Source organism: Tinamus guttatus, unplaced genomic scaffold, assembly GCF_059628265.1.
Source record: "Tinamus guttatus ecotype Peru unplaced genomic scaffold, ASM5962826v1 Tinamus_guttatus_pri_ptg000115l, whole genome shotgun sequence".
Lineage (NCBI taxonomy): Eukaryota > Metazoa > Chordata > Aves > Tinamiformes > Tinamidae > Tinamus > Tinamus guttatus.
In genome coordinates this window covers 1,947,511-2,069,406 of record NW_028288649.1, presented here as the reverse complement: position 1 = coordinate 2,069,406, position 121,896 = coordinate 1,947,511, and the positions used below count along the sequence as shown (strand labels likewise).

Here is a 121,896-nt window from a genome sequence, read left to right as displayed (position 1 = left end):
GCTTTGCTCACTGCGGGGTGGCCAGGCAGAATCCTGGTGGATGCTGTACAAGGAACAGGGCTCTTCTACTGGGCACAGCTGTGCAAGGCACAGAGATTGGCTGCTGCTCTGTGCAGTATGTTCATTTTCTGGTATTTGCTGAATTTGTCCTGGTAAATTAATGTTCGGGGCGGGGGGGGGAGTTAATTTCTTTTAATTTATGCCGTTTGAAGTGGCTTTAATTAAACACTTGCTGCTTTTGTGTTTTGCAGACTTCTCCCAGCCAACTCCAACCAAGAGAAAGAAATCTGTTTCTGCCAGCCTGCCCCAGTCTCCAGTGCTGGTCCCCCTGATGGCAGTTTGTACAACCCTCTGAAACCTGCCAAGCTGGACGCCACAGCTTTGCACGACTGCACTTTGGCCACCACCGTGCCTCCCTCGGAGCTGTCCCACCATGCAGTCCTAGCCTGTGACACAGGCATTCATGAAGAGCACTATGTGAGTGAAGCGGTGGAAGACGATGTGCGAGACTGCAGAGAGTACAGAGATGCCTGCACCATTACTGGTAAGCCTTGTAGAAGCCTTGTATGTAGGGAAGGAAATGGAGCTGTGTAGTTACAAGCCTTGGTCTCAGCTGGCTCACGGTGCTGCTGCTGCTGCTGTTCTGCATGTTCTGTCTTGTTAGACCAACTGAGAGCCAGCAACAAGGGCTAGAAAATACTGCAGCTTAAACTGATAGAATGGTGGTTCTAGTGTTCACTGTAATTGGGATCTTTCTTTTGATTACATGAATGGCTTTGCATGAGGAGGGGGTGGGAGGAACCAATGGGGGGTGATAGCATCCAATGTTTTGGCTAGAACACCTGCTTTTCAAAACTGTTCTGATTTTACTACATTAATTCTGGAACTGTAATAGTTAGTGCATAAGAAACAGCTCCTTCTGCATGCTTGTAAGAAAGACTAAATGTCTTTATCACAGTGTTCATTCGAATAAATGGAATATGTGTTTAAACATGGTATTTAAATAGAATTCCGTTCTTAATGATGTGGTCAGTTGACCCAGTTTTCCTGAGTTTGAATAATCACTGTAACTCAATTTAACCACTGATATGGTCGTCAAATGACAGACAGTTTCCATTCCAAATGTGAGGTCTGGCTGAGCTCTGAGGCTTCTTCTAGCTTGGAACTGTGACCTTGTCAGGCCCAAGGTCTTAGGGGAGCGTTTGGGGATTTGGCTGAATTTTCAGCAGGGCAAAATGAGAAGACTGGAGAAAACACATCAAGGCTCTTCTAACTGTGCTAGATGGCAATTTTGGAATCATCTATGGGTCAGAGAAAGTTGATGTTCATGTATGACCATCAATAAGTACTTTTGTAGCATGTTTTACCTTATCTGTGACCAGCTGCTGTGTAGCTGTTAAAGGTTGATGCTCTGAAAAAGGAGAGAAATGCCCTTATTCCCTGCATTATGCCTTGTTCCCTACATATCCCCTTATTCCCTACATCCTGGTACTAGAAGAAATAAGAGCATATATATATGTATATGTACACACACACATATATAGGCCCTACTGAGGAACAGGGTGGGAATGTAGCAATTATTGCTTGAGGGATGGGTCTAAGATTAAAAATGGATCAGTACAGGGAACACTGTTGTGAATACAGAAGGAGGCTTACAGTGCCTACTCAGGTGTTGCAATGGAAACTAATTACAGAATTACTCAAAACTGCAGATGACAAAGTAAGATTTTGACTAAAATTTGGCTTTATTCCTTGTGAAGTTTGTTTTTTGCCATTAATTCACCCTCTGAAATTTTGTACTCCTGTCTTTACAACCTTCTCTATTTTCATTCTTTTTAAAACACAATTGAATAATTATTGTTTTAAATACAAAAACAAACAAACAAACAAAGGCAAGCCCATGCCTGAGGAGTCAGCAGCTGCTTGCCAAGCATGACTGCTTCAGTACACAACTGAAGACCAGGTGGGACAAGGAGGGTGAGTTTTCAGCGATTGGGAAAGCTCAGTGTTTTTTTGCCTTGAAGCAATGGGAATGAAGCTACTTGCAGTCAAGTACATTTCTACATCAAATAAATGTCCTACTAACAGAAACTAACTCCTCCCCTCTCCTCCCCTGCATAACACTCAGATCTCTTGGGTGGTCAGTTTATAGTCTGGACACTCTATTGACTGCCCTCAACTGGGGCACTGCTAGGTAAGGAGACTGGAACTCCAGACATTGCACAGTTGTATTCCTGGTAGCTTAGCTTGATTTTTCCAAGTCCTTTGCGGAAGGGCCATTCCTGCTACTTGTGCTATTGATAGCGTCTCGTCTTCTCACTCCTCCTCTGCAAGCAGGAAGATGTAGTCAGAAACAGAAAAAAAAATATTAATGTGTCTGAACAACTTGCTTCTTCCATGAATCCGTACCTTCTTGATTGCCCTTCCATAAAAGGTGAGGTAAACTCTGTCTCCCTTTCTTCTTGTTTTTCCAAGTATATTTTCATGTTGAAGTCAATGCATATTTTCCAACCTCACACTTTTTCAGTCAGGATGTACTTTCTGATTTTTTTCTCCGCTTTGGTTGTCAGACCAATGTGGTCTGATCCTGTAACATTGTTTTCAGTGATCAGCTCTTTTGCAGCATGTTGATACTGTATGTGGCCTAGAGACAAGGGGCAAGGCTTGCAGTAGAAATAGCTTTCTGTTTTGAAAATGGATTATTCTGAGTTGCAGCTCCTTGCCGTGCTTTTTAGACCTCAGAGTATTGACCGAGGACTTGGGGTTGTGCTCATGTTTGTACTGCAACATTTGTTATGTTGTCAGATGGAAAAATGGAGCGTATTTGCTATACAAATGCTCACTCAAACAGGAGAAAGAGGGATACCTGTAGGGGAAAGGAAGATGCACGCTTTGATGTGTAGGCCTGACTGACAGGTCAGCAGCTCTTGCACTTTGAACTGTTCAAAGAGAGACAAACTGCTCATATGCTGTAATTTTTCTTCTGATGCCAAGACTGGACTAATCCTAAAGCAGGGTCATTAGAATGCAGCAATCAGGGTAATCTCTTTGCTTTTAGTCCAAGATGCAGATGTTGCTGTAAAAATAGTCTTCAAAACTTGTTGTACCGAACGCCTGAACCCTGCCGAACAACCGGAGGAGGAAGAGGAGTCGCGGTGCTGTCGGGTATCGGCCGCCCTTGTGGGAGAGCGGAGATGGGGGAGCTGGATCCCACCTCGCCGTGTTCCTCTCCAGGAGGGTGTAAGCCCGCTTGGCAGAGCGGGGCCAGGGGTGCCGGGATGAGGAAGAGGAGTGAGGTGGAAGGAGAGGCTTCCTTAAGCCACGGGAACTGCTGAGGAGGAGGCAGCACCCTTAAAGACTCCTCCTTTCTTTCCCACCAAGCTGGATGGATGCAAAGCAGCCCCAAAGCTGCCCAGGGATGCAGGTCTCGGCTGCCGCTTGGGGAGCTCCTAGGGGCTCCCAAACAGGGTGGCAGCTCCGAGGCCGGTGGGCGGCAGGGCCAGCCCTGCCTGGCATGGACGGGGCTGCTGCCATGGGTGCCGGGCACGCGCTTCGTGCCGGTAACTTCATCCCTCGAGCTTTTCTTTTTCTTGTCACCTACTCACCCATGTGAGGACGTAAAGATAGAAACATGAATGCAGCACCATCTAGTGCAGCTTCATTAGAAAGGGAATCAGAGTCTCTGGAGATTTCTGTGCCTGCACTGGAATTTCAGGGTGTTCTGGGGTGCGTTTAGTCAGGTATTGATGGAAGAAACAGCAGCTGGAGGGGAGAACTTCCTCCTCTCTCTGACCTTTTTTGTTTATGTTTGCTTTTCTTTTTTCCTTTCTTTTTTTTTTGTAAAGGAAGATAAAGTGGAGTATCATTGCTAAATGTTCCAGTTTTGAGTTACAAAATCCTTTTAGGCTGGTTGCCTTTTCCTTGTCCGTCAGCTGCAGTCAGACAAATGCTGTCCTGCTGAGGTGGACTGTGCGGTAGGGATAACACTCAAACACCTACCACGATACATTTTGTGCTTTTTTGAGTTCTTCCTTTTTTTTTTTTTTTTTTTCCCTTCTTTTCTCTCTCTTAAAATGTTCCCAACACTGTAACATTACACATCTTCAGTCTTCAGACTGCTTTTGCATGTCTGAAGACCGTTTGCAATGGCTTTGGCAGGGTATGCATGGTAGCTCAAGAGCTAGCTTTTTAATATGCCATGCAGGTTTCCTTCATCCTTCCCTGAAAAAGGACAGAATGAATGGGCTGTGATTTAAGTTGTCTGGTTCCCTCATTAGTTTCCATGATTTATTCATTCGTTAGACTAATTATGCTTTCTGAATGCATGTCAGGCATGTGCTTTCTGGCTGTCACTTATTGTGGGCAATTCCCTGAGGATTTTTGGAAGCTTTTTGTGACGATAACCTGTTCTCTGGGATGGTGGTGGTGTATTTTTTTGTTTTCTTTTGTTTTTAAACCTTACTGTACTTAAGGTGTTGCATTGACCAATAATTATAGCATCTGTAGAGACCAGCTTTCTCTTGCTGTCAATCATAACAGCATTTTTTTTTTCCCCCCTCTGGATTTTCCCTGTGCCCTCCTCATCCTGACCCCCATCATTCAGGCTTTTAATTTTCTTCAGAATTCTCGTATGAAATGGAGCTTCTGTTCTCTTCCATCAAAGGTACCATTCCCTATGGCAACTTCAACTAGTTATGATCACCGGTTCTAAAGGCAGCTGGCACAACTGACCCGTTTTCTGCAGCCACCTAATTTTGAAGAATATCCTCAAAACCTGCAGGATTTGTGTCTGTTCCTCTTTCAAACTCTCTTCACCCCCGAGTGCCATCCAAGGTGTGTGCTTTTGCTCGGTTGTCCCAGTTTCTTCTCACATTTGTGAATCTGAGAGAAGAGTTGCAAGATCATTTCTTGATAGAGGTGTTCTGTTTGAACTAAGAATATAAGAAATGCCCTTGCGGGTCAGACCGTGACCCGTCTGGGACACTGGCAGGGCAATAGTAGATATAAGGTTAGGGGAAGGCATGAGTCCAACCACTTTTGGTAATCTATTCCCAGTATATGTATCCCCATCATCTAGAACTGTTGTACTGGGAGTATAGAGGATATGTCCCTACCTGCTACTTTTAGTGTCCATTTTTTGTCCAACAGATGTTGGAACACTGTTGTCCATGACTGTCTAATCCCTTTTGAACCTGCTCATTCTCTCTGTCTGCGCAGGCACCATTGAGCACTGATTTCTTGCTGGTTATGTAAGCGTTTATTAGCTTTAACTCTGCAAGATTTGGTCAATTTTCAGTTTTTTATTCACCTTATCTACCACCTTCATGCTTTTGAGAAACCTCTCCTGTATTCACAGCCAAGCTTTCTGCACTCCCACATTATTTAGTCTTCCCCTGAAATGAAGTTTGAAAGCTGAGGTTCTTAGCTCATTTAGTGACTTTGCTGTTGCTGTTACCAGCTTCATCCCATAAACTTAATTTTGGTCTTTCTTCTTCTATGAACAGCTATTGCTGTTTTCTAGAAACAGCTCTTGCTAAATTCCGAGTGTTCTTTCTATAAAGCTTCCCAGATAACCCTATTAGCACTAAAAAGAGAGAGCTCTCTGAGCATGACTACAGCTACTTTCTGAGTCTGGCTTTAATTCTCTCTTGTGTGCTGTAACAGAATGATCTGTTCTCTATGCCTGCCCCAGCATTACCTCTGCTTACGTTCTCTGAGTGGCTTTTGCTGGGTTCTCCATGAACTTCATGCAGCTTCTCTCACTCATTTTCATTCTGTCTCCGCAGCCATTTTTCCAGCTCTCACTTTTTTACCAGTAACTTGCTGTGTTTTTCCTGATTCCACTCCTGTGAGAGGTTGTTATCCTACATCTAAACCTGTATCCCAAGAATACTCTTCCTTTTTTTCTCCTTTAAAAGGGTTCATTTTTTAATCCCAAAGCTGCATTATACTACTGCTATACTACTTGTCTGCTTGTCCCAACCTCTTGCAGACTCCCCTTGCTAGAGTGATATATTATGATTTTTAGTGTAAGCTATCAATTCTTGAGATGTCATGAAATCTACTGCAGATATTACTAAAGTGCAGTGTGACTTCTTTACTCCATTTCTAGATTTACCTTCTTTTAGGAGGTAAACTTGTTATTCTTAAATGTGTAGCTTACCTGGAGTGTGGGAGAATCGGAGTTACACATATTTATCAGTGTTTTGGATTTGTGCTTTGGAGAATAAACGTGCAAGTCCAAGTGCCTGTGAAGTGGCATTGGAAGATTAATGAACAATTTGGTTATTGGCGATTTTAGATACGTGAAAATAATTGCATTGCATTAATTTTTCCCCATGACCTGCAATCTGAGAGTAACTTTTATCCTTTTTCCCCTCCATATACATGTATGTGCACATCATAAAACAGAAATATCTTCCATTAAAGTCAGTAGCTGTAAAGAACAAGACGCATTAGCAAAACCTGAGCATAGATTGTGGCAATACTCAACGTTTCATTGACAGGCAGCTTCCAGGGGCTGCTGCTCGCATTTCGTAGCTGGGCTGAACAGTGAGCAACAACAGGGTAATTGTTTTTCAGGGTTTTACATACTCTGACTTATCAATTTGCCTTTGTCCTTTGCCTTTTTGAGACTCATTTTCAGTCTGTCTTTGCTGCTGAGGTCTGGAAGATGCTGATGGTTAATGAATGTGTTTTGTTCTTGCCCCTGCTAAACAGTGCATGGCCAGCGTGTATTTGATGTATGAATAGCTTTTGTTCTTGCTCCAAAACAATGGCCTTTGGTGGTGCCGTTTCCTTTTATTTTCTGTCTAATGTAAAAAGATATGCATCAAAATGGCTGCATTTGTCTACAGGGAAAACATTTTCATACTAAAGTGAAATTCACTTAAAATGTTGGCATAATGTGCTGGTAGGGATGTACTGATTTAATGGCTTCTCATCCCCAGGATTTGCCTCTGCGTTTTAATACCCAACAGGAATATGTGTGTGGGATAAAATCAAAGTAGGGAAATTTTTAACCTAACAATGAACATAGCATTAAAAGGATGTTCCTTACAGCAAAGATGCAGTTTTCAGAATTCATATTACTATGTTAGCCTTGGCCTCTGCCCTCTTTATTCTGTCTTTGTCTTCATCTGGAGTGTTCCCAGCTAACCCATATTTTTTCCCCAACTTGCCTCTTTGAAATGCTTTCAAGTGCTGAATTTAAGTAGAATTCCAATTGCAGAATTGGAGTTCCCTCCCAGAAAAGCTAACATGTTGCAAATACAAGTGCTTTATGCACTCAAAAATGCCAATGCAGGCTGAGCCCTGGGGCCTGTATGAGTTCCATGGTCTGTCCACCCCACAGGTAGGCTTGGTTGGTGTTTGCTGTGGTAGAACTGCAGCAACAGCGTTATCTTTCTTTCATTTCTCTTGACAGCTTAGTGTCGTGATTTATTATTATTAATATTTCCTCTTCTGGGCAGCAATATTCTTGTGTACGATGTTGAATAATCCTTTGTGCCAGTTCTCCTTTATGGTAGGAGTCTTATGGTATGTCCTGTGCTTTGCTTCTTCCCTGTCCGCTCCTACCACCTTAATTTGATGGAAGGGGAAAATTTCTTTCCCAGTGGTGAAGCAGGACTTGTTCTCCAGGGGGGAGCTACCTACTGAAGTCTTTCCCCTCTTGTTCTTATCTTGCCCTCTTTGGCTTGAATTAAAATATCCAATGTCAGATTGCTGAAGTGGCACATGACCTTACCTGGAGAATATAAAGAGAATCCTTGTTTGGGTGCTTCTTTCTTTGCCACGGGCTGGACTTCTCATCCGGCATTCCTGCTCCGTGATTCAGCGTGCCCACACGGCTGCCACAAATACTGCCTGCCTTTCCTCTGAGGCACCGCCGATATAAAGTGCGAAGTCCAGTTGGGATCTCTGCGTTACAGATAAATGGCTGCAGAGACACTTGAATTTCGGGTCAGCAGCATCATTCCTGTGGCAGCTCCCAATGGGGATACTTGAGGTTAGTGCAGGATGGTTTTGGTTTTCCCCTGGAAGGCTGAATTGCGTGCAGTGGTTTTTCTGGCATGGAGAGTACTGGATAACCAGCTTTAAAGGTGTGGCGGGACTTGCCACTTCCAAAATCCTCTGGTGCGAGGCAGGTTACAGAAGCTGCCGTGGCTGTTTGGCAAGGCCAGGCTTAGAGGTCTGAGGCACCCTTCTCACTGCGAGCTTTTCTTTCTGCACCCTGGCTCTGCACCCAGCAGGGAGAGGCTTCGGACAATTCGATGTGCTAAGGGCATCTTTCCCTCCAGGCAGGTCACTCATTTGGGAGGAAGGTAAATTTTCTTTTTATTAGGTATTATATTCTTTGTGTCGTCTCGGAAGCTAATCACAGCGTGTAGGGTAAAGTGCAGCCCAGAGGAGTAATTTAGCAGGAGTGTTAGCAGGAGTGTTTGCAAGCCCTCATTACAGTTCTCTACGTCCTGTCCCTCATGGAACTGACGTTGATGGCAGCCTGATGACTCCTGGCTTTTGCCATGTGACGTGTGTGCACAGACTAATTGTCAGCTGGACAGTGAACTTCCTACTTGAAAACATTCAATTTTTCTACTGTTTTTAAGTGGCAATGCAAGTATTACAGAAACTGTACGTGATTTTATACAGAGGCGTATGTGCTGAGCCTTGGAGTCAGAGAAAGCACACTGACTCCATTTTGGGTTTCAGTTCACATTCTGTGTATGGGCACAAATCTCAGCTGCAAAAATAGCAGTCAAAATTCTCCAGCATTTAACAACAGATAGGCCTCTGCTGATGAACTTTAATTTCTTGCCTAACATGCGACTGGACTTTAGCCTCCATGCTGCAGTTTCTGTTCGGCAGCAAAGCTTTCTCCTACCTGGTGGCAGGGAGCTAGCACTCGAACTGACCTTTCTCAGGTAGAATGTGCTCTTCTGTTTTTTAATGTGTTATTTATTGACTAACCATTTTCAGAATCTTAAGTTTCTCTGCTTAGAACTTGCTTTGGAGAGTGTCCAAGGGGAGTGGGTGGGCAGAGGAGCAGAAGCGGGGCGACTGAGTACTGGGGAGAGAAGTAGGCAGGTCTGTGAAGTGCTCTAATATGCTTCTCAAATCTTCCTGCTTTTCCAGAGATTTTTCCCTTTTTTTTTTTTTCCTCATTTGTTTTTCTTCACTGCTTTCCTCCAGCTGCTTCACACAGTTTGTGAAGCCTCCATTTCTGAGGAGTTTTCCTGTGACCCTCCTTTTTCCTTGTACGCACTGCCTTGTCCTTCCTGAGCGCAGCCTGGGATGCGGTTGGGATCATGGGGAATCTCCCTGGTGGGTTTTGCTCTGGTTACAGCTGTGGGGTTTGCTCATGGTTCCCATCCCAGTGTCAGGCAAAGAGCAATGACGTGAGAGAAGCTGAGCCCTGCGCCCTTTCCTGGAGCATTTTAAGAAGACCCAGAAGCTCAAGCCAATGAGTTCTGGAGAAAGTGAGTTTTCTGAGCCAAAGGGAGCAGATGTGAAAACACAGTAATTGGAAACCTCTCTCAGTGCAGTGTCTGACAAGGTATTTTTGTAGGAACCGGGTAATTAGGCTGCTCTTGCACCAGGTGGCAGCATCTACCGCCAGGAGGTTCCCTGGGGACCCTGCACCCCTGCACGGGAGGGGAGCCGCGGTGTGAAAACGAACAAACCAGTACAGCTGCAGGGATGCGGATGGCTTGCACCAGAACCGAGACAGTCCAAATACAAATATTTTATATTCCATACAATGACTGTAATTTCCTGCTTAACTGCCTTGTGTGTTTTTTTTTTTTTTCCCTCCTGAAAAGTCCCCAGAGACCTCAGGTTTTAAGGCACACTTAGAAATATGTGGGCTTTCCATGCTGGTTTCTTCCTTTCATTGTTTTAGGTTATTTCCTCTGGATTTATCACAATGTTTATGTGAAACTGGTACAGTATTTGAAGAGGCTCCCTGTTTGTTAGTCAAGCTAAATATTGCTCCTACAATTGGATAGCTGTCTAATTCAGTGGCTATTGGCTCCTAGCTGTCTAATGCTGCTGTGGGTTGCAGGCTGAACTAATAATGTGCTACATTCCTGAGCATATCAAGCTTTGAGGACTCCTCAGCAGCGGGTTCTGCAAGAAGCAGGTGAGAGCCACAGGCCTTGCAGGGAAAGTCGTGTGGCCCATGAGCTGTGTGGGTGGCTGTGTCACGTAGAATTGAATCCCTGTGTCTGCCTATGTGGGGTTCTGCCTTCCTTCATCACCTTTTCTCATGCATCTTGTCCACAATTACATTATAAGTATCTCTTATCTCTGCACTTATTTTTAATATTCCCCTTCTTTATTTTAATTACCAACTTCAGTTCAAGCCGAGGTTGGATTGCTTGGTCATGAGATGCCAGCAGAGTTCCTCTCATCCAAATAGCACTGACAGCTAAATATATATTGAACACTGAATGGAAAGTTATTTAACACATTGCATGGTTGAATGGATGCAGGATGAAAATGGTTCTAGGCAAAGGCACCCTCCACAGCCTCTTGTGATCTACGTGAGGTTAGGAAGAGAATAGTCTATGAGGCCTGTGCTCCTCAAGAGTGCTTTAGACTCTGTTTTCTAGTTGATAATTCCATGCTCACTTGTCAGCAGAGGACAGGCACATCCCAAAATAATCAAGAGTTTTCTGGTTCTCACATGGTTCCTCTAAAAATTATGTCCCTTCCACAAAAAAAGTAATCTGTGTTTTTTCTTCTCTGCACATCCCTGCAGACAGGGTGCTCAAACGGGCTGATGTTAAAGTCCTATTTTTTTTTAGGCCTTCTGGGCTTCTTTAAGGTGGTTTAGGTTGACCTTCCCAAACTAGAGATCATCCCATGTATTTTAAGAGACAAATTTAGTGGAGTTGCACATGTGAAACCAATTTGTGCCCTTGATTTACCCCCTTCCTTTAATCTTTTTTTAATCCCTTGCCAGTTGGCATGAGTCGCCATCCTGTCTGCCACCTGCTTTCGGTTGAATTGAGTCTGGGTGGGTTTGTTGCTTAAAAAAAAAATAATAATAATTTTGTGGACTCTTTTGGACTCCAAGCTTCTTTACTGGATCTTCCCATGACAAGGGAAAAAGCAATTTATTTCTCTCCTGGTATTGAGTTTGGCCTGTGTGCCTTTTCTGGGTCGCTGCTCTGTGGTAGAGGTCTTGCAAGGCTCTCTGAAGCCAGAACAGACCAGGAAGAAAAGAAGTGCTGTCAATACATTAGCAATAGGAACAAGGCAAGCGAGCGGATGTTCTGACCCTTAATGGTGAGGGGATCAGAAAACGGATAATACAGGAAAAACTTGAGAGAGAGAAAAAAGAGATGTTATCTCCATTTCAATCTCTACAAAGGAGGCTCATATCTTCAAAAGGGAAAGTTAGCTTACTGCCCTTACTGCAGTTTTAGATGGATAAGAGGAGTTTGTTGGAAAAACGGAGCAGATGAAGTCAAAATTATTTAGTCCAGCAAGTCTAATAAAATCCCCTCAGAAAATGTAAACAAGCAGAAACAGTCAGCACACTGTTAGTGACCCTGTTACAGCAGCTGGGTCGGAGAGGGGGGAGAGGTTTCATAAGTCCAAAGAAAGGGAATTGCCCCAGTAAAATGCCAATACGTGGAAAGGTGTGGAACAAACTAACAACCTGTTGATATTTACCCAACAGATACTGAAGTGTATCTTTTTTTCTCTTTTCTTTTTTTATCAGAACTTCTAATGACCTACACTTTAGATAGAATCAAGTTCATAGTTCCAAAGAAGGAAACATTTATCCAATTAAATTGGCTGTAATTTGCTTGTAAAAATGTTTCTACTGGCCTAGGGTGTCCAGAAAGCTGCAAGTTAAAAATTACTTAAACTACAAAAATAGTAAATCTGTAACAGAGACATCTATAAAGATGTGGCTCAATTGTATTTTACTGTATCATTTATATTAATATTTAATTAATCTGTTTGGGATTAAAGTGTTATAATTTAACTCAATATCAAATGAAGTTACCATCTGGGGTAGGAGGAAGCAGCAGCAGTTGTATGCCTGTAGGGTGAAATCTCAGAATTCAGTAAACTTATACAACATAGAAGATTCTTCAGGTGTTTGGATATTTCTGGTACTTTTGATTAAAATTGCAAAAAACAACTATCTTGAAGTATTGTTAGTATCTTCGATAAAACCTATTTGTGAGCTTTCAGGATGGGGGATGACTTTGGTCTTCGTGCCTGGACATAGTTGCAAGGTCAGCCCTTCAGAAAAGGGATGGGAGGGAAAGTGTAGGGGAAGGTTGTGTCATTATCTTATGTAGCACTGAGAATATTATCATGATTTAAATGATGTACTGATATTTAGTAACACACAAGTGCAATTACTGGGTCCTGTTTTTCTAAATAGGTGATTACGTCAGAGCCTGATCCTATTTCCTGCTGGCATACAGATTTTAAAATAACAATAGAAGTTAATGACAACAGCATCATACTAAGTTGTCTTTCCAGTTAGTCATTAGTATATATATTTTTTCCAATAGTTAGGCCTTTTGAATTGCTCAGAAGCACTCAGGTTTCATTATATGATAGAGAAGAAAAATTGTTCTGGTTGACTTGTATTCCACTATAAATTTAATCTTTCTTGTCCTTTGCATTCACATGAATTTCTCTTATGCAGTAAAATTGTATTCATTTATTTTAAGAGTGGTTGTATATATTTTGTTTTCCTCCTCCTAAAATCTTGGTAGTAATTTCTCTTGCATTTCTATTATTTACCACATTTTATGATGTGGGAAGCTAGTTTACTTTGATGCACAGAATTATGTACTTAAAACTTCCTCTTGCTATCTATATGTCAGTTTGTTTCTTTTGGCAAATTATTTAAAAGAGAGACTTTAAAGAGCTTGAATTTTTTAAGGGATTTTACTTTTCCATGTTCCTGAAATCCCCTTCTCAATTTGATTATGTTGACTCTCTATTTTTCCCTTGTGAAGAACACAACATTTTGTGTAGAAGAGAAAAAAAAAATTGTGTGCACAGTATGCAAATGCACGTCTTCAAAATTTTAGTGTCAACAGATATATTAAAACATATCTGAAGATATATTCTATAGATGTGTTAGAATATATCTGATACATATTTTAGAATATATCTTATGTTAGAAGATCCTTTAGGTTTTCATGAATTCAGATTGTTGCAGGCACTAAGGCACCGAGATGGACATAGTGAGCAATTAGAGGGGTAGCAAGGGAAGAGGAGCAGCTCCTAAGTTGCAGGTTCGTCCTCATCTTTGGGCTGGGGGGTTAAGGTCTTGCCTCTGTGCTCGTTAGCTGCCCTCTGAGGACTGCAGGCTCATCCTAGCACGATGCACGCAGCTGCCTTCTGCATTTGCCCCAAGCTCTGCCAAGACAGCGTTGCTGCAAGCGAGAGCAGCTAGTCCTGCTCCGAGCACCGTTGCAGAAGGCCGTGCGGTAGAGACCACGCGCGTGCACGGGCACCCGTGGGCATGGGCAGCAAATGGCCCAGCAGTGGGTGAAAGCAGAAGGGAGCAGGTCTCGCCAGATGACAATAAACTCCTTGGACATCCCAAGGTAGAGTCCTGTGTCCCTTTCACTCGAGAGCTTTCCCTCCGTCTACGATTTGGCAAGCTGCGTGTGGAAGAGGGAACCAAGCACGGAGCCAAGCGGCCCAGGAGCAGATCAGCAGGCAGGCACGTGTTGCTGTAGCTTGTTATTTATACAGCAGTTTCAAAATTGCATTTTTTTCATAATCAAAGAGAAAGAAAAAAATAAAGCAGTATGGTGTTTTGTGTAGTATGTGTGACTCTGACTAAGTACTAAAAGATCAAGGGAATTACTAGTGTTGGAGTTCCTACTTCTAATTTACCAGCATATGCAACACCAGCAACGTAGCTTGTAACCAGTACAGACTCTGCCCATTCACACTGGGCATTTCTTTGTGTTATGGGTGTGTTTTTTGTGTTTGTTTTGTTGTTGTTTTCTTGTTGTTTGTTTTGTTTTGTGTTTCCTGAGTAATAAGTGTTGGCTCTTGGGATGTCATATGTGTTTGAAATGAGAGGGTTAGGGAGTGTATCTAGCTACTTTTGGCTTTACCTAGTAAAAGACAGAGGCAGGAGGTTCATGGTTGGAGTGCAGCTTCCTCTCGTCTGCCCTGTGGCCTGATAGGATAGTCGTGTTCTTCCATCTTCAGTGTTGTCCCCACTTCTTAAATTTTGGGGAGCTGGATGTTCCTTTGAAGATGAGGGGTTAATATCACAATGGATCCAAAAATGGTGTCAGCTGGTGGCCTGAAAATTTTTGCAGCCAGCTTTACCATTTCATCTTTGGTGTCAAATATGACACTGTCTGCTATTTCAGTCCTGGATTTTTTTTTTTTTTGAGAAATGTCTGCCAGCAACAAAAGCAGACTGTAGTGCCACTGAAATGTGGTCAAAAGCCAAGTCAAGGACAAGCGTAAAGCACACAAACTAAAAATAATCTGCCAAGTAGCATGTCGCAAATGTAACTGCCAATATGTGCTAATCCTTTCCCTATGCTCTGGTTGCCCAGACTTAGCCCAGACTCTGTTTCTTTCTTCCCTGTATTCTTCACCTGATGTGTCCCAGCGTCCCCAAGAGCATGCCCTGGAATTCTGTGCTAGTAAGTATCCCAATTGCTGATACTTTAGGCTGGTCAAGCCTTCTAGACCAATTTGTATCCAGCTGTTCTTTACATGCAGAAAATTCTTGGTAATATCAAAGCAAACTGGCATCCTTGCAAGCTTATATGTAAAGTGCTTGATTTAAAGTAACTAACAGGCTGCCCCCTCCCTGTCTCTCCTCAGATGTGTGCAATAGTACCGATCTTCCTGAAGTTGAAATCATCAGTCTACTGGAAGAACAGCTGCCTCATTACAAGCTAAGAGCTGATACAATCTATGGTTATGACCACGACGACTGGCTTCATACGCCTCTCATTTCTCCTGATGTCAATATTGACTTAACAACTGAGCAAATAGAAGAGACCTTGAAATACTTCCGTAAGTCAGAAGTTCACAAATTGTCTTGAAAATTGAATAAAATAGAGCCATTTTTGGTACCTTCACAAGAAACATCTATGTAGTCTTTTATAACCAGGAAAAGCAAGAGAAGTATCTGCTATTTATTGCTTTCTTCGGGTCTGTGGTGGGTAGAAAACAGAGAAATATTTAGTCAAAACAGCAGTTGCATTTGTAATCTGCACATGCAACTCCATGGTCATGAAGTAAGAAGCTTGGCTATGTTTTGTTTAGTAAAAGGGAGGCTTAGGGAAAAATCAGTACCTAAATTTTAAATCCTGTATTAATTCAACTTCTAGTTGACTGGAAATTCTCTCTTATTCTTTAAATTTTGAATATTTCAGGTAATGCTTATTTGAGTATATACATGTTTATGATCACATATAGATTTTATAATAAATGTTTATAGTTGTAGCCTAAGCATGTGAAAAACATACTTCCCTGATACAGGCTTAACTTGTGAATTCTAAATGTTTTACTCATGTGGAAACTGAAGAGCTACTGCTTCCTGTATGAAAAAACAAATATATTTTAAATATTTCTCCTTAAATCAGAACTTGTATGAAAGGGAAGGCAAGACTGATAAGGAGATAATACATTATTTTAAAACTATTTTTAACTTTTATATAAATTACCATTAGTGAAACACTGCTGTTTTGTATATGACTCTTTTGGGCAAGAGACTGTAATTTCTGAAACTATAAAACGTAGAAAGTTTAGACCCATCTCTTTATATACTTGTTTTGAACGTGTCCACTAGCACATTGCCGTGTTGTCTGATGCCACTATGTGCCATCATCATTACATGAAACTAAATCATTGTCCTGCAGTTTAAGATTTTTAAGAAAGACTTGTGGAAATCTCTGTGAAGAGCCAAATCGAGCATGTAGATGTTTTTTAGATGTTTTTTTCCATTCATTCTCTTCTTATCTCCAGATGCTCTTAGGCTGACTGGCTTCATGTGTCTCTAATTTCTTCTGTTGTGAGTGCTGATTTAGCTGTGCAAGAAGCCTGCTGTGATTTGTCCTCCATTTGTTGACATATCAAGCAATTTATGCTTAAATATTTCTACCATTTTCCATGATTTCACATGAAGATGCAGTTTCACTGTGCTTCTGAATTAGTTCAATGTTAAAATAGTCTGTAGAACATCAAGCCTATAGATATGAATAAAAACTGTAGTAGACAGGGAAACAAAACTAGTAGGATTACATAGATACTAGCAGATGGATTCTTAAGGCACTCTGGATCTCAACAGGGATGAGTAATGGGACTCAGCACAAACCTTTGCACAGCTTCCTTACGTTGTGAAGCGCCCGGAGAACTCGCTTTGTAAGGAGCGAAGTCCGTAGTGGAAAGCATTAGCGGTATCTAATGCTGAATCCTGAAGTGAATGCCTCACTAAAAGAGGCATTAAATGTTCTTGTAGACAACCTAATTCTGCCTTTTTTTTTTTTCTATTCAGACATAAGTAATGGGAGATGCGGAGGCAGGGGAAAGTTAAAGCTGATCTATGGAATCGTACCTGCAGCTCCTTGTTTTATATCAGTCCACTAATGCTGTTATAATAATGGCACACGATGGCTTAAAGAAACATTTTGAAACATCATGTTCCCAAAGGCTTAGTAGCTGGGGTGATCCTGTCTCGACCAGAAGCTTGTTAATGTGGGGGGAAGAAGGAAGGCTGCTGGAAGGGAGGATGTTCTGCTAATGGGGCAGGCAAAAGTCTATATGGACACATCCCACCTCTTTAGGCCAAGCTGCTGGTGGGCATCCCACTTGCAGCTCTGCATGGCTATTGCGAACGGGTACAAAATGAAGCTACCTACAGCAGGGAATTTGGTAGCCGCCTGAAACTGCGTTTTCTCAATTTTATCTAGCAGTCTTTATTCAGCATTGTTTATCAATTTTATCTAGCTTCTAGCTCATGATCATGATGAATGCACACGTAAGAGTGGAATTCCTGACCCAACATGTTTTCTGCTTTCACTGCTTAAGGAGGAGGAACTGAGCAAGGAGAATCTCCAAAAAGAAAAGTTGATTCCTCACTGCTTCTGTACAGGCATTTGTGCCTAGATAGTATTTCAAGAAGTTACAAGAAGTGAATTTGGACTGATGGCCAGATCTGTGATAGGACCCTCGCTCAGTTACCATGATCAAGTTATATACCACATGAGAGAGTGCAAGCTCATAAAACTTGGGCATGTTTGGAAACTAATATTCGCTAATATTCGTAAATGCTGCTTTATGAAAAAATAACTGTCAAAATAATATTTTCTGAACATTGGCACAAAAGGCCTGTGAATTGTGCCTCCACCCTGATGGGGAGTGCTCTCCAGGGAGAGGTAGATGGCACTAGGAAGCATTTTGACATAGCAGTTCAGGATATGTATCATGTTCCTGCAGGGCTTCTCTTGGTTTTAAAACCCTGTGTTGGGGGTGACCAAATTCTGAAAATTGTCTATTGGAAACATTCTAGTACAAATCTACTGCTCAGTGAATAGTGGAAACTTGTATCTGTGTGATCTAAGACAGCTGCAGCTGTAGTTAAATTTGACAACTTTTTTGTTATTTATTATCTGCCAGATTCCTTTGTAAGCTAAGAAAGTATTCACCAATTGTGCTGCAGTTCAGAAGTGTTTGCTGCAAAATAAATGTTTTTATTGGAAATAAAATATCCCAACCTTACAGAATGTTGTTACACCTTCAATCTTTGAGAAACGCTCAAAGACTGGTATTAAAACTTGAGCTAATGCAGAATGTTTTAGGTGTAAAATTAAATCCTTCCTTCCTAAATTCCTTCCTTCCTAAACAGTTGTTTATGGTGTTCATTGTTACAGTATTTGTCAGCTTCCAAACCAGGAGATAGCATGAAGAGGAGTTTAAAAGGGACTTTACTTAGGAAATGTTCACAGATTGAGAAACATTGGACAGAGAGGGATGTTTGTGCATGCAATATGCATCATTAACATATGGAAATATCATGTCTTTACAAGATCTCTTGTTGCCTGCATTATAGGGATTACTGTGTTGTGTTTATCAGGGAGAGCAACATTTTGTAATGTCGTGTCTCGCCAAGCCGGTTAAGGTGCAGGTATTTAGGTTGGAAGCAATCTCTTTGGTAACAAAATGATGAGTCTTCATCATTTTGCAGTGTAACTCCCCGGTAGTGTGAACAACTGGAATTAGGAAAGAGAAACTCTTCCATCTTCTGTTGTTCATAATTACATTTTCTTCTACCACTCCTATTTTAAAAACTGCTTTTTAAAAGGCAATTGAGATGCATTTTTTGGTAATTGGAGAGTCATTTGTTTCCTTGCGTCTGCTGTAGATTTGGAATACTTTTAAAATCTCTGCTCAGTAATTCCTGATAAAGTCTTGTAAAATGCCCTGAAGTTAGTTTAAAAAAAAACAAAACCAAACACAAGAAGGAAACAACAAGTTGTCATGTTGAAAAGATGGTTTAAAAAGCTCTAACCTGCTTTGGAGTTGCTAAGCAAACTTTAACTATACTCAGAACATGTTGGTCTAATTCTCCATGGACACGCACACACATACGCGCTCTCGCTTGCTCTCCTAGATGGAATGTGTAAAGAATTGTTGGCTCTGTAAAATCTCATATGGATTTGAATTACATTACATGAGTTTTCTACTGGGCACATGCATTTGCATTCTCACATATGCTCATTATGCATTTTATAATTTGATCTTATCATCCATTTAGCATTTTCCTTTTCTATATATCAGTCTTGGTATTAGGAAACTTGTGATATCATATAGCTATCTGACTGTGATTTTTCATTTCTGATTAGTACAATTATATTTCATAAGAAATACCCTGAAGTTGTTTAGATAAATGCAGATGTCTCCGAAGACCAGTATGTGTGAAAGAATCTAAATCTCTTGTAGTGACAGTATCCGTAATTCTCTGTATGCAGGTGCTCCCAAGAGAAAATCCATGAGAAATATTAGTTGTAGTAGTAATTTATAAAATAATGGAATTGCATTGCTGTGGAAGCATTGAAATAATGGAGCTTTTCCGAAGAGTTGATAGACATTTGGAATGGTGAATTATCAAGCAGGGATGGTATACAGGTGCATTTTCATTCAGTCAGAAGGGACATTAGTAGCTAGTAATGCTCAGCCATATTTTTATTGAGATTGAAAAAATGTTGTTTTGCAAAAAAAAAAGGAAAGGATGATGGTAAAACTTCTGTGTTTCCTTTTCACCATCTGAAGCAATGGAGCAGCTGGATTTAGAAAAATATTCTCTTATGTTGAGTGAATAGACTTTTTTTGGTTTTGTTTTATTGTGTATTGTATAGTAGAATAAGTGTCAGGACTGTACTCTTAATGGGTGTCTCCATTTAGTTTTTGATTTCTGTTGATTGCTTCTTTAGGTCTCCCTTGGTTTGTATAGATTTAATAGAGCATAATGGTATAGCAGGTCCTACTGCAGAGGGTGAATGGAGTAAAATTGATCTCAAAAGCTTGGTATTTGCAGAATGCTAACTAATTTTTTTCTCTTATTTGTCCTTTTTTTTATATATATATATATATATATAAACATTAAACATGTACACAAAGGCAAGCACAGGAGTGGATGGATGAAGAGAATTTCAATGCAAAGACAGCATACAAAACCATTGTGGTGTGGGAAGGCGTTCAGTAAACTGTAAAATGAAGCAAAAACAACCTCCTCAGGATTTTTTTTTTTTTTTTGGTGCGTTAGGAGAAACTTGCATTTAATCTAGTTTGATTGCTAGTGTAGAACTCGGAACGCTTCTTCAGTAAAGATCTGTACAGTATAAGTATTTATGCTGCCTGTTTCTTGGCTGTCCGAGTGCTGCAACTTCATACAGTGTTGATCCTAGTAATGCTCTGCCATTTTCCCCAAAAATATTATACCACCTAAACTCTTTTTAATAGAGTGGATATGCAAGATATTACAACAGCAGTCAACAGTGGTAGGAATGGTGATCTTGCCTGGTGTAAATGGACTTCCTTTCTCTGTGGTGGTGGGGAAATTATATATACTAGGGTAACATTTCAAATCCTTAATCTTAAAGTCTTAAATCTCCCTCCACAACCTACATCAAATCTTCTAGGCAAAACTGTGATTGCAGTTGGCTGTTTACTTCCTACGGGATTCCTTTTATGCAACTCCCTTGCTCTGACTGAAATTCAAGCGACTGAAGAGCAAACTCTGCGTAGAACTCCTAAGATCAGGTCTTTGGCTTTTAATAGTATTCTGTTAAACAGCATTAGATTTGAACCCTGGACCTGGCCATTATCATTGTTCAGGAAGTACGTTTGAGTTCTGAAACCTGAGAAGCTAAGGAGAAAAGGGCATTTGCTTTCTAAATAGCACATCCAAAAGCTGTAAGGAGATTTTTAACATCCTGAGTCCGATGCGGGTTTATTATGTGCTGGTCAAAGTATGTTGATCCATAGGAGATAGTCAGCAACTGCCCTTAGCTGCACTGCTGTGGCTTGTTCGAGCAGACTTTTCTTGTGCACCCATCCAAACCCAGGCTCACCGTTGCAGAAGCAGATGGGAAATGGCACTCACCAGCACGGACCCAGGGCTACTTAGCTCTTTTGTTGAATTCATTTATGAAGATAGTAGCATGAAGTTTAATATTTCAGTAGCCCCGCTGCTTATTAGCAACCTTTTAAGGGATTTAAGACATATCCTGAGGTTGATAATGCAAAGAATGAGTTTTTAAAATTTAAGTGGCCTTTGGGGAATGGAGTCTCTACACTTGCATGAAAATACCTTCTGGAAGTAACTGTGTGGTGTATTAGGGCTGCAGTGGTTCTTTTACGCTCTCAAGGACAACTCTTTCACTTTGCTCATACACGCTGAGGGCTGAGCTGATCTGTACGGAATGAGCAAAATGAAGCTGATCTGGCCTGAAGCATAATCAGATAAATAAGCTGCATCCTTCCAATCTCATTAAATTCTTGAGCTACAATGTCTCTTGTGCCAGTATAAAATGTGCTGTGGGAATGTACCATACAGCAACGTGTCATTCCATCTCTAATGTCAAAAAGCAATCTAGGAAGGTAGAAATTCATCTCCTTTTTGTGCCTGCCTTATTACATTAATTATTATAAGTCATCATGGGCCTGATCTTTTAGAGGAGCAAATACAATTCCTTCAGTATAAGGCAGTTTGTGCCCCTTTCCTCCACTGCAAAGCTGCAGTTGTGACCTTCAACAGGGTTTTTTTTTCCTCCTCATTAGAAAAATAGGTTATAAGTATGTTACCATAATACTTTTTCTGTGTATCTAGTGAAGCACACTGTTAAGCTCCGTTCTCCGTTTCATTGTACAAATGTATTTGCTGTGTTTGGACAACTTTAGCCACAAAACAAACAAATGAAAGTTTCATTTTGTTATTTATAAGGAGTGACAGTTTACAAAGATTTAACTCTTCAGAATTTTCATTTTTTTTGTACCGGATAGTCGTATATATTCGGATATTAGCTCAAAATATGGCTTCTTTTAGGAATGTCTGGTTTATGCTGTAATATTGTTGTCAGTGTAGGTAGGTATGCCCCGTGGTACATTAATTAAACCGCACAACTTATTTTGCAGTTAGCTTGCTGAAGACCACGTCAATCCTGGTTTCATACACACTGAAATACAATACTTTCCAGTAATGTGGAGGAGGAAAGGAATATTCATAGGCAAGATAGTTTTTTGTCCATATGTAATTTAATCCCATCTGTTCATTTGTAGGCCCTTAAAGGGGAGCATGCGAAGTTTCTCATACTCTGTCCCATCTGTAGAAGGTAGCTGTGCCACTTTGAAGACCTGGGTAGCCCCATTTGGACCAAGGAGCATCTAAATCACTTGTTTTTCTAAATGCCAACTTGGAAACTGGCTGGTACAATGCTTTCACCAATCCGTTCCGCTCCAGGTTAAGCAAACCACAGTAACTTCTTGTTAAATGAAAGATTATATTGTCAGAGATCTTTGTCCTAAGCTGCAGGGGTTTATTCTTACCGAAGCTGCAGTCATAGACTTGCTGCTGTTCAACGTGCTTTTAGAGAGTGCAACACCAACAACTCTTCACTTCAATAAATGAGATTCCAGTTTAGAAATAATAGGATACCAGGCTGAACTTGGAAATATGTGATCTTTTATGTCTTTTTTTTTTTCTTTTAATGTTTCTTCATAACTTTCTTATAAAAAGTCTCTTTTAAAATATCATTCTTATAAAGTAACTGTTGGGACAAAACCTGACTATTAAGTGTTTCATATTGGTGGCATGTACAGCTGTTCTTCAGGTAATAGAGATTCCAGACAGTGTTAATGGAATGGGGAGACTTTATGGCAATGTCTCTGGAAATCAGTGAAGGAATATGATATTTAGTTAGCCGAGCATTTTGATGTGATGCTTTGAGCCAAGAGAAGAAATGGGACCTAAAGGTTTAGGTCCATTTATTAATGGTGTCTAATACATTGGACATATTGTTGTGGCTGCTGTGGGAATGTTAGATCTAGCTCTGCTTCTCGGTTTGGAAGAGCCCTCCCTCCCCAAACCAGGAAAGGTTCCAAGGAGATGGCCAGGAATGGCTAAGGCATGGGAAAGCATGATTCATGATGAGGTGCTATAGTGGCCTTCCTTGCACATTTTCCTTTCCAGCAGAGAGGACACTGCACCACACAGCATGGGGGTGCATGTTCTCCTGAGGGCACGTCTACAGCTTTTGGGGGACTGTGTTTATATATGGGGTAGCTGGAATTAGTGTTAGCACTTCAAAAACAAGACTGAGGTTTGCTTTTTGCTTTATGTGACCTGTTTAATTTTGATGATGTAGTTTACAGTGTTGGCCTTGTGAGCGAGGGTAGGTTTGCCTGGAGCAGCACGGATTTATTAAAGCCGAAGGAAAGACAGGGGGGAACTCGGGAACTTCTTGAGCCAGAATTTCTGCCCTCAAAAAAACCTTGCAACTGCAGACTGTGGAGCTCATCCTGTTTAGCTGGAATTCTTGATCAGTCTGTGTATTTATAGAAGCAGCACACCCAAAAAACATACCATTCTGGTAATTTTTACAGAAGTGGAATTTGATACATAGCTGTAGGAAGGAAGTTGGAGAAGTGGAAAGAGGGTCCAGCAAAAGTGCAGCTGCTTTGTGAGCTTGGCTCTCACACCTGACCTGACACTCCTTTTGCCAAATCATGGTATTATCTGCCCGTTCTCATATAACGGAAGAGCTGCTTGCATCTGGAGACCTGGATATACAGTTGTCTTACTGTCCATGGCTTCTGTCTTCAGGCAAAGATGACTGTGTCACTTAACCCTATCTTTCTGTGTCTCTGGAGATCCTCTGAAATGATTAGACCACACAAGCTATTTTCTCCGGAGAAAGGTAATGCCTTTCTGGAATAAGCCAATACATTTCCACTTAACTCTGTAGGAAAATATCAATAAAACATGTGTTTTTTTTTTTTTTAAAAAAAAAACCTAATCTTATCCTGTCTAATTGAAGTGTGTCTACATGCAAGAAAATGAGAAGAAAATTCCAGATTGTTAAAATTTCCTTCATTTAAAATCTCAGAATACAAAGGCAAGATTTCCTGTAGCAATTTAAGTTGGCAGCCAATATGCATTCTTTATATTTTAAATCCTTGTTTAAAAGTATTACCAGGGTTAAATTACCTTTTGGACAAAAATATTACAGGTGGAACTAATGGCTTATGTGCAGAGCAATTGAGTTAATGTTGCCATAGGAACTTTTATTTTTCTCTGACGATATTTTAACAGTGCAGCCTTAATTGCATTTAATAGCAGAGCAGTTGTCTCCTTGCAAATATGTTTAACTGAAATCCTGCGAGGTGAAGCTGGAGCTGGAATGCCTTGCTGCGTTTCTCTGTGTTGCAATATGGCACACACAGGGTGAGGACAGAATGATCACAGCTGGAGAAAATGCTCAGAAGCATTCAAATAAGAATTGTCAAAGATGTGTGTCTTGCTTTTCTATGTTCAAAGTCTTTTACTGGCTTCTTCTGGCTTCTAAACTGGCGGTTTAGATTCATGGCCTAACTGCTGTTTCCCGCCCTGCCCAGAAGCATCTCGGGGGTGCGAGAGGGAATTGTATTTTGCAGAGCTGCTGTAGCACTTCAGCACGCACAAATCTTCATAGCTCACAGTGGTCTGGAGCCGTGTGTCTTGTTCCTACCATCTAGGAAGTTAGACGTGTATATTTTATATAGTGGAAGAAGGTCAATGAATCTTGATCTGTGGTGATTAAACGGATAAAGTAAATGGGTGAGGGCCCTGGGCTACAAGTCTTGTGCAGATTGTCATACGAGTTAGTATATCACAGGCTAAGCACAGTAAATTTTTGCAATTGCAGAATTAAAACCATGTTCTCTTCTGGTGAAACATGGTACTTGCAGGCCCAGGTGTCTTTGAGTTCAGCCCTGGACTGGAGCTTTAGAAATACGTGAAGAACGTAACCTGTTGCCGCTGGCAGCCTGGACATCAACAGATCTGTTGAGCTGTGCTTCAGCCAGCAATATGTAAAAAGGAACGTGATAATCCTCAAACTCTGTTATTGCAATAATAAAATTACTTCTACTAGTAAAGCTGAAATTACATAATGAAGTTATGAGAGCTATGTATTTTTCTGTACAGTTTGCCTAATCCTCCTCTATTTTTAGTGCAGTGAAGCAAAGTGATGCCATTCAGGGAGTAGGATGTAGCAAAAACCTGGAAAAAATAGGAGTGAGAAGAATGATAAAATCTGCAAAATGATGCATGAACAGGAAGGAGAGAGAAGTATTAAGTATTCAGATTTCTGGAACTGAGGCATCAAATTAAGTAGGAAAGGGGAATTTCAAAAACAAAAGGTGGCGTTTTCCTGTCTCAGGGGTAGTCCACGTGTTTGAGGTATTGAAGTTCTGCATGGGATAGAGACAGCTAGAACAAGTCCTTTGAGAATTAATAGATAGAAACTGCATCTGTCTGTGAAATCTCCAAGCTGAAGGATGCTGGAGTTTAGGAAGGCAACCAAAGGAAGGATTGTGCATGGCAGTTCATGCTCATCATTTTACGGCCATTACTGGAGATGAAGCCCTAGGCTTGGGCAGACCCAGTGTAGGCCCATCCTCTATTACTGCAATATATTGCAACTTAACCCGTTCAAAAGCGTCTCCTGGTGCTCACGCAGAGGAGAGTTCCCTGAAGAAGAGCTGGATCAAGCAGAACACGTGGCAGCTCACAAAATGGAGGTCAGTGCTCCAGTAACTGCACCTGCACAGACTCAGGCATCGTTTCTGAAATGTCGTGCTTGATTACAATGATTTAATGCCATCCATCCCTCAGATCTTCTTCTCATAACTTAAACACCATTTTATGGAGTGAGGTGGAAGAAAGGTCGTTTTTGCACTAAATATTTTAGAAATGAAAAGCATTAAGCTATTCTAGGTGAAGAGTCTTGTGTTTTTTTAGAAATGTAGAATGGGGAAAGTTCTCCAAACCCCATGTTCTCTGCCATGAAGCTGAGGTGCTTGGAAAAACAGGTCAGTGGTTCATGGCGAAGGCAGATGAGCTTTATTCCAAGAGGAAATATGTGCTGTCCATTTTCTCTAGTTCTTCCATTTTATATTTGCCACTCCTGCCATAGCAGTATGCACGAAGGCTTCCCTTATGTCAGTACAGAATAATATCGCAAATGAGTAATGTAGCTTCATCTTCCATGGGGAAGGCAGGCTTTTATCCGAGCGTGTGTGGGGGGCAGCAATGCACTAGCTGGCTTTCATTATTCATGTGCTGCCGCGAGGGCACGACGCTCCCGCTCCGCAAGCGGTCCGGGAGGGAGAGCTGTGTCGTCTTCCCGTGCAAGGATTTTTCCCTCCGCCGTGGAGGGACTAGTCTGCAAAGGCAGGAACGGCAAAGCGCCTTTCCCTCATCCCTGCATCCCGTCGGAGCCAGCTCGTCCCCATGGCAACGCGCGAGCCGGGAAGATGTGGCAGCAGGCAGGGCAGGACGGAGCGCGGAGCCGCTGAGCGGTGGCGTGTGTGTCCCCGCGTCAGCGTCCCGGCCTCCTGATAGGAGGATTTGGGCAACACCCAGCCAAGGCTCCTGTGCAGAGGCTTCTTTATGAGAGCTGCCGCCAGGGCATCTGCTCCACAAGTCCTCCTTCTGCATCCCTTCCCTCTTGCACCTTTTTTTTTTTTTTCTTTGCTTGTTTTCCCCCATTCCCCTACTTCCCATCCTCTTTAGTTTAATTCCGGCTTCGTCGAAGATGTGCAGCTCCTTTCCAGCTTTCTGTGAGCTTCCTTGCAAAGCGGTATTTTGCCAAGGCGGGGAAGCATGGCTGCATTTCACTTGACCTTAGCAGCACGGTGAAATCTCATTTATATTGCTGAAGGATCCTGACTATGCAGAAATTCATTGAAGCAGATTATTATGAACTGGACTGGTATTATGAAGAATGTACGGATGGTAAATATTTTTTCTTGTACTGAATTTAGTGCTTGTAAGATAAAACTATGTTTTTTTCCTGTGCTTCTAAAAATGAAATACCTTGGAAAAGGGAGTACCCTGGTGTGGCAGAGATGCCTGCACATTTACTGCATTTCAGCATCTGCGGTGAGCATGCTACAGGAGAGGCTGCTATATGGCTCTCCCTTTTTCAGAGGGAGTGGCAGGGCAGCTTATGCCCTGTATGATTTCTCCTTGGGCAGAAGGAGAAACGCTTGAAAAACTAACTCTGTGTGTAATACTAATTGAGCTGAATTTAACTATATTTATTGTAAGATTCTGCATTACCTTACTGCTCTAAGGTAATAGGTATATATTTAGTGTGTGGTAATGGGCAGTATACATTTTCTCTCTGATTAATTTTCTGTGGAAAAACATGTAAAATCTTAACTTTTTGAACTGGGAAGGTTAACTTTTTGAACTGATTCTGGCAAGCATGATTTTCCACGCCTCTTGCGATTATTCTGCTCTTTGCATGACTGATCATTTCTTTATCAGAGCATCAGGCTTTTGATGGAGGGCATGTGAGGGAAGAGGACCCTCTGGAAGTGAGTGCAGTCTGGGGAAAGCAGTAGGTGCATCCAGATTATATTCTGGTTGAAGAGTTTGGCTTAAATAAGGCAAGTTTGAGGTCACCGTGAAGCAAAGAATGAAAAGCATTAAGGAAAGCAGGCCCAGGGATTGCACATATGTGGTACCCAAAGATAATTCATAATGTTTGGAGGATAGTATTGGAGGGGTCATGAATAGTGACATGTGTGCGAAAATTTAGGTGGCCTATTAAGGCCTTGAGTACCCTTTGAGTGTCACGTGCCTCCATTCATTTCTCTGTGCTGGGTTTCTGAACAGTAAATGTGGTTTCAGATGCCTGTAAAATTTGAACTTCTGTATGTAAATGATCATTGCTGTCCATGTGTTTCAATAAGAGAGGTGCATGTTTATTTGACATCTGACTGCTTTTAGTTGGATGAATCTATTATATAACTCTCATCCTCTAGGTTTAACCCTAGTAAATGCTGCAACATCTGATTAATCTGCATGATGTAACAGGCTGGGTTGGCCTGGTTTTGGAAGCTTAAGTAGAACAGTTCTACTGTCATTAAAAAAATGTAGCTGATTTTTTTTTTTCCCCAGATTAAATATAAAGTCTTTCTTTTATGTTTCTTTTATGTGATTCCATGATGACCACCCATTATGCAAAAATGTGGCATGTCCAAATATTGGAGCCATGAGCTCCATTGCTCATCAGTTTGCTCCTAAGTTCTGTGTCTGGGTGATATTCCTAAGGTGTGTTCAGTACTGTGGGAACCTTGGTTAGTTCCACACTAATGGAATAAGCAACAGGTATTGAGAAATATTTGAATACTTGCTGGAACCAGGAGCTCAAGTACACTGTAGAGGTTGGTCTGATCCTGGGCTTGTCAGTTTTCTTACAAGTCTTGAACCCTCACCCTCATGCTTTTTCCAGGAAAGCAAGATGCAGTTGATGCTGGCTGGCCGTTCAAAATATTTGAGGGTGATTTCTTCTCTAAAGTGAAAGAGTTTAATATTCACCAGGGAAACATTTATCCTCTGTGTAATTTAGAGTAACCTTTTGTCATGAGCAAAGGATAACGCCGTCAGCCCCGCTTCAGCAGCTCGGGTCAGTGACGAGCCTGTAAGCTTTAATGGAACTACATCGTCTTAAGCTTTGATCTGCTTCTCCTAGGTGAAAAGTGTGAGAGAGGAGAGCTTGGGAGAAGCTGTAGAAGGCATCTGCTTTGGCAGTTTGAGTTTAAAATAGCATTGAGGTTTCTTGTTGATAGAGAAAGGTATTCTGCTTGTACTCGAAGATAAAAGGCATCTTAAAAATACAGTTAAAAACACAGCTCCAAAACCTGGAGTAGGCAACATCTTATAAGAGATTCATCTTCCTTGACAAACATATGGTAGGGAATTAAACATCTATCCCCAAGTCATTTCCTGAGATTCTCCTTAAAATCAGTAGAGAGTGATAGGCAGTTGCAGCTCAGCTGACCTGTTTTAAATGTCTATTTTAAGACAAGATGAAGCGTGGTTAGAGAGCTTATTTCTCGGCTGTGCGTGGACACTCAGATGTGTGTCTGCATTCAATTGTGAATCCTGCCCTATTTCCCCCTTCTTTGGGTAAGTATAAAAAGGGAGCAGTGGGCAGTACACTGAAGCTATTAGAAAACCTCTCAAGATGGTCCTACAGAATTATTTTTTCTGGTGAAATTGTAATTTCTTTTTTTTTTCCAGAGATAAGGGCTTGGATTTTCATCCAAAAGATGTCATTTTTCTTTGCTTTACTTTCTTAATGGTTTTGCAGCTTGTCGGTCCTTGCTCTTCAAGGAAAAAAGTCTTCCAAAATTGCACCAGGATTAGATTTTAACAATATAATTTAACCAAATAGGAAATGAAGTGATACTCTATCACCTCAGATTTAACTGAAATTCCATAGGGGCTAGCACAGTAATGACATTCTTGACATGCATTTGATGGCAATAATTTTGTTTGCCATTTTGAATGCATTGCAAAAGCCAATGAACAAGTGCTCAAACTTGCACTGTACAAAGCTTTCCGGACTTTCTAGAGGTGGAATAATGAAGTAATCCCTTTATGTAAGGTCCTTTACAGAGTGTATTTTGGGTAGCAGTAGGTGGGAACATAATAGAATGTCACTTTCTCCTCTTGAATTAGGTGAATTCAAGTTCACCTAAGGAGGAATGGCGGGGGTAGGGGGGAGTTTCTAGAGAAAAATAAATAGATTCTTAGAAGGAAATGCCTTCCACAAGATGAGGAAAGAACGCACACACCAAAATATAAATTTTATAAAAGCTCCTGAACATCTCCCTTGAGCCTGTTCTTGCCCCGGTCCTTCCCTTACTCTTAAGGATCAGTCTCTTACTACAGGTTGACTATGGATCAAATTATTATTTTCTCAGTTTCTAGTGTTACTCCTTTCCCTTAAGTTGGGCAGCTCCACTTTAATGCCCTGCAATTCCAGGTGACTGCATGTGGAGCTTGTGTCTTCTACTACTTTTGTTGTTTCTGGAATTTCTTCTGGAGAAAATGTTCTCCGCCCATACCAAAATCACCCTGTGTGCTGGCCAGCACAGACCAAATCTTCCCATCTCTTCTGTTTGCTTAGGTTACATCTTCCCACCTTTTGGGTCTTTCTGGCACCTCTTATGCTGCTCATGCTGCTCTTGGCATCTAACACTTACCTGTATCTTCCTTCTCCTCATATCGCAGTGTTTAATCTTGTGGTCAGTTTGTGGTTACTGTTTGGAGCTGCTCTCTGTTCCCTTTTCCTTTCCATTGAAACTAATCTCAGCAAGTTCTGTAGCTTCCTTCTTAGCTGGAGAATAATTAACAGTGTTAATGCTTATTCTCCTTGACCTGTCAGCCTCCTTAGACGTAGCTAACTGTGCCTGTCATCTTGCTTTTATCAGTCTGCCTTTACATGTGTGACTTGGTGTCCCAGTTCTTTCCTCCATTTTGATCTCTGCTTTAAGGGAGCATTAGGAGAATGTTTCACATCCCCTGTTGTGGTTCTTTGAGAGCTCTTGAACCTCTTTACTTCCTCCTCTGTCCACCTTGTTTACAGGTAGCCTCAGAAATGCACATCACTCCTCTGATGGCGCAGTAAAGCCTGCGGGTCTGGCGCCTTCTATCTCACTGTATGTGCTTGACTCATGTGCAGACATCTCTGATGATTCATTATTCCCTTCACACATTAGCCCCTTCTGTCTCCATCCCTGTGGACAGAGTAATTCGGGTGTTACCCTGGCCATTGAACCATGTTGCCATTGAAATCTGTATGAACTTTACAGATGTGCAATCTGTAAATTGCTTTTAATGTGCAATCCCTGAAATATTCTCTGCTTTCCAGGAGTACAGCTGAAATTCTCATTTGGGCTGTCCACGTTGTGCTCTTGCATCTTTTATCTCCATTCTTGATCAATGTGGTTGTACTTTCCATTTTTGTCATGTCACTTCTCTCCTTGTTCCTCTATTGACTCTTCATTTTTCTTATCTAATTGGACCTAAGCTAATGCTACTGATTTTATATGCACCTGGTTTATTTTTCAATATATGGATATTTTCTCTTTAATCTGCTTGACCACTTTCAGTCCCTTTCTGCAAAAGTAACATGCTCGCCTTTTTTCAAAACCCTTTTGGTTGAATGACAAAAGATAATTTGAGGGACCTTTGAGAAAGTACAGAACACGTAAAACCTGAAAACCTCTGAACATTCTTTGACTGTACCTAGTAATAAAAATAAATGTTCAGTGACCAATATATTCCTCCAAAAAAGCCTAACCTTCAAACACTCATATTTCTTTAGCAAGACATTTAGAAATCCAGGTGCTGCTGTGTCAGCTGCTGTTTTTAGGACTTGCTGGCTCATGGAGAAATCTTTTTGTCCTAAATGCAGCATTGTTATTGCTAGTTAAATGTGGTGATTGTCTGAAAACCTAGATGCTTTACATTGATAACGGATGGTTATGGTGTTTTGAATACACTGGAATTTCTTGGAAGCAGTGAGTCAGGAGAGGAATATTTGTCCGCATTGTGTCCAGCCGCACCCTTCAGACCAGATCCGGGTTTGTGTCTCCTTCGCGACGGCGATGTTGGTGAAGGCAGCCGGGTGCCCAGTGCAAGCACTGGACGAGGAAAGGGCCTGCTTGGAGGTTTGATGCATTGCAACTCGCTTAGCAAGCTTGCCAGCAGCCGTAAATGTCTTTAAGCAGCTAATTCAGAGTGGAGGCAGCCTCTGTGCTAAGTGAGTTGATTAGAGTAAATACGCCAAATTTACTTAGCAGTGGCAATCCATTAAATTAATGTTTGCTTTGGTTAAGTTCTTCAAGTCCTTGATTCTGTGTACCCAGGAAATAGTAAAAATCTCATTTAAATCCTTCCCGACAACAAAACATGCCTTCGGAACCATACATCATTTAATATTTTTCTTCCATATATATAGTTGCTTATTATCTGGTATCTGTTGGAGACCTGTTTCTTTATCTCTTGGATGTAAATATTGCTATATTAATAACAGGGCGCAGTGCAAAAGACCACAGAAAATGAGTTGATGGTGTGAGGTTAGAGTACACGTGTTCCTTCTCCACCCATCACGAATTTGCATCAGTGTTTATCGCGAGCTTTAACAGTGTTATCGCTGTGGGCTACCACTTCTGAGCGTTTCTCATCCGCTGGTGATTGTTATGTAAGCATTCCTATTTGGTGTGCATGTAAACATGAAGAGTTTTAAAACTTCCATCAATTTGCTGGGATGCATGAAGCGAGGCCTCCTGCGGCACGGCCTGGGTGCTCTCGCACCAGCCCTGCCCCTCGCCTCGCAGTCCCCCCTCGCCGGCTGGGTGCAGACACAGCGCCCAGATAGCACTGATTTCTGCAGTGGGCAAAAGGGCACCCATCTGCTGTGGAAGGCAAGGGAGGCAACGTGGCAAACATTAAATATCTCTAGTTGCAAAAGGTTAAATGAGAAAGCGAACGTGCCGCACCTTGGTAGTAAAGTTCAGCAAACACAGCCCCTTGGAAACGGAGGTCTGAGCGCAAGAGGTTCTGTTTGCTGCTAGAATACGTGAGATACGTGTGTGCCCTTGGCAGTGTATTAGGGTGCTGTGTCTCGACTTAAGGTATTTCATAGCTCACAGAGCAGTAAAGTTGGCTGCAGAAAACATGCTATTTTAGAGCTGGCATGGTATGTCAGTTAAATGCTTGGTGCAAGCATAGTCCTTTTTGCGAAAGGAATAAAAAAGACCCAACCCCAGCCACCCCTTGCCCCACTGTGTGCCGTGGGTGCAGTGGTGAGACCTCGCAATGCAGTGGCTACAGCTCTCGAGGTCTCTCCCCTGAATGGCACTAGCGTGTGTTTGTGTGTGAGCGCGGTTATGAAGTCCTAAATTATTCCCTAATCCTGTGAAATCCGTAAGGTGCCGCGTTAGGCAACGTGAGGGGCGGTGAAGGTGCACACCCTCGCTCAGGTGTGACAGCCGGGACGACTTCCTTGTTGTTATGACTCTTGTGGGAAGCTACCACTGAGCCTGGGAAAGCAGGGGCTGAGGAGAGGGAAACCTGCCCCAGTGCGACACCGGGCTGGGGACTCTCAGTCCGTCTGCTCCCCATGAAATGGGCTATTAGAGCTGCTGACTGCAAGCTGCCTGTCCTCAGAGCTGCTACGAGGAGCGGTGTGAATTTTGTGGTAACGATTAGGCAGATGGTCCCTTCCTTCCTCCACCCTCGCAGTGCAAGGCAGAGCCCTTGCGCTGAGGACAAATACCGAGTCGCCCAGGAGCTCCTTAGCGGAGTATGTGAGTGAAGAAAGATGGTATCCTGCCCTGTGGAGACCCTGCTCGGCTCTCCCCGGCACCGCAGCCTCCGTGGGAATGGCTATCTACCTCCTGGGCGACTAAGGCATCACAGCGGGTCTGTCTGGAGTAGCCTCAGCAATGTCAGGAGGAGACGAAGAAAGCTTTGAATATGACTCTGCACAGGAAAGCAAGAAAGCACAGAGACGTGCTGGGGAGGAGGACCTCGACATCGTGGAAGAAGGTACTTGGCTACAAATAGCAACATGTACGTGATTTCAGTGAGTGATGTGTATGGATTTAAACCTACTGATTTTTCTGATTTTTTTTTTTTTTAATATGAGTCTAGTTCCTTTGGATGAAGTTGTAAGAAAATATAAAATTTGAATAGGATGAATCTTAGTTTATAGATTCCTTAGAGAATAAATATCAGCAAAAGTAGGTTATGGAAAAACATTTTTATAATGAAATTGGATTTGGGAGATCACTTTTCTTTAGAAATGTAGTGGGTTTGTTTATATGTACAGCTTGTATGAGAGTGTGTGAGGCACACATCCACCACAGGCTGTTTCTAAAGATGGGCAAAAGAGCAAGGCATTGATTTCATGCTTGGCAATGAGCTCGGAAGCACATGTGCAGAAACAACGCACACTTTTGGCTGTGTGCTTCAAGCATCCAAACAACCCGAAAAACTTGTTGCACTTTGTGGAAATAACAGATGTTTGCAGGACTGCAGGCCAGTTGGTGGGAACGTGAGTATGAGTGGGTTGAAAATCCAGTTGTGCACCTGCCTTCCCCGCAAAGGCTGTCACCAACCTGTCTAGCAGTTTGTCAAATGCATCAGGAGCAAAAGACAAAATGCACCACTTAAGTTATTCTGTGTGCTGTAAGCATCGCTCTACAGCGGCAGTTTTGTGAAATGAGCAAGACGATTCCTATGTTCAAAGCCTCAGAGTGAGAGGGACTTTTTTAGATATTGGTTCTCTTTGAATCCTGTTCCATAAGCAATTCAAGTCCTGTGCATTTCCTGTGAAGATTTTCCTCAAAGATCTGATGTCTTTCACATAGATTTGTCATGTTTGCCTTATAAACTCTCCATCTTCCCTGTGAAAAGCCAGGGCTTGGGGCAGGGCGGAAACTGGAACTAAATGATCCAATACTGTTCTATTTGATTGCTATTTTTGTGAGGATTAAATGGTTATTGAAAACCCTAGTGCTGTTCTTGCCAATCTCTTTGCGGAGATCTGAATCTGTTCTTGTCACATTCAAGAGAAAGAAAAACATCAAATTCCAGATGGATAAATTTAGCCCTGTGTTTCTATATCACCTTCCCCTCTGAAGCTCAGTAAGCACATGAAGTGCCTGTTAAAGACGTTTCTCTCCTCCACCTGTATGTTCAGCTCATGTTATAGTAGTGATATAAATGCACAAAAAAGGTGCCTGATATTTCTGTGTTTCTTTGTACATGGATGTGCTTATTAATGATAGTATCTGTGCTGGGCTTGAGCCAACCCATGGTGTGAGTAAAGCAGATGGAGACACCAGGATGCAGCCTTTCCATACTGAGCAGAAGCAATGTTCAGCTACACATTATCCATAATCCAGAAAGGAAGATGGGAAAAGGCCAAAAAAAAAAAAAAAAAAAAAAGGTGTTTACTCCTTATTTCTTAGCATGCTAATGAAGAACAAATGATTGAGAAAAAGATGTAGTTAAGACCCCTTGGCTGATTTGCCTGTTCCATGAGCAAAATGTGCACTTGGAGCATTTGTCTCTTGCCTTAGGGGTCATTTAGTTTTCCCTGCTTGGAGATTCCCCGTTTTATAGCCTTGTTCTGTACAGCCCCTGTCCTGGAGGTAGCGTTATGCCGGCTGCCTTTATAGAAAGCAAACTCCTGACAAGCACTGGGAACAGCTTCAAGACGTCTAGGCAGCACAGTGCTCAAGTCAGCGTGGTGCTCTGTGGTCGTGGGTCGCTTGCCCAACACAGAGTGCCTCCCCTTCAGCTGGGGAGCTGCTCTGCGAGCCAACTGCAGCGAAACTTGGTGCACACATAATTCCTGATGGCGTCTGCTCATTTATTAATGATACCTCTGCTTGGCTAGCAGGCTGCGGGGTCAGATCAGTGTGAAACTGGTGCTATGTCTTTGTTCTCTTGTTTGAAGGTGGGACAGGTAAAGCCTACTACTCATGGGGTGGCAACCTATCATTACAATTTCAATGTATTTATCAAACAGTTACATTAATAACCCTTCTCATCTGAAGTGCTTGACAAGTACAGACTGAGAATCTAGTCCAGGTTTAATAAATAAATAAATTGGGGTGGCGGGGTGAAAGAAAGCCCAGTGATCACTTTTGAAATCTGAACTTCAGGCATGGCATGGGTCTGACTTGCAGAAAATATGAAATGCTTGTTTAATTTTTCCAAAGGCATGGAGTAGAACAGATATTAAAAGGGCTTGGATCTTCAAACATTAAAGCAAAGAAAACGAAGAACAGTTTTTGAAAGTTATGGCACAGCTGATTTCTCCCCCCTACTCCAAGATTTGGCAGCAGAAGAAAAGATTTAGGAGGGGAATACAGTTGACAATGCATGGATTTTTGATACAGGCTTGTAAACCTCATCTTAGGGTTTAAAAACCGGAGGGAATCCTAAAGGATTATACTCCAGACCTTGGTTTAAGCTTTAGGCCCTCTCATTATTTGCAAGTGCTGCACTGCAGATGTTTCCTAAGAAGAAATGGATGGAGACAGGTCAAGAGGAGAATGTCAAGGCAGTAATTTGGAGAGTGGAGAATAAATAATGGAAAGTCAATTTTGTCAACAGAGCTGCTCTGAGCTATATCAGTAAATGGCGTATGCTCTGAAGATGGTGATGAACTGTGACATCCAACCACGGAGACAACAAGAAGCTGAAGCCGTTTGTACCCTCTAGGCATCTTTACTTGTCTTAGCTTTGCCTTGTGGCTGCATTTTTCAAGTTACTGTGTTTGATATGTATTTGTGCTAATAGAGCTAACAAATTTATGACACTGGTTGAAATTTCCTTGAACTTGATTCTTCATTCATCGCAAGATTTTTTTTTTTTTTTTTACAGTTCATGCCCTGTTTTTTGGGAAGTACTTTGAAATGGCTACCAACGTGAGTGTTTGTGGGCTTGAGGAAGAAATAATAGTGCAGTTGTTTCTTAAACCAGAGATTATTAATGTAGGTCTGTATGTGAAGCTTTCATATTGGAACTAAGCTGTTTTGCTTGCTGCAGTTTCTCTCATATGGTATTCAACACCCTTTAAACCCTAGTTTTAAGTGGCAAGGTTACTTTTTTTTCTGAAAAAAAAAATTCAACATCTGCACCTTTAATATTAAAAATTCATTTCAAAAATTAATTTGCAAACCGTGCCATTGAAATCACAGCAAACTAGCTTGCGACCCTATTTTTGAAAAAGGAAGGGAGAGCTATTGGGGTTACCCATTGAATTTGTGGTAGCTATTTTTCACGTTGCTCTTACGTACTTGCTGGCTGTGTGTTGCTTGCCACGTGATGTTCGTTCAGCCCGCAGTGTCTCGGGGCAGGTGGGAAGCAGCTGACGGGCTGTGGCCGATCTCCATCCCTCCGCGCAGGGTCGCGGCCACCTGCGACCTCCCCGTCTGCCTTCTGGAGGCCCCGGCTGGCTCCTGCGCCTCAGGAGAGGGAGGCGCGAGCCTGGAGCGATCGCCCCGGGTTATGTTTGAAGGTTGACTGGTAACAAGTCGTGCCCCAGAAGCCTGTTTTCCAGGCTCTGGTGATGGCAGTCTCTCAAACTTTCTGCTGATCTCAGGCGTGTGTTCTCGCAGGCCTGTCACGAATGTGCCAAGCCAAAGCAGGCCGGAAGCCTCTGCCCCAGTCTAGCCCAGGCTGCTCTCAAAAACTTAACCTCTTTCCTTAGTGGGGGAGAAAGTAGTGCATTGGCCTTAAAATACATAAAATCTTGCTAGTCTGGTTGAGAAGCAGAGCTGATGGCACGTATTAGATTTGCTTTTGTGTTTAAATGGAAGGCAAAATACATAATGTAGCAATTTCAGAAGCCCTCATGCACTTTGCTCAAGTCAGCATAATGCAGAGCAAACCTATCAGTGTCTTGAGAATGGAGGCTTTATTTTTTTTAGCAAGCGCTTTATCTTTCGGAGCACAGAAATAGCCTTTTAGAAGTGAAGCCAATTTGAGCAGAGCCTGCTGGGGTCTCTGCTTGCGAATGGACTTGCCAAGCAGTGCCCGGCAGTAACAGCGCAGCTGGTTGGCGTCACCGCGCCAGCTCTGTTGGCCTCGGTGGGTGGCCCTTGGCATGGAAAGGAGTTGCCATCCTATTTTCAGTGGTTGGAGAGAGCTCAGAGAGTCGTGGGAGCCTGGACAACATGATTTCTGGGGCATAAATGAGGGAAAAATCAACTTATCTTGACAGGCATAAAGGAGCGCAGTTGGCATTGCCGTAGTTAGAGGCTTTGGGCAGAGAATTTTCATGAAAAGCAAGTTTTACCCCTGTTGTCATCTCAGCAGTAAGTCTGAGTGTTAAAATTCTTGGAGATCTACATGGCCTTGACTGTTACTCCCTTGGCCTCATGTAACTTCTCAGCACTTTTCTGCACCAAGGGAACTGCCTGCACTGCAGCCTTGAGCGTTGGACTCTGTGACTTTTTGCTGTGTTATCTGACCTAAAAAAAGGTCAAACTTTATGCTAATGTCTGTCCCCCTGCTTCTGTTTCCCAGCAATCAGAAGGGGAGAGGAGCATAGTGGAGAGCTTAGCTTTACTCCTCAACTGCAGTTGCTCTCTCTTGCTTGCACTTGTTTGGTTTGTCCCTGACTTGACAGGTCTCAAAAAAGAGAGAGGAGGAGCGAGTCTGGCCCCTGGGGTTGGGGTTGGCCCTGGCTAGTCAGTGCAGGGAGCAGGGGCTGGGGACACCGGTGGCTCCTGGCCACGGCCATCTCTTCCCACTCCATGGCCTGCGTGAGGCTCATCTGCGTATGAAGATGGTGCTAGGTACTTCAAGGTGGAGGGCGTACTTGATTTGTGTATATTTATCTGTTTGTGTTTGGCTTTGAAACACATTTTATGGTCCCTCTGCTTCCTGCAGACAGTTTTTTTATTTATTCTTTTTTATTGCCTAACAACCCGCTCTGTAAACCAAGAGATAAAGTGTGTGTTTCATTTGGATGTTTGTTTGCCTGCATTTAGACACTGCTTTCTGTCACCCTCGAGCCAAAGAGCTGCTGGTTTGAAAGCAAGGAGAAAAGAGGTCAGTAATTTGGCACTGTTGGCTTTACATTACAAAGCAGTGTCCTTCATTTGCTCTTGTTTTATCTTTCCAATAGTGTTATCAGGCTCATGTGTTCATCGAGCAGGGTAGAAAGCCACTAAATGGGACCCATTAGAGAACTGGAGATTCCCCCTCCTCCATCTCTTCCATCCCTAACTGATCAAATCACAACATTGATTACTTGAAATAGGGGCCTTAGGGAAAATAAAATCACTGCACTAGCAACCATCCAAGGGTTTATCATGCAATTTGTTCGGGCTGGCTAACTGTGTGCCTGGGCCATGTTTTGGGTTTTTTTAAATGCTTGTGCTGAGTTGCTTTCTCTTCCCTCTCTTGCTTTTCTCTCCCATAATTTTTCTTCTTTCGCCTCCTCTCCCCCTAAGCCTTTCGATGGATGCAGAGTGACGTCTGTTTCCACTTGGCACTTGAGTGATATAAATGGATAATGGATCATTTCTCCTTTGAAACATTTTCACACTGACAGAATGGTACACAAAGACCACAGTTTTAGCCCTGATGGACAGAAGTTTGGTAGAAGCTTTGATACACAAAAAACATTGGTGATTAGCTTTCTGCTGATTTACTACTAGTAAGTCTCTGTTGTGACGGTATCTGTAGTTTGTTGGCACTTGACCTTTCAACCCACCTAAAAGGAAGATTTCATTTTATCTTCTGTTTGCTTCTGTGAAGCTATAAGATTCACTTTTTCCTTGCACCTCAAAAAGTGATGATTTTTAAAATGCATTAATGAGGCATTATGTTTACCAAGTCTGCTTTTTAATTCTGGCCTCCTGTTAAAGATTAAGTGGCAAGTTCTGAAGGGATGGCAAGCGGCCACGTGTGTCTACCTCGGTCGCTCTTTGTGCTGGTGTGTTTCTGCGCGCAGCCCAGGGCCGGCAGCGCCGCGCCGTTATCGGCTTGGCTGCTAGGAAGGTTATACATTCATTTTTCATTAGGGTGGTGTCAGGTTGCCATAGCCACAATCAGTGGTGACTGTTAGTGCTGAGGACTAAGTTAAAACGAGCTTGCTAATGATTATCTCAGCCCCTATTTTATAGCACTGGGGGAATGCAGTAACCACGGGAACTATGGAGCGCCCGCGGCTGTTGTGGAAAACACACGTTGCCGTCGGGCCTTCTGATGGACACTTTATTGGATGGCTTACGTACTTATTGTGTTTAGCATCAGCATAAAAACAAATTTCTAAATTTGTCATTGCGAGTAGCCTTTGGGAGGCTACACTGTAAATGCAAATCTCTTTATGTGAAGCTTTTATGGAAAACATATCTGAATACACAGTTTGTTTAATGCAGCTCATGTTCTTTGCAAGCTAATACAATGTTATATCCTGTGGAAACCTTATCAGTATTAACTGACCAAAAGTAGCCCTTATAGGGTGTAGTTTGCAGGTGCATTTTAGTTTTGCTTTTACAATGATACAGTTATGCACATTCTGTATTGCTGCGTAGTTTTGATCCAGCTGTTACTTGGAAGTGTAAACTTGGAGCTGTTCCTGCTTGCAGGCTTAATGCTTTGGACAAATGTAATTTTTGAATGCTTGTCAGTGTATTTTTTTGGAATACCCTGGGAGTACTGATGTCACTAAACACCTTAAATGTTTTCAAGATTTCATCCCCAGAAGTAGAATTAGAGAAATAAGAAAATAAACAAAAACAGAAGTTCCCCTTTTGCTGTAGTTTGATGTATTCATTGCACCCTTTTTCTTTTTTCTTTTCTTTTTAAAGCTAGTTAGGCACAACACACACAGTAAATGCACATTGCAGTGACATTAGCCAGTGCTTGACCCGACGCTGTGTGTAGCTGGTGTCCTGCCGGAGGTAAATCCCTGAGGAGCAGGGAAGAGCCTCACAGCTGCCCAACACTTGAAGCAATCAGCTCTGCTGACTTTGTTAACAGGGCCTTTTTTCAGAACAACAGGGTTTAAGACATAAGTGCAGATGAAAATAAAAAGAATACGTAGGGCTGGAGCGGAAGGTGCTCGCGTTTGCTCAGCTTAGTGGTGGTTCTGAGGGGAGAAGGAAGCAAAGCCTCCGTGGTGCAGACTGCTAACCAAGTCAGTGTGGCTGCTTAGAGTGAGCAGGTGAAACCTTGATGTATTTGCTTAGCCTAACACAGCTCGTCTCACCCAGCCTTATTTGAGCCTCTGTAATGAGTAACCCTTGTATAATGAGTAAAGACCTTGGTATGTTCTGAGTAACTGCAGTGTAAGAATCACTTGTTACCCTACGTGCGTTTTATATTGTCCATGATGTCTCATATAGTAGGTCCCTGTTCTTATCAATTAAAAATGAGGTAGTGCCTGTCTGTAGGGTGAGCTGTGTTCCTGACACTATTGCAGCTGCTTACTCAGAAGAATTCTACTGCACATAATATGCCAAGTGACATGATAAAATCCTAATAATATATTTAAGAGCATCTGTTTTCATGTATTGCTTGAGATATAGATATTAATATTTTAATAGATTATTCTGTCACTGACAAAACTAATACCTGCTACTGAAGAGTATTTCTTACTATTCCTCTCAGGTTAAACCTGAAGCTTTGGTATATTTTTTGTTTTCACTTGGGTTTTGATATATTTACCCGAAAGCTTAAATAGTCTTGAGATGAAACTGATGATTTTACTCTTACCTGAACTTCCTTTTAAAGGATGCTTTTTCCCTAGTTGTAATGTCAGTATGATTAATGTTTTGTCCTGTCTTCTCACAGTTCTTTGTGCTGAAAGAGTGGGCCAGATGACTAAAACATACAATGACATAGATGCTGTTACACGTCTTCTTGAAGAGGCAAGTATTACATTTTTTAGGAACCCATTCTAAGTATAAGAAACTAGTACATAAGTTATATGGTACCACTGTTGAAGAATGCTTTCAGAGGAGGAAGAGGAAGTGCTCTCAGTGTAAGTACAGATAATCTCATTGATAAAGGAAATAATCTTTCTGAGTAACTTGTTTACTGTTACATGAATTCAATCCTTGTGTATCTTTTCCACTTGAGGCCAGTTTCACTTATACGTAGTCAAATATCAGTCTTAATGAATTGGGGGAGGAAGGGAAAATCATCTGAAAATATAATATGCATTTTTACAGTAGATATAAAGTTAAAAGTATTACTATTGAGGGATTATTGTCTTTTAGAATAATAATAAAAAATGCAGTTCACAAGCAGTCTTGTCAGAATTACTATCTCAGCATCTTTTCATGAGAAATGCAGAGGCACACAAATCAAAATTTTCTCATATTCTGTCTCCCAGTTTTTTCTTTGTCTTAGTTTTTTTTTTTTTACTTTTTAATTAATCACAACTGTAATCCCTGTTACAATAGTATTAGTTCGTGGCAAAGTAGAACTTCAGCCTTCATATATTATTTATTTACTTGTGATAGCAGGGTCAAAAATGGGGTAATTGCTAACCAGGGTATGTTTGGTGATCTGTTCTTCTAATTCTGCAAGGGGATCGGCATGGGAGTGCTTGAATCCCCCATCTGCCATAGGTAAATCTGATCTGGGCACACAGTTCTGTGCTTTATGCTTGGAGCGGAACTCTTTCAGAACAACTTTCTATGAGATAGCAGTTAGAAGAGTCACTTTACCTAACAGGCCTGTTTTGGAGCAATCCATTAACTTGTAATAACCTTCTGTTACCTGTTTGTGTTCTGCTCCCTTGGTTGTCCTGTTTGGCTGAGCTTGATTTGCATTTGTTTGCCTTGCTCCTTCTAGTAATAATGAAGCATTTTGCATCTTGCCAAAACTGTTTCCTTCTTTGAGTGCACACAGTCAAATGTTATTCTCAGGGGAGCAATGCTAGAGGGATATGCAGAGCCAATATTTTAAAAATGTCTGGTGTTCTTCCCTGTCTGGGTAATACAAAATAGAAGATGGGATGCCTTTAATAAGACCAATATTTTCCAGTGATGTTTTTAGTTGTGTTTGGCTATCACTTCTGGATTAATCAGGGGAGAATAGGATAGGATTTGTTTTTTATTTTTTTGCTTTTGTATTTAACACACTAAGGAAACCTAACACACATAGCCCAAGGAGGGTATGGGCTTGAACTCTATATGTAGTGGACTTTGTTTCTGCTTATGCCTAGCATACTCTATTTTATTTGCACATGGACCAAGTGGAAAGTGAAAAATGCTATGGAATGTCTATGGGTTTTGGTATTGTGCTGTGTTTCTGAAATCCTTAAAATGTAACATGTAAAGCTCTGTGACTGCATTCTATAAATGGTATAACAAGAGGATAAAATAATTTCTCTTAGTGTTTTCTCAGAGCTGTAATAAAGCAAATGAGCTCTGGTTTCATTTCACAGAATCACAGAATGGTTGAGGTTGGAAGGGGCCTCTAGAGATCATCCAGTTCAACCCCCCTGCTCAAGCAGGGAATTTATGTCATGTTATGTTAGACCTTGAGGCTCTGCTTTCATGTGTATGCTTCAATAACTCTGTGAGTCAATTTTCCTCCTCAGTAATATGGGTAAAACATAGGCAGGAATAGAACAAGAAAATTAGGGGGGAGAAATCTACTCCACACAAAGAAAAATAATTTTTAAGCATGTGTTTTTTTTTTCTTCCCTTTCATCAGAGATTTACTCTCCCTGTCTCACCCTTCCATGAATAAAACAGTTGAAATCAGCTTTCTTTTCTTCATGTTTCACAGAAAGAACGGGACTTGGAGTTAGCTGCGCGGATTGGCCAGTCGTTGTTAAAGAAGAATAAGTCACTGACAGAAAGAAACGAGTTTCTTGAGGAGCAAGTAGAACACATCAGGGAAGAGGTAAGCTTCTATACAGAGGTGCTGTATTTCTGCAGGAGAATGTTTTCCTTCAAACTTCACCTTGTCTGTAGTTAATTCTCCTGTGCTTCCAGTCTACAGCAGGTCAATCTCAGTTGTAGCAAGTTGGTCAGCCTTTTATATAGCATGTACATTTTTAGAAATGTCACCTAGAGAGTCACTTATTGCCTCTAATGAGGAGGTAAGAAGAAAATCTCAAGCCACTGAGTTTTACTCTGCCTTGGATTTCCTATTCCCCTCCAAACAGCTGTTCTTTTGGTTTTGGATCACTTACCCACTGCAGCCCTGCAGCTTTTTTTCTTTTTCCCACCTCTCATTTCTGCATTTTATTCTGTCCTCACTTCTCTTTCTCTCCAACTGTTTTCATTTACTTTTTCCCGAATGTTTTTCTATTCATAGCTGAATTGAATCTTCTCTTGTAGAACATAGCATTTGAATACTATAGAGCTTTCCTTTGCTTCTCAAAGTGAATATAATGTAACATATACAATTAATGGAAAAAGAATAAAAAATTGGAATAATAATAATAATAATAAAAATAATAAACAAATGAAAAAGTAATTTAAAATAATATTTGCAGAGATTTTTGGTGGCACACTCAGTGAAATACGTGTGTTCTGCCATCCCTGTGCTTGGCCAGTTTCGTAGGCCACCTTACAGACTCCAGTGCTCACAGGGTTCAGAATATATTTTTGTGATTGATAATTTATATTTGACATACTCTGTAGGTTCAGACTTGTCAATGTTAGGAAGCATTTAAAGAGTTATAGTTCAGAACCTTCTGCCTTATATCTAGATCCTACAGATTCTTGTGGTTTGTTGTCTCTCTCTTTCAGGAACCTATAGTAGAACCTGTTAAAGCCTGGGCTGGTAGACTGCTGCAGCACGTGTATTTACTACTGCAGCCAGAATTTTCGGCAATGTTTAGAGCTTTTGGTGCACATGCAGGTCTTCCTAAATTGGCATGCTCAATAAATCTACCAGACAGCTTTCAATGTTGGAAGTAACACCTGATGTAATGCTGTGTGTCTTGCACATACTGTTGGACTTCTTTAAATCAAATGTTCATGCAAATAAAATGTCTTACTGAATTTCTTTGGGGAGCTGAAGGATGCTGTAAGTATCAGCAGATTATAATGGATGGATCTTGGAGAGAATTACAGCTTACTTTTGAGACCTGTTGCTTTTAAGACATTTTAACGGGTTTGCACTCTGTACGTAAAAGTGTTGCTATTTAAGCTCTACTGACTGAGCTAGAGGCAAATGGGTTTGCTGACCAAGGACAGTGACCTTGGTGGGTGAATCTCACCATGTGTAGCAAGAGGGAGAGAGATCCTACAGTTGTAGGGGATAGCAAGAGAAGAGTGAAGCACTGGATTAAAATGAACTAGAAAATGGCAGCTAACAACAGAACTTCTTAGGGGTGTCGAGTTCAATCTGAAATGGACTGGTGAAGGAAGTGTCCATGGAAGGTTCCCAGATGTTTGATAAATGGTGGTGCAACACTTATGTAGCAGTAATTTCCTTTGCGACCCACTCTTTCTGGCTTAGGAAACTGATTCTCTTCAGTGTCAGAGCAGTGCTGTTGCTTGCTCTCCATACCACATCATGTGAGAGCCTGCCTTAGCTGTGCACCGGTCAGTATGGCATTAAGCAGGCACACACGGTGACTCTGCGCAGGGCAGGGCGCTCATTCCAGGCCTGCGGAACAAGGAGTTGTTTGAGGAAGGCGTGGGACAGGAATGGGCTGTCTCTGCCAGATCTATTTTTATTCAGAAGGACCCGGGATCGAGGTTAGGGAAAGGGTCACCAGAACAAGCTTCGCACCAGGTGGCTTGATGCGTTGGGCCATATGTTCCATCAACAGCAGTTGCTGACACCGCCGCTTCAACTCCTTCAGAAAGTGATGCTTTTGAGACACAAAGATCATCAGGCTTTAAAGCCATGACACTTTCCTATGTAGAAACCATTTCTTTAGCAGGCTATAGCTCTTCCATTAAAGCTGAAATTTGGATTTTTGAACAGAATGATAATTAAGAATAACTCTCCAGGCAGGATATAAGAGGAAAGAATTGAATTGGGGCTTCTAAAATTGTGTGTGAAAACTCTCTCAGCTATGTTTTGTTGCAGGGCATGGAGAGAGGTAGGTTGATTTCTGTAATGTGTAGATCCACTCTGTATGTGTGATTAAAAGTTAAGCTTATACTGTGGTACAAATAACTTTGTTTTACAAATCTTGGCCTTGGCAAACTTTCTTGACAAACCTTTTGGGCTGTCTGATCAGGTAGCGCAAGTTTTTCGTGTGTCCTTGTAACTTACTGTGTTCCTTGGTACATATAAAAAGCAATATAGACTGAAGGCAAATGATTGGGCATGTATTTTAGATTCGTACTGGCAAGTGCTGCTTAGGTTTAGGAAGGGACTGTGAAGGGACATGTTCCCTTTAAAATCAGATGAAGCTGTTTGTGCTTCAGCCTCTTGATCTTGTTTTTATTCATTTTACCCTTCACCATTAAGTCTCAGCGCCTCCCTCACACATATCAGCTTGTTCTGGGGTGTCTGCACCCTTGTGAACTTCACTTTTCCTTAGGTCTTGGGGATAAAGCTTTTCCTTTGCCTTTCTCAACAAGTTTCTACTAATTTCTAATCTGTGCCACTAGCACTAGATGATAAAAACAGAGACCCAGTTCTCCTGTACATGCTACAGTGTGGATGGTGAGTGCTATACATCTGTCCCCAGAGTGCGGTAAATGAACTCTGTGTTCATTTTCTTGCTGCTTGGACTCAGTGCTTTAACAGATCTAATTTCCACAGAAGTAACCTTAGTAAAGGAAAAGACTTTGTTTGCTCAGAATTACGTACAGTGTGAGTGCTTTGTCGCATTGAGGCTGGCTTTTGTTTGATTGAAAATACAGCTTAAATCTATTTTACTGGCTTCAGTCCTTTGCCAAGGTAACTGGTAATATAAATATGCTAACAATACAGAAGGTGGAAGTCTGCTAAAAGGAATGTGCTTTGGAAAGGGAAAAATCAGGACCTGGTTTTGCAGTGTAAGTGGAAGAAAATGGACCTTTCTGCTCTGTTTTGTTACTTATACATATGCAATTCAGAATGAATCTCCTGCCACTGAGGACTTAAATTGCTGCTCTGAATTGGCATAAATACTAATATATAGTTTGGCCTTCAATACCTTTTCTTGGAGAGCCACAGTAAGAAATAACCAAGGTTATGTTTGTGAAGGTGACAATTATGGATTATTTCAACCCCGATTCTAATGGATTTTGTTCACTTTGGCTACATGTATATGCTAAATATGAGACTCCCACATACTTCTTTCTTTACTGGATTGGAGTTATGGAGTCATCAAAGACCTGAACTTGACTCAGAAACCAATTGCAGCTTTAACTGTTGCAGCAACCATTCTGTGAGTCTGTGTTGTTCTGCACCTGCAGATCGACTGGCAAGAAAGTCCTAAATGTTACCTTGCCTTGCATGTGTTATAGTAATGTTCTGAAAATCTTCTGAAATTGGAAAAACGTGTCTGTGCCAGGTGGTGACAATCATCACTTAAAATTTAAAATAAAATTAGATTTGGCTTAGTTATGTCATGTTACATTTTGCAGTATCACTGAAATCCATCTATTTCTGTGGATGTGAATTAAGAGGAATGCAATAGAGATTCAGGACTGCTGATCTTAGATATCTGTCTCTCTCACCTTATTTAATAGCAATGTGTATTTACGCTTTTTGCTTTAAAAAAAATAGCTATTTTAAAGTCAGCCATATCCCTGTTTCTAAGTAATAAAGGAACTAGTTCTTGTCTGCTCCAGTCTTGACATCTTGATTTAGTCTGAAGGTGATGCTTGCAGAACGACTAACGGATAGTCTGTTTATTTAAGGATGTGTCTAGAAAAGCCGGTTATAGACCTCGACGCTCTTTCTTTGCGCAGGTTTCTCAGTTGCGCCATGAGCTCTCCATGAAAGATGAGCTGCTCCAGTTTTACACCAGCGCTGCCGAGGAAAGTGAGCCGGAGTCCATCTGTTCCACACCGTAAGTTACCGGTCTGCGGCGCCGCATCCTTGGCGCTAGGCCGGGGCGGTTCGAGCAAAGGTCACAAAATGATTCCTGGGTGGAATGGAGCTCTGAAGGGCACTCTGCGCTCAGATGGTGCGGGGCATCAGCTGGAAAGGCTTGCCCTGGACCAGCTGGCTGCGCAGGTGCCAGCAAGAGGCAGGAGGAGAAAGTACATCAGGAAGCTGCTGACACACACTGAAACTTCCCCGGGAGCTGACCCGGTGTGTCAGTAGTGCAAACACTTGTCCCCATTACCACAGCTCACTGTGCCACGTACCTGTGCACCAGCTACTTGAGTGGCCTTTGGGCTCCAGGAGCCCGAGATGCTTTGAAAAACACGGTGCCCTTCGCAGGGCCAAACACGACACCATTCCCAGGAAAGGAGTGTGGATGGAGGTGCGGGCAGGCTGCTGCCCAGCTGTGCTGCGGCTTTGGGTGGCTCTGTCCCTGCCCACACAGTTACTGCAGCATCCTTGGGAAACAGGGGCAGCGTTAATCAGAAAGCTACTCCGTTGCTCTAATAAGGCTGTTTCTTTCCTCATTGCCTTGGCTGAATAATTCTCCCCAAAGAATTGCGAAGAACTATTTAAAAAGAAAAAAAAAAATAGTTGCATTCTCTTTTAAAATTAATTGGGACTATTTTACTGCCTATGCATACTATCATGAACAAAGGCGTAATTCATGTGACTGCCTGCTCTCCATTCAATCCTTTCTGTTGTGAGACTGGCCGTGTTGCAAGTAAAAATGAGTTAAAGCTGTTGTTTTTGTTACCAGGCTGAAGAGGAATGAATCTTCTTCCTCCGTCCAGAACTACTTTCACTTGGATTCTCTGCAAAAGAAACTCAAGGACCTTGAAGAAGAGAATGTTGTGCTTAGATCAGAGGTGAAATTACTTCCTTTATGTGTCCAGCTTAACTGTCCATTGAATTGCCACAACAGAGGTATTATTAATAAAGTTCTAAGAGTCTAAATAGGAGCACGTAATTCCACGTGTGACACCGATCTCTTCAGTTATTTGATCACCATCCTTTATTCTCCTAAATGAAGGAAGGCTGAAACATGGAAGCTACGTTAAATTCATAGCCATTTCTTTGCCAACAGAAAGTGCTAGGGAGAAGCCTGGAGAAGCACTGCAGTGTGAGCAGGTCGCACAGTGCAGCGTTGCAGTTTGAAACCTCTTAAAAGCCCAACTTCATAGATTAGTTGATGCTCTAGGGTTTGCAGAGTGGCATGTTCTGCCTGGTGCATGATCAGCAGTTGTCAAAATACAAACTGATAGGTAAATATGCATTAAATATCTTCAGTTTATGAGTTTCAAGTCAGACTGTTAAGAATATTGTACTTTTTTCTCTTGTCTGTAACAATATTATTTTTTTCTGTTTCTCAGACTGCACTGAGTTTGGGGGAGAGTTGTGGAGTATATGTTCTTTTTTGTCTTTCTGTTTTTCCCTCCCCTGCCCTCTTCCTTGCCTACCTTGCAATTAAAAATTCAGTCACTAATTTTAGATGAACTTTCAATACAACTTTTAACTTTAAGGCATGTTACAACATTATGAACATGTGGCAGAATATAGCAGCAGAAATACTTTAGAGCGGAGAGTAAATATACCAAACCAGAGTGTCATTACTGTTTTCTACTGCAAATGCAGGACTCATTGCAATTAGGTAGTGTCACAGCTTTGGAGAAGACCCCATGTAAAGGAGAACGCTGTACACGTCCTTGAGAAGTCATGCAAGGAGGATGAGCAGTAGATGGTTTGAGAGTAGTGAAGGTAGGGTTAGCATGGACAGGGACACTGATTCAGGAGCTAACAGGAGAAGCCTGTGCAGCACTATTTACCATTCCAGGGATGCAGACCATGCCAGGGAGGCACAGTTTGGAGCCAGATTTGCAACCTGCAGGTGCAGGCTGTGCATCCCTGTACGTGCCCCCAGTACTGGGAATGCATTAGACTGACTGAGGGGGTGCTGGACAGACCCAGCCTGGTGCAGCCAGGCTCCTCTTGCTGCTCCTAGAGGCCCTAGCACTAAAGGAAAAGCCTGAAAGGAATAGCACTAAGGATTTCTGTGGGATATAGTTACAGCTCCAGACCTTTTAAAAATACTCTCTCTCTTCCCCCCACCCCCAAATTCAAGTATTTAAATCAAACGCTAATCAGTTTGTGGTTATATCCATCTATATTCAGGTGACCCGATCAAGCTCCATATGGGCCTTTTGTTCTAGGGCTTGCTCCTGTTCCAAGTGCACAGGTGGCACCTAGTGGGGACATGGTGACAGTGGTGCCAGTTTCTCTGCCCAGTTGTGTGACTGCTGAACGTTCTCCTGGCCCTGTTTTCCAGAGCGTGAGGGCAAAAAAAAAAAAAAAAAAAAAAGCCCTGTTTCTCACTGTCTTTCTGGAGGAGTGATTTGAAAGGCCTGTCTTTCTGAAGCAGATGGAATTGCAGCAGCAGGCTGGCAAAGGACAAGTGTGCTAATGTAGCATTTTTGATGTGGATTTCTTGAACAGGCCTGTCAGCTGAAGACTGAAACAATAACTTATGAAGAAAAGGAACAACAGCTTGTGAATGATTGTGTAAAAGAGCTGAGTATGTCCATACATTTTTTTTCCTTCTTATTGTTTTCTTTCAAAAATTCCTTATGTGTGTTGGGAAGGGATTCTGCTGAATCAAATCATGCTCTGAAAGAAGTTTTCTTTTGTTCTTTGTGTGTGTGTGTGTTTCCTGCTTTTTGATGTTACAATGTTAATTGTAATCACTTACTTTTAAAGGGGATGCAAACATCCAGATTGCCAACATCTCAGAAGAGTTAGCAAAGAAAACTGAAGATGCTGCCCGGCAACAGGAAGAAATCACCCATCTCCTCTCTCAGATAGTTGATCTGCAGAAAAAGGCAAAAGCTGTAAGACATCCAATTATAAAACTCTTGCTGCGATTCACCACGGTCGTAGCTGGAAGAAAAGTTAAATTTCTTTGAATATCACAACTTCGGAGAATTTTTCCATGCGCCTCATCTGGGCATCCTTGTTTGCTGTTTAGTATCTAACATACTTGATTAGAACATAGGAATTTATCGAAATGTGTGAATATGATATACAGTTGTTAAATATATTTTAAATATTAAGTGCAAAATTCTGTAATAACCTCCTGAAGACTTGAGTAAAAATAATGTATTTATTTCAATGGGAAGATACCCATTTCAGGATTTGGATGTTTATTTGGAAGATAGCGATTGATGCTGGGTAACTTGTATTAACATTTTAAAATCTTGTTTAATTGTTTTTAAACTGACATACTTGTTGGCTAGTGTTGTTGCAGAGACAGTGTGAGAATAGTCAGAATTTCCCTACTTGTAGTACAGGATGCAAACTTCATCACAGAACAGATTTCTACCTTTTCTTTGGTTTATTTTAGTGTGCGGTTGAAAATGAAGAACTTGTTCAGCATTTGGGAGCAGCTAAAGATGCCCAGCGACAGCTCACAGCAGAAGTGAGTACACTGCTTACTATTAAAATAATTTAGTGCTAGGACAGTATCTTTTAGCTTTTCACCCTGAGAGTGTTAACATAATCTGGATCAGAAGCATTAAATGTTACCCTTGCATAAGGAATGAAGGAATATGTATGTATAAGGAATGTTTGTGTTTGTAGCAGAGTTCAAAGTATATCCCTTCCTAATTTCTCTTCCTTCAAGAGGCATATATTTTGGAAAACTGAGGCTTGTGGGCTGTGTAGGAATCCCTTTAGAGGTTGACTTTTCTAGTGGTAGCTTATTTGGGAAAATGAGATAATGCAGAAAAGCTCATTCATACCATATCTGCTCAGCAAATAAAAAAGGACAGTTCAGAACTTGTATTTCTCCTGGGTACTACATTCACAATATGCAGAATAGAAAAAAAAAAAAAAAACAGAATGAATAAAGCCTGATCTTCTGTGGGCATCTGTCATACTTGGTCTAGTTGGTGTCTCGGGTGGGAATGCTAGCTGTAGCTGTTTCTGCAGAAAAGCCATTTATGTCATTTCCCTCTTGTCCTTACAGCAGTGTATTTAAGTAGTTAAGACTTCTGCCCCTCTGCTGAACTCCCGTGAAGTACTTAATGAACTATAATGGTACACTGTCCAAAAGGCATCTGAAAGCAGAGGAGGTGTTGGAGGTTATATTTAGAAGTTTTGATTTTAAAGCTGCCTTAAGCCCTTTGGGACACTGTAAAATGTCATGTTCTTTTCTCATGCTGTTTGCCACTGTGGTGGTCATGACAGTAATCAGGATAATAATAACCAATGTACGTGATCAGGCCAAGGAGGTTTTTAGCCTCAAAACTTTTCCTTGTTGTGGCTTTATGTAGGTACTTAAGAAATGGAGCAAGCTTTTTTTTTTTTTCTTTTTGTTCCCTTACCAACTTTTGATATCAGCAGCATAAGATTTCTATGTTATATTCCTATTACCTATTTCTGTTAATCATGATTTTCATTGATACATAAATTGCGTCTTTTCACCGGGGTGTTCTTTCCAGTCCCGTTACCATTTATCAGTGTTAAAAGAATATGTGGACTTTTTGTGACAGTAGTGCAGCTGATAAGGTCTTACATCCTTTTCTGTATGTCGTAGTTGCGGGAGCTGGAAGACAAGTATGCAGAGTGCATGGAAATGCTTCACGAGGCGCAAGAAGAGCTGAAAAACCTTAGGAACAAGACTATGCCAAATGCCATATCACGTCGGTACCACTCTCTTGGTCTCTTCCCTATGGTAAGTAGGTTTTTTAAAAGGCAGGTGAAAGAAACAGAAGTGTTTGTTGCATCTGAAACACAGCTGAAATGCAGGGACGGGATGCCAGGCTAGACATGAGCGTGGGTGGTTTATTTCTTTTGATACCAGTGAAATACGTGTGCGTATAGTATTGTGGGATACCAGAGCGCCTGTTCTGCATGCCTGGTCCTGAAGCAGGGGGGCTGTGCAATTGGCTGCTTTTTCTGCAGGGTTGTGTAAGATCCAAAGTGCTATACTTGTGCTGAGAGTTATGGGTCGCATTAGTGGATTGTTACACAGTTCTATACATCTTTGTTATTCATCATTCATATATCAGTATACTCCTATATCTGCCAAGATCAGTGAAGGTTTTTTTGGTTATTATTTTGTATTATTTTGTTTTCTCTGTGGGGGAGAATGTTGTGAAAGGGAAAAATGTTTTTTATATGTATTAAACAAGCAAACAAACAAAAAAGCAAAAGTTTTTGCATGAGAGAGGGAGCTATTGAGTTGAGAATATAGATGGGAAGACCAGGGTTCTGTTGTTGCCTGTGATACTCTGTGATATTCTTGTCAAATGTTATCTACGTTATGCCTCCTCCGATGGTAAAGACTGTAGCAGTACAAAATTAAGTTATAACTTGTCATCTAGATAAAATCATTAGTGTTTCAGCTTTCCAATTTTCATTTTTACACCTCTATCTTTTTCTTTTTGTCTAGAAAAGCAGTTTGGGAATGCATATTAATATTGGGAATACTCTGATAGGCATTTGCTTTTTGTTCTTGATTTTAACAGGATTCTCTGGCAGCAGAAATAGAAGGGTCGATGAGGAAAGAACTGCATTTAGATGAACCTGACTCTCCAGACTTGGCGTATGACTGAAAAGCATTGGTTCCTATGTTCTTTAAGAAATTGATTGTATCTGAAGTTAGTTACTGTTTGATAGGAAAGAAAAAGAAACACTAAATAGTTGCACTATTTTACAGGAGTATGACAGAGAGGCATAATAAATTGCCTGGTCTTTGGGTTGTTTATATTTTCAGGTTAAGCTGACAACGGAAACCACCCAAACACAGACTTTACCTTGTCTTTGCAACTTCACCTGCATTCTTGGGTGCTGCAAATGTGGGTCTGAGAAAGAAAAAGCGTTGGTTTTCCTGTGTGTTATCATGCAAGTTTATGATTAAGGAGGCAGGTTCTGTTTCTTGGACCCTCTTTTAGGTTCTCATAGTAGAAATTACTAAGTAATCATTGGTATAATCCGTGTTCTGAGAAGACTATCATTGAAAATGGATTCAGGGCAGTTGTGTAACAGGCATCAAACTGAATAGTCAGGTGAGTGGCAGTAGGAAGCCCTTATGTTATAGTTCTCCTGAGTTAAGTAAGACAGTGGTTTGAAACAAGTGAAGTACTTCTGAAACTCCAAAAGCTAAAGGAAGTTGCAGTGTGGCAGAAATGACCTTACTGACCTAAGTTGCAACAAGTCTATCTCGCCTATTTGTACAAAGCACAGGCTTTAACAAAGTAAGATGCAAAATCAGAAAGATGCAAAATCAAAAAGATGAGAGCATGTTCAAACCCCATAGGATCCTTTTGCCCCTCCAGAGTTGTCTAACTTAGGGCTAGTTTGATAACTTTAAAATTTCTTCTCCATTAGTATGGGTGTGCTGAGGATTGGACATCTTTTTTTGGTTTCATAGTTTCTCCGGGTTTTACTCATCTGGTTGTCGGTGGCGACTGTAAGGATGGCGGGACTGCTTGTAGGTAGATGTCCTTACATTCAGCCCTCTAGACACAACCTACTGTAGATTTGGAGGCTGCACACAGTGGATGCAACTAATGCAACTTTCTAATCCATGGACAGAAAGATAAAAACTGAATGACTTTGAATAGTGTAAGGCATACTGTTGCTGAAACACTTGCAGCGTTACCTTCAAGTGTGCTGTTCTTGTGTTCAGCCAGTGTTGAACAATAAAGCAAAGCAGCAAGGATGCTTTTGTAAGGTGATGTGGGGCAGGTTTACTTCAAGTAATTTGTGAAGAATTAATCTTAATTCCAAAGCAGATGAACAAAGTTACTTTTGCAATTAGGGTAATGGTGATGAAGAACGGACTTCTGAAGTAGGTCAAAATTGAGATTTCCAGCCTTTACAGCCTCTTCAGGTTGTGGGTGCATGTTACATGTGGGCTTTTTTGTGTGTGTTTTATTTTTGTTTGTTTTTAATGCTGGTTAGGGGAGTAGGAAATTCTTTATGAAAAGAAAAGATACAAGTCCTGCTTGCACTGAGGACACTCAGCAGAATTAATCCAAATTTCGCTCTCAAAATGGATTAGCTTAGTTCATAGTTAGGAGTTGATTTTTTTTTTTAAATTCATTTCCACACAGTGGTTTTGTGAGGTTTTTAGCCAATCCACGGAAATGCCCTTTCATTTAATTTGGTTTAATATTTGAGGGGGGTGGGGCACATAATTCTCATATATTCTGCCTAAAATATGTTTGATAATGAAGAAGGTGCCAGTTGATGTATTGAATGTAATGGCCAAATTCTGTGGTAAATATTAGACTCCGCATAATTTTTTTTACGGATCTTTGTAAGGACAAGACAGCACGAGTAGGGGGAGGTGATAGAAATGGTCATTATTGAGCTGCTACCTGTTTGTTCTTGAGGATAGATGTTTCTCCACCGTGTGATTGTTAATTATATTTGTCTTGCCAGTCATCAGAAGCGGGTCTTCGAGACAGTCAGAAATGTAAACCAAGTTGTCAAGCAGAGATCCATGACTCCATCACCAATGAATATTCCGGGCTCTAACCAGTCGTCTGCTATGAACTCAGTTATTTCTAGTTGCATCAGCACTCCGCGTTCCAGCTTCTATGGGGGAGACATCTCCAGCATTATGATAGACAACAAGACCAATAGCATCATCCTAGGGACAGAATCTGGTGACAATGGGTTAGTACTTCAGGACCAAACTGTGGGTTTTTTTTCCTTATATATGAGGCAAAGTGTTTCCATTTTCCTCTATCTCATGTTGTGCAGGCCAGAACAGTGACCTGCATTTTCAAAAGTGATTTGATTTTGTGTGTTTAATTCTTTAGCACTGAGGTTTTTTTTTTAAAGGCTTTTATAAACTTCTGTATATCAATCTCTGCAAATACATGTGTTTTGAGATGCATCATCACCAGATGGTGTGAAACCACTTTTTGCTAATATCCCAAAACAAACAATGAATATTTGCCACTGTAGTACAGTTTTGTGACTCACTGATACATTCTTGTAGCGTTGGCTATGTAAGAGTTGGCCTGATCACTTGAGTTTGTATTACAATGAGACCAGCAGTAACAAGAAGCTTCTTTCCTCTTTGTAGGAGGAAGCTCTTGATTAAAGCACAACTTTTCTAACCAGCAGTTTTTAAGAGGAGCTAGCCTTCTGGAACAGTTTAGTATGGAAGACAGAAAGTATCAGTGTTTAGCTTTGAGCTCCCCTGGAGCATGTTGTCCCAGACACAGAAATTTAAAGATTTTGAAGTATGTCTCAAAATTCTCCGTGAAAGCTTTAAGCTTCTCAAAGTGTTTTTCTTTTCCTTACATCTGTTTGTTTTCCTCCCCTGCTATGCTCTAGAAATGAAGATAGAATGAAGAAGCCTGGAACCCCAGGGACACCAGGTTCCAGTGACCTAGAGACTGCCATTCGTAGGCTGTCCCTTAGGCGGGAGAATTACCTTTCGGAGAGAAAGTTCTTTGAAGAAGAGCAGGAAAGGAAGTTGCGGGAACTGGCGGAAAAGGGCCAACTCCATAGTGGCTCCGTGACTCCTACAGAGAGCATCATGTCACTGGGAACTCACTCCAGATTTTCAGAATTCACTGGATATTCGGGAATGTCTATCAGCAGTCGATCCTACCTGCCAGAGAAGCTCCAGATTGTGAAGCCCCTAGAAGGTGATAACAAAGGGCCTCGGCCTTTATCTGTTCTTCTTAGTGACTCTTTGTGGTCTCTCATCCACCAGCAGAAAGCAGGAAATCTTTGCAATACGTATTCTTTTTACTTTAGAGACAGTAATCCACGCTGTTGGTTTGAACTCTTCTAACTACTATTTTTTTCAGAAGCCTTAAAAGTCGATTAGGAAAAGAAAACCGTCCAACAACAGAACAAAATAAATGTTGCAGGTCATGCATGCATCAGTAGTGCAGCCTCATAGGTGACCTAAGTCTTCACCTTACTATTTCATATTTAAAGAAGAAAGGTGATTCAGTATCCAAAATAGAATATTAGCAGGTGCTCAAAAGCTACAGATTAGTTCATCAAATCCCCATTTTGCAAAGAAGTGTCTGCAAAGACCTTTACTTATTTCAGGTACTGCAGGTGGTCTAACGGGGCTGCTTCTGTGATTAGAAGTGGCTTTTGAACTTCAGTTGGCTGTCTTGAGTTGACAGGCAATGAGTCTCTGACTTCCTATGCAAAATACCATGCTATTTTAGCCAAATTTCATCTATATATCTTCTTAGAACAAATCAAAATACAAGTAGGTGGTCAGGGCTAGAGCTTTGTTTCAGGAGTAATTACATTTCTGCAGTCTGCCTAGCAAAGCAGACAGAGCACATAGGAATAATATATTCTACCTGGCTTTCTTTAGTCTTTTCAGGTTAGTACTCACCATTAAGACTGAGTAAATTCATTCAGGATTAAGCAAAAGTAATCTGTATTGCCATAGTACTTCCGAGGGTGATATTTATGTGATTTAGCCTTGGTTTCACAGTGGAATTTTTTTTTTGATAACTGTTGTGTTAGATTATACTATTTCTGCATGTAATAATTTCAGCATTTCCTTTTATCATGACACATTTTCAGAAACAAAACCCTTTTTGTGCTCTGGCAAGTGTCATGTTATGTCTACCTGTTCAAATGAAAACAGAGCCACAATGCCCAAATCCCTTATTTCTAATAGCTCCTAGTAATATATTTTCTTGATTGCTTTCAAACGACTATAGAATTCTTCTATCACATGCGAAAAGGGCTGATTCAACATCTTTGCAGTTACTGATTGCTACCACTGTAATAGATTTCTGTCACTATCCCATTATATCTGTTTTTCTTCCAATAAACTATTTCAGTCTTCACCTTTCTGTCTGTTTTTTCCCCAGTTTTGTTCACTGTTCTTTTTCGCCTTAAGATATCGAGCCTTTTAAATACTACTTATGTTTGTTTTGCATCTAATTTGTGACTTGTTGATATCTTCTTGGTGTTTGTTATCTTTTGTTAAAAACCTGCTTATTGATTCTGTTCATTTCTTTGGCTTAGTTTTTTTCTCTAGGAATTTTCTATTAAGTTTAACATTTTCTTCAACTTCATTCTATTCATAGATAAACTGAGTAATTTAATGCTACTGTAGCAAAATACATCCGGTTGTCAGCTGTTGTGTCTTTTTATTATCATTTTCCTATGAGAGCTTATGCCATAGAAATGAGGGAAGAAAAGATAGCTCTATAATGCATTCCAGGTTAGTGGCTTTTGCTGCTTTAAAAGCCCTTTAAATCTCACAGCAAAAGAGATTAAGTCTCACAGTAAAAGAGACAAGATGACACAAGCACTAAGAAATGCATCCCATTCCTACATCTTTAAAAGAAAAAATATTTGTTTTGGTCAAATAAGATGACTGCTTGATTTTGATTAAGTTGCTTTTGATACATAGTGTTTTGGTTTTTTACTATGAATCTGCAGCTTCTTAGATCATGAGCACAAAACAGAGCTCCCCCTGTTCCGTATGAAAACTAAACCTTGGACTAATAATATCTTTACCCATTTTGCAATCATGGCACCAACACACTGCAAGTATCCCGTGACCACTGTGCCACACATGCGACCTTCCACGTATCAGGAAGAGAAGAACAAAGGTCACTTGCTTAATTCAGATGCTCATTTTGCTCTTAAATTTCATCTCACTTCAGCCTACCAGTCCCACTTTTCCAGGCCAGCTCCCTCATGCCAACTGTTCTTGGTAACATAGTTTACAAAATTATTGGTATTGGTGTCTTTTGTTGAAAATAGGGGTAATACTCTTGTTCTTCCCCGCTGCTCTCAATCATAAGAGCATTGACAGCTATTACATTGCTTTCTGTGCTTCATTTTGTGTATGGAAAAGTAAATGCTCCCTTGCAAACATTTAATGAGATCAAGATTAGGGTAACTGAGGTGCAGAGAAACTTGAACATCCTTCTCTGTCCTGCAGCCGAGCCTGTTTTGATTTCCAGTTTCCAGAAGCTTCTGATAACGTGTAATGTCAATGGAACTGTTAAAGCTTAAAATGCAGTTATTGTGGTGAATATATTTTCACAGGAAAGATTTTTAAAAATTGTCATTTTAATGCTTGTACTCTGTAGAGTTTATGTGAGTATAAATTTGTGATGATTTATAAGGCAAAAAAAAGATTACTGCTTTGGAAGCTTATGCATAGAAGAATCAACAATAGGGTTTTATGTTTGCATGCACTGTATGCATAAAAACTTCAGCTGAGAATATTGTCATACAGTGAAGCTCTACTCTCTGCTCAAGACTCAGCAATTTTTGGCAGTTGTCCATATTCTGAAACCTTTTTTTTAATGCAGAAGTACAAAAACTTGAGCTCTGAGGCAATTTAGAAATGTATGTGAATAAGGAGGGTGTTTTTTTGTGTGTGTGTTTGCTTTTTGTTTTGTTTTGTTAGAGTTATTTTCTTGGAGTTGTAATGGCTTCTGCTTCGGGAGCCTCAGTGGTACCAATCAGTCTAGATCCTACTTCGTTCCTCAAAATCCTATAAATGTAAATATACATTTATACCTAGATGTCCTCTTGCACATGCATTCATCTGAAATAACTTGCATTGCAGAAAATGTGAATAAGGATGTTCTGCTTGCATTGCAGGACCTAGAATAAATAGTTTTAAGGCAAATATTACACAGTAGTGATTGGCAGGTGCACATGGGAAACGTCTGACTCTTGTGAGCAGTGTTTAATCACACTGCTTGAGGAATCAGATAAATCTTCCCCTGATTTTAGTGGGCCCAGCTCAGCGTATCTATCAGTGTAATGTGCCGCATTGCTTTTTCTGACTCACTGTCTCATATTGAACACTAGAGTATTGCAATGTTGTTCTCTTTAAAATGCACCTCTTTCCTCACTCAGAACATTTTACTGCCAAGGATGAAGCTGCAGGTACAGTAGCGTATGGCTGTAGAGTAGTGACCTCCTGTAGGATGGCTGTAGAGTAGTGACCTCTTGTAGGATAGGGGCTCAGATAGGAGCCATGCAGGTACTTAGACTTGACACATGGATCAGAGCTGTTATCTGCTTATATGAGCCTGGAGTTGATGTGGCTTTCTAACATATGTTAGAATGTGGAAGTTACTCTATCATCTGTATAGTTGCTGTTTTCCTGTGAGTCATGGTAGTAAATTCTACCATGTTTCTACCTCCTTTCTTCATGCAAGCAGGATTACATAGTATATGTTCCTAGAGCTGTCTGTGGTGATGTTCAGCCTAACTGTTGAATATGAATTCTTTCTAGTCCTGCTGAAGCCTGTAAATTTAGGGTGATAAGAGTATTGATGACGAGGGGAGGTGCACGTGCACAAGAAGGTCACATCAGACTGCCAGACGTAGCCTCTCGAGTGCTTATGTGACCAGTTCACCTAACACTGGTCTGGAAAAGCTGATGAATAACTGAAGCAGTTTTCCCTATAGCATGTCTTCTTAGCGATATTTCTGCTAGTTCACAGACGCTTCAAACCTTTAGTGGGGCTGAGATTTGGATGTCTGCATAAATAAACTGCTTAAATATTTCTGCCTTTTGGATGCGAGATTGCTTGCTGATTTATTTTGGTGTTCTCTCTGTTCCCTTTCAAGGTTCTGCCACTTTGCACCACTGGCAGCAGCTGGCTCAGCCTCACCTGGGTGGGATCCTGGACCCGAGGCCCGGGGTTGTCACTAAGGGCTTCAGGACCCTGGACCTCGACCTGGATGAAGTGTACTGCCTTAATGACTATGAGGAAGATGAGACAGGTGACATTTCTTACAAGGGCCTAACTACCTCGACGCCAGTTCAGCACACAGAGACCTCAGGTGAGAGGTCACAAGCACAAGTGACTGTTTCAGACAGCAAGAATAACCCCAGCCAATCTCAGGCTTTCACAGAGGAGATGCAGGAGGCCGCGACTGACGATGATGAGGGGTCTGGTGAGGGAAACTCATTAAGTCCAGTAAAACTGACATCTTTAGAGGATTTTGATTACTGGGCCATTCTCGCATCTCTCCAGAGCAGCATTCATAGTATTGCTTTGTGTGTAGCGTCTGCACGTTAATGCGTGCAATAGAACATAACCATTCTAACATTAACTCAAAAATCCTTTCTTTAATAATCCTTTAATTTGACTTTTTTTTTCCTTTGGTAACAGCATTTGTGGTCAATAGTTTACTCTATTTTGATAAGAGAAGGCTGCTAAAAGGAAGTGGTTCATTCACAAAGCCTTGTGCGGGCTTGTATGTGTATTCAGTGCACTCTCTTCACAGAGTTTATAATGTATAGGCTATATATATATTGTATGCTTCTAGTACAGATATTTTCTTGACTGTTCATGAGGGATGATGCTATGCTTTAGCTTCTGTGCTTTGGAAAAAAGCAGAGGCAAAATAATGACAAAAGGTGCATCTAAGTTGCTTTTATTGAAACATATAGAAGTGCCTTGAAAAACAAGCAAAGCAATTCTGCAGGTTGAATTCAGTTGCCTCACATGGTGTACCTGTTTTTTAATTCTCAGTGAGAAAAACTCAGTGGATATATAAAAAAAAAATTAAAGAATGTCTTTATGTGGAGAATAATGACATTTCCCTCATCTCCTATCAACTGCATTATTCTTAAATTTTATCCTTTTTATTTATATCATGTTAGCACTTAAGTATTTTCAATGACTCACTACTGTTTGGTGTGTTAAATACTCTGAACTGATTGTTGCCGTCCTTGACGGGATGGGGCTGTTTAGATTTTTTGTTTGTTTAACAATCTTTAGAGAGCACTAGTCTTTGGTAGGATGGTAAGATTTGCCATAGGAGCAGAACTGTATTTAGTCCTAGCCCTACTTTCTTTATTTTTTTTCCTGTTTTTAATAAGATTCATCTACTTGGTCTTTAGAAAATCAGGTGGTGTCTCAGGGCCAGTTGATAATATTCAGGGCTAATTGATAATATTTCTTTGCTGCTTTTGTGAAGTACAGAATATCCTCAGTTCTCACTAAAGAGTAGCAGTGCAGTATTCTAAACTTTTGAAAATAAGCTACCGCTTGCAGTCAGTTATAGTAAGATTAAATTCACTTTAGCCTATGAAATCTATTGTCCAGAAACACCAATTATACAAGCTTTTTTTAAGCTTCTTTTTTTTTTTTAGCTTTTTTAGCTTTTTTTCTTTCTTTCTTTCTTTTTTTTTGTTAATGTAGAAATGAATAAGGCCTCAGCTAGAGTTCTGTGCAAGTTTGGATATTGTCCAGGCATTTACCATTCAAAGAGTCCAAATAACAATAGCAAGAAAAGCTGGAGATCTAGAAAACATAGATTATGATAAAAGACAGAAATATCTGGCTTTATTTATTTTTCCTACAAAAGAAACGATTAAAGAGAAGATAAGTCATGTATTTTTAAAAGGTGTTGTTGCAGAGAGAAAGAAAACAAGCAATCCTCCATATAATCAGGACAAAATAATTGCACAAAAAAAGGCTATCTAGGTTGCATCTTGGGGAAAGATTTTTCTAATTATAAAGACAGCAAGCACCAAAGTTTATCATGGATGCACAAACATATATGCACATATGTATCTATGTGTGGTTTTTTTAAAAACAAAACAGATTAGAAAGATGATAGTGGGTAAGGATATGGGAGAATTCTGGGTTTGGAGCAGAAAAACAAATTTAGACCTATCCTGCGATTACAAATTGGCAAGAAAGATTTGCATTCCCTTCTGTTTCTCCTTCCATTACAGTCTGGATACAGCTCACGGTAGAGAAGGCTGTTTCCTAGCTCCTCCCCACACTGTGGGAGGATTTTAGTTATCTCTGACATTGTTTCCAAAGCATATTTTCTACCTTAGAAAATAGCAAGTAGCTAAAAATCTACAAAACTGTTCTGCTAGTAATCTCTTTTCAGCTTGCATTGTTTGCTGAATTATTTTGACCTAAAATTTCCCAACCTTTACCCTTTCTTGAGATGGCCCAGCTGCACAGGACATAAGAGCACTCGTGTGCTGCCACAGTATTGCTGGTTGTTTTACCCAAACGCACGAGTGAGGCTGCGGCCGTATCTGCTTTCCCTGGAAGCAGCTTTCCCGGTGGCTCACACGGAAGAGCTGCTGTGGGCGTTCTTGGTGTAGGCACTTAAGCCTGGCCAGGCTTCCTGCAGCGCGTGGTCTTTCCGCTGCAGAAGAGTTTATGGGGCCAGGTGGGTGTTTGGTTCACCCTTGGCGTTCCCGGGTGTTGAAGTGTGCAGCTGCTGCTCCTCGCTGTTCTTCTGGCCCCTCGCGGGTTCCTTGCCAGGAGCTGCCACGCGAGGAGGGCCCCGGCGCCGCGCTGTGTCGGACGTGGGCTCCCCTCGGGCGCTGTCACAAGCGCGAGACTGTGACCTCGCTCCTGCGGGACCTGGTAGAGTCCCAGGAGTGTCTTCCTTTATATCCAAGGAGAGCTCCAATGTGAAAACTCCAGTTGAAGAGGTTCATACAAACCAGGAGGTACCTCCTTGCGCTTGCTTTTGGCAAGCCACAGAGTCTGCCAGGCTACAAGTGCTGCTCTTTTAGTGTTAGAGCAAAATGTTGCAGGAAATGGAGTGTCTTCAAGGATCGTTCCCCGCAGGTGTGCATCGTGTTAACCTTCCCGGTAGGTGTCTGCATCACTTGCTCTGTGTGCTTTGAAGGTTCACTCTTACCCTTTTGGCAAAGAAGATGAGGTGCCATTCTTAGTGCCATTTCATGGGTGCATTCAGGTGCTGCTCCTCTGCGTGAATTTGAGATGAGCCCTAAGAAGTCTTTTTAGTGTCTGGATCCAGGAAAGCAAATGTTGCTAGTAGTGCCAAAGATCTCTTGTAGCCAAATCATGTACATTAGGAGCACAGTATCAGTTGTTCCTTCCTGAGTGTTGGTCAGAAATCATTTTGTATTGTTCTGTTTTCTAGGTAAGAACAAGTGATGGTCCTTATTTTTTTTCTCTTCTAAAGTTACGAACAGTAATATGCCTGTCAACTAGCTTCCTTAATACGCATTCAGATTATATCCTGAATATGACACTGAGCATATTTGGAAGAAATGAATATAAGCATAAATTATGGCCTGCAGTTGGTTTGATGGAGTTTTGTAAACCAACAACTTGTGTGTGGGCTCAGTAGCCTAATTGGGAATTATAAATTTAATTTTATGTTACTTGAATGGAGACTTTCACCAAAATTGGAATGGTGAAGAAGTTGTAGGAGACGGTTGTATAAAGATCATCTAGGACATGTATCTTTTACAGCACAGATTTTTTAGTCACTTTAGTATGCTTTGATTCTTTAAAAGGAATTGTAGTATATCATAAAAATGTACAGACTCTATTTTTTAACTCATTGTCTTTCAGGTGCGTGTTGTCTTGTGCAAAGTCTGAAAGCCATTTTGCAGCTGAAACAACTCTTGTTTAATTCAATTCAGGTTGTGCTGAATTGGGTACAGGAACTGATCCTTCAGGACTTGTTGCTTATTAGTTCCATTGATTTACTTGTTTTGCTTTCAATGGAAAATGTTCATGTGGGTTTACAGGATCAGCTCTCCTTACTTCATTTATCAGCCTAAACAGTGGCATAGAGATCTTTCCAGATAAATGCCTAGAATTATGAGAAAACATAAGAAATGCCTTAAGTCTGAGTTATTTTATATTAGGATGCTTTTAAGAGATTATCATTGTATAGAAAAGTAATGTTATAAATTGTCTTAGAAGTAAGGTATTGATGTGTATATAAATATTTCTTTTTTACTGTTATGAATATTTCATACATTATTGCTTTAAGAGAAAAGTGTCAGCATTTAAGCTCTGTGCTTGTTAAAATGTTAGACGTTCGATGCGGGTCTCTAGTCTGCATAAAATTCATAACTTTTCACATCTGTACTTCATGATTGTATGCATATGATGAGCATACCTCAGCCAAAAGAAAGCGAAAAATATCCTATCCAAAGAATACTTGCCTTTGCTCAGTTTTTAATGTCTTGTAGTTCTGAAAGGTAAAATAAATGGGAAGTCTGGAAATTTAGATCTTCAGAAAAGAATGTCATTGTCACTTGCTTAAGGAACATAAAAGTAATGTTCGTGACATGGAAGTGCAGCTTCTTGGAGGTTCTGAGCATTCAGATACCGCTGTTACTGAAGAACATTTCTTTCAGGAGGCACCTACACCGCTGCAGCATGGCGCCATACGTGGATTTTACAGCTATTGTGTTTGTCTGTTTTGTTCTTATAGTTGTTAACCTCTGTTTGCCTTTCTTCTCTGAACATTACTACACACTGCTACAAAAAGGTTTTGGAATACATACGTACAACCCTACCCCAGCACCGGCTGTTTGCATGCTTGTACTTAAACAGGTGGTTTTTTTTAACTGTCAGCTTTCAGTCAGACTGGCTCAACACTGCAGCTTATGTATTTTGTACCCATGTGAAGTACCTTCCTATAGACATTCTTTGTTTTCAGTCCAGCATGTATTTAAGCTAATCTGCAATATGTATTGATGTGTCCGCTCCAGAGACTTATCCCATAGTCTCCCTGCTCTCAGCCAAGGGTTTTCAGTGCAGGTAGCCCTGGGCATCAACATCTTCACCTCCTATCAGCAGGAGGGGGTGACCTCTCCTGAAGCAGCAATCTTGTCCTGCCCTGGCTGCTTTCATGGCATGTTTCTGCCACCTGATTTTCAGGAATTTCTCCTTGCCTGAGAATGGATTTGCTGGCACAGAGTGCCAAAAGTGAAGCCTCTAGCCTGTATCCCAAATGATACCACTGGAAAATGACCTTTATAGTTCTAGTTAGAGCTATTTGCTCTAACTTTGAATCTTTCTCTGCACGAGCTGATTGAAAACCCAGGTCCAGTGGTTTCTATGAGGATTCCCTGAGCAGAAGGATGTGTCCCAAACTCATCCATTAGGCTGCCAGCACCAAGCAGACTGGGCGCCTGTAAGCTCGGAGTCTTCAAGTAGGACCTGAGAAAAGCTCTGGGCTGGGTAAAATCAGCTTTGAGGAGCTGGGGGCTGTGCTTGGCCAGAAGATGGAGCTCTGCAGTCAGCTTCTAGATTAGGGCCTATTTTGCAGTACTTTACAGCATGCTTTTGCAGCAGTGTTTGTGCTTAGAAGACTCTATTTTGGCTGTGCTTCTTTGTTTCCGAAATGCCTAAGAAATGATTGAGAGAGTTTAAAAGCAATGACAAAGTTTTAGTCTGATTTTGAATTTAGCAGGAAAATCCACCTAGAGTTTGCTTTGTGGTTTCCCGATGCAAAAATGTCATGTAATTTCTGTACTCTTTGTTAAACATTGTGTTATGTACAAATGGTTTTTCATGCAGATGTGAACCTTTGTTGTTAACCATCCACTTCTTTGAATAAGAGGGTATAATAAAAAGTATTTGCTTACACCCTTGGGCACATGGAACAGGTGTTCCTGTACTTGAATCTGTATAAAACAGATGAAAAAGGGTCCTGCGGATAAAACCTTTTACCCATTGGAGTTGCACATCTTTGACTAGAAAGATAAGTTTTGCATACTGAAAAGGATTTCCCTTTAAACTTTGCACTGTTTTTCATCATGATTTAGTTTCATATATAAAACAATGGTTTGCTGTACATGTGAAGATAGTTTTTCTAGTTATAAACTTACATTCTACTTCTTCCTCAGTTTATTCCATTTCAGGATTTGATCTTTCTTATTTAAAACTGTTCTGCTAGGAATATTTAAAACTGTTCTGCTAGGAATGAATCATTTTGTTTCCGTTTTATGAACTTTGTTCGTTTACAGCAACAGGTTCTCACTGTCTTTGTATTACATCCAAAGGATGGAAAATGCAACAGCAATAAGATACACCCCATTGTTGACTGAAGGAGGATGAAGATGGTACAGGACTTTCTTAGTGGTATTTGAGGGTGGAATACGTCTTTGGAAATTGATTTTAATTTTTTTTGATCACTTAAATTTGCCTCCTCTTACTAGGATCAATGATTTCTCTACTTTTAGCAGCCTTCTCCTATCTCAGACTCATTAATGGCAATGAGTCTTGCTTTTGCTAATGCAGCTATATATCTTCAATGTGCTTGTTTCCAATCAGAATGTCCAATGGATTTTACAAACTGGGAAATACAGTTTCTGTATTACAGCTGTGTGCTTCTTTGGGTTGAGCTTGCAATCCTAAGCTAGCATTTGCTTTACTCTGTTCTCTATTCATCATCCAGGGAGAATTGCTTTGTTTCTGCTTAGTTATGTCTAAGTCCTCTTTTTGCTAAATAACCATTTTTTTTCATGTCCAGTTACCTCAGCTTTTTCTCCAGATTTTGTTTTAACTCTCTACGATATGGAGAGAATCATGATTGCTAGGCTGTGCTCCCTTGTAATAGCTTTTATATTGTTCATACTAATCTCTAAAGCAACTGGATTCCTGAAGCATCATAATTACCGTCTCTGGAGGTGAAGTAGAGCTTATTGTTATGTTATGCTGTGCTGACATTTCAGTGTGTTAACATGACACTCCAGTATGGGTGTTTCTTTTTTTTTTTTTTTTTTTTATATCTTTCTTTAACGCATAGTGATACATCTCTAACATTGACTGGATGGACAAGTTAGCTCAAGTCACACGTTTGCTCAGTCACTTCTGCTTCCACGGTTCACACTCCCCATGCTCTACCCTTCACACACTGCTGATCTGCTGTGTCCTTAAAGGACTACCCAACTGCACACACTATTTTTGTGCTGTGATACTTTTTTTTATAAATGAAAAAGGGAACACAGCCACAATTAAGACTTGCCTTGCTTCTGCTAAGCATCTCTGGAATTTCAGAATGGTGTCTGGTCCAGCTGGTCTGTCTGTCTGTCCTTTGCAATGTGTTAATAGTTGTGTACTGTAGTATTAAAATGTGGCTTACTAAGGGAATGGCTCAGAGGGTTGGGCAGAACTGAGAGGGAGGGAGTTGCACACAGTTTTTATTGTGCATGTCTTTTGATCACAGCTAATTTTGGTTATTAAGTAAGATAACCTACGCAATCATGATATTTTTGATACAATATTTAACTCTGAGTGTTTTTCAATCAGCTTTTCAGATGCATGGCTCTTAAATTTTCTAATTATTTTGCAGTGTCCACAGCTGCATTGTACAGCAAATTACTAAAGTGTTGTAACAAAACAAAAAATTGGCTCAAGTGCTTTGTTTTTTGCTTTGTTTTATATTGAATTGTGTTGCTTCTTTCCCCGATTATTGATAATTTGACATCTTTACAGCTGTGTTTGATGGAACTATTCACAAATATTCAAAAACTATTCACAAAAAAACAAAAAAAAAATGCTACATAGTGCAGCTGAGGGCATACGTTTTTAAACAACCTTAAAAACACATGCACAAAAGAATTGTTACAGATGTGCAGTAGTGGATCCAAACAGCTGCCTGTCTATAATGGTGGATGGGAAAAGCTGAATAGAGAAATAAGCACTATGCAGATCCCTCATACCCGACTCTTCAATGTGTGTTCCTATAGCATTAGCAAGCTGGATCCATTACTGAAAAGAAAAGTAATGGGGATACCTTTTAGTGGATCAATCTAAAACCTGAAATGCGTGAGCATTCAGAAAAGCCTTAGTGCTCCTGGGCTGGTCCTAGCAAACATCTGCTGTAACTTCCTACTGAAAAAGCTGCTGGTTTGGATGAGAACTAGCATTTCAAGGACTATCTTGTCTAAAGCTGTTTTGAGCAAGACTTGCTTGCACTTTTAGTGGTCAGGAAGTTTCAGCACAGCTTTTCAGTACTGGCCTTGGAGTCCTGGATATCCTTATTTGGAGAAAAGTATCTCTTGGAACACTATAATGCTCATGTGTTTTGCTTTTCTTGCATTGATCCTGTGTGAGGTACCTCATCACTTTTTGCATCTGTCGTACCAACACGCAGAAGTTTTTTCTTTCTTTTTGTGTACAAAATGCAAAGAATTTGCTTTTTTTTTTTTTTTTTAATTTAGTACCTCATCCTGGGAAGTGCATGTCACAAACCAACTCCACCTTCACCTTCACCACCTGCCGCATTCTGCACCCCTCTGATGAACTCACACGAGTCACTCCAAGGTAAGGGTTTCTTGTCGTGGCCCAAACTAAGTCAGCTCCATCAGAGTTCCCCCACGGAGGACATGAAAAGCAGTGGTGTAAGGAAAAGCATTAGCCATGTTGGTGGAATATAACAGACCCCTCAAATGATTCTTCTCATGTCTAGTTCATCCAACTTGATTTTATTTGAGAGGCATATATGATGCTTTGCAGAGGCAACCAAAATACCTTGTTTTTTATTCTGTAATTTAAAAATTGCAGAATCAGATATAACTCAGCTGGCTTTTGCTGCTGCTTTTGATTGCTTTTGCACCAGAACAAGTTACAGGCCCTATATGAATGGTCTTTGCCGTTGCACTGACCAAAGTATGCATTCCCCATCTCATCTAAACAGAGAAGAGTGCCTTTCAGGGAGGAAGAATTAAAACACAGAAGAAAAAGGCAGAAGCAAGTAAAGAAGTGCAATAACATGCTTCATTGGGGTCCACAGAGTACATGAGGAACAGAGGGAACATTACTTAATCACAAACACAGAACTGGCTACTGTGTTCTTTGGTGCAGCTGTTGAAAAGAATTAATAGCAGCTAGACTGAAGCTAGTGAGTTGCTTTCATAGGAGCTATAAGCATGTATCGGCAAACCCTTTTGGAAAGTAAAGACCTAGAATTGGAAATGGTGAATGACTTTTGTACCTGAAGAGTGAACTTTCCTTCCTTAGCAAATCTGAAATCAGTTAAGTGTTTATTCTGATTATAAAGACAGTGTGCCATTGGGTAGGCACCTGCTCACAAATGATGCAGCTGTGCTTGTTTAGACAGCAGCTGGGCACTGGTTACCTAAGGGATGCATGAGAAGTAAGGGTTTTAAATATGGGCACCTGCAAGGTGATAAATACCTGGAAAGGAAATAGGTGGTCATGACATGTGATTTCTGTTTCTCTTTCTGAAGGAAGCTAGTTCATCGTGGCCCAGCTGATTTTTCTCTTCTCTGTCTTCTGTCTTCCTTTCCATTCAATGCTGTTACTTCCCATCGTGTTGTTACTTCCCAATTTCTTGTTGCAGCCAAGAGAGATCTCTTTTCTTCTTTTTAATGATGGATTGCTGTTAATCATGGTTATAATAAACTCAGTTGTATTGGTTACTAAATGTAACAAACCAAAACTGACAGCTGCTTTCAGTAACCCAAATAAATAATGTGATGTTTTTCAGCAGACATGGTAAGGAGAAGCTCCTTAAACTGTAAATGATTCTTCACAGGTCATGTGAGGAAGACGAGGAAGCTGCCTTATGTCACGTTATGCTGAGAGGAGATGTAGGGCAGGCGCTATGACCCAGCGTGGCAGGGGGTGAGCAACGCTGCCGGCAGCGCCTGCCTCGGCAGGGTCACGCTCAAGGAATGCTAGCGTGTGGCACCAGCTAACCCAAAGAGCTTAGAGGCTCCTCTACCTGGCTGCACTTTGTCCTAACCTCTAATCCAGGTTACGCTCTAACCTGACTAAATTTCATCTAAGTGAGGTGCTCATTTGTTTGTGTCTTTCCTGGATCTAACTCGGAGGCTCTCTCTGGATCTAACTGGGCTCACTTGCTGCGGCCAGTTTGGGTCTGTTTCTGTGGTTGTGTCTCGGCTGTCCTGCAGTGTTGGTTGGTCTGATGGGGAAAGCACTTCCCACTTAAAGCGATTCCCAAGCAAGCAAGCAAAGTGGCAGCAGCATAACGAATGCTTTCTTGCAGAGGTTTTGTTGTTTGTCTTCGCTGCACTGTGTACCTGACAAATTAGTAGAAATTCTAGTCCAAGTATTTGTGTGACTGAAACCTTGGAGCTCGAAGGAATGAAGCTACTGGAATTATAAGCTACTAGTGTCCTAAAGTTTTTGTCTTGTAACTAGGAAATTTGAAAGGCCTGGTAACTAATGTTCGTGTCTGAGTTTCCGAAATGCATGTGGTCCTGCACTATAGAAAGTCAGAGTATGTCCCCAGAGTGAGTTCCTTCCTCTGTCTTTTCCCTCCCTCGTGCTTTCCAATCCTCTCTCCGTTTAGCCAGATACCTCACAGTGTCTGGCGCTGCTCCCGAGTGCTGCCGCCCCAGACGCCTTTACGACATTTTAGTGCCTGTCTGCCACATGCGTTGACAGCCCAAACCCACAAGGCGGTGCAAGACGACAAGGTTCAGGCCCTGCTGTTCCTCGAGTGGTGACACCTTCAGGCGCTCTTTCCAGCTCTGGTTTCAATGTCGCTTATGTGTAGGAATATATGGGACTCCTCTTGCTGAATCCTCTTGTGGTGCAAAACCCATCAGCAGTAGCACTCCCGTGGAGTAGAGGTTGGTTCAGTACTGAATCACTGTAGAGATCCTCTTGGCCAGATCCTATTTAGCCATGGGGAGAAGACATGACTTAAGATGTCATAACATCAGGCCGATATTCTCTTTATTAAAGTGTGTCTTAAAGATACTGAAGTGCTGTTGATTTTCAGGAGATCACTGGGCCGGAGTTTGTAGTCTTATTTAAGCTCCTGACACCTGACTGCTAAATACCAGGAGACTGATTTCTAAGATTGACATGGGGCTCAGAACAAAAAATTCTGGGGTGTCTAAGTTTACGTACACAATAGCATTGACATGACAGAGCTCATAAACGTCAGGCGTAAGTTGAGACTGCGAATTCCAGTCAAGATGAACCGAGACCCTTTTGCTTATATAGACAAAAAAGGATGAAATTCATTTATTGATCTGAGGCTTCTCTACACTTAAAAAAAAAAATCAACCAAATTGCCCTATTGTTACTATTTCCTGCATTTCTTGATGGAGAGAACCAAGTTGTTTGCTGTGGTGGAGCCCACCCAACAGCTTGACTCTGCTGAAAAGCAGAGATCCCAGTCTTTTTTTTTCCCTATGCCTGCACCTAGCTGCTTAGCTTTCCTGTTCTCTTGAATTGGCTTTGGTGCTTGTGTTGATCTTTGAGTGTCTTCTGCTTCCTCACCTGGCAAGACAAAGGGGAAGATTTCCTTCTTTCAGCAGTGCTGAGTTAAGTCTGTGAACTCTGTTTGCATCAGTGTGGCACTGTTCATGACCCTTCAAATGCCATTAGAGAGAAGAATCCATACCTGTGCAACTTTACTGTGGAATTCATTTTGTATGTGACCAAAAAAAGCAGTATTTCCACATGATTAGAAAATCTTGGAAAGTTTTTTTCTAAAGCTTCAGGGAACCTTTGGAATTCTCCTAGACAGACATGAAGTTGGTGTGATTTTCATTCCTTGTCTGTAAAATAACAGGGTAAGGCAGCGGGTGATATTTCTTGGACTGTCGTGCATTTTTAGTAGGAGTTATTTATAGGTAAGCATGCTGTGGATATCCTGATCTATAACCAGCAATAAGCTGGTCATAAGGGTGGCTCTGTAGTATGAGAAACACTTAAAGCCTCAGTATCCCTGAGCTCTCTTACAGCGGGGTAGAGGAATTGGAACAACTCCCTTGTGCATCTCTTTGGAGATGAATGCTAAGTTCATCTGTGTGACTGGTTTATGGGCAGAGGATAATGTTCCAGAATGAATGGTATTTGGTATGCCTCAAGAAATACCAAACCCTAATAACCAGCAGTAGTGTGCCTATTTTTTTTTAAAAGGCAACAACATAGCAATAAACAGATATGTAATGTTTGTCAGTTTTAAATGTGTGTGTTAATTCTCCGTTTACATCTTCTCATCCATTGCCTCTATAGAGCTTATTCTGAAAAGAAAGAACTAGAGTTGGTGGAAGTTTTAACCTTGTTTCAAACTGTAGAAATTAATTTTGCACCGAGTTAACAGTAGAATGGCTCTTTGCTGTGTTTGGTTGTTGCAGAGTTATTAGCTGATAGCCAAGAGCTTCACTGTATTTTTTCTTTCAATGATTTTTTCCTACCGACCTTCAAAAGTCAGATCACCCATCGTCTTCTGTTAAATATCATCAAATTCAGCAAAACATAAGAAGGGAAAGAGAGTTTGTCCTTACAGAGGTGCCTGTTAGTGGCAATACCCAATTCCAGCAACTTTCCTGTAAGTGCTGCTGGAACAAATATGTTCCCTCCCCTCCTTGCTGTTGGCCCTGCCATGATCCAGCATTACTGGTATGACTAGAATTTCTGTGTGCTCAGAACTGACACAAGAAAGCAAATTTATCCTACATTATTAGTCGAAGTCCTCCTTTCCCTGCTTCCTTGTCTAATGGAAGCAACTGGGAGTTAGGACAGACATAAGGGGAAGAAAATCCCTGGAGGAAGCTATTGATCACAAACCTTTTGATCTAACAGTTCATCAATATAAAGGTAGAGCTGGGGAATGTATTAATCCTTTGGTTGCTGTATTGGCTGGTAAAGTATACTAAATGAAGAGTTGCATTTGATGTTCTTGCACTTGCCATCGCGTTTGTGAGGACCTGGGAAATGTCAGTTTGCTGTGCACCCTCAAAGCGGATAAAATTCATGTTCAGGGTTAAAAATCTTGCAGTAAGTTTTAGTGTCCCAGTAGAGAGATTAATTTGACTCTTCCTTTGCTTTCAGCCTTAACGCAGCACCTACTCCAGCTTGTGGCAGCATTGGCAACTTGAAAGGCACCCCAGTGGGTACTCCCTGCACTCCTCGGCGTCTGAGCCTGGCCGAATCCTTCACCAACCTCCGGGAATCCACGACGACAATGAGCACGTCCCTGGGACTGGTGTGGCTGTTGAAGGAAAGGGGCATCTCGGCAGCAGTGTACAATCCGCAGAGCTGGGACAGAGCCAGCAGAGGCACCCTCCTGAATGCCTACTCCCCTAAAATGGCCATCATTCCTTCCACTCCCCCAAACTCACCTATGCAGACACCGTCGTCGTCTCCTCCGTCTTTCGAATTCAAGTGCACCAGCCCACCTTATGACAACTTCTTGGCTTCGAAGCCTGCGAGCTCGATCTTGAAGGAGGTGAGGAACAAAAAGAGCATCAGGAACATTGAGAGTCAGACTGACGTGTCTGTTTCCAACCTTAATCTCGTGGACAAAGTCAAGAGGTTTGGCATCGCCAAAGTCGTGAGTACAGGGCACATGCCAGCTCCTCCTCTAACTGATGACCAGGGACCTCTCCTCTGTGGGGCACAAGGACCAGTGAGGGCCCTTGTTCCTGGAGGCCTGGCATCAGATGGTCTCCCATTGGGCTGCCCTGCTGTGACAAGTGCCATCGGGGGCATCCAGTTGAACACAGGCATCCGAAGGAACCGGAGCTTCCCCACCATGGTGGGTTCCAGCATGCAGATGAAAGGCCCAACGTCCCTCACTTCGGGAATCCTCATGGGAACCAAGCTCCCGAAGCAAACTAGCTTACGATGAAGGACTTATTTTTACAGCTAGTCTTTTTAAATAAAAATACTGAGATTTCTTCTCCAATCCTCTTTCCCCTTTTGCCCTGGCCCTTCATTGCCTCTCGAGTTTGACAAATCAACTTTGTGCCTAATGGGAGAAATGTGTAAAATTTGTACAAAATGTGTAAATATATACCAGATCGATTGTAACTAATTGGATTATTTTACTGTTCAATTGAGTGCAAAAGGCTCTACATTGTGATTGCTGTATTAAGGTTAACTGGCTAACCTTTTGAAAAGTTTTTTTTTTTTTTTTTTTAAGATGCACTGAGAAACAAAAGAAAAAAAAAAAACAAAAAATAACTTGACTAAAAAGGTGAATTCTGTAGCTAGCCTAACTTGGCAGTTGGAGGCCCCATGGGAAGGTTGAATGCATTACATGAGACCTCAGATAACATCCCGTGAAGCGTGGGAGCTCCCTGTGCTTTGGTACGTGCTGAAGAAAGCTCTCAGTTTAGCATTTGGTCATTTTGACTTTGCCTTTGTAGATCAGTTGAGCTAAGTTATTGGAGTGCCTGGCCGTTTTGCCTGAACGGAAGACATTTCTTGTTCTCTCCTGTATTCCCTTCCTCCCCGTAGTCACGATAAACTTGAGCTAACACCGCGCGGAAGTTGGCAGGCCTGCTGGGTACCTGGAGCATCGACGTATTCCTGCCGCTGCCGTTTCGTTTGGCCCTTCTGTATTCTGTGTGGCTGCTCGGGTGGTTGGTTTGTTCTGTTTTCTCAGTGCTGCCCTGGACCGTGGCGGGGAAGATGCTTCACCGCGTGCTGCTGCTGCCGCTGAAACCCGCTTTGCCCGGGCCCCCAGACAAAGCAGTTTTCACATCCGATGGGTCACTGTGGCAGCCGACTTCCTAGGGAGTCATGAAAATACGTGTAGCAAAACCAGTGTTAGCATAGAGGTGTCCTTGAAACCTCAGCAGAGCCACACAGACATTTAGTAATGGCATGGCACAAGCTGGAAAAGTGGCTGAGGATCAGATTGTCTGCAAGCTTTACGTCAAGGACTGCTTGTTAAGTGGCCTTGTAAGCAAGGTGAGAATATTTCCTATCCTTTTCCTGCCTTGTGGGATTTTTTTTTCTTCCAAATAAGCCTTTTCCATCCAAAGTTTGACCTTAGCAGAGGTAAAAGTGTGCGAAAATCTATTTCCATCAAGTTTTAAAGCCAAAAAAAAAAAAAAAAAAAACCCACAAACCCTGCCTTTCAGGAAGAAAACAAAAGACCTCACACCTCATTTGGTTGCAGCCAAGAGACCTTAAGTTATGTTGGAATTCTCTCCTCCATTTCTCCCAAACTTCTGCTAGGTGCTTGAAAAATGAATGGAAAAGGACAAGATGGAGCTCATTTCTAGAGTGCAATGGAGACCTTTTTATTGTTGTTTTTGAGGAGAGGAGAGAGGGGAGCAAGCAGGGGCGAGGGTCAACGTCTGTTCTCGCCGTCCTTGCGACCTTCAAACCAAGCTCCCTGGCTGTCGGCACCGTGATTACACTACACGTAATTGCCATGAATTGCCATTTGTACCAGACTGTTACTAAATCGTCAGCACTGATAATTTCCTGTATAACTGAAACTGTCTTTTGGTCTGTGTGACGAGAGATGGGTGGTTTTTCTTTTTTTTTTTCCTTTTTTTTTTTTTTTTTAGTGAAGTAGTTATTACAGTAGCGCTATGGACACTAAGGATATTTTTGGGTAAGAAAAAAAAACACATTGGTCAACTACTGCCTGTGTTTGAAGACTTCTATTTATTCTACGAACTTAAAATGTTTTAGTAAAATGTCATCAGCTCTGCTGTTGTATGTGTGCACTTATTGCAAGTAAATTTAATTATCTTTTTATTTGAATGTATCTTAAAACAGTAGATAGAATAACAGTTGATTCTGAAAAATCATGGACTTAATGGACCATTTTACGTACCCAGAGGAAGAAAGCAATACCACATGAGAACTTAAAATGCAGAAGTTAAGGATGGAATTGGGAAGTATTATTTAGCCTTTAAATAAGCATTAGGAGTTGTCCACCCACCAGAGAAAGCAATTGTAACACATCAGAACGATGAAATTCAAAATTTCTTCACTAATATCAATAAAATAACAACAACAACAACAAAAGTTGCTTTGTTGTGTATTATTCGGCTTTTTCCTGCTTCGGGTTTTTGAAGTTTTCTAAGGTGATGAATCTCTGAGCTCGTTCCCTTGCTTTTGTTCCTCAGTCAAAGCAAAACAAGAGGGCATCACCCTGTTTGTTAATTTCTTGGACATAACGCAGTTAAAGAGTTTGGAACTGCTAAGATTGTCAGAACTAGCAAAAGTCAAGTCAAAACAGAAAAAGATGTGGAAGTGAGTGCACTTTCCCACTCGCCTGCTTGAATTCCAGCATTGCTTTTCTCACCCATCCCTCCACAGTAGACCTGCCAGTTTGCAGCCCTTGCCCGATCGCTCGGCCGCCCGAGTCCTGTCACATTGAGGACCTGGCGCTCCCTTGTGCAGCCCTTGGAGGAGCTGCAGCCTCTTCTTGAACTGCGCTGGGTGCAGCTGTGCTGGGGCTGATGTGGTACTGGGTGGGTCTAGTGTAATACATGAACTGAAAACAGGGGTTTTGGTGCTTTAAATCTTCCTTGCAAATTGCACCTTTTCTCCTTTCAAAATGGGTACATTTTTTTTTTCCCCTAACCCATCCTTGCTGGGGTGCATGGCTGCCCCTACACTGACCTAAAACTTTGGGATTGGAGCGAATGGTGCTTGCTGTTTTTGCTGGATTGGTATTTCCTGGTGCTTTCAAAGTAGCCTGATGTTTTTCAAAGTATCCAGGAGGATGCATGTTCCTATTCACTTTTTAAAATTATTTTTCCCGTTTGGAGCTGTGCATCTCCTGTGCCAGCTAAATGATTAATATGTGATTAGATGTAGTTATATTCACTTTCAAACTATCACATCTCTGAACGTTAATTGTAAATCCAACTGTCCCAATGCTCTGGAACTCTAAGGAAACTTGTGTTTAACTATGCATGAAATTTTGGAGGATTAGTAGGATTCACTGGAGCCTACAGGGCTTCCCAGTTGCATTCCCGGGAAACGATGTCTTGGACAAAATACTTGCGTTGACAAAGAAGATCAGAGAGAAGCCAAAGAGGGAAGAAGTGGAGCCCATTGAGGTCAAGAGAGCTGAGACAGGCAGAATACAGTGGGATACCCAAGGAGCGACTGGAGGGCATCCATGGAGATCTGCCACGGGCAGGACAGTGTCTGGGGGATTCATTTGCCTTGTGATTCTAGCGGGCTTTGGAGAAGATGGTTATATTAGCACACCCTGTCTAGCCCCTCATCTCTGCTTCTGGAAGCAGTAGTGCAGCCTGGGGTGTTTCTGGGTTTCCCCTTGAGGACAGAAAATTGCATCACTAGGTAGCCCAGGCTGTGCGAGGCATCTAGAAACTGAGCTATCTACTTAAAAGCACTGAGACAATTTCAAAGCAGAACAAAACCACTGCCTAAACTAAGCACCATAAGGTGAAATGGGTGTTAAACAGTTGCTTCTGCTCAGAAACACTCCTTTATCCTTGCAATATCCAAGTATTTCAGGAACATTACCACATCTCTCTCTGCATGCGTGTGGCAACTGGGGACATTTGCTTTCCGTGTCGGGTTGAAAAGTCCAGCAAAGGCTGTGAAATGTGCCCTCTGGCACAGGCAGGACCTAATGCTGGTAGTGTTGGTAGCATTCGTTCTTGCAAAAGAATTTGCAGCGCTCAGCTGTGCTATGACATCTCACGGGGCTCTGTCAATACCCACCTTAATTTGCTCAACCCCCCTAACTGGAAGCATGGACTAGTAGGAGGATAACGAAAGGCCTCAAAGTTACTGGTGTTTTGCACCATCTTTTGCTGTCACTGTAGGCTTTTGTGCATGGAAGAGTGACAGATAATCAAGGAAGAGATGAGGTTTGTATTTACTTGTCCCTCTGAAAGCAACTTCAAGCTGTGCCAAATCCATCTGTTGTTCAATTGACACCACCATTTGGGAAAGGTTAGAGCTTTAACAAGCCCATGCACAGTTGTATTTTCTTTAAGAAAATTTTAATGAGCTTGGAGGAGACTAAAATCAAACACTCCCTCCCCAAAAAAGCCTTCTGCTTGTTTGTGAGGACGTTGCAGCGTTTGCAATTAGTCCGACTGGTGAATTCCTCTGGCCGGGCAGGGGAGAGGGGCTCGGGTCTGTGCTCGGCGTGTGGGGCTCGGCGCGGGCGCAGAGGCCGAGCGGCAGCTGCCAACGTGCGGCTGCAGCCGCGACCTGGCCCGGCCGCAGCTGCTTCGGCAGCAAATGCACCTCGCCAGCCAGGGGCAGCTCCAGCTGCCTCTAGTACCTGGGCACTGACCTTAGTGATCCTAATATTGCTTTTTTACTACTTTTTTAGTTTTAAGTATGTGACACTTCAAGGCAGAGGAGACTGTCTAGGGTCAGGTGAGCTGGAAGAATCTGAGATTTCTCTTATTGCCAGCGCCAGCTCCGCGGGAGATCTGCTTCTTCCCCTGGCGCCACTCAATTTCTTTCCTGGATTTCCTCTCCATCCCACAGGGAACATTGGCCACATCCGCTCCCCTCCATGACTGCCATCTGCATGATGTTTCCATGTTTCCAGGAAGCCTCTCTGTCCACAGGGTTTTACCCAGCACCTTTCTTGGAATTAGATTAATAAAGTTGTAATTGAAGTAATTTAATCAGGCAAAGATGACTGAAAACTCCAAAATCCTTGTTTCTGTGTTTCAGGTGGTGATGACTCTCGTGATGACTCTCGTATGGTGATGACTCCTGTATGGGGAAAAATTAAAGCTCTGCCTTGCTGCTAATACACACGTGGGCTGGGAATGATCCTCACTGAACCGGGGGGGGGGACTACGACGTGGGAATCGCAGCACACGCAGTATTCCCACAGCTTGAGGGAGTCCCACTCATCTCACGGGGCGCCTTCACCAAGAGATTTAGCTTTCTTAGCATAACAAATAGCAAAAGGCCTGCTTCGATTATACAGACTAATTTGGGCTAATTCCGTGAAAGAGAAATAGTGGCTTTTTTTTTTTTTTTCCTTAATCACAGTCTCTTAGGAGGACTTTAATAAGTAACAAGTTATTAAATTCAGAATGTCTCAAATCCTCATTTGGATTCTGGGTGAATCACTGCAAGTTCCTTTATTCCCTTTTCCTATTTTACAGCCCTGGCACAGTCTAAATTTTAAAAGTGGCAGGCGCAGTGGCTGAGGGAAAAATAAGGAAAAAAGGACGAGGTTGTGTCTGAAGCTCTGCAGCACCCACAAAACACAGAAATGTGATTACATGCAACTGTCACACTATTGTCAGGGGGTTGGCAGAGAAAATAGCGCTCTGTCTTAATCACTTTCAAAACCAGACAAGCTCTGCTGTGATGACACTATAGGAAGAAAGTAGTTTTCATGAAAAAAACGTCTCTTCCAAAACTCCCCTTTTCAAGATTTAAATTGAGCAAATGCTTGGTCAAAAGCAACATTGATGGATGCTTGACGGAGGCAGGGTGTTTTTTTGTGCCTGCTTAGTGATTTGTCTCTTGAGGTACAGACAGGCCCAACTCTGTTGATGTGGGACCCTTTACATTCATGAGCATCTTGGGTGACTTTCAGAAGAGACAAATAGGAGGAAAAGTTGTGTGTGCCTGTGCCACTCCAGTACCTGCAGGAAGTGAGAGAGAAAATAAAGGCAGAGGCTTCTTTGCTAACGTGACATTCTGCAGTAACAACCACCCGTTACATTCTTTAAAAAATACAGCAGGGATAAAAACATTTTTTTAATGTTGCTTAAACTCTCCTAAGAGTTTTGGTTTTTTTTTTAATTACTTTTCCACCCAAGTTGCTTTTACAAAAAAAAAAAAACCCACATCACTTTGGTAGTAAATGTGTTAATGTATGCATTAGTCTGCCTTTTCCTTTTTTAAATATTTAATTGGTTTTAATCTTCTGTTTGAAAGTGTCGGAGAAAAAAATGGGCTTTTTGGACTGTTCTCCCATGGCAATAATGCAGAGTAAGGAGAACAGTCAGCTCATTGTGTTTGGAAAGGAGCTGAGAAAAGATGGAAGAGGAGGCTTGGAAAGTGGCTGACTGGAAGGAGCTTGAGATGAAGCAAAGTTCATCAAGAAGAGCAGCTGAACCAGTTTTGCAAGATGAGAGCCCCCAAAAGAGAGATTTGCTCTAACTAGAAAATTCCCTATTACCATTTGTTGAGGGGTCTGCTGTATTGTAAATCTTTATAGCGCTGCCTATTGGTGGTGCCTCAGGTAGTGCTAGGTACAACTTCCCCAAGTGTTGTTTTAGCTGGGCTCAGCAGCTGGCCTAACTCTTCTGCTTCCCAAACTTCTCAGTTTTGGTGTTTTGGTTTAGTCTGATTATTCTCTATTATTCTCTGCACCTTGTTTTTTTTTATCTATTAACCGCTGTGAAAATAGCTATTGCCCTCCAGCAGGCAAGAGCCGTCGCACAGGGGCCCGCGGGCAGATGCCCCGCGGAGGCGCTGCCTCTGCCCCGGGCTCAGAACAAGCACGAGCTGCTCTCCAGCTGGGAGCGTGGAGATCTCTGCCCTGCTTCCTTCAAGGACTTTGCAATGAAACCTGCTCCAGTGGCTCCTCCCCGCTCTCTCGACATCAGCTTTTCCTCACCCCCGGCCCGAAGGAACGTTCAACTCACCGCAAGGCAAGGAATGGTCTATTTATTCCATGATTCGTAGCTGTGAGCAGAATTTTCACATTTAGTTCACAATATAAAATAAATAAGCCAAGAAGGTGAAATATATTGTTGGTATAATTTTAGTTTTTAGCACTATCAGCTACAAGCAGGAGGGTTTGGTGTGCAGCTCAATCCTTTCCACATGGGGTTGCCATGAAGGTAGTTGGCCTTTTCTGGCAATATTGTCCTACCGTATTTATATTTGGATGGGTTTCCTTAGAGTCCTTTAGTCCTTGTGATTATTACAGGATTTCTTTATAAAGGGGGTCGTTCATCTGACTATTTAACAGATGGAATATATTTACATTGCAGAATGAGGGCATTTTCCTGCCACCCTGTGTTGTTAGGTACCCAGCAATGTGTGGTGACAGGACAAGAAGGGATATGTGAAATAATTTTAATTTAATATCAGTGTATGAGAAACCACAGAAAAAAAGAAAACATTTCCTGGAAAATTCTGCATATGTATATATTGCATTGTATAGTCTTACAGACAAATTTACATCAAGTACATAATATATTTTAAAACACTGATTTGAAGAGAACAACAAATTAATTTTTCTCCTTCTGTACAGACATGGGAGTTGTTAGATTTTTTTTTCTTTCTGTTGCTATAGTTTGTGGTTCTTTAGGAGGAATATTCATATTCTTCAGCACTGCGGCGTCCAAAATCCATCCAGCCCATGTAGTCTCTGTCATTTATCCTATGCGTAGGATCGAAGCTCTGTACCCTGTTTCCCATAACTGAGATCCTTCCACTGGGACCTACAGAAAAGATGAGGAAGAGAGAGGATAATTGGACATGTTTCTCGGATTCATCCATTTTCTGTTTTGTATTTGATACACAACAGTTGAAACTGCCTGACTTTTGCAGACCACGTAACATTACTATCATAGCATTGGGGAAAAATGTCAAAAAGTCCTGAAAATGATTGTTTTCTTTATGTGAAACAAAAAAAAATGGACCAAGCAGAGATTTGTTGCAGGCATGGAAAGAGTGGCCAAGCATTGCAACAGGCCCAGGGAATTGGTGGAGTCACTATCCCTGTCAGCGATCGAGAACCGTGTAGATGAGGCGCACACCAAAAGTTCCACAGGAGCTTAAAGAAAAACTTCTTAACAGTGAGGGTGACAGAGCACTGGAACAGGCTGCCCAGAGAGGCTGTGGAGTCTCCTTCTCTGGAGATCTTCAAAACCCACTTGGACGCAGTCCTGTGCCACGTGCTCTAGGTGACCCTGCGTGTGCAGGGGGGTTGGACTAGATGACCTCTAGAGGTCCCTTCCAACCTTAACGATTCTATGATTCTGTGATTAGGGACACAGTTTAGCAGGCATGGGGGTGATGGGTTTAGGGCTCGACTTGAGGAAGGTCTCTTCTAACTGTAACAATTCTATATACAGAATCACTACACCACCTCGCTACAGAGCTGAAGAAAGTCCAGACTGATTCTCGCTCTTGCTACACACCCTTGTTTGCCGGTCATGGCAGACATGTTGCAGAGTCAACCAAGGAGATGGAAAACCCGAATTATTTGCAAGGTAGTTTTATACTTTAAAAAGTCATGCTTGATGACTGGATATCTTGATATCATCACATTGTGTAACTAAAAATGAGATAAAAAGGTTACTTTTCTCTGTGCTCCCAGAAAACAGCCAGAATTAACATATACCAGCAATTAAGATGAGGCTAATCCTTGAGTGAGGGAGAACAGGTTCAACAGATTAACAATATTTAACTCAGACCAAGACTTGAGAGGCACTTAAACTGTTCAGAAAGGCCAAAGGCCACAAATCGAAATCCATACATTTATTTTGCTTAGTTGCTTGCGTTTTAAACACAAGCAACTTGTGTTTTGAACATCTGCTGACTTGTGCTTTTATATTTCAAGGTTTTTATCATAAAATGATTTCTAATGAAGATAATTCACTAAAAAATAAACAAATCCACATTGCTTTCTCAGTAGCTGAAGAGGGATAAAAGAACAAGAAGTGGCATAAAAACAGAGCAGCAATGTTTAGCTATTCCTCCCCACTCTCTGCCCCCCCCAAAAATGGGCAAAAAATTATCGACCACTAAACCTTCAAAATGCAGGAACTTCACATACATAATTCAGATTACGGAACTACAGATGATGAGAACGACTTCTTGGCACTACGGTCTGGCAGCGCTAGGGCAGAGCGGCGCCATCGCTCAGGTGTTGGTATTTAGGGGACTTGTGAGGCTGCAGTGCCCTGGGGGCTGTGATGGCTCCCCGGTGCTGCTCTGCTCTGACTTGGCAAGGGCTCGGGGAGGATAATGAGTGTCTGCGCTGCTGACTTGACAGCTACTGTGTCTTGTCCGCACGGAGCCGGATTCACACTGCAAACCTGCAGATGAAGCTAATTGAAAGCTAGGGGTCACACATAATGAAATGAATTTCATAACAGCACCTTAATTACCTCTCCTCAAATCACTGAAGGTGTCCTGTGGATACTGCAGAATCAATGTAGGATGAACAGCTGCAAAATTGTAGAAGCTGAGCAAAGATGCTGCTGTATAGCTCTCATGTCCTGAGAGGATCTAACTCTCATTGTTATCACTGAATATATTGGCTAAAATGAGCTTTTATTAGTTGTAAAGGTGAATGCCATCACTGATAGTTGCAAAACTAGCAAATGTTCTTTTCCCCTCAATGGAATTTTCTGGTGTGTATTATGATTTGGACAGAGGGTCACAAGTGACTAATGGAGCAGACAGGTTTTGTAGACATTTCTGAAGTGTTCAGAAGCTTTGTGCTAAATGGGAACATAACAATGGTTGGATTCTGACACACTTCACAGGCCACTATCTGCCTTATTATAAGTTAAAAATATACTGCTTTGCCTCTTCTCTGCTAACAAGTTTATTTGCAAGTCAGAGTCCAATTAGCTTAGCAATGTCACAAGAATCTCATCATTTGCTAACAGTGTCTTTGTAGGGTTAATTATGTATCTGCAAACATGAATGCAAGAAATTCTCCCTTATGAAGTGCTTGGAAAAATATGGCTTAAATCCTTTTTTTTTTTTTTTTTTCCTCCTCTCCCCTTCACCTGTTTAAGCTCTTTGGAAATGTCAGCCAAAAATTTAAGAGGCCACATAAACTAGAATGAGCTCGATTTCCATGGAATTGAGTAACAATGACTCCATTGCAGAAAGGTGATGAAGATTCTGCTTCAGCAACATCTTTAACTACAGTACCAAATTATGTAACTTTCAGTCTGAACTGCCTTTCCATTAGGAGATATGTACTGCTAAAATGAGTTCCTTCACAGACACGGTAGGAACTGCTAACAGGAGATGAAGTCTCACAGAATACAAAATGATTTTTTTTTGGTTGTTTCTAATTTGATTATGCTCCATGTATACCAATGAGTGTGTGTGTCAGCATGCACTAGTATAAAACAGGTGTCATCTCTTAACTGCAGAGCTCCTTCAAAATTAAGAGACTTTGCCTAGCACAGGGATCAGTGGTGAGGCTATCAGAGGGGAGGCTGAAGTGAACTGCACAAAGTCAGAGAGAGAGGCAGGAGAGGAGAAAGCCTTTGCTTAAAGGGAGCTTCATCCTAAATGTAGCCTAGGTCTGCAAGTGAAGTAATTGGTCATCACAGTTAGTGCCTCTCCTTTCAGCCCTCTATGCTTCTAGGACATCTCTTTTCCCTGCAACACTGGAGAGAGACCAGACTAAAGCTACAGCAATTAAGCAAGATTTGTGCAAATCCCTAGGTTGTGTGGTGGCTTTTGCTAAGGTTGGCAGACATCTTTCTCCCCATAGCAGAATCAGCACTTCTCTATTAAGCTACAAAGCAATGCACAGATCAGATGCTTCAAAAAGGAAAATGTCTTCTTTTTTGGGGGGGTGCGGGAAGAGAGGGGCAGAAACAGAAGGGGAGGGAGGGAAATGGAGATGGAGAACTCCATGCAATGATTTTGATCCATCATCTCTTCTGATAGCACAGACAGCATATGTTTCAGTGCATATAAAATGCATACTTTTATTATACGGCTTTATTCTCTCTCTAACTAGTTCAGGTATATAATACAGTTTCTTCCTTAAAAGACTAATATATCACCTGGTTAAAAATAAATAAACATCTCAAATTCCACTATTCCTACCCGTGCTTGATGCCCATTTTACAAATGCAGCACTGTGGAGGTTTGCAAGTAACTGCAAGATTCTGTTCTACTCCAAGGCTGCCTGGGACTCAAAACTCAATAAGAATTGGCATATTTTGAAGCAATATGTGTATTTACCACTTTCAGCCACCGTGCTTTTAGCATGGCTTTTAGCCACCATGTTCATGAATGCAAGTTCTGATCTTTCAAAAGCTTGTTCTCTTTTACTTCCCCTGGGAAAAAAAAAACTGTACATGAAAGTCCAACACTTAGAAGACTTCCCTGCTGTGGATATTTCTGGATGAGGTAAGATTAGCCATTTGGTCTGTGTTTAGTCACAGAAAAGCTCTCGCACTCTGCTCGCTCAGGAGGAAAAAAAAAAAAAAGAGAGGGATGCTAATACAGTGAAAAAGTTTCAAGAAAATGCAATCATTAGGTTTCAGGTGAGATAAATATTATATGAAACATACAAAAATAATAAGGCTGTGCAAATAAACTTAAAAAAAAGCCCCTCAGCTAGAACCTGACAGGCAGGGTTTTTTTTTGTTGTTTGGTTTTTTTTGTTACCTATACCCAGCTCTCAGTCAGGGGATGCTACAGACAAACCATTCTGGCATTTTACAACAACAGAAAAAGCAAACGCTCTTTAGTTCAGGAATAACTGAGCAAAATCGACACCCTCTCTTCTGTAGTTATTCATGCTGGATGACGACAGCATTCCCTCAACATCTCGGTATCCCTGAAGCAAACTCCACCGCCCCAGGAGGCGGCACAGGGAGCAGGCTGTTACCGGTACCTTTTCTGGCTTGCTGGAGATACTTGGCCAACAAGGCGCCGATGTTGGCTCTTTGGTCGATGCCTCCGTCCAGGCGCGGGCCGGGTTTCAGCGGGCCGGCGGAGGACGGGGCGCGGACGGGCCGGTGCCGCTCTGTCAGGCTCTGCTCCAGCTCGGCAGCCAGGGCGCTCCCATCGCGCGAGCCCGCGCTCTGCTGTCCGAAGGAGCTCGCCGAGAGCACGGCGAGGAGCACGCACACGCACAGACTGCTGTACATCGCTGGGGAGAAAAGGCACCGAGGGTTAGGATGACCACGTCTGATGCATTTTATGCTATCCTCACCTTCATCGTTCTTTGGAGGCTTCTGAGCAAGCTTGTTTTCTTTGTTAGTTTTTTTTTTTTTTTAAGGGGGATAACTGTGGGATTGGCGTTAAGCTGGAAAACATGTACATGAATAATTAAATTTCCTTGGGAGAGAGGCAGGCACATCTAGGGGCTTTTAGGTAACACGGAAAGGGATAAAAACGATTCACTGTGCTACAGTGCTACAGCTTTATCTTATCTACTCAGCTCTTACCTGCCTTTATTTTTTTTTATTTTTTACTTTTTTCTTTGGGTGGAGGAAAGCTGCATTTCACTAAAACATAAGAGAAAGATCCAGCTCGGAGGAAAATCCCAGCATTAGAACACACCAATATTTTGCTGTTGTTCAAAGCCTGCTGCTACTGCAAATACTGCATTTTGGAAAGTTTTCCAGAGTCTTTGCTTTAAGCAGCCCTTCCCCGGGCTGAGGTTCAGTGTTCAAGGGGCTTTTTCTTGTCACGCAACAGTGAGAAAAGCCCCCAAGGAAGGTAAAACAACATCGATGAAGCCTCCAGCTATTTGATCTAACAGCCAGGATGGTAAAAACGGCCCGGGAGTAAGAAATAATGAGTAGTGGAACAATATTCTTGAAGTAAAACAGAGAATTCAGGTGCAATGTTTTTTGACGCATCCGTAAAGAAACAAATATTGCAACAACAACAAAACCCACAAAGTCATTTCACTAGATTATTTGATTATATAAGCTGAAATAGTTATTATTATTTTCTTCCGGAAACATAGAAATTACCCTCAGTTAATAGAGGAAACCAGGTATCTCATACTCGGCGCTGCAGGACACACACGTTACCCGCGCAGAAACCCGCGCCCCGTTTCAGCCGCTGAACGACGGGCCGAGCAACAGAGTCATTTTTAAAGACGGGAAAATAAACGAACTTCCCCCCGGCCCCGCGCGCAGCGGCGCCGAAACGGGCGCAGCGGGTAACCCGCGGCTCCCGGGAGGGCACGAGTGCAAGGGAAGGGCAGAGGGTCCCGGCGCTCTCTCCCTACCTGCCCGCTGCGCCGCCGCCAGACCGAGGGAGCGAGGCCGTGCGCGCCCAGGCTCGTCACTCCGGGCCGCCTCAAACGCCGGCCCTTAAATAGCGGCGGCGGCGGCGGCTGTTTGCGGAGCTCTGACGCACCCGCCGCCGCCCCGGGCCGGGGGGAAGCGGGCCGTCCCCTCCCGCGCCCGCCGGCCGTTGGCGCCGTTGCGCGGCGGCCGTTGGCGCCGTTGCGCCAACGCGGGAGCAGCGCCGATACTTGCGGCGACGGGGCGCGTTTAGAAACGCCCCGCACCCGAGGGCTTCCCCCGCCCGCCGCCTCTCTGCCTCTTGGGGGCAGCTCCTGGTCCACCCCGGCCCCACGCAGACTTGCCCACCCTGCGCGGCGCAGCTCCCCACCTGGGGCACGGGGAGAGCGGCTACGGCCATCGCCTGCGTGGCCCTGAGCATGGGTGGCCTGAGAGGGCTGCTGCGGCCCAGGCTCGGGAGGGAGTAGTGGGGTGATGGGGGCAGTGGAGGGGATGGGGTGGGATGGAGGGATGGTGGAGGTGGTGGTGGGAGTAGGGGTGGTAGGAGTGGTGGTGGGAAATGGGGTGATCCTGATGGTAGGTGGGATGGGATGAGGGAATGGGAGGGATTGTGGCAGGATGGGGTGATGAGGATGGTGGTAGAATGGGAGGTGATGGGAATGGTGATGGGAGGTAGGGTACTCAGGGTGGAGATGGGATGGTAGGTGATGGGGATAGTGATGGGATGTGGTAGTGGATATGATGGTGGGATGGGAGGTGATAAGGATGGTGGTGGGACATGGGATCATCATGATGGTGGTGGGATGGGAAGTGATGGAGACAGTGATAGGACACGGGGGATGGGGATAGTGGTGGGACAGGAGGGTGATGAGGATGGTGATGCACATGCTCTCTCACTGCATTTTAACCTCTAACTGAGGTTATTTGTCACAGAACTGTGTGTTCTGACCAAGCTGTGGACTCCTTTTTGTCTTCTCACATCAGCACCAGGAGTCAATGACATTGCCACCCCAAAGAAGTTATAAAACAAGCCAAAACGAAATCTGCTTTGAAAACAGAGAAGTAAGTTGAAATGGAATTGTCAGGGCAAAGAAGAACGATACTGAAGTACTTCAGCAATTCCCTCTAGTGAAATGTGCTTACTTAATGGCTCTGTCTTGAATAAACCGATAGTAGTGGTGATAATTTCACTAGTTTGGCTTGGTGGGAAAAATGCTCGTTGCTATTGGACAAATAGTTGACAGTTGAACCATAAGTGCTTAGGAAAAATCACAGTCTTTTTGGGAAGGTACCAGACAATAGCAATTCTAGTACAGTCACATCAAGTCCCTGGGAAACTCACTGTAGCTAATGAGTTCCCCAAAGACCAGTTCCAAGCTTAATAGAAGAGAAAGAGAACTTACTAATACATGCATATGCATAAGTCATGTTACAGAGATATAAATGTAAATGCAGACATTTAATTTGACAGGTTTATCTGGGTAAACAAATACAAACTATAGGAGTTCATTTGCTTAGAGCTGATTTGGAATATTAACTAAATTATTAATATATCTTTGTAGAAGTCCTCAGAAGGTTCCCTTTGGTTCCACTCAGATTGGCAGAAGTTACGTTTTTCTTGACAAGTAAATTTTACTCCACAATAGGGCAGGGCATCTGTTGAACCTGCATTTTTTACGTTAGTAAAGTTGCTGCTGATTATGATTCTCTTGTGTTTTCTTGCAACTGTTTCTTGAAACTCCAGGACTCCACATGGATGGAGAGAAAGTCTCTGCGTATGGGGAGGAAGGGGAGCAGCCAAGCTCATTAAACTGTGCATTCGCATGGAAATACAGGACAGCAACATTGGAATATGCTTAGCAGGATACCATATCAAACAGAGAATACAGGAATATTTGCTGGACATTTACATGCATATACAAATTGTGTGGGATCTCTGTGCTTTAAATGATCATATACCATCTCTTTTGCTGTACCCTTGTGATTCCTTATACTACCATGAAAGCCTGTTTCTTTTTCCTATTTAGGCGTCATGGTGTCTGAATAAAATAAGTGAGGCTACAGAGTGAGGCTATCATGTTAAGTTTTTAAAGTCAGCAGTCCAGCACTGTCAAAAACTGTAACTTTGGTTATAGATTTTGAACAGTAAATTTTCCTCACTGAGTTCTTGATTAGCAGTATGTAAAATACACTAGAGATTATTTTCTGATTTATTGATGTTCTCTCTGGTAAAAATTTGAAGTGCTGTGAAACTTCCAGGTCATGGTAAATAAGTGTCAAGTTGGCATTTTAGTGTTGTTTTTAGACAAATAAGGAATTAAAAGGCCTGTTTAACATGTTAACAGGAGTTTGACATGATTTTCCTGGGAAAGGCTAGGTTTTTTGTTACTGAATGATGTGGCACAAAGTGAAAAGAATCAGACTTTGATTTGCAGTGATCTGTTATGCTTCCAGGATCAAAGTTTTCATGAGATGCTCATTCTAGACCTGCACTACATATCTCTAGACTGTTAACTGCAGGAGGGTCTTGTGCCACCAGTAAAAGTGGGGCGAGCTGGGTGCTGCTCTGGGCATGACTTCCTCAGGAGGGAAACTTTTGATTGAATCAGAGCTTGAGCAATACTGTAAGACTCCAAGTATAGATGCAAAACAAATTTACACCCAACAAGAACCCTGCAATGCAGTAAAACAGATGCACCTTTAAGGTAGCAGCTGGATGACACCATAGTTTAAAGGCTGCAGGTTTTAAAACTTGGTTTTCTGGTAACCCTCTGTTACAGGATTTGAGCTTTGGCACCACTTCCCCTATCATAATCCAGATATTTCTGCCCTCACCTGCTTTGTCCATTTATCTGCCAAAGGTTTTCTTCCACATAGCAGAGGTGGCAAAAGGGAACATGTGGCTAAGTGTAAGCTCTTTTGGTGCAAAGCTCTTCTGCAAGAGGGGTGGCCAGTGCCAATAGCAAAGTAGAGCCAGGCACTGTGAGCATCAACATCTCATCCTCTCTGCTGCAGAGCTGCTCTGTGAGGGGCAGAGTAACAAGGAGCTTGGAAATGCCCTGCTCTTTCCTACAGTAGAGAGCAGGGAACTACTGTGCAGTGCTTCATTTCCGTCAGTGTGCATGTGACCTTTGTCTCTTTAATGTATATTTTTTCGTGTTTGCAACAGCACACTTGACATAATGACAGCATAGCACTTGTGATGTCTATGTTGTGATGCCTTTTCTTTTTGGCCCAAAAGGTAACATATGGATATTACTTACTGTGTGTTATTGCATGACTTTGGATTCTAAGACTTTTTAGGCCGAGTATTAAATAAAGAGTAATAAACTGCCAAGTATAAATATACTGGGAATTTAGGCTGTGAAGGATAAAGCTGTATGGTTATATTGTGGGACTGAGGAGACCTTGTCCCCAGGAGGGTAATAAGAAACATGTTTTTTCCTTTCTAAAAAACTATGTCCTTTTTTATTATCACCATGTGGTATTTTTTGTTTGTTTGTTAATTTGTTTCTTATGCTTTCTTTTGGACCTTGATACTTAAGGGTAATATTCTTTGCTGTGATGGAGCAAATTTATTTTTTCTGTGTAATTGATGGAACAGCAGTCCAGGTGATTAGAACAAAGTAGCAAGATTTAGCAGAGGATAGCGGGGAGAGGAATGGTATTGTTTTCTGGAACCTACAGACAAATTAGTGAATATATTATTTGGACCGACTGCCTGAATTATGGATATTTAAACAGAGCCTTGGGTACGTTTTCAGACAGAAAGCACATTGTTCTGCTGCTGTTTCTGATTCAGCCTTAGTAGAGCTGAATTCCTTTTGCAGAGGAAAAGTACCCCAACCAGAGGCAGTGCCTCAACCTAAGAAATCTACCCTGGGGTCCAGCAGAAACAGAGCTGCTACTGAGGTTATTAATTACACCCATTCCTAGGGTTAGAAGCAGTTTAGTTAGAAGAACTTTAACACAGAGTTTATGTTGTCTGCCCTCAGACCTGAAGTACCTGCTTCATCAGAGAGTTTTTTGAGAAAACAGCTGTAATAACACTGTTGTCTGTGATAGTATTGAGTGTGTTCACAAATACTGGAATCTATTACCTTGGATGGGATTGTGCATTCTTTTAAATAATTGTGTTTTATCGCATCATTACTATTTGAATTACACACTTCAATGTGTATATTAGTTTACTTGCTATAAAAAATCTAGTACAGAAAGGAAATATGCTGTATCTTTTCAGATGTATTCCCTAACTTGAAAGAAAATCATCTTTCCTCTGTATGGCAATAACAAAGAATACTGCTGGAGATGTTCACCTCACAGCCCTCTCCTGAAAAAGGGCAATAGCTGAGTAATCAACATTCATCAAACAATTAAAAATTCCAAAAAGGGAGCTTTATAAATGACAAGTATAATATATTAGCTTCTTGGCTTCCAAACATGTTTTTGTCTACGCCAAGGTCTGAATAGGAATTTAACAGACAAATTTGATATTACGCAGATGATAAGGTTTTTACTGTGTATGTGTGTTTTCTAGTGTCCCTTAGAAGATAGAGACCTTCTGTTTGGGACATAAGTGGATGGGACAGCTGGAGTCTTATTGTTTCACTTCTGCTGATAAATTGCACGTTGTAATATAGAAGGAAATTGAATCAATCTGGGTATGAAATATGAATTGTTATTCTGACAATTCTGTTTTTGCCAGAGGTGCCAGAATTGTTGGTGGAAGGTGTAGATGCTATGTAGCTGTTTTGCATGGCTAGATCGGGCTAAAAGACAATGATGACATGTTTAAATAATCCCGACTGTAGTACAGAAAATTTGTTGTAAGGGGCATTCTTGGAGGTCTGAGGGATCAGCCACTGAGTGGTGTCAATATTCCCCACTTTCGGCAAGTCTGCTGCTTTACTGATTACTCAGCAATACAGCTTGGATGTACCAAGGTATTTACTGCTGAATGCCAGAAACTAGGATGGAAAGGAGCAATAACCAGGAGGCTCCGTAGTCTAAAATTCAGAAGTTTTCTAAACAGAGAAGACTTCTAAATTAAGGCAGTATACTGAATAATTAGGTATAAATCCATTTTGAAAGAGCTAAGAAGTAAGAACAGACATGGTAAAAATGATTTTCACTCATATAGTATAGCTAAATATAGGGGGAATCATTTTTTGGAAGCAAGCAAATCTTGCAATAGGCTGCTCGCTTTTTATTGTTTCTAACTATCCATCCCTAAATTAGGGTTTTCCAAATTAAAAAAAAAAAAAAGTACTGTATTCAGAGTAGATTCTGGAATTACTTAAAATCAACAGATCTGCACTGTGCCATGTGTCATGAAAGATACAACTTTATGAGGCATTTAAGTATGTTTTCAGGCTGACTTCTGAAGTTTAACAAGACTAATTAATGGCATAGATCTATGCGGCAGCAATGCTGTAGGGTCATTCTTTGATAATACTAATATATACTTTATTTAACACTATATGAATATTGTATTTTATTTAACATATTCTTAGGGTGAATAAATGAACTCCATGGAAAGGACCAATTGCACTTTCTTGAAATGAATAGCAGGGTTACTTGACTGATGTAGCGTGGTGGCTTGTTTATTTGCAGTCTACTCAGGACCTGTTGCCAATATTCAAAATACATCAGCAGGTATGTAAGTATGGAAAATGGAGGGGAATTACAGTGTTTCCCTTTCCTATTCCTCTGTGTTATTTGTGTGTCCTATTCTTCTGTCTTATTTAAGGCAGAGTTGTGGAAACTTACACTTCTCTTACACTTCTCTATGTGGGTACATAGGTTTACCAGCATGTGAGAGACCATCAGTGGGAGAACAACAAAAGAGATAGTATTGTCAGGTTTCTAAGGGCTGTATACATTGTCCTCTTCTTCTGGCAGTACAATAGAGCACACACTGGACGTGCATAGGGCCTGCTAAGTAGTTCTTGGTTACTTCATCAAAATAGTCTCCTCTGAAAATACCCATCTCTGCTCATATAGTGCTGGATCTAATGACACTCTTGTTTAACATACATTGCACTCTGGTTTGCAATATAGGGTTGGCATTCTGTGATATTCTCCTCATAGAAACGTTCAGGTCGTGAACAACATACTCTCAAATCCTCCAGATTAATCATAATGTAATATTTTTGGCATACTTCAACATAATAGACAGATGAGTTCGGGGCAGTTTGTTGGTTTTATCTTAGAAGTTCTTCACTTGAGTTTAAATCGCTATCTTGAATTTATTTATTTATTTAGTGAGGACTCTGAAGCTCGCAGAAAGTGAGTAGGAGATAAATGAACTAATGATTTAACAAGAGCAATATTTCCTCATCATATGCACCTTAAATATGAACAGTATTTTGCTCCATTGACACCTGCTACTATGTGACTGGAATAAGTTAGTTTTAAGAATATCATAGTGAATTAAGGACCTCCAAGGTTTTTGCTACAGTGACATAGACATGTTGGATCTTGGATGCTGATGTGAAAGTGAAGAAGGGACTGGGGTTTCTGAATCCTCGGGTGCTTGCTTGGACATTTTTTCCTGATCTAGTTTATCATTATGTTAAAAATAGAAATAGACCTCACCTAAAACCCTATCCCTGGAGGCATTCTTTAATTTGGAAGTGTTTTAAATGCTAACAGGGTTCTAGTATCTTTTATGAGAGACTGCACACAAACCTTCAATATGAATTCCAAATGGGAATAAGATTTTTGCAGCATGACCACATTATCTCTGAAGTTACTTACACAAGGGAATAATAGTTTAAGTGCTGAGAATAATGAAAAAGAGAAGTTGGCTTTGCTTTATGTCTTAGTGAGAAGTATTCTATAGAAAACTGCAATACGTGAGCGGAAGAAGTCTAACATGGTAATGATGCTACTGTATACTAATGTTAGAGAGAATAATGCAGTTCATCCATGTTTGATACTGCTAAAGTTTTGCCAGGCTTTTAGTTATATCTGTTCTTCGATGCCCCTGAGGGCATTTGTGGTTAAGATGGGGTTTAGGATGTTTCCATCCAAGTACAAAATTGTATGAGAAATACAAACATGCAGTATTCAGATCTGTAGACATGGAGGATTGGAAAGCATTTTCCCAACAGTAATACTTCCTTAGGAAGACAGATAAAGTGTAAATAGCATCATGCATTATGCATTTAGTCTAATATACTGCTCAATGGCACAGGAAATCAATAGTGTATTTCATTATGACATTTTAGGAACAAACTTAAACATATGTCCTATCTAATTGGTTATCTGTAAGACTTTATATTGCAAACCATATCCTTTGCCCTATCTGCTGCCAGGATACTCAGAGAAGTATAGGACTGCACATCCAGAGCCAGACCATTCACTGGATTGGCAACAAAAATAACAGAAGAAAGTAATTATGAATAGGACAAGGGTTTAGTGGGAGTGGGAAATGGCTTGTGGCCAAAGAGTTGTTCCTTTCAAGATCATTAAAAGCTGTGGATCTTACAGATATTCTTTGAAAGACTTGATCACCTCTGAATACAAGGGTCATATCCCACCGCAGGAAACCTCAAGGTCTATAAATTATCTGTGCTCAAAATGCTGTTAGTGAATGTTCCTACAGTTCTCTGCGTTAGAGCTTCAGGTTTTCCCTCGCTTTTATCTCACTGCTCTGGCAGTTTACCACAAGATTTCTTCTGAAGTCAAATGTAAGTTTTTCTTCATCTTTCTCTTGTTTGTGTGACCTGCCAATCAGCTTTATTAGAAACAGCCTGATTAGAGAGAAAATGAGAAGTAATTTGACATCACCAACTAAAACTGGTACAAAGCAAAAGAAAAGAGGGCAACAGATCTTCCAAGATCAAATTCTTGAGCTTGTCCAAGATCAAGCTCACAGATGATACAGCCAGCTATGGCCCATCTTTTTCCCCAGAGAAGCAGTAAGTTGTCTCCTTTTAGTGTTCCAAAGTTATTTCTGCCTAGTGAATAGTACTTTGCTTTTTTTCCCCCTTAATGGTTAAGAAACATAGCACTTGACTGTGCTCTCCCTCCTTAGCGCAGTGAATCTGGAAAATTGTTTGCTGGTGCAAGCTTAGCAAGAGTGTTAGTGCCAGATCCTATGTCTACTGTCTACATACAAATGGGTACGACCTCTGCCACTGACATTTCCCCCTCTAGCTGAACTTCAGAAAAGTGAACAGTGCTTTACTTTGAGAGAGAGTCCATGAGTGTCGGCTGTCAGGAGCCAGGTGAGATACAATATACAGGAGATACTTTTCTGTAGCCAATGAGAGGAAGAAAATTTAAAATACATCTTTGTCCTTTGTATTTCAGTGTTTGCCTGCTCAAAAGTGTACAGTGCGGACTTTAGATGGCTTCCTCCTCTGCTTTCTGGCCACTGCAGATCACACTGACTATAACCTCTATGTGGAGGATAGTTGTCTCACTGAGGGTTTTAGTTCTGCGCCAGCAACAGGAATCATTTAGTCAAACATTATTATGAAGGATAAATTTTAGATGCTGAAGTCTCTTGTTACTGGATCGAGACCCTGTATTAGGCCAGAGTCAAGATACAATGGCAGGGCAAGTTGGAGACATGATATGAGGTTTGTTACTCTCCCATACACACAGGTATTTCACTTTGTTTAGTCTGTGATAGGGCCTGGACTGGATAGTAAAAATATCAGTGTTTTTGTCTGTAACAGAATATGAATGACTCGATATGATGAATAATGGAATCTCTTTTAATTGTATCTACATTAATATTTCATACACTTAGAGATGTGAATTTATCCCATGTCTGAGAATTCTCTGAAATATCTGACACAGCTTAATTGTTTGCTTTTTGCTCCATCCCTCTTGTACTGATGACAGTAGTCCATGGATGCTTAAGTTCACACCATTTTTCAAGAGTTCAATGTGCCTACATGGGAATGAAAAAAATGAGGAGCAGACTGTGCATCTTCTGCCTTTATTGTAAAGTCTGTAATAATGAAAGTGGGAAGAAGCAAGTTAAATTGGTCTTCTCTTCCTCTTTGGAAATGTACTTTCCTCTTGTGGATACATGGAAGAGCTGTATATATATAGATGGGAATACAAGTTGAATATTGGACATATGAATAAACATTTCAAAGAGCTCTTAGTGGCCATCCATGAATTCTGGTTGGCAAGCAACTGTGTGGGAACATGTAAGGAATTTCTCTGTGTAGGCAGAGAAACCTGTCATGAAGCGAGTAGGAGGGAGTTCATTAGTATTATTAGGTATGTTTTAAAAACCAAAATGGATATATATACATTTTTTTTTTTCGGCAATTACTGGAAAACCAGAAGTTATCTCAAAACTTCAAGGGTAGGAATTTGATCATGAAATATTAGTCTTTTTGGTCTTGTAGGAAGGGACAGTGGGCAAACAGGAAAATAACAACATTGGTCTTTAAGAGGGTAAATTTCAATAAACTCTGAAATTGATGGGATGTTTTGTTAGGATAGTTGATAGGATATTTTTAGAATCTGATCTAATGGAAAAAGGAGATCAAGATAGCTGATGAATCCTTGGGGAAATAATATTAAGGGTGCATTGTCCTGCTGCAGTGGGAATACAGGTGTAGTAAGGAGCCAATTTGGCTATATCACAAGTTCTTCACTGACCTTGAACACAAGAAAGAGTACAGAGGATGGAAGAGGTAAAAAGGACAAGTCTGAAAGTTTAACACAGGTAGGTAGAGACAAAATCAGAAGGGGCAGTGAAGAAAATTAGATGCAGTTAGTGGGGACATCAGAAGTGCCCGGAAATCATTTGGCAAGTACCTTAGTAATAAGAAAAAGAACAAGAAAAGTTGATCCATTGCTGACTAAAAGGGAAAGCTTTTGACTCTGAGGGGAAATAGGTGTTTCTTTTGCATGAGCTTTCACTAAAGGCTCAGTGCCAATCTAGTGACTTTCACAGTTAACAATAATGACAAATCTCAGTCTTGAAAGGAGTACAGCAGGCCAAAGAGTGCTTAGATATGTCACTTTTCAAATTGATGAGAACTTCTGCCTCTGTTGAGCAGCTGACCAAAGCTATTCCAGTTATCTTGAAAGTTCATGAACAACAAATGGCATACCAGAAGACTGAATTAAACATAATGTAGTGCTTCTGTTAAAAAAGGAAGGCAAGAAAAGTTGGGGATTTATAGTAAAGTTTCAGTCTCCAGAAAAAAATGGTTCTGATTATTTTTTGTAAAAGCTTAGACAGCACAGTGTGGAACTGAAAAACAGTTACCCTTGCTCCTCCGTGCTTACCTCTGCAAACAGGAAAATGCAGAAAGAAAAGTAGTGTAATTTAAAATGGCTAGGATCTGATTCTGCATGAGTCAATGCTTGCTTGTAGGGATCCTTGTAGGTCAGCTGTCAGTGATTATGCCCCATAGGCATCAAGGGAGGCTCCTATAGTTAAGCGATCTAGAAGGTACCAGTGTAGTAGCCAACAAGAATACCCAGCTGGCACTTTAAACCGACTTTCTGGACTTTCATTTGAAGCTGGACCAAGGTATTAGGTTCTCACTGGAGATTTTTTTCCTTCACTGGATTTAGTATGTATTTCATGTTAAGTACTGCCAATTTGTAATAAAACACATTAGTTTTAACTGCAGAAAGAGTTTAGCCAGCTGCATCCATTAGCACACATTCAGTTTTCTGTGGTAGTAGGGGTCCAGAAATATTGAAGAAATAAAGGGGAAATCTACATTTGTGTATTAACTGATATTGAACAGATGATGCACCATCAAGCCTATAATCAACGTTTATTAAAGGAAAAATAAATATTTCATGACTTTCCAGTCCTAGATACGGCTGGTTCTGTTCTACTTTATAAATGAGAGAGGCTTATAGTGTTTGCCCAGCAATTTCCCAAGGTACATCTTTTATTAGGATTTGTCATGATCTTACTTTATTGCTTCTTGCTTGTGTTGAGATCCAACACTGTCTTGTCCATTCTCCAACTGAGATAGATTTGTCAGAAGATCAACTACTATGAATCAAATGGACCTCCAGTGAAACCATTGCAACAATTTTGATTTACAACAACAGAGTATTGGCTCTTATTCTATACAACTTGCCACTGACATTGATTGTTCAGAAAACAAGTTTAAAAAATGTGTTCAGCACAGCCTAGAAAAACACAATAATTCCATTTCATAGAAAATGTATATATCTTTGCCATGGAATAAAGGCAAGACATTTTGGGGGAAGAGAGTGTGTATGTAGCTATAAGAGGAGAGAAGCCGATCATTCTAGGATATAAAGTATTCCTAGCAATAAGAATAGTGAATAGTCCCATCATTATGGCATCCAGTGTTAGAGACCTGGATTTTTTCATCTCAGCTCCAGATTAAATACTACAGTGAGCAGAACCTACTTCCCAACTGTTCTGACTGCATTATCCAGCTGTGCAGTCAGAAATAAGTCTTCCTGTGTCATGCTCCAAATTCCATCTTGGACCTGACGTGTTTTAGTTAAAATCAGGGTTCCTGGAAACATTTCATTTTTGACAAAACAGCATTCTTAAGTGGGAAGTAACTAAGTATATATGGTCATTATTTTTGGTGTGAGCTCTAATTTTATCCAAATCACAGCTGATGTAAAAGCAAACCAGCTTGATATCAATTTGGTAGGGAAAAAAAAGGAAGAGCATTTAAGAAATGAACAAATGATCACATGGGGAATATGTTGTTATTCTGATGAATAAGAAATCATACTGCTTGGTTAAGATGTACTCATATGGTTCTTGACGAATGCTTCAAGGTCTGTACATACTTTTGCAGCCTCATAAATCCTCATTCATGTGCTATTTCGTCTACACTGCATTGCAGCAATTGCTCTAAGCACTTTTCAGAGACTTCATACTAGGAGCATTCTAGCCACAATGTGATTGTTAGGATTGCTTTGCTGAATAAAACAAAAATACATGCACATTTCCTGAAAAAGAGAAAAAAAGAACAAACTTGCACACACAAAATACCTAAACAACCAGTGAAAACCCTACAGAAGAGAATCCTATTACTAGTTGCCATTGAATTTCTAATAAGCCATATGCAATTGTTATTGTAGAGCTATAAATGTTCAGCAGCAGGTCTTTTGTATGACGGTTAAGGTCTGTGGAACTTGTTTCTAAACTGAAGATAGATTATTATTGTGGAGTTGTAGTGGAGCAAGGCCTTGCTTTTAAGCTAGACACTGCTGTGAAAACGGAGTGGAGAAATGTAGTATTTTATCCTGCCATCTTCATCCTTGCTCATTTCCCTACCCTTTTGTCTTTACCATATCTTAATATATTTTTATTACTTACTGTTCATAGAGTGATATTGCAGCCAAGGCAGAGTGCTGTGATTTGCACTCTGATGGGTGCCTTTGCAAAGACTGTGTTAGCAGGATTTTAAGGCTAGTCTCTTCCTTACTGTTGTGAATCTGAAAGAATGCACTGTGTTGCAGTGCAATGATATTCCACATTATAACAGAGCCACAGGGCAGTGCTGCAGTCTCCCAGCTTGAAGAGCTACCATCTTCCCCGTATGACTCCATCTCTCAAGCTGACACAGAGGTACAGGGATATTGAAAGGGAAACCCCTGACACACACAGACCTGGCTATATGTGACTTGTCTTTTTTCCTGACTAATTTATGTGAAATTGGTACTGCGTGATTAGTGAAAAGTATGGGAGATGACATTTTAACTTTTGCATCAGGCTTTGTAGTTCTCTGTTTTTTAGGTAATTTAGTAATCTGAGACTTTTCAAGTCCACTAGGGTGTGGTTTCCACCTCATTTAACTTCATCCAAGAGATGAGATTGAAAGAGGATGAGTTTTTTACTGCTTAGTTTTCCATCTGTTGGATTACATAAGGGTGACCACATGTCAACAATTTGCCTAAACAGGCATGCAGTCACAGAGTTAATTTTATTGGCATGAATCAGTGATATATTAAAACTGGAATTATAAACTACTATCTCTTAGTAGAAGGTTCCTATCTCTCATCCTTCTTATACTCTGCTACTTGCCTGGCAAATTACATAACAGCATAAGCTAGCCTTTTTCTCCCAGAAAGCTGACAATCATCAGCTATCTTTCTCAGTCATAGGTTCAAATAAAGAAGTAATGGCATGGCGTAAATATACATACAGATAGATGAGGTCAGCGCACGCCTTGGAAAGTGATTTGAGGTGGAGCTCTGTGATTGTGCTGTGAAACAAGAGATTAAACTCATGTAAATCTGTTTTTTATATTTTTGTTGCAAAGAAAAGGAGAGTCATTGACTTGAATCACCAGAACCCGTCCTTAAACCCCAGTCTCTTATCCAGATATCAAGACCAGTTTCAAAAGGTTTGATTACACTTGTTTCTGCTCACTGACCACTTTTTATGCACCACTGAAAGGTAAAGAAAGATTTGTATCCTTTCTGTCTTCGATGAAGGCAGATTTCCCTTAACCTATTTTAATAAATCTAGCTCCATAAAGAAGTTTTCAAGGACAAAATCTTTTCAATTTGCTTCTCAAGTCTTTAATATTCTTCTCTCTTTCTGAGGCTTGAACGGATGATAACTTAAAGACTAATGTGTTGCATATATTGGTAGATCTGAAGATGCCATTTGGGCACCTTGCAAGTGAATGGCAATGAGGAGGAGGTATCTAACATTCCTTAATGGCTGTGATTTGTGGGCGCTTTTCACAGCACTGCTGCTGTGCAGAGATGGGAGTGCATTCCCTGTTACCTATAATGAAAGGTAAGTGGGACCTGCTTTCTCAATCTCTCCCAGAAAGAGGGAAGCTCATTAGCTTATTTCACCTGATATGAACTGCTGGGCTTTGCCTGTTGTCTTCACTTCTCCTTTGCTTTTCAATGTCAAGTTGAAAGCCAGTATTAGGGGAAATGCTCACCTTTTGTCCTTTTCAGCCTTCTGATAGTTTTGGATGTGCTATGTTGCCATATGCTTTCAGTCTTTATTTCCTGGAGAGGTTTTAAATTGGTTCCTAGTCTGGTTAGATAATCAATAGGAACATCTCTTTGTGTGTTGAGGTTTTTGTAGTACACGCATTATCAATTTGAACACTTAGAGGAAAAAAAAATGGTGTCATGCAGAAGAGACCTCTGTTTCTTAGATAATGATTAAAGACTTCCAATTGCAGTGTTTTAATACATACATTAAGGTTGAATGTGAATCCATCGTGTTTGTTAGCAAGAACTTACATACATACATGCACAAACGGGACATCATTTAAAATAAGATCAGATGATGGCGGTGGAGAAATGGTGAATGACTTAGATAAGGGGTTTGTTCATACCAGGGCTTTTCTGGTGGAGCAAATGAACTCTGTTTTTGTTTAATGTGAAAGGTTTTATTTGCTTAATACAATGATGATGGTATTATGGGAGTATTCAAAGATCCCTTAAGGAGATCATGGCCCTATTTTGATAAGCTCTGTAAAATCATACAGTAGAAGACGGGTAGTTGTCTTCAAGGCTGTGAAGATCCATGGTCCCTGTTAGTGCATGTGACAGGAGTCGAATAGGGACATAAGGGATCCCAACAAGGTGTGTGGAGTTCAAGAGTCTCAATGAGTTAGTGTATGTGATATTAAACAATTAACAGGCAGTGAACGAACAGACAAAGGATAATTGTTTAATAAATACTTAATCTGGAACAGAATTTTGACAGTGAAAAAAAATATCCTAGCATCGTAAGAAGAGAGATTCGTCACAAGAAGAGAGAGACAGTCTCCTTAACACAAATTCTACCTCTAGCAGTTTCTGTAAACACCTAAGTGCAAACCCATCCTATTTTTCCTACCACTTCTCTGCCTTTGTGACAGTGGTGGCCGTGTTAGTCTACAGAACTCCTTTGAAAACTAGGTTTTGGCAGGAAAGATGGAGGATTTTTTTCTTTCTCTAAGACAAAGCACAAGCTGCCAACAGAGAATCTCTGAAAAAAATGAAAGTCTAAGACTCCTGCTGGGACAGTTTCTACTCTCGCTGCTGTTTGCTTTATTTCTGCACCCTGGAGAAATGACAGGAAAAATGAAAAAATGACAAATTTACCACCATGGAAGTGGATAAGTATATACGCTATAGTGCTGGCTCTCCTCACATGCTACTTTGTATATATTGTTATTTTGCCTCATTTCAACATTAGTAATCAAATGTGCTGTTGCAAGAGACCACAAGAGATAGTTTGTGGGAAATTTTGAAAGCCAAAGGGTTTCTTGAAGTGGATCTTCCATGTATCTCTATATCCTGCTGCTCTGCAAGAATGATTTTCTGAAAGAGGTTGAATCAAGCCAGCACATTTTCTTCTGACACTTACTGAGCCATATAGAAGTAGTGGAAAATGAATCAGCAATAACTGTGAAGAGATAAAGTTGAACACAGTATTTAGTAAAGAAAGGCTAGTTTGCGATCACTGTTAGCACAACCCAGCACAGGCGCCCTTTTGGCTGGTCCTCAGAAACCTTTTTTGAAAAGTCACATAGCCATCTTTTTAAGGAGGTGGATCACAGTTAGAGACTTACAAAAGCATTGCAGGGAACAAATTGTTCGCCAATTTTTTTCCAATATAAAGATTGGTGTTATCAATTGAAAATATCGTATTGCATGTTTGAAATTAAAAAAAAAAAGGAAGTAATTCTTAACCACTATGAAGATGTACCGTGGAACGCCTTGCTGCAAGATGTTGTGGTTGCTCAGAGTCTACATGGAGCAAATGGACAAGTTGGCAGCACTCTCCATCTAAGTTTGCTAAATATGAAGACTACCCTGCCTCTGGAGGTCGCCCGTTCCCAAAGAGTTGAAAGCTGGGAGACATAGCATTACATTTTGTGCTGTACTTTCTTGTGTTTTTGATTGTTGTTAGATATGGAGTACTGGGCTGAATGGACCTTTGGTCTGATAAAGGCTTTTTTTATGCTGGCCGATCCTGAAATTTTTGCATAATAGCACACTTTTGAAGAAGTCTATTCCTTTTTGTTTCTTCTCCTCTATTGGACAACTAACATTGGTTCCTTTCTGAGGAGCCTGTCTCTGATGGAGAGCAGATAATACAGTATCTTTCTTGTACCACAAATCTAATTTAAAGAATTTTTTTTTCAAAAATCATAGTTATCACATGAACTCTTTTAATGGACACTGAAATTAAAAGCTTAACAACAGATCTGCTTCAAATTACCAAGGGCAGTAAATAGAACTAATTCTGAGCCAAAGTTTAATGTTTCCCTTCAGTTGACTTTATTTCTAGATCAAAACTTCAGCACATTTCTGAGTTTTGCTTTGTAGGATTATCACCTGGTTTACAAATCGAGTGTAGTTTACCGCAGTGAGAGTAACTTCAGTAAGAGAGTGTCATTTATTAATCCTGTCCTCCTATCTGGGTTACTGGAGTGGATCAGTTCTCTGAATCATTCAAAGCATAATTAACTCCATTATATGGTAAGTATACTTCAGTTAGTGCACCATACTAGTGAATCAAAGAAAGATGCAGAAGTGCTGTTGAAATGAAGCAGACTTAAAATGGAGATCATAAAACTGCTAATTAACTTTGTAAGCTCCACTGTGTTACAAATTTAATTCTGTACTCTCAACCTAAAGGTATATGCATAAACCAGATACTTATTTCTGTATTTATAACCAGATCCAACACCTATTCAGATGAGTAGAATGTTAGTTTTAATTGTTTCTTTGTTTTAACACTTGCCTGAGTTTTACGTTTTATGTTTTAAAGGGCACAGATCAGATGCCTTGGTAGGGTGTATGCACTTGACTGATTACCTGCTCCCTCATCATTCCTTCACTAGCTTGGCTCCCTGATGGCAGACGTGAGATCAGAGCACAAGGCCAGATCTCTGCTCCACTGGTTATGCTGCAAGTGCTATAGTATTATTCGTCTTTTTCAGTTTAAAATCATTGTCTTCTACTTCTGAGTCAGAAACATCAAAGCATTTGCCTTAACTATCCTTTTGTTCTATATCCCTTTGGATTTTGTATTTAAGTGTTCTACATATTGCGCTCTATAGGTACCAGCTACTTTCAAAGTTGTTGCCTTATCAGTTATGTTTTGGCATAGCTGCCTCTGTTCCCCAGGAAATTCTGACTTCCATCGTGATTCAGAAAAAAATATATAAATATATAAATATAATATAAATATATAAAATTTGGTATTCTGGCATTTCCTAGGAAGCAGTACTTCAAGTTTTCCAGTCTTAGCCCATCAGTACAGTGTTACATCCTAAGGCTGGAACGCCATGCCTTTGCCCTGGGGCAGGGGACATGCAGCTCTGCCTGTCGTGTAGCAGCAGCACTGTGTTGGTGTGAGGGCCCTTGCTTAGGAAGGTGATGAACGAGAGGTGGCTAATGCCATAGGTCCTTGCTGTGCACCTGTGCTAGCTCGGCTGAGCATTGCATGCTTCCCAAGAACACCATATCCCGAAGAAAAACTGCTCCTAGTTTAGGAATAATCTGATGAGTGTTGAGAATTTTAGCCAGCTGAAGAGTTGAGATATAGTTGCCTGTAGGATTACGGAAGCTGCTACTGGGAAAGATTCTTCTCTTCTTTTTTCTTATCTCAGCTCAGATCAGGAGGTTCCTCCTCTGGGCTGTTGCTAATGCTATGAGAGTGAAATTGTTCCAAGTGATTCCCCCACCATCACCATCCTGGCATCCCTTTCGTGTCTGTACAGGGCCTGGGAGGAGAAAGAATTCATTAATATTCTCAATAAGAAGTAAACAGAAAGAGAAAAACAACCCCTAATAGTCAATAAAGATTCATATATAATAAAAGCATTAGAGAACAATGACAGAAATGTCCACCTTGACAGAGTCATATACGCTGTTATGGTTTTCTTGTAGTTAATAGCTCATAACACTGCCTGCATTAAATCACCATTTAAAGTAGCGCACAGTACTTTTTAAAGTTGAACTTTTAACAGCAGTGCTTGGCTTTATTGCCAGTAAAGAAACACACAAAATAGCTTGTTTATAGGCTTTGAAAATATTCAATTTTCTCTTCCTCCCTCCAAAGTCAATATATCAGAAGTGCTTTCGGAGAGTTTGCTTTCTCTTGCTTGAATTCTACTCACGGAAAAATAATAACTCCTGAAGTCATTAGTTTCTTTCTAAGATTAAAAGGAATAAAGAGCCTTAGGAAGCCAAGTGAACATGCCCAGAATTGCACAGCAATGCACAGGAGCTGCACTCTGGGGAGGTAACAGGACTGCAGACTTCCTTTGGCTGCCTTTGAGTCTCCCATCAGTCATTTATGGCTGCATGCGTTATCAGAAAACACATGGCTGTGAGTCTTGTTCAGGTTTGGCGGCATGCTCCTATGGCTTTGTTGCTACTTGTTTTTTTCAGAGCGTTTGGAAATAGAGGGTCTGGGCTGCTGCTCTTGCAGTGATGTTTCTACAGCATGAAACTGAGGATCTGTTTTATTAGAGAGGTGGCATGAGGGCTGAGGGACATTAGCCTCTCAGATAAGTGTTGGTGGACTGGGTAAGGTGCAAGGAAGCCAACCTGGTGTGTCTTGTCTTAGGGTTGTTGGGAGCAGTCAGTCTCTGAGGTGAACAGTCCCTAGAATCCACTCAGGTTTTGTTCCAGAGGAAGCCAGTTGATTCACGGTGAAAGAGTATCTGGGAGCCCTGTAACATGTAAGCTGTGTGGATGAGTAGGTGACTGGGAAGTGGGAAGTGAATTAAGAAGTGTAAACCTTGTCTGATATATTTATACTAGTTATTATAATGATCCTTGGCTAGTTCTCTGGCTGTGAGGCAGATTGCATGGCATGGCTTGTGTCCTTTCCTTCTAAATTTTGTAATTCATCTAGACCAGTCACTGGGAGCAGTCCCCGGCTATGCTGTCTCTTGAGAGGTTGGGTTATCTTCTGGTTGGCTAGGACCAAAACCATACCTGGCAGTGGGCTATGTCTGTAAGAGGGTGCCTGATGTTTCTGCATGCCTAGTTTCCTATTTACGTGTAATCTATCAAGTTCATCCTTCATGTGCCAACCTCTGTTTGAGGAAGTCACCATAGTCACTGGCAGATTTTTAACTACAGGTTTCTTTATTTTTTCTTCTTTCATAGAGATTAAAAGCATTCTACCTCTTCTGTGCCTTATAACTCTCCTGGCTTCCCCATGATGGCCAGATCTGCAATGGTGTTTTCCTGACTATGCCATGGGGGTTCTCCTTTACTCTCACAAGTCATAACTTGTCTTTGAGAGATTTTGCAGGAAAGTTAGTGCTGACTGACCTGCTTTCCTTTGCCTAACAGCTCGTTGAGGCTATGTAGACCTTTCCAGCACTTACCAGTTTGTTTCTGCTGTGTGGGAAATTGATTGGAAAGGTGAGAAGCAAGTCAATTCTGTTCCTAACGGGTGGCCCGGTAGAGAGGCTAATGCTGATGCAGCTTCCCAGCTGCTGATTCAGCCGCAGGGAAAGGGGAGGTGGGAGGTTCTGGAGGAAGAAAAGGACAATAAAAAGAAACCAAGAGAAAAGAAGAGGATAAATATAAAGCCAGAAGGAACACAAGAAAGAAGGAAATACTCCAAAAACCAAGCAGTTCTAGAAAGCCTGGGCTTGCAGAACAGGGAAAGGAAACGAATGAGGAGGAATAAACACAGACACTAGATAATAAAGGGGGAAGGGAAAATATATTCTTTATATTCTTTTAACCATTAATACATGCCCATTGTGTAACCCAGTAAATCCCTAGTTTTGCATTTTGCAGTCTATCTGCTACATGCATTTTATAGATTCCAGCAGCATTCAAGATGAAGCAGAAGGAGCTTGTAGTGCTCTTCTTCCTCTCTGCCCCCAATGCCCTCTCAACATTTCCTGCAGTCTGTTGGCAGCAGGCAGAAGGGTTATTTGGCACCACTCGCCCACTAGACTGAGTGCAAATGCATCTTGGCAATAATTCCTGGTAAACTGCATATGTTGTGCACATGGCCTCTTCCCTGTAAAGTTCTGGGCAATATTCCCCTAGGCTGTTTTCACCCTCATTTATGTTTCCTCTGCCTGTGTAGCCAGACTCTATGAGCATGAGCATTACTACAACGCTTACCTTTACTGGTTTATTGTATATTTAAAAGTCACCCTCAGTTTGTTATGTCTTTAATCCCATGACAGCATTATTTTTGCTTTATTATTTTTGAATTATTTTTGTAAAAAGAGATAGAAGCTTCTGCACAAGGCAGTGTTTTTTTGCCAAGCACCAATGAGGCACTGAGAAAATGATGGGAATGTTTGTTGAGTGTACAAAGTCTGCAGTGCTTTCATCTAGCTTGTTTACCCTTCTCTTCATTGTTGAAGATTCTGAAAGACAACAGCCGTGGAGCAGTTCCACTTCTGCTTTATCATTTTCTGAGTTTGGATTTTGTGGGGCTTAGGCTCGACAAAAATGCTTCAAAACAAAAACAGCAGTGAACTACCTAATGAGGAATATCGTTAGGTGGGTTCTCAGCAGACTAAGATATACTTCCAAGTGAAGGGTTAGAATGTGCAGTAAGTTTGCGCTGTGAATACCATTATTTTGGATTTTGAAGTAATTCTAAATGAGATGGCTTATTTATGCACAGAACAGCTACAAAAGAAGCTGCATCAGCCTAGCAACCTCATATTGTTCTCTGCTTGTGTTCTGTTTCTGCACCTATGAACTAAGCATCTCCATTTCTTCTTTCTGAGATTGCGCCCAACATTTCAGCAGTTTTGATGACTGACCTTCTACTGAAGATACTGTTACTTGACAGGTGTCAAGATGAAAATTTTGGGGGGCTGTTCAGCAGTTCACCCCTCCAATGTGCTTTGCATTAGCAGAGGCCACATGGTCCACTCCCAATCCAGGATCCACAGATAAGCAGTGCCTTCAGACAATATCTTTGTCAGGTCATTTCAAGCACGGTATGTTACAGTGGTGAAAAACTGAAATTTATAAGCTGCAAAGTGGTGACCTTTGTTCATGAGTGGTGTAGGCAAGACATTTGGACATATATTCCCTACCCCTGAACAGCCATCTCTTCTCTATATAGACTTTTAAGAGAAATCAGAAATCTGTTTTTTGATAAGACACTTCAATCTTACCACCTGTCTTGTTTGAACGTTGTTTGAGTGGTGCTGCAGACTAAGAAATTGAGTCATTCCACTTCCCAAGGCAGCTGTTCTTTATATAACTTTGAAGAGTTCTGAATGGTGTTAGTATTTCATGATATTTTAGTTTTTATTGAAGAAAGAGGACCATTTCAGTTTTCATCTAGCTCTAAGATTTATTACTAACATTATTAAAATGGATTATTTACACAGTTAAGCTATGCTTATACTACTGTGATGTTCTTCCTGAAGGATCTTCACACAACTAACTGGATTATCTTTGTGTGCATGCTGGAAATGCAGCTACCTCCAGTGTGGTGATTAACAACTCAACTGCTCAACTCAACTGCTCAACTCAGTGGGACTCAACTGCTTTACCAGCCTGGTTTTATGAGTTGCATAAACCTAGTAACATGAAAATGCAGCAAGTCTGTGTCACCAGCCTGAGGTGCAAATGCAGTGACATTGGTGTGGTCCGAAAAGGCGTGAGACTCACTTGCCACATAGATGTTGTTATTGGAGTAGAGGGACTTGAATGCGACTCTCCTTGCCACATCTGCCACCTGTATAACTGCAGATGCCACGACCCATTCTCCTCTTGTAACCAGGAACAATTGGGAAGTGACTCAGGATGTGAAGGAACAGTCCAGACCTGCTGCAGGAGATGTTGAGGTGCTGTGAGAGGACAAATGCCACAGAGGACTGTGGGATTCATCATCCCTGGGGTCACTGCAGGAAGTCCCTCTGCCTGCCATCTCTGCACATCAGTCTGAGGAGCATTGCATCTCTGACCTATCTTTGACTATACTGGGTTAATACTCCTGGCACCAGCTCCCTGATGTAGGTTCCTTCTCTTAGCTGTGTGCTGTGCTCTGCTGTGCCTCCCTGCCTTTCTATATGGGGACAGGGAAGATTTATGGGGTTTTGGTGGCATTTTGGCTGTGAAGCTTTCTCAGAGGGGCCTGCTGCTGTCATTAGAGGGAATGTGGGTCTGAAGAGTGAGCAGAGCCATGCTATGGGCTTTTCAGTTAGGGCACCCAACTCACCTTGAATTTCAATGTAAATGGGTACACTGCTTAGGCTTGGTCATCAATTCCAAACTTAGGTCCTGGTAAATCAAGTATGGTCTATCGCCCTACTCCTTAGGAATCTCACATTTGTTCCCTAGCAACTTGACCTTTTTATTTTAGGGGGGATGGAGAATTTTCTACAGATCTCAGGCATATGACATCAGGCTGTTCAGGCAGGAAAATGGAAAGTCTTTGTACTTTGCCAGTTATCCTTAAATCTTGTTGTTTGTTTGTGTGAGTTTTGTTTTCTGATACAGATGAATGCTCTGATTTCCTTGTTAGACCTTTTCAACTACATGTTGAATTAGTGACACACAAAATTAAAATCTTTTGCATTAATTATGTACTGTGTGATTTGAAGATGATATCTGATGATTTATTATTTGCTCCAGGGGGAAATGGGCTAACATTCACTCATCTTATTGTGCACTTAATAAAGTGGCACAGTGGGAAGCCAAGCAGAAATATTGAATTATTGGAAGAGGCAATCGTTGCACGCATAACAACAGAAATAAAAATCTTTTAAAAAGTGAAGAGTATACAATATAGGACAAACCTCTTTCATGTAGCTAGTATAGCAGTTACCTAATACATAGGCCATTAGAAAGTAATTGCCATAATTTGAGAAAATCTCTTTGGAAAAAATAATTGCACAATTGAAATTGCATGCATTTGACTGGAGAAAAAATTGTAAAAGCAACATGAGAACTCTAACCTCACTCTCTCTGAGTCAAAATTGGACTCCTAAATTCCACATTTGTAAATGCCTTACAAGGTGTCTGCTCATGCTGTATTTCAATACAGGGGAATGTAAATGAAAACAAAAGTAATCGTTGCTGTGATATCAATGATTTCTGTTGATTTTTTTTCATTGACCTCAGTAGCAATTACCCAAAAGCCTCTTTGATAGGTATTCAGCTGATTATAGTGCTTGTTCCTTCTGATATTGGGCCTGAGTTTGCTTCTCTCATCTATACTACGTGTGTTGCGATTAAAATCTGTGGATTGTGTCCGTCACAGGAAAGACAGTTCTTCTGAGGCATGTACATGACTAGATTGTGTTAAACTTCCAAGCAAAACTTTTAAAGAAATAACACCTTCTCTGAAGCTTTACAATAAGCAAATGTGTTAAACAGAGACTGAAAGCAATTATAAGTGTGGTGATCTGACCTTGCCAAAAATGCACAATAGATCAGTGGGCAAATTTGCTACTACAGCCTGTTTGTAGTAATTCTGTTTCCTGGTTTTCAATAGAGCCCTGATCTGTATCATTGTTTTACAAAATTCAGATTGCTATGGTATCGAAAATAACTTACAGTAAGTAACAAAAATATTATGGTTCTGTTTTTTTTATTTACTTTCACAGTGTTAACAGTATATGACTTACAGTAAGTAACAAGAATATTATAGTTTTGGTTTTTTGTTTGTATTTTGTTTCACAGTACTAATAGTATAAGCACATGACTGAATAATTCATGTATATTCTACAGAGGCATTTTCCCCAAGCAACCGAAAGCTCTCCTGATGGTTTGCCTAGACAGCAGTTCCAGTCTCTGCTTGGAGTGTTCAGTCCGCAGTGCCCCACTGCTGGGCTAATGTGTTTTCTTTTTTCTTAGCTTTCTTACTCATGTAAAATGGTTTCCCTTCCTATACACTGAAAAATAATTTCCCCTTTTTAACTCTGTCAATTCGTTTGAATATTTCATGCAGCTGCAAGTTGGTCCAGATATTTGTGTTAGAATACATCTGATTTTGCCATTCTGATACTTGGTATGCTCTTTACCATAAAAAATCTGAATGTATTTTGCTGCTATAGTCAAGCTATACATACAATCTAATGTACTCCTGCTATATCTCATTAACTACGGTGTCACCTACCAAACCTAAAAAGGTCTACCATAGTCTTTTAGGCAAGTCATAATGTTCAGATTTACTCTATTGAATATTTACCAAGAAATGTAATTAGCTGTCAAGGAGAAGTGAATACTTTCTTGCTTTCCTGCTTGTAGTCTATATTTGAATGAACAGAATGGTTGAACATGGTACTCACATGGTCAGGCTGGTTTGATCTTACATGAAATCTAAAAAAATCCCTCCTAACTTACTGCTCTTTTCTGTTCTATTTACCTCTGAGCAATATGCAGAACAGTCTGGCTGTGGAAGGGCTTGTTTTTAGAACTTTTATATATATATTTTAGACAGAAAACTACCTCTCCATCATTAGAACTCATTACTTCATCTGAAATCTCTTCCTCTTCTCATATATGTCTTAAAATCTCCAGCTCACACAGTGAATGTTGTTGTTTCCATGTTCACTGACATTCTCTTACATGGCAGTGGTGTTATAATGCTTGTTGACACATTAACTGCTAACATTATCATCAGTCTACTTTTAGCTGAGACAGCAGTATAATTTCCTAAGCGAGATGAACATCATCTCTAAAAAGGGTCTCTGTTCCTGCTGTTTGCTTCCAATGCTTTGAAGAAAAGAGGATGTGTGCCAAAATAATATCTAAACTGAAAATATTCTAGAACTTGGCTGCAGCAGGGAAAGGAGGAGTTCCAGGCAAACAAATTGTTTATGCTGAATATCTGAAGCACAGCTGTTCCAGCTGAAAATTAAGCTGTGCATATATATATAACTAATGAGACCTGCACAGTTTGCTTCTTTCCTTTCAAATCTTGGTGTGGAATAAGAGAATATCTGCTGCCTTTCTTATCTTCCTGTCAAGTGAAATTCCACTGAGGTCTGTGGAGGTAAAAGGCTCTCTGCTGCCCCAGTTACTGACAGGCTGGGCGGAAGACCCAAGGAAACCTTGGTGCATATTTCACCTTTTTTGTGTGTGTATGAATTTCCATGCGCCTGGTAAAGGCTATACTAAACAATGTTTTAGGTGGGAAGAGCTAAGAATCAGGCTGAAGATTCTGCAGAGTGGGGCTGCATGCGACTCTCAGTTGAAGCCTTTTCCTCAGTGACATGTTCATCGTCCTTGTGCAGTACTGGAGTAGAATTCATTGCCTTAGATAGGAGCACTTCTTGCTCTGCTATGAATCAGCCTAGCTGGTCAAACTAGCCTGTAGTCAAACACCGAAAACAGACACTCCTTTTTGGAACGGGACTAACATACCCTTCTTTATCAGGATTTATCTCCTGCTCTGGCCAGGAACTCACCGATGAAGGCTGGTAAGCTTCTACTCAGAAAAATGTCATCATGAACAGGATACAGCCAAATCAGGGTCAAAGGTCATGTCAGCTCATCCTGCTGGAGAATTCCAGTTGGGAAGAAATGAGAAAACATTGGGCCAGGGCAGATGGACAAATCCTGATTCCCTGGTATTAGAAGTCATGGCACATGGCACATGAGAAGTCATGGCACAGAGAGATGTGGCTGTCAAGCCATGTTCTTGAGCTTTAAGATTGCTATACTTCTGCTATTCTTCACTAAAGAGTTACTGGATAAATGAAAGCAGATGCCTGAGTGTTTTCTCAGAGCTTATATCTGTTGAGTCTGCGATATTTCTGGATTTCCAGATCCTGACTCCTAGAGCTGTCAAAGGAGAGAGGCAGAGAAGAGTATTTAGGCTGAAGATCCCAGTATGGTTTATATGTGAGTTGGGTAAACTTGCATGCGTTAACACAAATGTCCTTGCCCAGAAAGAAAAATACAAATGTTTGGTCCTTAAATATTAAAGTCTGAGGGACTTAGGGTTTATGAGTGTTCTCCATGGGGAAGATGAAACGTCTGTCTCTCATGTCTGCAGTTTTGGAATGAAGTGACCTAGTTAGGCTCCTAGCCCATTTAGCGGTTTCCCCTCAATCTTTTAGTTGAAGGCAATAGTAGATACTCATTTGAAATGAAGCTAGCAGAGAAGCAGAGGGAATGACTTGAACGTGAGGGCCCAAATACCCATTAGTTTCTGAGTTTGCCTGGTAGTCTGAAAACATTTGCAAATGTGAAATCAGTCACGATTTTCTCAGGGAGCTGTGTACAGGGTGTCTAAAGAACTGGCTGTGCTCAGTGAATTTTGGATGTGAGTTAGGATATTTTCAAATCAGAGCATGCAGTTATTTGTTTGTTTGTAAGCCTGTGACGTACTTTAAATTAAAACATTCATGGCCTTTATACAGTGGTGGGATGGGATTAATATAGTGTGAGAGAAAAACGGACTTCAAATCTATGGATATGTCACAAGGCCAAGAAGTGCCAGGTAATCTGCATCACTGTAGTCAATATTCTTTATTCTGCTTCAGATTTTTTTTTCTTTTTCTGATAACTTTATTTGTATCTATTCTTTTCATAGAAGCCAGGAAAATAGGATCTTACAATTCACAGGTTCAGAGCAATTGATCAATAATTGGTCTTCTCTGGGGAAGAGGTAAGACGGTAACCTCTGTTAATGAGATATCATTACATTAATATCTGTCTCGAATAGTTGAAGCTTTAATTACTGCTGCTGATGAAATACGACTTGAACGAGTCTTGAGAGAACTTCTCTTTAGAGCTATATGAAACATGGCAGGCTGAGTTTGGAGGGGATCCTGTTTGGGCTTTCCAATGTTTTTTTCCATTTCTCTTGTATAAGAAAAACATGGATCAGAGGTGCTTTCCATAGGACTCTGTTATAAACATAGTCTCCGTCTGGATCAGAGTGTGAGTGTATCAGTGATGGAAGCAGCTTCAGAATTCTGTCTGATTTGTTTCCACAGTGGAGCAGAAGAAGGGGTGATGGCAATTAGAGATGGACATGAATTACCCCTGCTCTTCCGCATCTTGAGGTAGAAATTAAAATAATTGCAAACTGAACATATTCCTTTCCTGCCCAGCCTGCTCACCTGTGCTTCTTGCTTACAAGCAGTGGGCACACTGCAGTTTCAAAGGGCAACAGAGAACTATTTTACAGCAGCAAAGTAAAGGCATGCCATTTCCTGCCTACTCAGCATAAGAAGCACTCACTGTCTTTTGCAGGGTCATTTCTGATCTCATGCCAATGTAAATCATGAGTATCTTTGGAGCAGATTTTGTGCAAGTATAAAACTACGAGTGGGAATTAGGCCTTAAGTCTGAGGCTCTAAAATCTCAGTGAACTTCAGCTGTTGACACTGGTGTGAGAGAATGGCTATTTGGAACAGAACACAGTTTGATGTGAACACTAGAAACAGGGGAAGTAAAGTGAATCGTCTTGCATGAAAGTAATGTTGTTCATAGCACTAATATGCTCCAAAATTCATGATGAAAGCTTTTAAATCTCCAGTTCCGTCCCAAGTGACTTGGCTTTAATAGCCTGTCCAAACCCATTCGATATTTCTTTCAAATCCTTCAGAGCATTCAGGTTCCACAAGTGTTTGCTGTTCTCCCTAATTAATTTGAAAGATCGTGCTTAATCCCAAGAATAAATTGATAAAATTTTACAAAGATTGATTCCTGATAACAAAGCAGAAGATGCTTAAAAGTCACAAATACATTACTTCTCTAAGGGAATCTGTGCCAACAGAAATAATCTTTAATGGCCTTCATTGATACTCTACCAGGTGTGCTCAGAAACCCTTTGTCTTTCATCAAGAGTCATGTTTGTAGTAAATACTTTTTGGTTTTGTTAATTCTGAAAATTTATTTTTATTAATTCTGCCTTTCCTCCAGACTTCTGCACATTAATAATGTGTGGGTGCTTAGGAGTTCTTACATGTCTTTTATAGTACATAGAAACACTCTGCAAGATAGAGAGTAGAAGTTATGTTTAGTTTTCTTCTATTTAAAATACCACCTTACTTTTGGCTTTCACAATGAGTTGTCTCAATGGGAACAGGCATATGCCATAGTATTTGCTTGGGTCCTGTTCTCCCCAGTGCAAAGGAGAGGCATGGTGGAGTGCACCACGTGGATCCCTCCTACTTGTCCACCTCTGCAAATCATGAACACAGGGGAAAGGGAACAGGGAGCGGGGATGGTGCTTACTTGCGTCGCACCTCATACAGGGCCAGGGCTTACTTAAATCTGGAAGATAGCAAATAATGCCTTACTCCGAATTTTACCTGTAATATGTGAGAGCTATGGGGCTTCCAGTGCAAATCACACCGGATCCCATGACACAGTGTCCAGGCACTTACTGGCATGCTCAGTACAACAGTTAAGAGCTGGTCTGTCCATTGCTTACAAGAGGAAGAGCTCTTTGGAGGGATCCTCTACTGAAATTTCTTGCAGCTTTTCCTCAAAGAGCTCTGAGGCTGACTAAGGCTTTTCAGAGAGCTTTAGAGCTGCCTTTGTGCAGACAGCTCCTCTCCTAGGAGCAGTAAGCACTCGCTCCAGACTCAACACTGTGCAAGCAGAGCTTGATGGCCTTAGACATGAATAACATTAGGGCTGGGAGAGCGCTGCTGCAACCTAATTATCCTGCTCAGCTCTGCTGAGCATACATGTCACACTTCAAGTCACTGATGAAGATACTGAATATTAGCACTAAGGGCATACTGTTTGTTACTGGGCAGCAACATGACACTGAGCCATTAACTATATCAGTGCTCTGAGGGCACTAATAGGCCTTAAAGGCCCTGACCAGCCTCACCTGGGCCTTCTGCCCGCATTTTCTTCCCATGGCCTCAGGAGCCCCATTTAAGCTCAAGCCTCGGCCTTCGAGCTTGTTCTGAGGTATTTCATAGGTATGTCTGTAGCCTTAGCTTGGTTTCCTGGATGGAGCTTGGGCTTGTGCTTTAGATATCTTTATCTCCTGGATGGCTGTTGGACTCACACTTGGCCTTGTCTCTAGCCCTGTCTCATTTCTTGCTATTCCTGAGCATGCACTATGAGGCCTCATAGTTGTGTTCAGGTGTGTGCTGCCTTTCAAACTCCTTTGCTGACAGTTGCTTTCCCCCCCCACTCCTTTCCTCTTCCTGCTCCTCTTTGAAGATGAGATGAAGATCAATTATCTTTTGCCATTGTATTCCTTAGTGTCATGTTCTCTTAAAAGAGCTAATCGTGATTTAACAAAATGTCTGCTCTGAATAAATTAAGTGCTTGACCTATGTTCTTCCTTTAAATAACGAATTCAACAAAGATCTGTATTTGCCTGTAGAGGAACCAAAAGGTACCAGTAGTATTACAGCTTCCACTGAGGCATGAAGGGCTTTATCCGTTCCTTTCTCTTCTGAATAATAAGATGACAATTAAGAAATGAGAGTATTTATATGTTTAGACCCAAATTAAGACATCTGAATATTCTTTCCAAATGACTGCAGCAGTAAGAGGTAGGTGCAATAAAAGTGCTAAGAGAGAGCACTCAACAGTAATTGTGCATTTAAAAAATAACAAAAAAAATGTTTTAAGCATAGTTTGCTGCATGCATTTTTAAGAAGAAAATACTGTGGCATTTAAATTTCACCTCCAGAAGGAATCCTTAATTCTCTTTTTATATGAAAGTATAAACGCTAACCTTCTTCAAGAAACATGTGTTTCAGAAGCAAATTCACGGATTATCATAAGGGGCTTCTTGCTTAGTTATAGCTTGCAAACTGTCTGTAATGATTATTATAACTCTCAAAAAATCTTGGTAGAAACTTAGAGACAAATCCAAGATTTTTTTTTCCTATCCAGATGCCCCAAAAAAAAAAAAAAAGACTGTCAATTAAATGACAGTTCAGATGAGATAGATCTGCAAGGAAACATAACGGCACAAAGCACGTCTTCTGTGAATATGGGCATAGCAGTGCTGAGGACCCACATTCTTGTAAATACTGCCTAATGATTGTTTTCCAAAAAATCAAATGTTGGTAGCTAAAGAACAAAATTTATCAGCCACAAACCCCAGATGATAGATGCTGCAGCTCAGAGAAAAAAAGTAAGGCTTATTTTTGGAATGTAAGGAACTTTTAATGAGACTCAGTAACATTCCTATGGAGGTATCTTTTCCTGAACAAATTCTGTACCAAGTTGCTTACCAATGTTTCATTCAGTGTGAATCTGCTAGCGGGTTTATCTTGGGTACTGTCAACTCATGTGGGTTGGTCCTTTTTTTGGAGGTGATGCAAGAATTGGAAATTGAGTATTTTGTGTCTATGCGCTATATTTTGGTTATATGAGCAAGCTGGATTAATTACTTCCAAAATACTCCTTAGTCTCTGCAATCCTGCAAATTAATCCCAAGTTTGAAACTTTTCCCACATTTTTAGGTGTCTAAAAATCAGTCAACACTTAATGAAAGAAAAAAAATAGTTTATGAACCAAAGGGAGTTTCTTCTGTGTAAATGTCATCCTGTCTCACTGCAGGTCTCTCCCTCGCTTCCAGTGGAGCTGTCCAGGGCTTATTGCACAGCACAGGAACAGCAAACACAGCTCTGCCTTCTGGGATGTTGCTTCTGCTCTCATCTGCCATCCCCACTTGTTTGTCCATGGTGCCATAAACTGGCTAGCAGCAGCTCAGTGTGAAAAGAACTTTTGGATCAAGGAAAAGGAATGTATTGATGCATTGAGGTTATTGTAACGCCAGGATTTCCTTGAAGTTTACTTGCAATACTCATCCTGTTTTCTTCTTGGCATAGGTTTGAAAATGTGTTTTTTCCTGGTGCTGTGCTGCTCTATCATGGTTTGGGAGGAAAAGCTGCAGATAGCTAAACTGCAAAACCAAGGAAATAATCTAAGGATCTGAGATTCCAAACTGGAGGAATGCAAACACATTGTTTGAAAATTTATACCTGACTGATGTAGAGATGCTGCAGAGGATTGGCTGAGCTAAAGAGTTTATAGCCAAAGAATCCTTAGAAGATTTCAATGGCTTTATTAGACTTCTGTGTTTTCCAGATCTGTTTTGCTAGTCTGTTTTGCATCTTCCACTGTAGTTGTCTCATTTTTCTATTTTCATCAGGAAACTGACACTACTAAGACAAAAATCTTGCAATTGAGTCAGACAATGCACAGATAAAGCCATCAATTTTGTAACATGTCACCCATAGAATAATCACAATGTTAGCAAGTGGCTTGGAAAGAGGCTGGAAGATGGTAATGCATTCTTTATTTAACAGAGTATGCAAAGTAGTTAATGGCTAACACTTCCTTAATTGTAAGACACTTCTCAAATGCCCATCTTAATGGCCTTGACTCCTTTAATCTGCATACTTTGTACCACTGAAGTGACTTAAAAACTTCAGCTAAATTTCTTTCTGTTTATATGACAGGTTGTGTGTTAGGCATTTGCAGTTTATTTATAAGGTAAAACCAAAACATCCTTTTATGTCAAATACTGGGTAAGGCTTGGTTGGGAAATGAAAGAGAAGTTCCTCAAATTCCTGATTATGTAAGCTAGGTTCTTCTTGTTTCTGTTTCCCTTTCTCCTCTGTTCAGCTTTTGACAGAGCTCTCCATACCCTCTAAGTCAGTGCCAACTTATGTGAATTAGATTTTTTTCTTTTTAAAGAAAACCCCTGAGAAGATCAGTGGTGTGATTTTGTTTGTTTTTTTTTTAAATTATTATTTAAATTATTACTGTGTTAGATTAATCTGGTAACAGGATAGATGTGAGCATGGAGTTGACATCCACATGCCTTCCTACCCACAAATAATCAGCATCTCATGAAAGACAGGAATTTTTCAAATCTAAGTATTAAAGAGCTGTCTTAAAAGCTAGAAATCAGCAGTTTTTGTTTAAAGAGAATTAAAGAAGAGATCCATAGGAACAATCAGAAGCAATAATCCCCTGACATTTGAAGGAACTACAGAAAAAAAAAACCTTGTGTTTTTTACATAAATATATTTTTAATTTGATCTGCAGTAGAAATCTTATTTACGTATTTCCATTTACTCCTTATCTTCTCTTGTGTTCTTTCTTTCCTTTAAAAATATTATGGGAAGGAATGAAAATTTATATTGAAATAATTTAAAAAACATTTTGGTGCTTTTTTTCCCCCAACTTTTTTTTCCTTAGGAGGTGGGAAACCGGGAGAACTTAAAGCAAGAAAGGACCACACTTTGAATCCCAGAATTATCTTAAGAACAGATTTTTTTTTTTTTGAGATTCTTGTATGCTGTAAATAACAGGAAAATGTAGTAGGCCCAGTTATGTTTTGTCATGTATGTGCTGCACTGAGATGTAGTGGATGGGTGGATGTGATCAAGTCATGGGTTATATTCCTGCAGCTCTGTTCCTTCAGAACACGTGTGTACAAATGCCCTGTTTGTACTTTTTTTGCTTCCTTCCTCCATATTTGCCAATCTGTTTATAATCTGTTTATAAAAGATTTTACTGAGTATCCAACTTCACAGGTAGCATCAAGCTAAGCAATGTGATGGGACAGAATTGGAGGAATCCTATTATTTTAGGGAAGAGAGTATCTTAAGCTAGCTCATAAATTAATATAGATTTGAAGTCTAGAATTGCTTTTATAAAGGAAGGAGTTATGCTTGTGGCAAGTAAAAGAAAATATTGATGTTCTGAACACCTCATTCAAGACAGTAAGTGAACAGTTACACACTGCACTGTCATTGCCTCTGATTTGTCAGAGCAGCATAAAGATCCTTCTGAAAGTAAAACTTGAAGTTTTTACAAAATAAATTGTAGCTCCTTCTGCCACAGTTTAGTGCTAAGTGCTTGTCTTAGCTGTTATGTTAGTCTAAGAAGAAGTATCTTTGGTTTAATGCTGTCTTTATTTAACGACAGGAACTGATTATTTGCTTGTTTTCTGTAATTATTTATGCTAGGAAAACATTCTCCTAATCTAATGTGACATCTTCAGTTAATGTTACTGTGTTTTAAGTGATAACAAATCTCATACCCATAAAGGCTCTAATAGGACCCATGAGTTCACCTTCAGCTCAATTTCTAGAACTTGAGAAACTTAAGAATTTTTTTTGGAAACTTTGCAGAGCCCTGTTACTGAAATATGGGTGTGCAGCCTTAGGCTTTGGTGCTGCATGCTGTGCATCCTGCTGAGCTGTACAGGACATTGCACACCCTGCAGCGTGGAGCTCCATGAATGAAGAGACAGCACGTCGCTGTTTAGGATTCTGGAGATGGAGCCTGTGCCTTTGAGATGTCGAACAATCCTCAAAAGGATCAGAGCCCCAGTCCTCTTCAGCCCTTTGCATTACTGCCTTCCTGAAGAAGGCTTTCTTCCTGCTCTGAGCCTGAGTGTTGTCCTCTATCACTGCTTCCTATATGTTTCCTCATTCACCCTTGTATAGGAGAGAAGCAAGTGTGGAACATTTTGCTCCTTTTTTGTCCTATTGCTCACACAAAGGAGTAATAGACAGACAATTCTTCCTCTATTGGATTAAGATTTATTGCAGCTAAAAAGAGTTAGAGATGGGGCTATATATCCTTGCGCAAACAAGTAAGGGCTGTCCATTTTATCTTAAGAAAACATTCTTCTTGCTGTACAAGAAGAATGCAAGGAATTCAAGGTGAGAAGGGACCATTATATCACTATTTTAACTTCTTGAGTTTATTAGGCCATTAGTCATCACCAACAGAAATTGAAGAGCTTGCTTAGCAATAGAGTACCCTTCAAACAGCATCTAGTTTGGATCAGAAGGACTTAAGAAATAGGGACTGACACCTCTTTAGTCTATTCCAGATGATAGTATTATTTACAGACACATATTTAGGCCTTAAGCTTCATTTTGTAATCATTAATTTCTGTCAAGGCCACCATGATATGGTAGACAAAGTGAATACCGGATCTTTCATTGGGAGGCATCTTCTTCCTGCTAGGACCTTAGAATTAAGGGTCACATTAGGTCCTTTTGCCCAAAACAGTGGCAAGAAGTCTGCTCCACTGCTTGCCTAGATCTCTTCGTGATACTGTCCTCCACTTTGCAAACCTGTGTCACTCTGTCATCTACACAGTTTTAGCAGGTGTCATTTGTAGACCTATAGTAAAGGCCCAGTTCTGATCCTCACAAAATCCTGTTAGACATTGCTTCTATTGGATCATGGCTTCCCACTGATTTCCATTTTCATGTATTTCTCCTTTAACTAGTTCACTTTTCACATAACTATATGTATAACAGTGCGTAGTATTGCTATTTTTAATAATGCCTGTTGTAAATATCATAAATATTTCATAAATCATTTTTTATATCTTTGCAGCAACTTTTTTTATTCTGATTCTAGTCTTGTGATTTATGGGCTACTTTTACTAGTAGTGGTGGAGCGTGGCCAAAATCCCTCTTCTAAGTGTTAGTATTACTTTTCCTTCAGTGATGAGAAAGTTCATGAGAGGAAGCTAATCATGGCTATCGTAAGCAACTCAGAATTACAAACTGATTTAACGCCTAGCGAATGTTAGTTCTCCAGTGGGAGCTGTGTCTGCCCATGCACTGTCAAGGTAGCTTTGTGTAGCAGCAGATTACAGTGACGTATGAAGTACAGCTTTTCCTTTGTTTTGAATCTCTCTGCAGGGAAGAGTTTTAAGGAACAGGCTGGGCAATGATCTATACAAGTTAGTCTTTTATTGGTCTTTGATATTTACTAGAGTGAACATGAAAAAATTATCATCAAAAACCAAAATACTACACTACACAGTGCTCCTCTCTGTGTGGAGAGAGGGAGTGGAACAGCAATATGAAGTCTGAAATGATAGAATTTTTATGCCAATGTAATATTGATATGATGAAGACAATTCTACGGAATGAACACATCTTCTGTGACAGGTTAGTAATGTTTCATTTGTAAATGCTATACCAGTGGCAAATAAACAAGTATAGGTATTACACACCTGAGTATTATATACTAGATCATTTGTAGATATATCAGAAGAAATTTACATCAAAACTATTGACTTTTTGGACTCTAAAATCTGAAAGAATTGATTAGTCAACAAACTGTGTGTTAAATATTTATTAATACTTTTAAAGTACTTGTCATGAGAACCTTAATATGAGACCAGTTGCCCCTTACTATACTGTCTGCCTACCAACTGTGTAGCAATGCCTGGCTGTGGGAGAAGGCAGACTGATTTCATAAATCATTTACTCTGTCAATGGCATTCAGTGAATCTGGTACGATAAAGTTTGCAAAATGGAAGCCTAGTAGTGTAAGATGATCTTGATCCAAAGCACTGATTGAAATTCTCTTTAAATTTGGAGATATTCAAATACAGATTCAGTTACAGATACTTGCATTTAGCAAGTGGATAAGTGGATAAGTGGATACGTGGAACTAAACTAAATTCTGGCCTACAGTGCTGGAAGTCAAGCCAAATTTTTTCCCACAGAGA

General features: G+C 41.0%; 2 protein-coding genes across 5 annotated transcripts; one reads left to right on the top strand and one right to left on the bottom strand.

Annotated features, from left to right (window-relative positions):
• Window positions 1-253: 253 nt before the first annotated feature.
• On the top strand, window positions 254-74,168 carry TRAK1 (trafficking kinesin protein 1). 4 transcript variants are annotated; one of them, XM_088521072.1, is made up of 16 exons: window positions 254-544; window positions 14,845-15,039; window positions 40,916-40,992; window positions 42,866-42,982; window positions 46,951-47,051; window positions 47,850-47,958; window positions 49,583-49,661; window positions 49,844-49,974; window positions 50,487-50,561; window positions 51,681-51,818; window positions 52,615-52,691; window positions 54,536-54,772; window positions 55,442-55,758; window positions 59,699-59,914; window positions 68,052-68,154; window positions 72,670-74,168. In XM_088521072.1, exons 3-16 carry the CDS (start codon window positions 40,942-40,944, stop codon window positions 73,466-73,468), a joined length of 2,550 nt encoding a protein of 849 aa, XP_088377198.1. In that variant the 5' UTR covers window positions 254-544; window positions 14,845-15,039; window positions 40,916-40,941; the 3' UTR covers window positions 73,469-74,168. The 4 variants fall into 4 exon arrangements, with proteins under 4 accessions (XP_088377198.1, XP_088377196.1, XP_088377194.1 ...); XM_088521070.1 differs by having other exon boundaries at window positions 59,699-60,028; XM_088521068.1 differs by lacking the exons at window positions 254-544; window positions 14,845-15,039 and adding an exon at window positions 26,161-26,521 and having other exon boundaries at window positions 59,699-60,028.
• A 6,453-nt stretch (window positions 74,169-80,621) lies between these two features.
• Window positions 80,622-86,532, bottom strand: CCK (cholecystokinin). Its single transcript, XM_088521048.1, has 3 exons — window positions 86,519-86,532; window positions 85,169-85,426; window positions 80,622-81,005 (listed from the first exon to the last, which is right to left on the bottom strand). The coding sequence occupies exons 2-3, from the start codon at window positions 85,422-85,424 to the stop codon at window positions 80,869-80,871; spliced, it is 393 nt and encodes a 130-aa protein (XP_088377174.1). The 5' UTR covers window positions 85,425-85,426; window positions 86,519-86,532; the 3' UTR covers window positions 80,622-80,868.
• Window positions 86,533-121,896: the final 35,364 nt, after the last annotated feature.

Excerpts from the sequence above, each read along its gene's own strand:
- CCK (XM_088521048.1), bottom strand. The coding sequence starts at position 85,424 with ATGTACAGCAGTCTGTGCGTGTGCGTGCTCCTCGCCGTGCTCTCGGCG. Across the intron at positions 81,006-85,168 it reads TCTCCAGCAAGCCAGAAAAG|GTCCCAGTGGAAGGATCTCA; the intron begins GTACCGGTAACA and ends TCTTTTCTGTAG.
- TRAK1 (XM_088521068.1), top strand. The coding sequence starts at position 26,458 with ATGCAGAAATTCATTGAAGCAGATTATTATGAACTGGACTGGTATTAT. Across the intron at positions 40,993-42,865 it reads TTACACGTCTTCTTGAAGAG|AAAGAACGGGACTTGGAGTT; the intron begins GCAAGTATTACA and ends CATGTTTCACAG. Across the intron at positions 55,759-59,698 it reads GATTGTGAAGCCCCTAGAAG|GTTCTGCCACTTTGCACCAC; the intron begins GTGATAACAAAG and ends TTCCCTTTCAAG.